Below are 143,576 nucleotides of genomic sequence, written 5' to 3'. Positions count from 1 at the left end.
GTCCAGGTGTTTGTCCTCATGGTGGATGTGTTTCTGTCCATAGGTTTGTCCTCATTGTGGACGTGTTTCTGTCCAGATGTATTTCCTCATGGTGGACTTGTTTCTGTCCAGATGTTTGTCCTCATAGTGGACGTGTTTCTGTCAAGATGTTTTTCCTCATGGTGGACGTGTATGTCCAGATATTTGTGCTCACAGTGGACGTGTTTCTGTTAAGAGGTTTGTCCTGACGCTGGACGTGTTTCTGTCCAGAGGTTTGTCCTCATAGTGGACATGTTTCTGTCCAGAGGTTCGTCCTCATAGTGGACATGTTTCTGTCCAGAAGTTTGTCCTCACAGTGGACGTGTTTCTGTCCAGAGGTTTGTCCTGACGCTGGACGTGTTTCTGTCCAGGTGTTTGTTCTCACGCTGGACGTGTTTCTGTCCAGATGTTTGTCCTGACACAGGACGTGTTTCTGTCCAGATGTCCTCGTGGTGGACGTGTTTCTGTCCAGATGTTTGTCTTCACAGTGGACGTGTTTCTGTCAAGATGTTTGTTCTCACGCTGGACGTGTTTCTGTCAAGATGTTTGTCCTGACACTGGACGTGTTTCTGTCCAGATGTATGTCCTCATTGTGGACGTGTTTCTGTCCAAATGTTTGTCCTGACACTAGGCGTGTTTCTGTCCAGATGTCCTCATTGTGGATGTGTTCCTGTCCAGATGTTTGTCCATGTTGGACGTGTTTCTGTCCAGGTGTTTGTTGTCAAGCTGGACGTGTTTCTGTCCTGATGTTTGTCCTCATTGTGGACGTGTTTCTGTCCAGATGTTTGTTCTCATAGTGGACGTGTTTCTGTCCAGATGTCCTCATGGTGGATGTGTTCCTGTCCAGATGTTTGTCCTCACAGTGGACGTGTTTCTGTCCAGATGTTTGTCCTCACGGTGGACGTGTTTCTGTCCAGATGTTTGTCCTCATTGTGGACGTTTTTTTGTCCAGATGTTTATCTTGACGCTGGACGTGTTTCTTTCCAGATGTTTGTCCTAATTGTGGACGTGTTTCTGTCCAGATGTTTGTCCTGACGCTGGACGTGTTTCTGTCCAGGTGTTTGTCCTGACGCTGGACGTGTTTCTGTCCAGGTGTTTGTCCTGACGCTGGACGTGTTTCTGTCCAGGTGTTTGTTCTCACACTGGACGTGTTTCTGTCCAGATGTCCTCATGGTGGATCTGTTCCTGTCCAGATGTTTGTCCTCACAGTGGACGTGTTTCTGTCCAGATGTTTGTCCTCACAGTGGACGTGTTTCTGTCCGGATGTTTGTCCTCACGGTGGACGTGTTTCTGTCCAGATGTTTATCTTGACGCTGGACGTGTTTCTGTCCAGATGTTTGTTCTCGCGCTGGACGTGTTTCTGTCCAGGTGTTTGTTATGTCGCTGGACGTGTTTCCGTCCAGATGTTTATCCTGACACGGGACGCGTTTCTGTCCAGATGTATGTCCTCATGGTGGACCTGTTTCTGTCCAGATGTTTGTCCTGACACTGGACGTGTTTCTGTCCAGAGGTTTGTCCTCATTGTGGATGTGTTTCTGTCCATAGGTTTGTCCTCATTGTGGACGTGTTTCTGTCCAGAGGTTTGTCCTCACAGTGGACGTGTTTCGGTCAAGATGTTTGTCCTCATGGTGAATGTGTTTCTGTTCATAGGTTTGTCCTCATTGTGGACGTGTTTCTGTCTAGATGTATGTCCTCATGGTGGACGTGTTTCTGTCCAGATGTTTGTCCTCACAGTGGACGTGTTTCTGTCAAGATGTTTTTCCTCATGGTGGACGTGTTTGTCCAGAAATTTGTCCTCACAGTGGACGTGTTTCTGTTAAGAGGTTTGTCCTGACGCTGGACGTGTTTCTGTCCAGATGTCCTCATGGTGGATGTGTTCCTGTCCAGAAGTTTGTCCTCACAGTGGACGTGTTTCTGTCCAGATGTTTGTCCTAATTGTGGACGTGTTTCTGTCCAGATGTTTGTCCTGACGCTGGACGTGTTTCTGTCCAGGTGTTTGTCCTGACGCTGTACGTGTTTCTGTCCAGGTGTTTGTTCTCACACTGGACGTGTTTCTGTCCAGATGTCCTCGTGGTGGACGTGTTTCTTTCCAGATGTTTGTCTTCACAGTGGACGTGTTTCTGTCCAGAAGTTTGTCCTCACGCTGGACGGGTTTCTGTCCAGGTGTTTGTCCTCACGGTGGACGTGTTTCTGTCCAGGTGTTTGTCCTCACGGTGGACGTGTTTCTATCTAGATGTTTGTCCTCACGGTGGACGTGTTCCTGTCCAGATGTTTGTCCTCACAGTGGACGTGTTTCTGTCCAGATGTTTGTCCTGACGCTGGACGTGTTTCTGTCCAGATGTTTGTCCTGACGCTGGACGTGTGTCTGTCCAGGTGTTTGTCCTGACGCTGGACGTGTTTCTGTCCAGGTGTTTGTCCTGACGCTGGACGTGTTTCTGTCCAGGTGTTTGTTCTCACACTGGACGTGTTTCTGTCCAGATGTCCTCATGCTGGACGTGTTTCTGTCCAGATGTTTGTCCTCACGCTGGACGTGTTTCTGTCCAGGTGTTTGTCCTGACGCTGGACGTGTTTCTGTCCAGGTGTTTGTCCTGACGCTGGACGTGTTTCTGTCAAGATTTTTGTCCTCACGGTGGACGTGTTTTTGTCCAGATGTTTATCTTGACGCTGGACGTGTTTCTGTCCAGATGTTTGTCCTAATTGTGGACGTGTTTCTGTCCAGATGTTTGTCCTGACGCTGGACGTGTTTCTGTCCAGGTGTTTGTCCTCACGCTGGATGTGTTTCTGTCCAGATGTTTGTTCTCATAGTGGACGTGTTTCTGTCCAGATGTCCTCATGGTGGATGTGTTCCTGTCCAGATGTTTGTCCTCACAGTGGACGTGTTTCTGTCCAGATGTTTGTCCTCACGGTGGACGTGTTTCTGTCCAGATGTTTGTCCTCACGGTGGACGTGTTTTTGTCCAGATGTTTATCTTGACGCTGGACGTGTTTCTTTCCAGATGTTTGTCCTAATTGTGGACGTGTTTCTGTCCAGATGTTTGTCCTGACACTGGACGTGTTTCTGTCCAGGTGTTTGTCCTGACGCTGGACGTGTTTCTGTCCAGGTGTTTGTCCTGACGCTGGACGTGTTTCTGTCCAGGTGTTTGTTCTCACACTGGTGGACGTGTGTCTGTCCAGATGTCCTCATGGTGGATGTGTTCCTGTCCAGATGTTTGTCCTCACAGTGGACGTGTTTCTGTCCAGATGTTTGTCCTCACAGTGGACGTGTTTCTGTCCGGATGTTTGTCCTCACGGTGGACGTGTTTCTGTCCAGATGTTTATCTTGACGCTGGACGTGTTTCTGTCAGATGTTTGTTCTCGCGCTGGACGTGTTTCTGTCCAGGTGTTTATGACGCTGGACGTTTTTCCGTCCAGATGTTTGTCCTGACACGGGACGCGTTTCTGTCCAGATGTATGTCCTCATGGTGGACCTGTTTCTGTCCAGATGTTTGTCCTGACACTGGACATGTTTCTTTCCAGAGGTTTGTCCTCATTGTGGACGTGTTTCTGTCCAGAGGTTTGTCCTCACAGTGGACGTGTTTCGGTCAAGATGTTTGTCCTCATGGTGAATGTGTTTCTGTCCATAGGTTTGTCCTCATTGTGGACGTGTTTCTGTCTAGATGTATGTCCTCATGGTGGACGTGTTTCTGTCCAGATGTTTGTCCTCACAGTGGACGTGTTTCTGTCCAGAGGTTTGTCCTGACGCTGGACGTGTTTCTGTCCAGGTGTTTGTCCTGACTCTGGACGTGTTTCTGTCCAGGTGTTTGTTCTCACGCTGGACGTGTTTCTGTCCAGATGTTTGTCCTGACACTGGACGTGTTTCTGTCCAGATGTCCTCGTGGTGGACGTGTTTCTGTCCAGATGTTTGTCTTCACAGTGGACGTGTTTCTGTCCAGAAGTTTGTCCTCACGCTGGACGTGTTTCTGTCCAGGTGTTTGTCCTCACGGTGGACGTGTTTCTGTCCAGGTGTTTGTCCTCACGGTGGACGTGTTTCTATCTAGATGTTTGTCCTCGCGGTGGACGTGTTCCTGTCCAGATGTTTGTTCTCACGCTGGACGTGTTTCTGTCCAGATATTTGTTCTCACAATGGACGTGTTTCTGTCCAGATGTTTGTTCTGATGCTGGACGTTTTTCTGTCCAGGTGTTTGTCCTAAAGGTGGACTTCTTTCTATCCAGATGTATGTCCTCATTGTGGACGTTTTTCTGTCCAGATGTTTGTCGTCACAGTGGACGTGTTTCTGTCCAGGTGTTTGTCCTGACGCTGGACGTGTTTCTGTCCAGGTGTTTGTCCTGACGCTGGACGTGTTTCTGTCCAGGTGTTTGTCCTCACAGTGGACGTGTTTCTGTCCAGGAGTTTGTTCTCACGCTGGACGTGTTTCTGTCCAGATGTTTGTCCTGACACTGGACGTGTTTCTGTCCAGGTGTTTGTCCTGACGCTGGACGTGTTTCTGTCCAGATGTTTGTCCTCACGCTGGACGTGTTTCTGTCCAGGTGTTTGTCCTGACGCTGGACGTGTTTCTGTCCAGGTGTTTGTCCTGACGCTGGACGTGTTTCTGTCAAGATTTTTGTCCTCACGGTGGACGTGTTTTTGTCCAGATGTTTATCTTGACGCTGGACGTGTTTCTGTCCAGATGTTTGTCCTAATTGTGGACGTGTTTCTGTCCAGATGTTTGTCCTGACGCTGGACGTGTTTCTGTCCAGGTGTTTGTCCTCACGCTGGATGTGTTTCTGTCCAGATGTTTGTTCTCATAGTGGACGTGTTTCTGTCCAGATGTCCTCATGGTGGATGTGTTCCTGTCCAGATGTTTGTCCTCACAGTGGACGTGTTTCTGTCCAGATGTTTGTCCTCACGGTGGACGTGTTTCTGTCCAGATGGTTGTCCTCACGGTGGACGTGTTTTTGTCCAGATGTTTATCTTGACGCTGGACGTGTTTCTTTCCAGATGTTTGTCCTAATTGTGGACGTGTTTCTGTCCAGATGTTTGTCCTGACACTGGACGTGTTTCTGTCCAGGTGTTTGTCCTGACGCTGGACGTGTTTCTGTCCAGGTGTTTGTCCTGACGCTGGACGTGTTTCTGTCCAGGTGTTTGTTCTCACACTGGTGGACGTGTGTCTGTCCAGATGTCCTCATGGTGGATGTGTTCCTGTCCAGATGTTTGTCCTCACAGTGGACGTGTTTCTGTCCAGATGTTTGTCCTCACAGTGGACGTGTTTCTGTCCGGATGTTTGTCCTCACGGTGGACGTGTTTCTGTCCAGATGTTTATCTTGACGCTGGACGTGTTTCTGTCCAGATGTTTGTTCTCGCGCTGGACGTGTTTCTGTCCAGGTGTTTGTTATGACGCTGGACGTTTTTCCGTCCAGATGTTTGTCCTGACACGGGACGCGTTTCTGTCCAGATGTATGTCCTCATGGTGGACCTGTTTCTGTCCAGATGTTTGTCCTGACACTGGACATGTTTCTGTCCAGAGGTTTGTCCTCATTGTGGATGTGTTTCTGTCCATAGGTTTGTCCTCATTGTGGACGTGTTTCTGTCCAGAGGTTTGTCCTCACAGTGGACGTGTTTCGGTCAAGATGTTTGTCCTCATATTGAATGTGTTTCTGTCCATAGGTTTGTCCTCATTGTGGACGTGTTTCTGTCTAGATGTATGTCCTCATGGTGGACGTGTTTCTGTCCAGATGTTTGTCCTCACAGTGGACGTGTTTCTGTCAAGATGTTTTTCCTCATGGTGGACGTGTTTGTCCAGAAATTTGTCCTCACAGTGGACGTGTTTCTGTTAAGAGGTTTGTCCTGACGCTGGACGTGTTTCTGTCCAGAGGTTTGTCCTCATAGTGGACATGTTTCTGTCCAGAGGTTCGTCCTCATAGTGGACATGTTTCTGTCCAGAGGTTTGTCCTCACAGTGGACGTGTTTCTGTCTAGAGGTTTTTCCTGACGCTGGACGTGTTTCTGTCCAGGTGTTTGTCCTGACGCTGGACGTGTTTCTGTCCAGGTGTTTGTTCTCACGCTGGACGTGTTTCTGTCCAGATGTCCTCGTGGTGGACGTGTTTCTGTCCAGATGTTTGTCTTCACAGTGGACGTTTTTCTGTCCAGAAGTTTGTCCTCACGGTGGACGTGTTTCTGTCCAGGTGTTTTTCCTCACGGTGGACGTGGTTCTGTCCAGAGGTTTGTCCTCACGGTGGACGTGTTTCTATCTAGATGTTTGTCCTCGCGGTGGACGTGTTCCTGTCCAGATGTTTGTTCTGATGCTGGACGTGTTTCTGTCCAGGTGTTTGTCCTAAAGGTGGACTTCTTTCTATCCAGATGTATGTCCTCATTGTGGACGTTTTTCTGTCCAGATGTTTGTCCTCACAGTGGACGTGTTTCTGTCCAGGTGTTTGTCCTGACGCTGGACGTGTTTCTGTCCAGGTGTTTGTCCTGACGCTGGACGTGTTTCTGTCCAGGTGTTTGTCCTGACTCTGGACGTGTTTCTGTCCAGGTGTTTGTTCTCACGCTGGACGTGTTTCTGTCCAGATGTTTGTCCTGACACTGGACGTGTTTCTGTCCAGATGTCCTCGTGGTGGACGTGTTTCTGTCCAGATGTTTGTCTTCACAGTGGACGTGTTTCTGTCCAGAAGTTTGTCCTCACGCTGGACGTGTTTCTGTCCAGGTGTTTGTCCTGACGCTGGACGTGTTTCTGTCCAGGTGTTTGTCCTGACGCTGGACGTGTTTCTGTCAAGATTTTTGTCCTCACGGTGGACGTGTTTTTGTCCAGATGTTTATCTTGACGCTGGACGTGTTTCTGTCCAGATGTTTGTCCTAATTGTGGACGTGTTTCTGTCCAGATGTTTGTCCTGACGCTGGACGTGTTTCTGTCCAGGTGTTTGTCCTCACGCTGGATGTGTTTCTGTCCAGATGTTTGTTCTCATAGTGGACGTGTTTCTGTCCAGATGTCCTCATGGTGGATGTGTTCCTGTCCAGATGTTTGTCCTCACAGTGGACGTGTTTCTGTCCAGATGTTTGTCCTCACGGTGGACGTGTTTCTGTCCAGATGTTTGTCCTCACGGTGGACGTGTTTTTGTCCAGATGTTTATCTTGACGCTGGACGTGTTTCTTTCCAGATGTTTGTCCTAATTGTGGACGTGTTTCTGTCCAGATGTTTGTCCTGACACTGGACGTGTTTCTGTCCAGGTGTTTGTCCTGACGCTGGACGTGTTTCTGTCCAGGTGTTTGTCCTGACGCTGGACGTGTTTCTGTCCAGGTGTTTGTTCTCACACTGGTGGACGTGTGTCTGTCCAGATGTCCTCATGGTGGATGTGTTCCTGTCCAGATGTTTGTCCTCACAGTGGACGTGTTTCTGTCCAGATGTTTGTCCTCACAGTGGACGTGTTTCTGTCCGGATGTTTGTCCTCACGGTGGACGTGTTTCTGTCCAGATGTTTATCTTGACGCTGGACGTGTTTCTGTCAGATGTTTGTTCTCGCGCTGGACGTGTTTCTGTCCAGGTGTTTATGACGCTGGACGTTTTTCCGTCCAGATGTTTGTCCTGACACGGGACGCGTTTCTGTCCAGATGTATGTCCTCATGGTGGACCTGTTTCTGTCCAGATGTTTGTCCTGACACTGGACATGTTTCTTTCCAGAGGTTTGTCCTCATTGTGGACGTGTTTCTGTCCAGAGGTTTGTCCTCACAGTGGACGTGTTTCGGTCAAGATGTTTGTCCTCATGGTGAATGTGTTTCTGTCCATAGGTTTGTCCTCATTGTGGACGTGTTTCTGTCTAGATGTATGTCCTCATGGTGGACGTGTTTCTGTCCAGATGTTTGTCCTCACAGTGGACGTGTTTCTGTCCAGAGGTTTGTCCTGACGCTGGACGTGTTTCTGTCCAGGTGTTTGTCCTGACTCTGGACGTGTTTCTGTCCAGGTGTTTGTTCTCACGCTGGACGTGTTTCTGTCCAGATGTTTGTCCTGACACTGGACGTGTTTCTGTCCAGATGTCCTCGTGGTGGACGTGTTTCTGTCCAGATGTTTGTCTTCACAGTGGACGTGTTTCTGTCCAGAAGTTTGTCCTCACGCTGGACGTGTTTCTGTCCAGGTGTTTGTCCTCACGGTGGACGTGTTTCTGTCCAGGTGTTTGTCCTCACGGTGGACGTGTTTCTATCTAGATGTTTGTCCTCGCGGTGGACGTGTTCCTGTCCAGATGTTTGTTCTCACGCTGGACGTGTTTCTGTCCAGATATTTGTTCTCACAATGGACGTGTTTCTGTCCAGATGTTTGTTCTGATGCTGGACGTTTTTCTGTCCAGGTGTTTGTCCTAAAGGTGGACTTCTTTCTATCCAGATGTATGTCCTCATTGTGGACGTTTTTCTGTCCAGATGTTTGTCGTCACAGTGGACGTGTTTCTGTCCAGGTGTTTGTCCTGACGCTGGACGTGTTTCTGTCCAGGTGTTTGTCCTGACGCTGGACGTGTTTCTGTCCAGGTGTTTGTCCTCACAGTGGACGTGTTTCTGTCCAGGAGTTTGTTCTCACGCTGGACGTGTTTCTGTCCAGATGTTTGTCCTGACACTGGACGTGTTTCTGTCCAGGTGTTTGTCCTGACGCTGGACGTGTTTCTGTCCAGATGTTTGTCCTCACGCTGGACGTGTTTCTGTCCAGGTGTTTGTCCTGACGCTGGACGTGTTTCTGTCCAGGTGTTTGTCCTGACGCTGGACGTGTTTCTGTCAAGATTTTTGTCCTCACGGTGGACGTGTTTTTGTCCAGATGTTTATCTTGACGCTGGACGTGTTTCTGTCCAGATGTTTGTCCTAATTGTGGACGTGTTTCTGTCCAGATGTTTGTCCTGACGCTGGACGTGTTTCTGTCCAGGTGTTTGTCCTCACGCTGGATGTGTTTCTGTCCAGATGTTTGTTCTCATAGTGGACGTGTTTCTGTCCAGATGTCCTCATGGTGGATGTGTTCCTGTCCAGATGTTTGTCCTCACAGTGGACGTGTTTCTGTCCAGATGTTTGTCCTCACGGTGGACGTGTTTCTGTCCAGATGGTTGTCCTCACGGTGGACGTGTTTTTGTCCAGATGTTTATCTTGACGCTGGACGTGTTTCTTTCCAGATGTTTGTCCTAATTGTGGACGTGTTTCTGTCCAGATGTTTGTCCTGACACTGGACGTGTTTCTGTCCAGGTGTTTGTCCTGACGCTGGACGTGTTTCTGTCCAGGTGTTTGTCCTGACGCTGGACGTGTTTCTGTCCAGGTGTTTGTTCTCACACTGGTGGACGTGTGTCTGTCCAGATGTCCTCATGGTGGATGTGTTCCTGTCCAGATGTTTGTCCTCACAGTGGACGTGTTTCTGTCCAGATGTTTGTCCTCACAGTGGACGTGTTTCTGTCCGGATGTTTGTCCTCACGGTGGACGTGTTTCTGTCCAGATGTTTATCTTGACGCTGGACGTGTTTCTGTCCAGATGTTTGTTCTCGCGCTGGACGTGTTTCTGTCCAGGTGTTTGTTATGACGCTGGACGTTTTTCCGTCCAGATGTTTGTCCTGACACGGGACGCGTTTCTGTCCAGATGTATGTCCTCATGGTGGACCTGTTTCTGTCCAGATGTTTGTCCTGACACTGGACATGTTTCTGTCCAGAGGTTTGTCCTCATTGTGGATGTGTTTCTGTCCATAGGTTTGTCCTCATTGTGGACGTGTTTCTGTCCAGAGGTTTGTCCTCACAGTGGACGTGTTTCGGTCAAGATGTTTGTCCTCATATTGAATGTGTTTCTGTCCATAGGTTTGTCCTCATTGTGGACGTGTTTCTGTCTAGATGTATGTCCTCATGGTGGACGTGTTTCTGTCCAGATGTTTGTCCTCACAGTGGACGTGTTTCTGTCAAGATGTTTTTCCTCATGGTGGACGTGTTTGTCCAGAAATTTGTCCTCACAGTGGACGTGTTTCTGTTAAGAGGTTTGTCCTGACGCTGGACGTGTTTCTGTCCAGAGGTTTGTCCTCATAGTGGACATGTTTCTGTCCAGAGGTTCGTCCTCATAGTGGACATGTTTCTGTCCAGAGGTTTGTCCTCACAGTGGACGTGTTTCTGTCTAGAGGTTTTTCCTGACGCTGGACGTGTTTCTGTCCAGGTGTTTGTCCTGACGCTGGACGTGTTTCTGTCCAGGTGTTTGTTCTCACGCTGGACGTGTTTCTGTCCAGATGTCCTCGTGGTGGACGTGTTTCTGTCCAGATGTTTGTCTTCACAGTGGACGTTTTTCTGTCCAGAAGTTTGTCCTCACGGTGGACGTGTTTCTGTCCAGGTGTTTTTCCTCACGGTGGACGTGGTTCTGTCCAGAGGTTTGTCCTCACGGTGGACGTGTTTCTATCTAGATGTTTGTCCTCGCGGTGGACGTGTTCCTGTCCAGATGTTTGTTCTGATGCTGGACGTGTTTCTGTCCAGGTGTTTGTCCTAAAGGTGGACTTCTTTCTATCCAGATGTATGTCCTCATTGTGGACGTTTTTCTGTCCAGATGTTTGTCCTCACAGTGGACGTGTTTCTGTCCAGGTGTTTGTCCTGACGCTGGACGTGTTTCTGTCCAGGTGTTTGTCCTGACGCTGGACGTGTTTCTGTCCAGGTGTTTGTCCTGACTCTGGACGTGTTTCTGTCCAGGTGTTTGTTCTCACGCTGGACGTGTTTCTGTCCAGATGTTTGTCCTGACACTGGACGTGTTTCTGTCCAGATGTCCTCGTGGTGGACGTGTTTCTGTCCAGATGTTTGTCTTCACAGTGGACGTGTTTCTGTCCAGAAGTTTGTCCTCACGGTGGACGTGTTTCTGTCCAGGTGTTTGTCCTCACGCTGGACGTGTTTCTGTCCAGGTGTTTGTCCTCACGGTGGACGTGTTTCTGTCCAGGTGTTTGTCCTCACGGTGGACGTGTTTCTATCTAGATGTTTGTCCTCGCGGTGGACGTGTTCCTGTCCAGATGTTTGTTCTCACGCTGGACGTGTTTCTGTCCAGATATTTGTTCTCACAATGGACGTGTTTCTGTCCAGATGTTTGTTCTGATGCTGGACGTTTTTCTGTCCAGGTGTTTGTCCTAAAGGTGTACTTCTTTCTATCCAGATGTATGTCCTCATTGTGGACGTTTTTCTGTCCAGATGTTTGTCGTCACAGTGGACGTGTTTCTGTCCAGGTGTTTGTCCTGACGCTGGACGTGTTTCTGTCCAGGTGTTTGTCCTGACTCTGGACGTGTTTCTGTCCAGGTGTTTGTCCTCACGGTGGACGTGTTTCTATCTAGATGTTTGTCCTCACGGTGGACGTGTTCCTGTCCAGATGTTTGTTCTCACGCTGGACGTGTTTCTGTCCAGATATTTGCTCTCACAATGGACGTGTTTCTGTCCAGATGTTTGTTCTGATGCTGGACGTGTTTCTGTCCAGGTGTTTGTCCTGACGCTGGACGTGTTTCTGTCCAGGTGTTTGTCCTGACGCTGGACGTGTTTCTGTCCAGGTGTTTGTTCTCACACTGGACGTGTTTCTGTCCAGATGTCCTCATGGTGGATGTGTTCCTGTCCAGATGTTTGTCCTCACAGTGGACGTGTTTCTGTCCAGATGTTTGTCCTCACAGTGGACGTGTTTCTGTCCGGATGTTTGTCCTCACGGTAGACGTGTTTCTGTCCAGATGTTTATCTTGACGCTGGACGTGTTTCTGTCCAGATGTTTGTTCTCGCGCTGGACGTGTTTCTGTCCAGGTGTTTGTTATGACGCTGGACGTGTTTCCGTCCAGATGTTTGTCCTGACACGGGACGCGTTTCTGTCCAGATGTATGTCCTCATGGTGGACCTGTTTCTGTCCAGATGTTTGTCCTGACACTGGACGTGTTTCTGTCCAGAGGTTTGTCCTCATTGTGGATGTGTTTCTGTCCATAGGTTTGTCCTCATTGTGGACGTGTTTCTGTCCAGAGGTTTGTCCTCACAGTGGACGTGTTTCGGTCAAGATGTTTGTCCTCATGGTGAATGTGTTTCTGTCCATAGGTTTGTCCTCATTGTGGACGTGTTTCTGTCTAGATGTATGTCCTCATGGTGGACGTGTTTCTGTCCAGATGTTTGTCCTCACAGTGGACGTGTTTCGGTCAAGATGTTTGTCCTCATGGTGAATGTGTTTCTGTCCATAGGTTTGTCCTCATTGTGGACGTGTTTCTGTCTAGATGTATGTCCTCATGGTGGACGTGTTTCTGTCCAGATATTTGTCCTCACAGTGGACGTGTTTCTGTTAAGAGGTTTGTCCTGACGCTGGACGTGTTTCTGTCCAGAGGTTTGTCCTCATAGTGGACATGTTTCTGTCCAGAGGTTTGTCCTCATTGTGGATGTGTTTCTGTCCATAGGTTTGTCCTCATTGTGGACGTGTTTCTGTCCAGAGGTTTGTCCTCACAGTGGACGTGTTTCGGTCAAGATGTTTGTCCTCATATTGAATGTGTTTCTGTCCATAGGTTTGTCCTCATTGTGGACGTGTTTCTGTCTAGATGTATGTCCTCATGGTGGACGTGTTTCTGTCCAGATGTTTGTCCTCACAGTGGACGTGTTTCTGTCAAGATGTTTTTCCTCATGGTGGACGTGTTTGTCCAGAAATTTGTCCTCACAGTGGACGTGTTTCTGTTAAGAGGTTTGTCCTGACGCTGGACGTGTTTCTGTCCAGAGGTTTGTCCTCATAGTGGACATGTTTCTGTCCAGAGGTTCGTCCTCATAGTGGACATGTTTCTGTCCAGAGGTTTGTCCTCACAGTGGACGTGTTTCTGTCTAGAGGTTTTTCCTGACGCTGGACGCGTTTCTGTCCAGGTGTTTGTCCTGACGCTGGACGTGTTTCTGTCCAGGTGTTTGTTCTCACGCTGGACGTGTTTCTGTCCAGATGTCCTCGTGGTGGACGTGTTTCTGTCCAGATGTTTGTCTTCACAGTGGACGTGTTTCTGTCCAGAAGTTTGTCCTCACGGTGGACGTGTTTCTGTCCAGGTGTTTTTCCTCACGGTGGACGTGGTTCTGTCCAGAGGTTTGTCCTCACGGTGGACGTGTTTCTATCTAGATGTTTGTCCTCGCGGTGGACGTGTTCCTGTCCAGATGTTTGTTCTGATGCTGGACGTGTTTCTGTCCAGGTGTTTGTCCTAAAGGTGGACTTCTTTCTATCCAGATGTATGTCCTCATTGTGGACGTTTTTCTGTCCAGATGTTTGTCCTCACAGTGGACGTGTTTCTGTCCAGGTGTTTGTCCTGACGCTGGACGTGTTTCTGTCCAGGTGTTTGTCCTGACGCTGGACGTGTTTCTGTCCAGGTGTTTGTCCTGACTCTGGACGTGTTTCTGTCCAGGTGTTTGTTCTCACGCTGGACGTGTTTCTGTCCAGATGTTTGTCCTGACACTGGACGTGTTTCTGTCCAGATGTCCTCGTGGTGGACGTGTTTCTGTCCAGATGTTTGTCTTCACAGTGGACGTGTTTCTGTCCAGAAGTTTGTCCTCACGGTGGACGTGTTTCTGTCCAGGTGTTTGTCCTCACGGTGGACGTGTTTCTGTCCAGGTGTTTGTCCTCACGGTGGACGTGTTTCTGTCCAGGTGTTTGTCCTCACGGTGGACGTGTTTCTATCTAGATGTTTGTCCTCGCGGTGGACGTGTTCCTGTCCAGATGTTTGTTCTCACGCTGGACGTGTTTCTGTCCAGATATTTGTTCTCACAATGGACGTGTTTCTGTCCAGATGTTTGTTCTGATGCTGGACGTTTTTCTGTCCAGGTGTTTGTCCTAAAGGTGTACTTCTTTCTATCCAGATGTATGTCCTCATTGTGGACGTTTTTCTGTCCAGATGTTTGTCGTCACAGTGGACGTGTTTCTGTCCAGAGGTTTGTCCTGACGCTGGACGTGTTTCTGTCCAGGTGTTTGTCCTGACTCTGGACGTGTTTCTGTCCAGGTGTTTGTTCTCACGCTGGACGTGTTTCTGTCCAGATGTTTGTCCTGACACTGGACGTGTTTCTGTCCAGATGTCCTCGTGGTGGACGTGTTTCTGTCCAGATGTTTGTCTTCACAGTGGACGTGTTTCTGTCCAGAAGTTTGTCCTCACGGTGGACGTGTTTCTGTCCAGGTGTTTGTCCTCACGGTGGACGTGTTTCTGTCCAGGTGTTTGTCCTCACGGTGGACGTGTTTCTGTCCAGGTGTTTGTCCTCACGGTGGACGTGTTTCTATCTAGATGTTTGTCTTCGCGGTGGACGTGTTCCTGTCCAGATGTTTGTTCTCACGCTGGACGTGTTTCTGTCCAGATATTTGTTCTCACAATGGACGTGTTTCTGTCCAGATGTTTGTTCTGATGCTGGACGTTTTTCTGTCCAGGTGTTTGTCCTAAAGGTGTACTTCTTTCTATCCAGATGTATGTCCTCATTGTGGACGTTTTTCTGTCCAGATGTTTGTCGTCACAGTGGACGTGTTTCTGTCCAGGTGTTTGTCCTGACGCTGGACGTGTTTCTGTCCAGGTGTTTGTCCTGACGCTGGACGTGTTTCTGTCCAGGTGTTTGTCCTCACGCTGGACGTGTTTCTGTCCAGATGTTTGTCCTCACGCTGGACGTGTTTCTGTCCAGGTGTTTGTCCTGACGCTGGACGTGTTTCTGTCCAGGTGTTTGTCCTGACGCTGGACGTGTTTCTGTCCAGGTGTTTGTCCTGACGCTGGACGTGTTTCTGTCCAGGTGTTTGTCCTGACGCTGGACGTGTTTCTGTCAAGATTTTTGTCCTCACGGTGGACGTGTTTTTGTCCAGATGTTTATCTTGACGCTGGACGTGTTTCTGTCCAGATGTTTATCCTAATTGTGGACGTGTTTCTGTCCAGATGTTTGTCCTGACGCTGGACGTGTTTCTGTCCAGGTGTTTGTCCTCACGCTGGATGTGTTTCTGTCCAGATGTTTGTTCTCATAGTGGACGTGTTTCTGTCCAGATGTCCTCATGGTGGATGTGTTCCTGTCCAGATGTTTGTCCTCACAGTGGACGTGTTTCTGTCCAGATGTTTGTCCTCACGGTGGACGTGTTTCTGTCCAGATGTTTGTCCTCACGGTGGACGTGTTTTTGTCCAGATGTTTATCTTGACGCTGGACGTGTTTCTTTCCAGATGTTTGTCCTAATTGTGGACGTGTTTCTGTCCAGATGTTTGTCCTGACGCTGGACGTGTTTCTGTCCAGGTGTTTGTCCTGACGCTGGACGTGTTTCTGTCCAGGTGTTTGTCCTGACGCTGGACGTGTTTCTGTCCAGGTGTTTGTTCTCACACTGGTGGACGTGTGTCTGTCCAGATGTCCTCATGGTGGATGTGTTCCTGTCCAGATGTTTGTCCTCACAGTGGACGTGTTTCTGTCCAGATGTTTGTCCTCACAGTGGACGTGTTTCTGTCCGGATGTTTGTCCTCACGGTGGACGTGTTTCTGTCCAGATGTTTATCTTGACGCTGGACGTGTTTCTGTCCAGGTGTTTGTTATGACGCTGGACGTGTTTCCGTCCAGATGTTTGTCCTGACACGGGACGCGTTTCTGTCCAGATGTATGTCCTCATGGTGGACCTGTTTCTGTCCAGATGTTTGTCCTGACACTGGACGTGTTTCTTTCCAGAGGTTTGTCCTCATTGTGGATGTGTTTCTGTCCATAGGTTTGTCCTCATTGTGGACGTGTTTCTGTCCAGAGGTTTGTCCTCACAGTGGACGTGTTTCGTTCAAGATGTTTGTCCTCATGGTGAATGTGTTTCTGTCCATAGGTTTGTCCTCATTGTGGACGTGTTTCTGTCTAGATGTATGTCCTCATGGTGGACGTGTTTCTGTCCAGATGTTTGTCCTCACAGTGGACGTGTTTCTGTCAAGATGTTTTTCCTCATGGTGGACGTGTTTGTCCAGAAATTTGTCCTCACAGTGGACGTGTTTCTGTTAAGAGGTTTGTCCTGACGCTGGACGTGTTTCTGTCCAGAGGTTTGTCCTCATAGTGGACATGTTTCTGTCCAGAGGTTCGTCCTCATAGTGGACATGTTTCTGTCCAGAGGTTTGTCCTCACAGTGGACGTGTTTCTTTCCAGAGGTTTTTCCTGACGCTGGACGTGTTTCTGTCCAGGTGTTTGTCCTGACGCTGGACGTGTTTCTGTCCAGGTGTTTCTTCTCACGCTGGACATGTTTCTGTCCAGATGTCCTCGTGGTGGACGTGTTTCTGTCCAGATGTTTGTCTTCACAGTGGACGTGTTTCTGTCCAGAAGTTTGTCCTCACGGTGGACGTGTTTCTGTCCAGGTGTTTGTCCTCACGGTGGACGTGGTTCTGTCCAGAGGTTTGTCCTCACGGTGGACGTGTTTCTATCTAGATGTTTGTCCTCGCGGTGGACGTGTTCCTGTCCAGATGTTTGTTCTCACGCTGGACGTGTTTCTGTCCAGATATTTGTTCTCACAATGGACGTGTTTCTGTCCAGATGTTTGTTCTGATGCTGGACGTGTTTCTGTCCAGATGTTTGTCCTCACAGTGGACGTGTTTCTCTCCGGATGTTTGTCCTCATTGTGGACGTGTTTCTGTCCAGAGGTTTGTCCTCACAGTGGACGTGTTTCGGTCAAGATGTTTGTCCTCATGGTGGATGTGTTTCTGTCCATAGGTTTGTCCTCATTGTGGATGTGTTTCTGTCCAGATGTATGTCCTCATGGTGGACGTGTTTCTGTCCAGATGTTTGTCCTCATAGTGGACGTGTTTCTGTCAAGATGTTTTTCCTCATGGTGGACGTGTTTGTCCAGATATTTGTCCCCACAGTGGACGTGTTTCTGTTAAGAGGTTTGTCCTGACGCTGGACGTGTTTCTGTCAAGATGTTTGTCCTGACACTGGACGTGTTTCTGTCCAGATGTATGTCCTCATTGTGGACGTGTTTCTGTCCAAATGTTTGTCCTGACACTAGGCGTGTTTCTGTCCAGATGTCCTCATTGTGGATGTGTTCCTGTCCAGATGTTTGTCCATGTTGGACGTGTTTCTGTCCAGGTGTTTGTTGTCACGCTGGACGTGTTTCTGTCCTGATGTTTGTCCTCATTGTGGACGTGTTTCTGTCCAGAGGTTTGTCCTCACAGTGGACGTGTTTCTGTCCAGAGTTTTGTCCTCACGCTGGATGTGTTTCTGTCCAGATGTTTGTTCTCATAGTGGACGTGTTTCTGTCCAGATGTCCTCATGGTGGATGTGTTCCTGTCCAGGTGTTTGTCCTCACATTGGACGTGTTTCTGTCCAGATGTTTGTCCTCACGGTGGACGTGTTTCTGTCCAGATGTTTGTCCTCACGGTGGACGTGTTTCTGTCCAGATGTTTATCTTGACGCTGGACGTGTTTCTTTCCAGATGTTTGTCCTAATTGTGGACGTGTTTCTGTCCAGATGTTTGTCCTGACGCTGGACGTGTTTCTGTCCAGGTGTTTGTCCTGACGCTGGACGTGTTTCTGTCCAGGTGTTTGTCCTGACGCTGGACGTGTTTCTGTCCAGGTGTTTGTTCTCACACTGGACGTGTTTCTGTCCAGATGTCCTCATGGCTGATGTGTTCCTGTCCAGATGTTTGTCCTCACAGTGGACGTGTTTCTGTCCAGATGTTTGTCCTCACAGTGGACGTGTTTCTGTCCGGATGTTTGTCCTCACGGTGGACGTGTTTCTGTCCAGATGTTTATCTTGACGCTGGACGTGTTTCTGTCCAGATGTTTGTTCTCGCGCTGGACGTGTTTCTGTCCAGGTGTTTGTTATGACTCTGGACGTGTTTACGTCCAGATGTTTGTCCTGACACGGGACGCGTTTCTGTCCAGATGTATGTCCTCATGGTGGACCTGTTTCTGTCCAGATGTTTGTCCTGACACTGGACGTGTTTCTGTCCAGAGGTTTGTCCTCATTGTGGATGTGTTTCTGTCCATAGGTTTGTCCTCATTGTGGACGTGTTTCTGTCCAGAGGTTTGTCCTCACAGTGGACGTGTTTCGGTCAAGATGTTTGTCCTCATGGTGAATGTGTTTCTGTCCATAGGTTTGTCCTCATTGTGGACGTGTTTCTGTCTAGATGTATGTCCTCATGGTGGACGTGTTCTGTCCAGATATTTGTCCTCACAGTGGACGTGTTTCTGTCAAGATGTTTTTCCTCATGGTGGACGTGTTTGTCCAGAAATTTGTCCTCACAGTGGACGTGTTTCTGTTAAGAGGTTTGTCCTGACGCTGGACGTGTTTCTGTCCAGAGGTTTGTCCTCATAGTGGACATGTTTCTGTCCAGAGGTTCGTCCTCATAGTGGACATGTTTCTGTCCAGAGGTTTGTCCTCACAGTGGACGTGTTTCTGTCCAGAGGTTTGTCCTGACGCTGGACGTGTTTCTGTCCAGGTGTTTGTCCTCACGGTGGACGTGTTTCTGTCCAGGTGTTTGTCCTCACGGTGGACGTGTTTCTGTCCAGGTGTTTGTCCTCACGGTGGACGTGTTTCTATCTAGATGTTTCTCCTCGCGGTGGACGTGTTCCTGTCCAGATGTTTGTTCTCACGCTGGACGTGTTTCTGTCCAGATATTTGTTCTCACAATGGACGTGTTTCTGTCCAGATGTTTGTTCTGATGCTGGACGTGTTTCTGTCCAGGTGTTTGTCCTAAAGGTGGACTTCTTTCTATCCAGATGTATGTCCTCATTGTGGACGTTTTTCTGTCCAGATGTTTGTCCTCACAGTGGACGTGTTTCTGTCCAGGTGTTTGTCCTGACGCTGGACGTGTTTCTGTCCAGGTGTTTGTCCTCACAGTGGACGTGTTTCTGTCCAGGTGTTTGTTCTCACGCTGGACGTGTTTCTGTCCAGATGTTTGTCCTCACGCTGGACGTGTTTCTTTCCAGGTGTTTGTCCTGACGCTGGACGTGTTTCTGTCCAGGTGTTTGTCCTGACGCTGGACGTGTTTCTGTCCAGATGTTTATCTTGACGCTGGACGTGTTTCTGTCCAGATGTTTGTCCTAATTGTGGACGTGTTTCTGTCCAGATGTTTGTCCTCACAGTGGACGTGTTTCTGTCAAGATGTTTTTCCTCATGGTGGACGTGTTTGTCCAGAAATTTGTCCTCACAGTGGACGTGTTTCTGTTAAGAGGTTTGTCCTGACTCTGGACGTGTTTCTGTCCAGATGTTTGTCCTAATTGTGGACGTGTTTCTGTCCAGATGTTTGTCCTCACAGTGGACATGTTTCTGTCCAGAGGTTCGTCCTCATAGTGGACATGTTTCTGTCCAGAGGTTTGTCCTCACAGTGGACGTGTTTCTGTCCAGATGTCCTCATGGTGGATGTGTTCCTGTCCAGGTGTTTGTCCTGACGCTGGACGTGTTTCTGTCCAGATGTTTATCTTGACGCTGGACGTGTTTCTGTCCAGGTGTTTGTTCTCACACTGGACGTGTTTCTGTCCAGATGTCCTCATGGTGGATGTGTTCCTGTCCAGATGTTTGTCCTCACAGTGGACGTGTTTCTGTCCAGATGTTTGTCCTAATTGTGGACGTGTTTCTGTCGAGATGTTTGTCCTGACGCTGGACGTGTTTCTATCCAGGTGTTTGTCCTGACGCTGTACGTGTTTCATTCCAGGTTTTTGTTGTCACACTGGACGTGTTTCTGTCCAGATGTCCTCGTGGTGGACGTGTTTCTGTCCAGATGTTTGTCTTCACAGTGGACGTGTTTCTGTCCAGAAGTTTGTCCTCACGCTGGACGGGTTTCTGTCCAGGTGTTTGTCCTCACGGTGGACGTGTTTCTGTCCAGGTGTTTGTCCTCACGGTGGACGTGTTTCTATCTAGATGTTTGTCCTCACGGTGGACGTGTTCCTGTCCAGATATTTGTTCTCACGCTGGACGTGTTTCTGTCCAGATATTTGTTCTCACAATGGACGTGTTTCTGTCCAGATGTTTGTTCTGATGCTGGACGTGTTTCTGTCCAGGTGTTTGTCCTAAAGGTGGACTTCTTTCTATCCAGATGTATGTCCTCATTGTGGACGTTTTTCTGTCCAGATGTTTGTCCTCACAGTGGACGTGTTTCTGTCCAGGTGTTTGTCCTGACGCTGGACGTGTTTCTTTCCAGGTGTTTGTCCTGACGGTGGACGTGTTTCTGTCCAGGTGTTTGTCCTCACAGTGGACGTGTTTCTGTCCAGGTTTTTGTTCTCACGCTGGACGTGTTTCTGTCAAGATGTTTGTCCTGACACTGGACGTGTTTCTGTCCAGATGTATGTCCTCATTGTGGACGTGTTTCTGTCCAAATGTTTGTCCTGACACTAGACCTGTTTCTGTCCAGATGTCCTCATGGTGGATGTGTTTCTGTCCAGATGTTTTTCCATGTTGGACGTGTTTCTGTCCAGGTGTTTGTTGTCACGCTGGACGTGTTTCTGTCCTGATGTTTGTCCTCACGCTGGACGTGTTTCTGTCCAGGTGTTTGTCCTGACGCTGGACGTGTTTCTGTCCAGGTGTTTGTCCTGACGCTGGACGTGTTTCTGTCCAGATGTTTATCTTGACGCTGGACGTGTTTCTGTCCAGATGTTTGTCCTAATTGTGGACGTGTTTCTGTCCAGATGTTTGTCCTGACGCTGGACGTGTTTCTGTCCAGGTGTTTGTCCTCACGCTGGATGTGTTTCTGTCCAGATGTTTGTTCTCATAGTGGACGTGTTTCTGTCCAGATGTCCTCATGGTGGATGTGTTCCTGTCCAGATGTTTGTCCTCACAGTGGACGTGTTTCTGTCCAGATGTTTGTCCTCACAGTGGACGTGTTTCTGTCCAGATGTTTGTCCTCACGTTGGACGTGTTTCTGTCCAGATGTTTGTCCTCACGGTGGACGTGTTTTTGTCCAGATGTTTATCTTGACGCTGGACGTGTTTCTTTCCAGATGTTTGTCCTAATTGTGGACGTGTTTCTGTCCAGATGTTTGTCCTGACGCTGGACGTGTTTCTGTCCAGATGTTTGTCCTGACACTGGACGTGTTTCTGTCCAGATGTCCTCGTGGTGGACGCGTTTCTGTCCAGATGTTTGTCTTCACGGTGGACGTGTTTCTGTCCAGAAGTTTGTCCTCACGGTGGACGTGTTTCTGTCCAGGTGTTTGTCCTCACGGTGGACGTGTTTCTGTCCAGGTGTTTGTCCTCACGGTGGACGTGTTTCTATCTAGATGTTTGTCCTCGCGGTGAACGTGTTCCTGTCCAGATGTTTGTTCTCACGCTGGACGTGTTTCTGTCCAGATATTTGTTCTCACAATGGACGTGTTTCTGTCCAGATGTTTGTTCTGATGCTGGACGTGTTTCTGTCCAGGTGTTTGTCCTAAAGGTGGACTTCTTTCTATCCAGATGTATGTCCTCATTGTGGACGTTTTTCTGTCCAGATGTTTGTCCTCACAGTGGACGTGTTTCTGTCCAGGTGTTTGTCCTGACGCTGGACGTGTTTCTGTCCAGGTTTTTGTCCTCACAGTGGACGTGTTTCTGTCCAGGTGTTTGTTCTCACGCTGGACGTGTTTCTGTCCAGATGTTTGTCCTCACGCTGGACGTGTTTCTTTCCAGGTGTTTGTCCTGACGCTGGACGTGTTTCTGTCCAGGTGTTTGTCCTGACGCTGGACGTGTTTCTGTCCAGATGTTTATCTTGACGCTGGACGTGTTTCTGTCCAGATGTTTGTCCTAATTGTGGACGTGTTTCTGTCCAGATGTTTGTCCTCACAGTGGACGTGTTTCTGTCAAGATGTTTTTCCTCATGGTGGACGTGTTTGTCCAGAAATTTGTCCTCACAGTGGACGTGTTTCTGTTAAGAGGTTTGTCCTGACTCTGGACGTGTTTCTGTCCAGAGGTTTGTCCTCATAGTGGACATGTTTCTGTCCAGAGGTTCGTCCTCATAGTGGACATGTTTCTGTCCAGAGGTTTGTCCTCACAGTGGACGTGTTTCTGTCCAGATGTCCTCATGGTGGATGTGTTCCTGTCCAGAAGTTTGTCCTCACAGTGGACGTGTTTCTGTCCAGATGTTTATCTTGACGCTGGACGTGTTTCTGTCCAGGTGTTTGTCCTGACGCTGGACGTGTTTCTGTCCAGGTGTTTGTCCTGACCCTGGACGTGTTTCTGTCCAGGTGTTTGTCCTGACGCTGGACGTGTTTCTGTCCAGGTGTTTGTTCTCACACTGGACGTGTTTCTGTCCAGATGTCCTCATGGTGGATGTGTTCCTGTCCAAATGTTTGTCCTCACAGTGGACGTGTTTCTGTCCAGATGTTTGTCCTAATTGTGGACGTGTTTCTGTCAAGATGTTTGTCCTGACGCTGGACGTGTTTCTATCCAGGTGTTTGTCCTGACGCTGTACGTGTTTCTGTCCAGGTTTTTGTTCTCACACTGGACGTGTTTCTGTCCAGATGTCCTCGTGGTGGACGTGTTTCTGTCCAGATGTTTGTCTTCACAGTGGACGTGTTTCTTTCCAGAAGTTTGTCCTCACGCTGGACGGGTTTCTGTCCAGGTGTTTGTCCTCACGGTGGACGTGTTTCTGTCCAGGTGTTTGTCCTCACGGTGGACGTGTTTCTATCTAGATGTTTGTCCTCACGGTGGATGTGTTCCTGTCCAGATGTTTGTTCTCACGCTGGACGTGTTTCTGTCCAGATATTTGTTCTCACAATGGACGTGTTTCTGTCCAGATGTTTGTTCTGATGCTGGACGTGTTTCTGTCCAGGTGTTTGTCCTAAAGGTGGACTTCTTTCTATCCAGATGTATGTCCTCATTGTGGACGTTTTTCTGTCCAGATGTTTGTCCTCACAGTGGACGTGTTTCTGTCCAGGTGTTTGTCCTGACGCTGGACGTGTTTCTGTCCAGGTGTTTGTCCTGACGCTGGACGTGTTTCTGTCCAGGTGTTTGTCCTCACAGTGGACGTGTTTCTGTCCAGGTTTTTGTTCTCACGCTGGACGTGTTTCTGTCAAGATGTTTGTCCTGACACTGGACGTGTTTCTGTCCAGATGTATGTCCTCATTGTGGACGTGTTTCTGTCCAAATGTTTGTCCTGACACTAGACCTGTTTCTGTCCAGATGTCCTCATGGTGGATGTGTTTCTGTCCAGATGTTTTTCCATGTTGGACGTGTTTCTGTCCTGATGTTTGTCCTCACGCTGGACGTGTTTTTGTCCAGGTGTTTGTCCTGACGCTGGACGTGTTTCTGTCCAGGTGTTTGTCCTGACGCTGGACGTGTTTCTGTCCAGATGTTTATCTTGACGCTGGACGTGTTTCTGTCCAGATGTTTGTCCTAATTGTGGACGTGTTTCTGTCCAGATGTTTGTCCTGACGCTGGATGTGTTTCTGTCCAGATGTTTGTTCTCATAGTGGACGTGTTTCTGTCCAGATGTCCTCATGGTGGATGTGTTCCTGTCCAGATGTTTGTCCTCACAGTGGACGTGTTTCTGTCCAGATGTTTGTCCTCACGGTGGACGTGTTTTTGTCCAGATGTTTATCTTGACGCTGGACGTGTTTCTTTCCAGATGTTTGTCCTAATTGTGGACGTGTTTCTGTCCAGATGTTTGTCCTGACGCTGGACGTGTTTCTGTCCAGGTGTTTGTCCTGACGCTGGACGTGTTTCTGTCCAGGTGTTTGTCCTGACGCTGGACGTGTTTCTGTCCAGGTGTTTGTTCTCACACTGGTGGACGTGTGTCTGTCCAGATGTCCTCATGGTGGATGTGTTCCTGTCCAGATGTTTGTCCTCACAGTGGACGTGTTTCTGTCCAGATGTTTGTCCTCACAGTGGACGTGTTTCTGTCCGGATGTTTGTCCTCACGGTGGACGTGTTTCTGTCCAGATGTTTATCTTGACGCTGGACGTGTTTCTGTCCAGATGTTTGTTCTCGCGCTGGACGTGTTTCCTTCCAGGTGTTTGTTATGACGCTGGACGTGTTTCCGTCCAGATGTTTGTCCTGACACGGGACGCGTTTCTGTCCAGATGTATGTCCTCATGGTGGACCTGTTTCTGTCCAGATGTTTGTCCTGACACTGGACGTGTTTCTGTCCAGAGGTTTGTCCTCATTGTGGATGTGTTTCTGTCCATAGGTTTGTCCTCATTGTGGACGTGTTTCTGTCCATAGGTTTGTCCTCATTGTGGACGTGTTTCTGTCTAGATGTATGTCCTCATGGTGGACGTGTTTCTGTCCAGATGTTTGTCCTCACAGTGGACGTGTTTCTGTCAAGATGTTTTTCCTCATGGTGGACGTGTTTGTCCAGAAATTTGTCCTCACAGTGGACGTGTTTCTGTTAAGAGGTTTGTCCTGACTCTGGACGTGTTTCTGTCCAGAGGTTTGTCCTCATAGTGGACATGTTTCTGTCCAGAGGTTCGTCCTCATAGTGGACATGTTTCTGTCCAGAGGTTTGTCCTCACAGTGGACATGTTTCTGTCTAGAGGTTTTTCCTGACGCTGGACGTGTTTCTGTCCAGGTGTTTGTCCTGACGCTGGACGTGTTTCTGTCCAGGTGTTTGTTCTCACGCTGGACGTGTTTCTGTCCAGATGTTTGTCCTGACACTGGACGTGTTTCTGTCCAGGTGTTTGTCCTGACGCTGGACGTGTTTCTGTCCAGGTGTTTGTCCTGACGCTGGACGTGTTTCTGTCCAGGTGTTTGTCCTGACGCTGGACGTGTTTCTGTCCAGGTGTTTGTCCTCACAGTGGACGTGTTTCTGTCCAGGTGTTTGTTCTCACGCTGGACGTGTTTCTGTCCAGGTGTTTGTCCTCACGCTGGACGTGTTTCTGTCCAGGTGTTTGTCCTGACGCTGGACGTGTTTCTGTCCAGGTGTTTGTCCTGACGCTGGACGTGTTTCTGTCCAGGTGTTTGTCCTGACGCTGGACGTGTTTCTGTCCAGGTGTTTGTCCTGACGCTGGACGTGTTTCTGTCCAGGTGTTTGTCCTGACCCTGGACGTGTTTCTGTCCAGGTGTTTGTCCTGACGCTGGACGTGTTTCTTTCCAGGTGTTTGTTCTCACACTGGACGTGTTTCTGTCCAGATGTCCTCATGGTGGATGTGTTCCTGTCCAGAAGTTTGTCCTCACAGTGGACGTGTTTCTGTCCAGATGTTTGTCCTAATTGTGGACGTGTTTCTGTCCAGATGTTTGTCCTGACGCTGTACGTGTTTCTGTCCAGGTGTTTGTTCTCACACTGGACGTGTTTCTGTCCAGATGTCCTCGTGGTGGACGTGTTTCTGTCCAGATGTTTGTCTTCACAGTGGACGTGTTTCTGTCCAGAAGTTTGTCCTCACGCTGGACGGGTTTCTGTCCAGGTGTTTGTCCTCACGGTGGACGTGTTTCTGTCCAGGTGTTTGTCCTCACGGTGGACGTGTTTCTATCTAGATGTTTGTCCTCACGGTGGACGTGTTCCTGTCCAGATGTTTGTTCTCACGCTGGACGTGTTTCTGTCCAGATATTTGTTCTCACAATGGACGTGTTTCTGTCCAGATGTTTGTTCTGATGCTGGACGTGTTTCTGTCCAGGTGTTTGTCCTAAAGGTGGACTTCTTTCTATCCAGATGTATGTCATTGTGGACGTTTTTCTGTCCAGATGTTTGTCCTCACAGTGGACGTGTTTCTGTCCAGGTGTTTGTCCTGACGCTGGACGTGTTTCTGTCCAGGTGTTTGTCCTGACGCTGGACGTGTTTCTGTCCAGGTGTTTGTCCTCACAGTGGACGTGTTTCTGTCCAGGTTTTTGTTCTCACGCTGGACGTGTTTCTGTCAAGATGTTTGTCCTGACACTGGACGTGTTTCTGTCCAGATGTATGTCCTCATTGTGGACGTGTTTCTGTCCAAATGTTTGTCCTGACACTAGACCTGTTTCTGTCCAGATGTCCTCATGGTGGATGTGTTTCTGTCCAGATGTTTTTCCATGTTGGACGTGTTTCTGTCCAGGTGTTTGTTGTCACGCTGGACGTGTTTCTGTCCTGATGTTTGTCCTGACACGGGACGCGTTTCTGTCCAGATGTATGTCCTCATGGTGGACCTGTTTCTGTCCAGATGTTTGTCCTGACACTGGACGTGTTTCTGTCCAGAGGTTTGTCCTCATTGTGGATGTGTTTCTGTCCATAGGTTTGTCCTCATTGTGGACGTGTTTCTGTCCAGAGGTTTGTCCTCACAGTGGACGTGTTTCGGTCAAGATGTTTGTCCTCATGGTGAATGTGTTTCTGTCCATAGGTTTGTCCTCATTGTGGACGTGTTTCTGTCTAGATGTATGTCCTCATGGTGGACGTGTTTCTGTCCAGATGTTTGTCCTCACAGTGGACGTGTTTCTGTCAAGATGTTTTTCCTCATGGTGGACGTGTTTGTCCAGAAATTTGTCCTCACAGTGGACGTGTTTCTGTTAAGAGGTTTGTCCTGACTCTGGACGTGTTTCTGTCCAGAGGTTTGTCCTCATAGTGGACATGTTTCTGTCCAGAGGTTCGTCCTCATAGTGGACATGTTTCTGTCCAGAGGTTTGTCCTCACAGTGGACATGTTTCTGTCTAGAGGTTTTTCCTGACTCTGGACGTGTTTCTGTCCAGGTGTTTGTCCTGACGCTGGACGTGTTTCTGTCCAGGTGTTTGTTCTCACGCTGGACGTGTTTCTGTCCAGATGTTTGTCCTGACGCTGGACGTGTTTCTGTCCAGGTGTTTGTCCTGACGCTGGACGTGTTTCTGTCCAGGTGTTTGTCCTGACGCTGGACGTGTTTCTGTCCAGGTGTTTGTCCTGACGCTGGACGTGTTTCTGTCCAGGTGTTTGTCCTCACAGTGGACGTGTTTCTGTCCAGGTGTTTGTTCTCACGCTGGACGTGTTTCTGTCCAGATGTTTGTCCTCACGCTGGACGTGTTTCTGTCCAGGTGTTTGTCCTGACGCTGGACGTGTTTCTGTCCAGGTGTTTGTCCTGACGCTGGACGTGTTTCTGTCCAGGTGTTTGTCCTGACGCTGGACGTGTTTCTGTCCAGGTGTTTGTCCTGACGCTGGACGTGTTTCTGTCCAGGTGTTTGTCCTGACCCTGGACGTGTTTCTGTCCAGGTGTTTGTCCTGACGCTGGACGTGTTTCTGTCCAGGTGTTTGTTCTCACACTGGACGTGTTTCTGTCCAGATGTCCTCATGGTGGATGTGTTCCTGTCCAGAAGTTTGTCCTCACAGTGGACGTGTTTCTGTCCAGGTGTTTGTCCTCACAGTGGACGTGTTTCTGTCCAGGTTTTTGTTCTCACGCTGGACGTGTTTCTGTCAAGATGTTTGTCCTGACACTGGACGTGTTTCTGTCCAGATGTATGTCCTCATTGTGGACGTGTTTCTGTCCAAATGTTTGTCCTGACACTAGACCTGTTTCTGTCCAGATGTCCTCATGGTGGATGTGTTTCTGTCCAGATGTTTTTCCATGTTGGACGTGTTTCTGTCCAGGTGTTTGTTGTCACGCTGGACGTGTTTCTGTCCTGATGTTTGTCCTGACACGGGACGCGTTTCTGTCCAGATGTATGTCCTCATGGTGGACCTGTTTCTGTCCAGATGTTTGTCCTGACACTGGACGTGTTTCTGTCCAGAGGTTTGTCCTCATTGTGGATGTGTTTCTGTCCATAGGTTTGTCCTCATTGTGGACGTGTTTCTGTCCAGAGGTTTGTCCTCACAGTGGACGTGTTTCGGTCAAGATGTTTGTCCTCATGGTGAATGTGTTTCTGTCCATAGGTTTGTCCTCATTGTGGACGTGTTTCTGTCTAGATGTATGTCCTCATGGTGGACGTGTTTCTGTCCAGATGTTTGTCCTCACTGTGGACGTGTTTCTGTCAAGATGTTTTTCCTCATGGTGGACGTGTTTGTCCAGAAATTTGTCCTCACAGTGGACGTGTTTCTGTTAAGAGGTTTGTCCTGACTCTGGACGTGTTTCTGTCCAGAGGTTTGTCCTCATAGTGGACATGTTTCTGTCCAGAGGTTCGTCCTCATAGTGGACATGTTTCTGTCCAGAGGTTTGTCCTCACAGTGGACATGTTTCTGTCTAGAGGTTTTTCCTGACTCTGGACGTGTTTCTGTCCAGGTGTTTGTCCTGACGCTGGACGTGTTTCTGTCCAGGTGTTTGTTCTCACGCTGGACGTGTTTCTGTCCAGATGTTTGTCCTGACACTGGACGTGTTTCTGTCCAGGTGTTTGTCCTGACGCTGGACGTGTTTCTGTCCAGGTGTTTGTCCTGACGCTGGACGTGTTTCTGTCCAGGTGTTTGTCCTGACGCTGGACGTGTTTCTGTCCAGGTGTTTGTCCTCACAGTGGACGTGTTTCTGTCCAGGTGTTTGTTCTCACGCTGGACGTGTTTCTGTCCAGATGTTTGTCCTCACGCTGGACGTGTTTCTGTCCAGGTGTTTGTCCTGACGCTGGACGTGTTTCTGTCCAGGTGTTTGTCCTGACGCTGGACGTGTTTCTGTCCAGGTGTTTGTCCTGACGCTGGACGTGTTTCTGTCCAGGTGTTTGTCCTGACGCTGGACGTGTTTCTGTCCAGGTGTTTGTCCTGACCCTGGACGTGTTTCTGTCCAGGTGTTTGTCCTGACGCTGGACGTGTTTCTGTCCAGGTGTTTGTTCTCACACTGGACGTGTTTCTGTCCAGATGTCCTCATGGTGGATGTGTTCCTGTCCAGAAGTTTGTCCTCACAGTGGACGTGTTTCTGTCCAGATGTTTGTCCTAATTGTGGACGTGTTTCTGTCCAGATGTTTGTCCTGACGCTGGACGTGTTTCTGTCCAGGTGTTTGTCCTGACGCTGTACGTGTTTCTGTCCAGATGTCCTCGTGGTGGACGTGTTTCTGTCCAGATGTTTGTCTTCACAGTGGACGTGTTTCTGTCCAGAAGTTTGTCCTCACGCTGGACGGGTTTCTGTCCAGGCATTTGTCCTCACGGTGGACGTGTTTCTGTCCAGGTGTTTGTTCTCACAATGGACGTGTTTCTGTCCAGATGTTTGTTCTGATGCTGGACGTGTTTCTGTCCAGGTGTTTGTCCTAAAGGTGGACTTCTTTCTATCCAGATGTATGTCCTCATTGTGGACGTTTTTCTGTCCAGATGTTTGTCCTCACAGTGGACGTGTTTCTGTCCAGGTGTTTGTCCTGACGCTGGACGTGTTTCTGTCCAGGTGTTTGTCCTGACGCTGGACGTGTTTCTGTCCAGGTGTTTGTCCTCACAGTGGACGTGTTTCTGTCCAGGTTTTTGTTCTCACGCTGGACGTGTTTCTGTCAAGATGTTTGTCCTGACACTGGACGTGTTTCTGTCCAGATGTATGTCCTCATTGTGGACGTGTTTCTGTCCAAATGTTTGTCCTGACACTAGAACTGTTTCTGTCCAGATGTCCTCATGGTGGATGTGTTTCTGTCCAGATGTTTTTCCATGTTGGACGTGTTTCTGTCCAGGTGTTTGTTATCACGCTGGACGTGTTTCTGTCCTGATGTTTGTCCTCATTGTGGACGTGTTTCTGTCCAGAGGTTTGTCCTCACAGTGGACGTGTTTCTGTCCAGAGGTTTGTCCTCACGCTGGATGTGTTTCTGTCCAGATGTTTGTTCTCATAGTGGACGTGTTTCTGTCCAGATGTCCTCATGGTGGATGTGTTCCTGTCCAGATGTTTGTCCTCACAGTGGACGTGTTTCTGTCCAGATGTTTGTCCTCACGGTGGACGTGTTTCTGTCCAGATGTTTGTCCTCACGGTGGACGTGTTTTTGTCCAGATGTTTATCTTGACGCTGGACGTGTTTCTTTCCAGATGTTTGTCCTCATGGTGGACGTGTTTCTGTCCAGATGTTTGTCCTGACGCTGGACGTGTTTCGTTCCAGGTGTTTGTCCTGACGCTGGACGTGTTTCTGTCCAGGTGTTTGTCCTGACGCTGGACATGTTTCTGTCCAGGTGTTTGTTCTCACACTGGACGTGTTTCTGTCCAGATGTCCTCATGGTGGATGTGTTCCTGTCCAGATGTTTGTCCTCACGCTGGATGTGTTTCTGTCCAGATGTTTGTTCTCATAGTGGACGTGTTTCTGTCCAGATGTCCTCATGGTGGATGTGTTCCTGTCCAGATGTTTGTCCTCACAGTGGACGTGTTTCTTTCCAGATGTTTGTCCTCACGGTGGACGTGTTTCTGTCCAGATGTTTGTCCTCACGGTGGACGTGTTTTTGTCCAGATGTTTATCTTGACGCTGGACGTGTTTCTTTCCAGATGTTTGTCCTAATTGTGGACGTGTTTCTGTCCAGATGTTTGTCCTGACGCTGGACGTGTTTCGTTCCAGGTGTTTGTCCTGACGCTGGACGTGTTTCTGTCCAGGTGTTTGTCCTGACGCTGGACATGTTTCTGTCCAGGTGTTTGTTCTCACACTGGACGTGTTTCTGTCCAGATGTCCTCATGGTGGATGTGTTCCTGTCCAGATGTTTGTCCTCACAGTGGACGTGTTTCTGTCCAGATGTTTGTCCTCACAGTGGACGTGTTTCTGTCCGGATGTTTGTCCTCACGGTGGACGTGTTTCTGTCCAGGTGTTTGTCCTGACGCTGGACGTGTTTCTGTCCAGGTGTTTGTTGTCACACTGGACGTGTTTCTGTCCAGATGTCCTCGTGGTGGACGTGTTTCTGTCCAGATGTTTGTCTTCACAGTGGACGTGTTTCTGTCCAGAAGTTTGTCCTCACGCTGGACGGGTTTCTGTCCAGGTGTTTGTCCTCACGGTGGACGTGTTTCTGTCCAGGTGTTTGTCCTCACGGTGGACGTGTTTCTATCTAGATGTTTGTCCTCATGGTGGACGTGTTCCTTTCCAGATGTTTGTTCTCACGCTGGACGTGTTTCTGTCCAGATATTTGTTCTCACAATGGACGTGTTTCTGTCCAGATGTTTGTTCTGATGCTGGATGTGTTTCTGTCCAGGTGTTTGTCCTAAAGGTGGACTTCTTTCTATCCAGATGTATGTCCTCATTGTGGACGTTTTTCTGTCCAGATGTTTGTCCTCACAGTGGACGTGTTTCTGTCCAGGTGTTTGTCCTGACGCTGGACGTGTTTCTGTCCAGGTGTTTGTCCTGACGCTGGACGTGTTTCTGTCCAGGTGTTTGTCCTCACAGTGGACATGTTTCTGTCCAGGTTTTTGTTCTCACGCTGGACGTGTTTCTGTCAAGATGTTTGTCCTGACACTGGACGTGTTTCTGTCCAGATGTATGTCCTCATTGTGGACGTGTTTCTGTCCAAATGTTTGTCCTGACACTAGACCTGTTTCTGTCCAGATGTCCTCATGGTGGATGTGTTTCTGTCCAGATGTTTTTCCATGTTTGACGTGTTTCTGTCCAGGTGTTTGTTGTCACGCTGGACGTGTTTCTGTCCTGATGTTTGTCCTCATTGTGGACGTGTTTCTGTCCAGAGGTTTGTCCTCACAGTGGACGTGTTTCTGTCCAGAGGTTTGTCCTCACGCTGGATGTGTTTCTGTCCAGATGTTTGTTCTCATAGTGGACGTGTTTCTGTCCAGATGTCCTCATGGTGGATGTGTTCCTGTCCAGATGTTTGTCCTCACAGTGGACGTGTTTCTTTCCAGATGTTTGTCCTCACGGTGGACGTGTTTCTGTCCAGATGTTTGTCCTCACGGTGGACGTGTTTTTGTCCAGATGTTTACCTTGACGCTGGACGTGTTTCTTTCCAGATGTTTGTCCTAATTGTGGACGTGTTTCTGTCCAGATGTTTGTCCTGACGCTGGACGTGTTTCTGTCCAGGTGTTTGTCCTGACGCTGGACGTGTTTCTGTCCAGGTGTTTGTCCTGACGCTGGACGTGTTTCTGTCCAGGTGTTTGTTCTCACACTGGACGTGTTTCTGTCCAGATGTCCTCATGGTGGATGTGTTCCTGTCCAGATGTTTGTCCTCACAGTGGACGTGTTTCTTTCCAGATGTTTGTCCTCACAGTGGACGTGTTTCTGTCCGGATGTTTGTCCTCACAGTGGACGTGTTTCTGTCCAGGTGTTTGTTATGACGCTGGACGTGTTTCCGTCCAGATGTTTGTCCTGACACGGGACGCGTTTCTGTCCAGATGTATGTCCTCATGGTGGACCTGTGTCTGTCCAGATGTTTGTCCTGACACTGGACGTGTTTCTGTCCAGAGGTTTGTCCTCATTGTGGATGTGTTTCTGTCCATAGGTTTGTCCTCATTGTGGACGTGTTTCTGTCCAGAGGTTTGTCCTCACAGTGGACGTGTTTCGGTCAAGATGTTTGTCCTCATGGTGAATGTGTTTCTGTCCATAGGTTTGTCCTCATTGTGGACGTGTTTCTGTCTAGATGTATGTCCTCATGGTGGACGTGTTTCTGTCCAGATGTTTGTCCTCACAGTGGACGTGTTTCTGTCCAGATGTTTGTCCTCATGGTGGACGTGTTTGTCCAGATATTTGTCCTCACAGTGGACGTGTTTCTGTTAAGAGGTTTGTCCTGACGCTGGACGTGTTTCTGTCCAGAGGTTTGTCCTCATAGTGGACATGTTTCTGTCCAGAGGTTCGTCCTCATAGTGGACATGTTTCTGTCCAGAGGTTTGTCCTCACAGTGGACGTGTTTCTGTCCAGAGGTTTGTCCTGACGCTGGACGTGTTTCTGTCCAGGTGTTTGTCCTGACGCTGGACGTGTTTCTGTTCAGGTGTTTGTTCTCACGCTGGACGTGTTTCTGTCCAGATGTTTGTCCTGACACTGGACGTGTTTCTGTCCAGATGTCCTCGTGGTGGACGTGTTTCTGTCCAGATGTTTGTCTTCACAGTGGACGTGTTTCTGTCCAGAAGTTTGTCCTCACGGTGGACGTGTTTCTGTCCAGGTGTTTTTCCTCACGGTGGACGTGTTTCTGTCCAGGTGTTTGTCCTCACGGTGGACGTGTTCCATTCCAGATGTTTGTTCTCACGCTGGACGTGTTTCTGTCCAGATATTTGTTCTCACAATGGACGTGTTTCTGTCCAGATGTTTGTTCTGATGCTGGACGTGTTTCTGTCCAGGTGTTTGTCCTCACAGTGGACGTGTTTCTGTCCAGGTGTTTGTCCTGACGCTGGACGTGTTTCTGTCCAGGTGTTTGTCCTCACAGTTGACGTGTTTCTGTCCAGATGTTTGTTCTCACGCTGGACGTGTTTCTGTCCAGATGTTTGTCCTCATTGTGGACGTTTTTCTGTCCAGATGTTTGTCCTCACAGTGGACGTGTTTCTGTCCAGGTGTTTGTCCTGACGCTGGACGTGTTTCTGTCCAGGTGTTTGTCCTCACAGTTGACGTGTTTCTGTCCAGGTGTTTGTTCTCACGCTGGACGTGTTTCTGTCCAGATGTTTGTCCTGACGCTGGACGTGTTTCTGTCCAGGTTTTTGTCCTGACGCTGGACGTGTTTCTGTCCAGGTGTTTGTCCTGACGCTGGACGTGTTTCTGTCCAGGTGTTTGTCCTGACGCTGGACGTGTTTCTGTCCAGGTGTTTGTCCTGACGCTGGACGTGTTTCTGTCCAGGTGTTTGTCCTGACGCTGGACGTGGTTCTGTCCAGATGTCCTCATGGTGGATGTGTTCCTGTCCAGAAGTTTGTCCTCACAGTGGACGTGTTTCTGTCCAGATGTTTGTCCTCACGGTGGACGTGTTTCTGTCCAGATGTTTGTCCTGACGCTGGACGTGTTTCTGTCCAGGTGTTTGTCCTGACGCTGTACGTGTTTCTGTCCAGGTGTTTGTTCTCACACTGGACGTGTTTCTGTCCAGATGTCCTCATGGTGGATGTGTTCCTGTCCAGATGTTTGTCCTCACAGTGGACGTGTTTCTGTCCAGATGTTTGTCCTGACACTGGACGTGTTTCTGTCCAGATGTCCTCGTGGTGGACGTGTTTCTGTCCAGATGTTTGTCTTCACAGTGGACGTGTTTCTGTCCAGAAGTTTGTCCTCACGCTGGACGTGTTTCTGTCCAGGTGTTTGTCCTCACGGTGGACGTGTTTCTGTCCAGGTGATTGTCCTCACGGTGGACGTGTTTCTATCTAGATGTTTGTCCTCACGGTGGACGTGTTCCTGTCCAGATGTTTGTTCTCACGCTGGACGTGTTTCTGTCCAGATATTTGTTCTCACAACGGACGTGTTTCTGTCCAGATGTTTGTTCTGATGCTGGACGTGTTTCTGTCCAGGTGTTTGTCCTGACGCTGGACGTGTTTCTGTCCAGGTGTTTGTCATGACGCTGGACGTGTTTCTGTCCAGGTGTTTGTTCTCACACTGGACGTGTTTCTGTCCAGATATCCTCATGGTGGATGTGTTCCTGTCCAGATGTTTGTCCTCACAGTGGACGTGTTTCTGTCCAGATGTTTGTCCTCACAGTGGACGTGTTTCTGTCCGGATGTTTGTCCTCACGGTGGACGTGTTTCTGTCCAGATGTATGTCCTCATTGTGGACGTTTTTCTGTCCAGATGTTTGTCCTCACAGTGGACGTGTTTCTGTCCAGGTGTTTGTCCTGACGCTGGACGTGTTTCTGTCCAGGTGTTTGTCCTGACGCTGGACGTGTTTCTGTCCAGGTGTTTGTCCTCACAGTTGACGTGTTTCTGTCCAGGTGTTTGTTCTCACGCTGGACGTGTTTCTGTCCAGATGTTTGTCCTGACGCTGGACGTGTTTCTGTCCAGGTTTTTGTCCTGACGCTGGACGTGTTTCTGTCCAGGTGTTTGTCCTGACGCTGGACGTGTTTCTGTCCAGGTGTTTGTCCTGACGCTGGACGTGTTTCTGTCCAGGTGTTTGTCCTGACGCTGGACGTGTTTCTGTCCAGGTGTTTGTCCTGACGCTGGACGTGTTTCTGTCAAGATTTTTGTCCTCACGGTGGACGTGTTTTTGTCCAGATGTTTATCTTGACGCTGGACGTGTTTCTGTCCAGATGTTTGTCCTAATTGTGGACGTGTTTCATTCCAGATGTTTGTCCTGACGCTGGACGTGGTTCTGTCCAGGTGTTTGTCCTGACGCTGGACGTGTTTCTGTCCAGGTGTTTGTCCTGACGCTGGACGTGGTTCTGTCCAGATGTCCTCATGGTGGATGTGTTCCTGTCCAGAAGTTTGTCCTCACAGTGGACGTGTTTCTGTCCAGATGTTTGTCCTCACGGTGGACGTGTTTCTGTCCAGATGTTTGTCCTGACGCTGGACGTGTTTCTGTCCAGGTGTTTGTCCTGACGCTGTACGTGTTTCTGTCCAGGTGTTTGTTCTCACACTGGACGTGTTTCTGTCCAGATGTCCTCATGGTGGATGTGTTCCTGTCCAGATGTTTGTCCTCACAGTGGACGTGTTTCTGTCCAGATGTTTGTCCTGACACTGGACGTGTTTCTGTCCAGATGTCCTCGTGGTGGACGTGTTTCTGTCCAGATGTTTGTCTTCACAGTGGACGTGTTTCTGTCCAGAAGTTTGTCCTCACGCTGGACGTGTTTCTGTCCAGGTGTTTGTCCTCACGGTGGACGTGTTTCTGTCCAGGTGTTTGTCCTCACGGTGGACGTGTTTCTATCTAGATGTTTGTCCTCACGGTGGACGTGTTCCTTTCCAGATGTTTGTTCTCACGCTGGACGTGTTTCTGTCCAGATATTTGTTCTCACAACGGACGTGTTTCTGTCCAGATGTTTGTTCTGATGCTGGACGTGTTTCTGTCCAGGTGTTTGTCCTGACGCTGGACGTGTTTCTGTCCAGGTGTTTGTCATGACGCTGGACGTGTTTCTGTCCAGGTGTTTGTTCTCACACTGGACGTGTTTCTGTCCAGATATCCTCATGGTGGATGTGTTCCTGTCCAGATGTTTCTCCTCACAGTGGACGTGTTTCTGTCCAGATGTTTGTCCTCACAGTGGACGTGTTTCTGTCCGGATGTTTGTCCTCACGGTGGACGTGTTTCTGTCCAGATGTTTATCTTGACGCTGGACGTGTTTCTGTCCAGATGTTTGTTCTCGCGCTGGACGTGTTTCTGTCCAGGTGTTTGTTATGACGCTGGACGTGTTTCCGTCCAGATGTTTGTCCTGACACGGGACGCGTTTCTGTCCAGATGTATGTCCTCATGGTGGACCTGTTTCTGTCCAGATGTTTGTCCTGACACTGGACGTGTTTCTGTCCAGAGGTTTGTCCTCATTGTGGATGTGTTTCTTTCCATAGGTTTGTCCTCATTGTGGACGTGTTTCTGTCCAGGTGTTTGTCCTGACGCTGGACGTGTTTCTGTCCAGGTGTTTGTCCTGACGCTGGACGTGTTTCTGTCAAGATGTTTGTCCTCACGGTGGACGTGTTTTTGTCCAGATGTTTATCTTGACGCTGGACGTGTTTCTGTCCAGATGTTTGTCCTAATTGTGGACGTGTTTCATTCCAGATGTTTGTCCTGACGCTGGACGTGGTTCTGTCCAGGTTTTTGTCCTGACGCTGGACGTGTTTCTGTCCAGGTGTTTGTCCTGACGCTGGACGTGTTTCTGTCCAGGTGTTTGTTCTCACACTAGACGTGTTTCTGTCCAGATGTCCTCATGGTGGATGTGTTCCTGTCCAGAAGTTTGTCCTCACAGTGGACGTGTTTCTGTCCAGATGTTTGTCCTCACGGTGGACGTGTTTCTGTCCAGATGTTTGTCCTGACGCTGGACGTGTTTCTGTCCAGGTGTTTGTCCTGACGCTGTACGTGTTTCTGTCCAGGTGTTTGTTCTCACACTGGACGTGTTTCTGTCCAGATGTCCTCATGGTGGATGTGTTCCTGTCCAGATGTTTGTCCTCACAGTGGACGTGTTTCTGTCCAGATGTTTGTCCTGACACTGGACGTGTTTCTGTCCAGATGTCCTCGTGGTGGACGTGTTTCTGTCCAGGTGTTTGTCCTGACGCTGGACGTGTTTCTGTCCAGGTGTTTGTCCTGACGCTGGACGTGTTTCTGTCCAGGTGTTTGTCCTGACGCTGGACGTGTTTCTGTCCAGGTGTTTGTCCTGACGCTGGACGTGTTTCTGTCCAGGTGTTTGTCCTGACGCTGGACGTGTTTCTGTCAAGATGTTTGTCCTCACGGTGGACGTGTTTTTGTCCAGAGGTTTATCTTGACGCTGGACGTGTTTCTGTCCAGATGTTTGTCCTAATTGTGGACGTGTTTCATTCCAGATGTTTGTCCTGACGCTGGACGTGGTTCTGTCCAGGTGTTTGTCCTGACGCTGGACGTGTTTCTGTCCAGGTGTTTGTCCTGACGCTGGACGTGTTTCTGTCCAGGTGTTTGTTCTCACACTAGTCGTGTTTCTGTCCAGATGTCCTCACGGTGGATGTGTTCCTGTCCAGAAGTTTGTCCTCACAGTGGACGTGTTTCTGTCCAGATGTTTGTCCTCACGGTGGACGTGTTTCTGTCCAGATGTTTGTCCTGACACTGGACGTGTTTCTGTCCAGGTGTTTGTCCTGACGCTGTACGTGTTTCTGTCCAGGGGTTTGTTCTCACACTGGACGTGTTTCTGTCCAGATGTCCTCATGGTGGATGTGTTCCTGTCCAGATGTTTGTCCTCACAGTGGACGTGTTTCTGTCCAGATGTTTGTCCTGACACTGGACGTGTTTCTGTCCAGATGTCCTCGTGGTGGACGTGTTTCTGTCCAGATGTTTGTCTTCACAGTGGACGTGTTTCTGTCCAGAAGTTTGTCCTCACGCTGGACGTGTTTCTGTCCAGGTGTTTGTCCTCACGGTGGACGTGTTTCTGTCCAGGTGTTTGTCCTCACGGTGGACGTGTTTCTATCTAGATGTTTGTCCTCACGGTGGATGTGTTCCTGTCCAGATGTTTGTTCTCACGCTGGACGTGTTTCTGTCCAGATATTTGCTCTCACAATGGACGTGTTTCTGTCCAGATGTTTGTTCTGATGCTGGACGTGTTTCTGTCCAGGTGTTTGTCCTGACGCTGGACGTGTTTCTGTCCAGGTGTTTGTCCTGACGCTGGACGTGTTTCTGTCCAGGTGTTTGTTCTCACAGTGGACGTGTTTCTGTCCAGATGTTTGTCCTGACACTGGACGTGTTTCTGTCCAGATGTCCTCGTGGTGGACGTGTTTCTGTCCAGATGTTTGTCTTCACAGTGGACGTGTTTCTGTCCAGAAGTTTGTCCTCACGCTGGACGTGTTTCTGTCCAGGTGTTTGTCCTCACGGTGGACGTGTTTCTGTCCAGGTGTTTGTCCTCACGGTGGACGTGTTTCTATCTAGATGTTTGTCCTCACGGTGGATGTGTTCCTGTCCAGATGTTTGTTCTCACGCTGGACGTGTTTCTGTCCAGATATTTGCTCTCACAATGGACGTGTTTCTGTCCAGATGTTTGTTCTGATGCTGGACGTGTTTCTGTCCAGGTGTTTGTCCTGACGCTGGACGTGTTTCTGTCCAGGTGTTTGTCCTGACGCTGGACGTGTTTCTGTCCAGGTGTTTGTTCTCACAGTGGACGTGTTTCTGTCCAGATGTCCTCATGGTGGATGTGTTCCTGTCCAGATGTTTGTCCTCACAGTGGACGTGTTTCTGTCCAGATGTTTGTCCTCACAGTGGACGTGTTTCTGTCCGGATGTTTGTCCTCACGGTGGACGTGTTTCTGTCCAGATGTTTATCTTGACGCTGGACGTGTTTCTGTCCAGATGTTTGTTCTCGCGCTGGACGTGTTTCTGTCCAGGTGTTTGTTATGACGCTGGACGTGTTTCCGTCCAGATGTTTGTCCTGACACGGGACGCGTTTCTGTCCAGATGTATGTCCTCATGGTGGACCTGTTTCTGTCCAGATGTTTGTCCTGACACTGGACGTGTTTCTGTCCAGAGGTTTGTCCTCATTGTGGATGTGTTTCTGTCCATAGGTTTGTCCTCATTGTGGACGTGTTTCTGTCCAGAGGTTTGTCCTCACAGTGGACGTGTTTCGGTCAAGATGTTTGTCCTCATGGTGAATGTGTTTCTGTCCATAGGTTTGTCCTCATTGTGGACGTGTTTCTGTCTAGATGTATGTCCTCATGGTGGACGTGTTTCTGTCCAGATGTTTGTCCTCACAGTGGACGTGTTTCTGTCAAGAGGTTTTTCCTCATGGTGGACGTGTTTGTCCAGATATTTGTCCTCACAGTGGACGTGTTTCTGTTAAGAGGTTTGTCCTGACGCTGGACGTGTTTCTGTCCAGAGGTTTGTCCTCATAGTGGACATGTTTCTGTCCAGAGGTTCGTCCTCATAGTGGACATGTTACTGTCCAGAGGGTTGTCCTCACAGTGGACGTGTTTCTGTCCAGAGGTTTGTCCTGACGCTGGACGTGTTTGTGTCCAGGTGTTTGTCCTGACGCTGGACGTGTTTCTGTTCAGGTGTTTGTTCTCACGCTGGACGTGTTTCTGTCCAGATGTTTGTCCTGACACTGGACGTGTTTCTGTCCAGATGTCCTCGTGGTGGACGTGTTTCTGTCCAGGTGTTTGTCCTGACGCTGGACGTGTTTCTGTCCAGGTGTTTGTCCTGACGCTGGACGTGTTTCTGTCCAGGTGTTTGTCCTGACGCTGGACGTGTTTCTGTCCAGGTGTTTGTCCTGACGCTGGACGTGTTTCTGTCCAGGTGTTTGTCCTGACGCTGGACGTGTTTCTGTCAAGATGTTTGTCCTCACGGTGGATGCGTTTTTGTCCAGATGTTTATCTTGACGCTGGACGTGTTTCTGTCCAGATGTTTGTCCTAATTGTGGACGTGTTTCATTCCAGATGTTTGTCCTGACGCTGGACGTGGTTCTGTCCAGGTGTTTGTCCTGACGCTGGACGTGTTTCTGTCCAGGTGTTTGTCCTGACGCTGGACGTGTTTCTGTCCAGGTGTTTGTTCTCACACTGGACGTGTTTCTGTCCAGATGTCCTCATGGTGGATGTGTTCCTGTCCAGAAGTTTGTCCTCACAGTGGACGTGTTTCTGTCCAGATGTCCTCGTGGTGGACGTGTTTCTGTCCAGATGTTTGTCTTCACAGTGGACGTGTTTCTGTCCAGAAGTTTGTCCTCACGCTGGACGTGTTTCTGTCCAGGTGTTTGTCCTCACGGTGGACGTGTTTCTGTCCAGGTGTTTGTCCTCACGGTGGACGTGTTTCTATCTAGATGTTTGTCCTCACGGTGGACGTGTTCCTGTCCAGATGTTTGTTCTCACGCTGGACGTGTTTCTGTCCAGATATTTGCTCTCACAATGGACGTGTTTCTGTCCAGATGTTTGTTCTGATGCTGGACGTGTTTCTGTCCAGGTGTTTGTCCTGATTCTGGACGTGTTTCTGTCCAGGTGTTTGTCCTGACGCTGGACGTGTTTCTGTCCAGGTGTTTGTTCTCACACTGGACGTGTTTCTGTCCAGATATCCTCATGGTGGATGTGTTCCTGTCCAGATGTTTGTCCTCACAGTGGACGTGTTTCTGTCCAGATGTTTGTCCTCACAGTGGACGTGTTTCTGTCCAGATGTTTGTCCTCACGGTGGACGTGTTTCTGTCCAGATGTTTATCTTGACGCTGGACGTGTTTCTGTCCAGATGTTTGTTCTCGCGCTGGACGTGTTTCTGTCCAGGGGTTTGTTCTCACACTGGACGTGTTTCTGTCCAGATGTCCTCATGGTGGATGTGTTCCTGTCCAGATGTTTGTCCTCACAGTGGACGTGTTTCTGTCCAGATGTTTGTCCTGACACTGGACGTGTTTCTGTCCAGATGTCCTCGTGGTGGACGTGTTTCTGTCCAGATGTTTGTCTTCACAGTGGACGTGTTTCTGTCCAGAAGTTTGTCCTCACGCTGGACGTGTTTCTGTCCAGGTGTTTGTCCTCACGGTGGACGTGTTTCTGTCCAGGTGTTTGTCCTCACGGTGGACGTGTTTCTATCTAGATGTTTGTCCTCACGGTGGACGTGTTCCTGTCCAGATGTTTGTTCTCACGCTGGACGTGTTTCTGTCCAGATATTTGCTCTCACAATGGACGTGTTTCTGTCCAGATGTTTGTTCTGATGCTGGACGTGTTTCTGTCCAGGTGTTTGTCCTGACGCTGGACGTGTTTCTGTCCAGGTGTTTGTCCTGACGCTGGACGTGTTTCTGTCCAGGTGTTTGTTCTCACACTGGACGTTTTTCTGTCCAGATGTCCTCATGATGGATGTGTTCCTGTCCAGATGTTTGTCCTCACAGTGGACGTGTTTCTGTCCAGATGTTTGTCCTCACAGTGGACGTGTTTCTGTCCGGATGTTTGTCCTCACGGTGGACGTGTTTCTGTCCAGATGTTTATCTTGACGCTGGACGTGTTTCTGTCCAGATGTTTGTTCTCGCGCTGGACGTGTTTCTGTCCAGGTGTTTGTTATGACGCTGGACGTGTTTCCGTCCAGATGTTTGTCCTGACACGGGACGCGTTTCTGTCCAGATGTATGTCCTCATGGTGGACCTGTTTCTGTCCAGATGTTTGTCCTGACACTGGACGTGTTTCTGTCCAGAGGTTTGTCCTCATTGTGGATGTGTTTCTGTCCATAGGTTTGTCCTCATTGTGGACGTGTTTCTGTCCAGAGGTTTGTCCTCAGAGTGGACGTGTTTCGGTCAAGATGTTTGTCCTCATGGTGAATGTGTTTCTGTCCATAGGTTTGTCCTCATTGTGGACGTGTTTCTGTCTAGATGTATGTCCTCATGGTGGACGTGTTTCTGTCCAGATGTTTGTCCTCACAGTGGACGTGTTTCTGTCAAGATGTTTTTCCTCATGGTGGACGTGTTTGTCCAGATATTTGTCCTCACAGTGGACGTGTTTCTGTTAAGAGGTTTGTCCTGACGCTGGACGTGTTTCTGTCCAGAGGTTTGTCCTCATAGTGGACATGTTTCTGTCCAGAGGTTCGTCCTCATAGTGGACATGTTACTGTCCAGAGGGTTGTCCTCACAGTGGACGTGTTTCTGTCCAGAGGTTTGTCCTGACGCTGGACGTGTTTGTGTCCAGGTGTTTGTCCTGACGCTGGACGTGTTTCTGTTCAGGTGTTTGTTCTCACGCTGGACGTGTTTCTGTCCAGATGTTTGTCCTGACACTGGACGTGTTTCTGTCCAGATGTCCTCGTGGTGGACGTGTTTCTGTCCAGGTGTTTGTCCTGACGCTGGACGTGTTTCTGTCCAGGTGTTTGTCCTGACGCTGGACGTGTTTCTGTCCAGGTGTTTGTCCTGACGCTGGACGTGTTTCTGTCCAGGTGTTTGTCCTGACGCTGGACGTGTTTCTGTCCAGGTGTTTGTCCTGACGCTGGACGTGTTTCTGTCAAGATGTTTGTCCTCACGGTGGATGCGTTTTTGTCCAGATGTTTATCTTGACGCTGGACGTGTTTCTGTCCAGATGTTTGTCCTAATTGTGGACGTGTTTCATTCCAGATGTTTGTCCTGACGCTGGACGTGGTTCTGTCCAGGTGTTTGTCCTGACGCTGGACGTGTTTCTGTCCAGGTGTTTGTCCTGACGCTGGACGTGTTTCTGTCCAGGTGTTTGTTCTCACACTGGACGTGTTTCTGTCCAGATGTCCTCATGGTGGATGTGTTCCTGTCCAGAAGTTTGTCCTCACAGTGGACGCTTTTCTGTCCAGATGTTTGTCCTCACGGTGGACGTGTTTCTGTCCAGATGTTTGTCCTGACACTGGACGTGTTTCTGTCCAGGTGTTTGTCCTGACGCTGTACGTGTTTCTTTCCAGGTGTTTGTTCTCACACTGGACGTGTTTCTGTCCAGATGTCCTCATGGTGGATGTGTTCCTGTCCAGATGTTTGTCCTCACAGTGGACGTGTTTCTGTCCAGATGTTTGTCCTGACACTGGACGTGTTTCTGTCCAGATGTCCTCGTGGTGGACGTGTTTCTGTCCAGATGTTTGTCTTCACAGTGGACGTGTTTCTGTCCAGAAGTTTGTCCTCACGCTGGACGTGTTTCTGTCCAGGTGTTTGTCCTCACGGTGGACGTGTTTCTGTCCAGGTGTTTGTCCTCACGCTGGACGTGTTTCTATCTAGATGTTTGTCCTCACGGTGGACGTGTTCCTGTCCAGATGTTTGTTCTCACGCTGGACGTGTTTCTGTCCAGATATTTGCTCTCACAATGGACGTGTTTCTGTCCAGATGTTTGTTCTGATGCTGGACGTGTTTCTGTCCAGGTGTTTGTCCTGATTCTGGACGTGTTTCTGTCCAGGTGTTTGTCCTGACGCTGGACGTGTTTCTGTCCAGGTGTTTGTTCTCACACTGGACGTGTTTCTGTCCAGATATCCTCATGGTGGATGTGTTCCTGTCCAGATGTTTGTCCTCACAGTGGACGTGTTTCTGTCCAGATGTTTGTCCTCACAGTGGACGTGTTTCTGTCCGGATGTTTGTCCTCACGGTGGACGTGTTTCTGTCCAGATGTTTATCTTGACGCTGGTCGTGTTTCTGTCCAGATGTTTGTTCTCGCGCTGGACGTGTTTCTGTCCAGGTGTTTGTTATGACGCTGGACGTGTTTCCGTCCAGATGTTTGTCCTGACACGGGACGCGTTTCTGTCCAGATGTATGTCCTCATGGTGGACCTGTTTCTGTCCAGATGTTTGTCCTGACACTGGACGTGTTTCTTTCCAGAGGTTTGTCCTCATTGTGGATGTGTTTCTGTCCATAGGTTTGTCCTCATTGTGGACGTGTTTCTGTCCAGAGGTTTGTCCTCACAGTGGACGTGTTTCGGTCAAGATGTTTGTCCTCATGGTGAATGTGTTTCTGTCCATAGGTTTGTCCTCATTGTGGACGTGTTTCTTTCTAGATGTATGTCCTCATGGTGGACGTGTTTCTGTCCAGATGTTTGTCCTCACAGTGGACGTGTTTCTGTCAAGATGTTTTTCCTCATGGTGGACGTGTTTGTCCAGATATTTGTCCTCACAGTGGACGTGTTTCTGTTAAGAGGTTTGTCCTGACGCTGGACGTGTTTCTGTCCAGAGGTTTGTCCTCATAGTGGACATGTTTCTGTCCAGAGGTTCGTCCTCATAGTGGACATGTTACTGTCCAGAGGGTTGTCCTCACAGTGGACTTGTTTCTGTCCAGAGGTTTGTCCTGACGCTGGACGTGTTTCTGTCCAGGTGTTTGTTCTCACGCTGGACGTGTTTCTGTCCAGATGTCCTCGTGGTGGACGTGTTTCTGTCCAGATGCTTGTCTTCACAGTGGACGTGTTTCTGTCCAGAAGTTTGTCCTCACGGTGGACGTGTTTCTGTCCAGGTGTTTGTCCTCACGGTGGACGTGGTTCTGTCCAGGTGTTTGTCCTCACGGTGGACGTGTTTCTATCTAGATGTTTGTCCTCACGGTGGACGTGTTCCTGTCCAGATGTTTGTTCTCACGCTGGACGTGTTTCTGTCCAGATATTTGTTCTCACAATGGACGTGTTTCTGTCCAGATGTTTGTTCTGATGCTGGACGTGTTTCTGTCCAGGTGTTTGTCCTAAAGGTGGACTTCTTTCTATCCAGATGTATGTCCTCATTGTGGACGTTTTTCTGTCCAGATGTTTGTCCTCACAGTGGAAGTGTTTCTGTCCAGGTGTTTGTCCTGACGCTGGACGTGTTTCTGTCCAGGTGTTTGTCCTGACGCTGGACGTGTTTCTGTCCAGGTGTTTGTCCTCACAGTGGACGTGTTTCTGTCCAGGTGTTTGTTCTCACGCTGGACGTGTTTCTGTCCAGATGTTTGTCCTCACGCTGGACGTGTTTCTGTCCAGGTGTTTGTCCTGACGCTGGACGTGTTTCTGTCCAGGTGTTTGTCCTGACGCTGGACGTGTTTCTGTCCAGGTGTTTGTCCTGACGCTGGACGTGTTTCTGTCCAGGTGTTTGTCCTGACGCTGGACGTGTTTCTGTCCAGGTGTTTGTCCTGACGCTGGACGTGTTTCTGTCAAGATGTTTGTCCTCACGGTGGACGTGTTTTTGTCCAGATGTTTATCTTGACGCTGGACGTGTTTCTGTCCAGATGTTTGTCCTAATTGTGGACGTGTTTCATTCCAGATGTTTGTCCTGACGCTGGACGTGGTTCTGTCCAGGTGTTTGTCCTGACGCTGGACGTGTTTCTGTCCAGGTGTTTGTCCTGACGCTGGACGTGTTTCTGTCCAGGTGTTTGTTCTCACACTAGACGTGTTTCTGTCCAGATGTCCTCATGGTGGATGTGTTCCTGTCCAGAAGTTTGTCCTCACAGTGGACGTGTTTCTGTCCAGATGTTTGTCCTCACGGTGGACGTGTTTCTGTCCAGATGTTTGTCCTGACGCTGGACGTGTTTCTGTCCAGGTGTTTGTCCTGACGCTGTACGTGTTTCTGTCCAGGTGTTTGTTCTCACACTGGACGTGTTTCTGTCCAGATGTCCTCATGGTGGATGTGTTCCTGTCCAGATGTTTGTCCTCACAGTGGACGTGTTTCTGTCCAGATGTTTGTCCTGACACTGGACGTGTTTCTGTCCAGATGTCCTCGTGGTGGACGTGTTTCTGTCCAGATGTTTGTCTTCACAGTGGACGTGTTTCTGTCCAGAAGTTTGTCCTCATGCTGGACGTGTTTCTGTCCAGGTGTTTGTCCTCACGGTGGACGTGTTTCTGTCCAGGTGTTTGTCCTCACGGTGGACGTGTTTCTATCTAGATGTTTGTCCTCACGGTGGACGTGTTCCTGTCCAGATGTTTGTTCTCACGCTGGACGTGTTTCTGTCCAGATATTTGTTCTCACAATGGACGTGTTTCTGTCCAGATGTTTGTTCTGATGCTGGACGTGTTTCTGTCCAGGTGTTTGTCCTATAGGTGGACTTCTTTCTATCCAGATGTATGTCCTCATTGTGGACATTTTACTGTCCAGATGTTTGTCCTCACAGTGGACGTGTTTCTGTCCAGGTGTTTGTCCTGACGCTGGACGTGTTTCTGTCCAGGTGTTTGTCCTGACGCTGGACGTGTTTCTGTCCAGGTGTTTGTCCTCACAGTGGACGTGTTTCTGTCCAGGTGTTTGTTCTCACGCTGGACGTGTTTCTGTCAAGATGTTGTTTTCCTGACACTGGACGTGTTTCTGTCCAGATGTATGTCCTCATTGTGGACGTGTTTCTGTCCAAATGTTTGTCCTGACACTAGACATGTTTCTGTCCAGATGTCCTCATGGTGGATGTGTTCCTGTCCAGATGTTTGTCCATGTTGGACGTGTTTCTGTCCAGGTGTTTGTTGTCACGCTGGACGTGTTTCTGTCCTGATGTTTGTCCTCATTGTGGACGTGTTTCTGTCCAGAGGTTTGTCCTCACAGTGGACGTGTTTCTGTCCAGAGGTTTGTCCTCACGCTGGATGTGTTTCTGTCCAGATGTTTGTTCTCATAGTGGACGTGTTTCTGTCCAGATGTCCTCATGGTGGACGTGTTTCTGTCCAGATGTTTGTCTTCACAGTGGACGTGTTTCTGTCCAGATGTTTGTTCTGATGCTGGACGTGTTTCTGTCCAGGTGTTTGTCCTAAAGGTGGACTTCTTTCTATCCAGATGTATGTCCTCATTGTGGACGTTTTTCTGTCCAGATGTTTGTCCTCACAGTGGACGTGTTTCTGTCCAGGTGTTTGTCCTGACGCTGGACGTGTTTCTGTCCAGGTGTTTGTCCTGACGCTGGACGTGTTTCTGTCCAGGTGTTTGTCCTGACGCTGGACGTGTTTCTGTCCAGGTGTTTGTTCTCACACTGGACGTGTTTCTGTCCAGATGTCCTCATGGTGGATGTGTTCCTGTCCAGATGTTTGTCCTCACAGTGGACGTGTTTCTGTCCAGATGATTGTCCTCACAGTGGACGTGTTTCTGTCCGGATGTTTGTCCTCACGGTGGACGTGTTTCTGTCCAGATGTTTATCTTGACGCTGGACGTGTTTCTGTCCAGATGTTTGTTCTCGCGCTGGACGTGTTTCTGTCCAGGTGTTTGTTATGACGCTGGACGTGTTTCCGTCCAGATGTTTGTCCTGACACGGGACGCGTTTCTGTCCAGATGTATGTCCTCATGGTGGACCTGTTTCTGTCCAGATGTTTGTCCTGACACTGGACGTGTTTCTGTCCAGAGGTTTGTCCTCATTGTGGATGTGTTTCTGTCCATAGGTTTGTCCTCATTGTGGACGTGTTTCTGTCCAGAGGTTTGTCCTCACAGTGGACGTGTTTCGGTCAAGATGTTTGTCCTCATGGTGAATGTGTTTCTGTCCATAGGTTTGTCCTCATTGTGGACGTGTTTCTGTCTAGATGTATGTCCTCATGGTGGACGTGTTTCTGTCCAGATGTTTGTCCTCACAGTGGACGTGTTTCTGTCAAGATGTTTTTCCTCATGGTGGACGTGTTTGTCCAGATATTTGTCCTCACAGTGGACGTGTTTCTGTTAAGAGGTTTGTCCTGACGCTGGACGTGTTTCTGTCCAGAGGTTTGTCCTCATAGTGGACATGTTTCTGTCCAGAGGTTCGTCCTCATAGTGGACATGTTACTGTCCAGAGGGTTGTCCTCACAGTGGACGTGTTTCTGTCCAGAGGTTTGTCCTGACGCTGGACGTGTTTGTGTCCAGGTGTTTGTCCTGACGCTGGACGTGTTTCTGTTCAGGTGTTTGTTCTCACGCTGGACGTGTTTCTGTCCAGATGTTTGTCCTGACACTGGACGTGTTTCTGTCCAGATGTCCTCGTGGTGGACGTGTTTCTGTCCAGGTGTTTGTCCTGACGCTGGACGTGTTTCTGTCCAGGTGTTTGTCCTGACGCTGGACGTGTTTCTGTCCAGGGTTTTGTCCTGACGCTGGACGTGTTTCTGTCCAGGTGTTTGTCCTGACGCTGGACGTGTTTCTGTCCAGGTGTTTGTCCTGACGCTGGACGTGTTTCTGTCAAGATGTTTGTCCTCACGGTGGATGCGTTTTTGTCCAGATGTTTATCTTGACGCTGGACGTGTTTCTGTCCAGATGTTTGTCCTAATTGTGGACGTGTTTCATTCCAGATGTTTGTCCTGACGCTGGACGTGGTTCTGTCCAGGTGTTTGTCCTGACGCTGGACGTGTTTCTGTCCAGGTGTTTGTCCTGACGCTGGACGTGTTTCTGTCCAGGTGTTTGTTCTCACACTGGACGTGTTTCTGTCCAGATGTCCTCATGGTGGATGTGTTCCTGTCCAGAAGTTTATCCTCACAGTGGACGTGTTTCTGTCCAGATGTTTGTCCTCACGGTGGACGTGTTTCTGTCCAGATGTTTGTCCTGACACTGGACGTGTTTCTGTCCAGGTGTTTGTCCTGACGCTGTACGTGTTTCTGTCCAGATGTCCTCATGGTGGATGTGTTCCTGTCCAGATGTTTGTCCTCACAGTGGACGTGTTTCTGTCCAGATGTTTGTCCTGACACTGGACGTGTTTCTGTCCAGATGTCCTCGTGGTGGACGTGTTTCTGTCCAGATGTTTGTCTTCACAGTGGACGTGTTTCTGTCCAGAAGTTTGTCCTCACGCTGGACGTGTTTCTGTCCAGGTGTTTGTCCTCACGGTGGACGTGTTTCTGTCCTGGTGTTTGTCCTCACGGTGGACGTGTTTCTATCTAGATGTTTGTCCTCACGGTGGACGTGTTCCTGTCCAGATGTTTGTTCTCACGCTGGACGTGTTTCTGTCCAGATATTTGCTCTCACAATGGACGTGTTTCTGTCCAGATGTTTGTTCTGATGCTGGACGTGTTTCTGTCCAGGTGTTTGTCCTGATTCTGGACGTGTTTCTGTCCAGGTGTTTGTCCTGACGCTGGACGTGTTTCTGTCCAGGTGTTTGTTCTCACACTGGACGTGTTTCTGTCCAGATATCCTCATGGTGGATGTGTTCCTGTCCAGATGTTTGTCCTCACAGTGGACGTGTTTCTGTCCAGATGTTTGTCCTCACAGTGGACGTGTTTCTGTCCGGATGTTTGTCCTCACGGTGGACGTGTTTCTGTCCAGATGTTTATCTTGACGCTGGACGTGTTTCTGTCCAGATGTTTGTTCTCGCGCTGGACGTGTTTCTGTCCAGGTGTTTGTTATGACGCTGGACGTGTTTCCGTCCAGATGTTTGTCCTGACACGGGACGCGTTTCTGTCCAGATGTATGTCCTCATGGTGGACCTGTTTCTGTCCAGATGTTTGTCCTGACACTGGACGTGTTTCTTTCCAGAGGTTTGTCCTCATTGTGGATGTGTTTCTGTCCATAGGTTTGTCCTCATTGTGGACGTGTTTCTGTCCAGAGGTTTGTCCTCACAGTGGACGTGTTTCGGTCAAGATGTTTGTCCTCATGGTGAATGTGTTTCTGTCCATAGGTTTGTCCTCATTGTGGACGTGTTTCTTTCTAGATGTATGTCCTCATGGTGGACGTGTTTCTGTCCAGATGTTTGTCCTCACAGTGGACGTGTTTCTGTCAAGATGTTTTTCCTCATGGTGGACGTGTTTGTCCAGATATTTGTCCTCACAGTGGACGTGTTTCTGTTAAGAGGTTTGTCCTGACGCTGGACGTGTTTCTGTCCAGAGGTTTGTCCTCATAGTGGACATGTTTCTGTCCAGAGGTTCGTCCTCATAGTGGACATGTTACTGTCCAGAGGGTTGTCCTCACAGTGGACTTGTTTCTGTCCAGAGGTTTGTCCTGACGCTGGACGTGTTTCTGTCCAGGTGTTTGTCCTGACGCTGGACGTGTTTCTGTTCAGGTGTTTGTTCTCACGCTGGACGTGTTTCTGTCCAGATGTCCTCGTGGTGGACGTGTTTCTGTCCAGATGTTTTTCCTCATGGTGGACGTGTTTGTCCAGATATTTGTCCTCACAGTGGACGTGTTTCTGTTAAGAGGTTTGTCCTGACGCTGGACGTGTTTCTGTCCAGAGGTTTGTCCTCATAGTGGACATGTTTCTGTCCAGAGGTTCGTCCTCATAGTGGACATGTTACTGTCCAGAGGGTTGTCCTCACAGTGGACGTGTTTCTGTCCAGAGGTTTGTCCTGACGCTGGACGTGTTTGTGTCCAGGTGTTTGTCCTGACGCTGGACGTGTTTCTGTTCAGGTGTTTGTTCTCACGCTGGACGTGTTTCTGTCCAGATGTTTGTCCTGACACTGGACGTGTTTCTGTCCAGATGTCCTCGTGGTGGACGTGTTTCTGTCCAGGTGTTTGTCCTGACGCTGGACGTGTTTCTGTCCAGGTGTTTGTCCTGACGCTGGACGTGTTTCTGTCCAGGTGTTTGTCCTGACGCTGGACGTGTTTCTGTCCAGGTGTTTGTCCTGACGCTGGACGTGTTTCTGTCAAGATGTTTGTCCTCACGGTGGATGCGTTTTTGTCCAGATGTTTATCTTGACGCTGGACGTGTTTCTGTCCAGATGTTTGTCCTAATTGTGGACGTGTTTCATTCCAGATGTTTGTCCTGACGCTGGACGTGGTTCTGTCCAGGTGTTTGTCCTGACGCTGGACGTGTTTCTGTCCAGGTGTTTGTCCTGACGCTGGACGTGTTTCTGTCCAGGTGTTTGTTCTCACACTGGACGTGTTTCTGTCCAGATGTCCTCATGGTGGATGTGTTCCTGTCCAGAAGTTTGTCCTCACAGTGGACGTGTTTCTGTCCAGATGTTTGTCCTCACGGTGGACGTGTTTCTGTCCAGATGTTTGTCCTGACACTGGACGTGTTTCTGTCCAGGTGTTTGTCCTGACGCTGTACGTGTTTCTGTCCAGGTGTTTGTTCTCACACTGGACGTGTTTCTGTCCAGATGTCCTCATGGTGGATGTGTTCCTGTCCAGATGTTTGTCCTCACAGTGGACGTGTTTCTGTCCAGATGTTTGTCCTGACACTGGACGTGTTTCTGTCCAGATGTCCTCGTGGTGGACGTGTTTCTTTCCAGATGTTTGTCTTCACAGTGGACGTGTTTCTGTCCAGAAGTTTGTCCTCACGCTGGACGTGTTTCTGTCCAGGTGTTTGTCCTCACGGTGGACGTGTTTCTGTCCAGGTGTTTGTCCTCACGGTGGACGTGTTTCTATCTAGATGTTTGTCCTCACGGTGGACGTGTTCCTGTCCAGATGTTTGTTCTCACGCTGGACGTGTTTCTGTCCAGATATTTGCTCTCACAATGGACGTGTTTCTGTCCAGATGTTTGTTCTGATGCTGGACGTGTTTCTGTCCAGGTGTTTGTCCTGATTCTGGACGTGTTTCTGTCCAGGTGTTTGTCCTGACGCTGGACGTGTTTCTGTCCAGGTGTTTGTTCTCACACTGGACGTGTTTCTGTCCAGATATCCTCATGGTGGATGTGTTCCTGTCCAGATGTTTGTCCTCACAGTGGACGTGTTTCTGTCCAGATGTTTGTCCTCACAGTGGACGTGTTTCTGTCCGGATGTTTGTCCTCACGGTGGACGTGTTTCTGTCCAGATGTTTATCTTGACGCTGGACGTGTTTCTGTCCAGATGTTTGTTCTCGCGCTGGACGTGTTTCTGTCCAGGTGTTTGTTATGACGCTGGACGTGTTTCCGTCCAGATGTTTGTCCTGACACGGGACGCGTTTCTGTCCAGATGTATGTCCTCATGGTGGACCTGTTTCTGTCCAGATGTTTGTCCTGACACTGGACGTGTTTCTTTCCAGAGGTTTGTCCTCATTGTGGATGTGTTTCTGTCCATAGGTTTGTCCTCATTGTGGACGTGTTTCTGTCCAGAGGTTTGTCCTCACAGTGGACGTGTTTCGGTCAAGATGTTTGTCCTCATGGTGAATGTGTTTCTGTCCATAGGTTTGTCCTCATTGTGGACGTGTTTCTTTCTAGATGTATGTCCTCATGGTGGACGTGTTTCTGTCCAGATGTTTGTCCTCACAGTGGACGTGTTTCTGTCAAGATGTTTTTCCTCATGGTGGACGTGTTTGTCCAGATATTTGTCCTCACAGTGGACGTGTTTCTGTTAAGAGGTTTGTCCTGACGCTGGACGTGTTTCTGTCCAGAGGTTTGTCCTCATAGTGGACATGTTTCTGTCCAGAGGTTCGTCCTCATAGTGGACATGTTACTGTCCAGAGGGTTGTCCTCACAGTGGACTTGTTTCTGTCCAGAGGTTTGTCCTGACGCTGGACGTGTTTCTGTCCAGGTGTTTGTCCTGACGCTGGACGTGTTTCTGTTCAGGTGTTTGTTCTCACGCTGGACGTGTTTCTGTCCAGATGTCCTCGTGGTGGACGTGTTTCTGTCCAGATGTTTGTCTTCACAGTGGACGTGTTTCTGTCCAGAAGTTTGTCCTCACGGTGGACGTGTTTCTGTCCAGGTGTTTGTCCTCACGGTGGACGTGGTTCTGTCCAGGTGTTTGTCCTCACGGTGGACGTGTTTCTATCTAGATGTTTGTCCTCACGGTGGACGTGTTCCTGTCCAGATGTTTGTTCTCACGCTGGACGTGTTTCTGTCCAGATATTTGTTCTCACAATGGACGTGTTTCTGTCCAGATGTTTGTTCTGATGCTGGACGTGTTTCTGTCCAGGTGTTTGTCCTAAAGGTGGACTTCTTTCTATCCAGATGTATGTCCTCATTGTGGACGTTTTTCTGTCCAGATGTTTGTCCTCACAGTGGAAGTGTTTCTGTCCAGGTGTTTGTCCTGACGCTGGACGTGTTTCTGTCCAGGTGTTTGTCCTGACGCTGGACGTGTTTCTGTCCAGGTGTTTGTCCTCACAGTGGACGTGTTTCTGTCCAGGTGTTTGTTCTCACGCTGGACGTGTTTCTGTCCAGATGTTTGTCCTCACGCTGGACGTGTTTCTTTCCAGGTGTTTGTCCTGACGCTGGACGTGTTTCTGTCCAGGTGTTTGTCCTGACGCTGGACGTGTTTCTGTCCAGGTGTTTGTCCTGACGCTGGACGTGTTTCTGTCCAGGTGTTTGTCCTGACGCTGGACGTGTTTCTGTCAAGATGTTTGTCCTCACGGTGGACGTGTTTTTGTCCAGATGTTTATCTTGACGCTGGACGTGTTTCTGTCCAGATGTTTGTCCTAATTGTGGACGTGTTTCATTCCAGATGTTTGTCCTGACGCTGGACGTGGTTCTGTCCAGGTGTTTGTCCTGACGCTGGACGTGTTTCTGTCCAGGTGTTTGTCCTGACGCTGGACGTGTTTCTGTCCAGGTGTTTGTTCTCACACTAGACGTGTTTCTGTCCAGATGTCCTCATGGTGGATGTGTTCCTGTCCAGAAGCTTGTCCTCACAGTGGACGTGTTTCTGTCCAGATGTTTGTCCTCACGGTGGACGTGTTTCTGTCCAGATGTTTGTCCTGACGCTGGACGTGTTTCTGTCCAGGTGTTTGTCCTGACGCTGTACGTGTTTCTGTCCAGGTGTTTGTTCTCACACTGGACGTGTTTCTGTCCAGATGTCCTCATGGTGGATGTGTTCCTGTCCAGATGTTTGTCCTCACAGTGGACGTGTTTCTGTCCAGATGTTTGTCCTGACACTGGACGTGTTTCTGTCCAGATGTCCTCGTGGTGGACGTGTTTCTGTCCAGATGTTTGTCTTCACAGTGGACGTGTTTCTGTCCAGAAGTTTGTCCTCATGCTGGACGTGTTTCTGTCCAGGTGTTTGTCCTCACGGTGGACGTGTTTCTGTCCAGGTGTTTGTCCTCACGGTGGACGTGTTTCTATCTAGATGTTTGTCCTCACGGTGGACGTGTTCCTGTCCAGATGTTTGTTCTCACGCTGGACGTGTTTCTGTCCAGATATTTGTTCTCACAATGGACGTGTTTCTGTCCAGATGTTTGTTCAGATGCTGGACGTGTTTCTGTCCAGGTGTTTGTCCTATAGGTGGACTTCTTTCTATCCAGATGTATGTCCTCATTGTGGACATTTTACTGTCCAGATGTTTGTCCTCACAGTGGACGTGTTTCTGTCCAGGTGTTTGTCCTGACGCTGGACGTGTTTCTTTCCAGGTGTTTGTCCTGACGCTGGACGTGTTTCTGTCCAGGTGTTTGTCCTCACAGTGGACGTGTTTCTGTCCAGGTGTTTGTTCTCACGCTGGACGTGTTTCTGTCAAGATGTTGTTTTCCTGACACTGGACGTGTTTCTGTCCAGATGTATGTCCTCATTGTGGACGTGTTTCTGTCCAAATGTTTGTCCTGACACTAGACATGTTTCTGTCCAGATGTCCTCATGGTGGATGTGTTCCTGTCCAGATGTTTGTCCATGTTGGACGTGTTTCTGTCCAGGTGTTTGTTGTCACGCTGGACGTGTTTCTGTCCTGATGTTTGTCCTCATTGTGGACGTGTTTCTGTCCAGAGGTTTGTCCTCACAGTGGACGTGTTTCTGTCCAGAGGTTTGTCCTCACGCTGGATGTGTTTCTGTCCAGATGTTTGTTCTCATAGTGGACGTGTTTCTGTCCAGATGTCCTCATGGTGGATGTGTTCCTGTCCAGATGTTTGTCCTCACAGTGGACGTGTTTCTGTCCAGATGTTTGCCCTCACAGTGGACGTGTTTCTGTCCAGATGTTTGTCCTCACGGTGGACGTGTTTTTGTCCAGATGTTTATCTTGACACTGGACGTGTTTCTTTCCAGATGTTTGTCCTAATTGTTGACGTGTTTCTGTCCAGATGTTTGTCCTGACGCTGGACGTGTTTCTGTCCAGGTGTTTGTCCTGACGCTGGAAGTGTTTCTGTCCAGGTGTTTGTTCTCACACTGGACGTGTTTCTGTCCAGATGTCCTCATGGTGGATGTGTTCCTGTCCAGATGTTTGTCCTCACAGTGGACGTGTTTCTGTCCAGATGTTTGTCCTCACAGTGGACGTGTTTCTGTCCGGATGTTTGTCCTCACGGTGGGCGTGTTTCTGTCCAGATGTTTATCTTGACGCTGGACGTGTTGCTGTCCAGATGTTTGTTCTCGCGCTGGACGCGTTTCTGTCCAGGTGTTTGATATGACGCTGGACTTGTTTCCGTCCAGATGTTTGTCCTGACACGGGACGCTTTTCTGTCCAGATGGATGTCCTCATGGTGGACCTGTTTCTGTCCAGATGTTTGTCCTGACACTGGACGTGTTTCTGTCCAGAGGTTTTTCCTCATTGTGGATGTGTTTCTGTCCATAGGTTTGTCCTCATTGTGGACGTGTTTCTGTCCAGAGGTTTGTCCTCACAGTGGACGTGTTTCGGTCAAGATGTTTGTCCTCATGGTGGATGTGTTTCTGTCCATAGGTTTGTCCTCATTGTGGACGTGTTTCTGTCCAGATGTATGTCCTCATGGTGGACGTGTTTCTGTCCAGATGTTTGTCCTCACAGTGGACGTGTTTCAGTCAAGATGTTTTTCCTCATGGTGGACGTGTTTGTCCAGATATTTGTCCTCACAGTGGACATGTTTCTTTTAAGAGGTTTGTCCTGACGCTGGACGTGTTTCTGTCCACAGGTTTGTCCTCATAGTGGACATGTTTCTTTCCAGAGGTTCGTCCTCATAGTGGACATTTTTCTGTCCAGAGGTTTGTCCTCACAGTGGACATGTTTCTGTCCAGAGGTTTGTCCTGACGCTGGACGTGTTTCTGTCCAGGTGTTTGTCCTGACGCTGGACGTGTTTCTGTCCAGGTGTTTGTTCTCACGCTGGACGTGTTTCTGTCCAGATGTTTGTCCTGACACTGGACGTGTTTCTGTCCAGATGTCCTCGTGGTGGACGTGTTTCTGTCCAGATGTCCTCATGGTGGATGTGTTCCTGTCCAGATGTTTGTCCTCACGGTGGACGTGTTTCTGTCCAGGTGTTTGTCCTCACGGTGGACGTGTTTCTGTCCAGGTGTTTTTCCTCACGGTGGACGTGTTTCTATCTAGATGTTTGTCCTCACGGTGGACGTGTTCCTGTCCAGATGTTTGTTCTCACGCTGGACGTGTTTCTGTCCAGATATTTGTTCTCACAATGGACGTGTTTCTGTCCAGATGTTTGTTCTGATGCTGGACGTGTTTCTGTCCAGGTGTTTGTCCTAAAGGTGGACTTCTTTCTATCCAGATGTATGTCCTCATTGTGGACGTTTTTCTGTCCAGATGTTTGTCCTCACAGTGGATGTGTTTCTGTCCAGGTGTTTGTCCTGACGCTGGACGTGTTTCTGTCCAGGTGTTTGTCCTGACGCTGGACGTGTTTCTGTCCAGGTGTTTGTCCTCACAGTGGACGTGTTTCTGTCCAGATGTTTGTCCTCACGCTGGACGTGGTTCTGTCCAGGTGTTTGTCCTGACGCTGGACGTGTTTCTGTCCAGGTGTTTGTCCTGACGCTGGACGTGTTTCTGTCCAGATGTTTGTCCTGACGCTGGACGTGTTTCTGTCCAGGTGTTTGTCCTGACGCTGGACGTGTTTCTGTCCAGGTGTTTGTTCTCACACTGGACGTGTTTCTGTCCAGATGTCCTCATGGTGGATGTGTTCCTTTCCAGATGTTTGTCCTCACAGTGGACGTGTTTCTGTCCAGATGTTTGTCCTCACAGTGGACGTGTTTCTGTCCGGATGTTTGTCTTCACAGTGAACGTGTTTCTGTCCAGAAGTTTGTCCTCACGGTGGACGATTTTCTGTCCAGGTGTTTGTCCTCGTGATGGATGTTTTTCTGTCCAGATGTTTGTCCTCACAGTGGACGTGTTTCTGTCCAGATGTTTGTCCTCACGGTGGACGTGTTTCTATCCAGATGTTTGTCCTCACGCTGGACGTGTTTCTGTCCAGGTGTTTGTCCTAAAGGTGGACTTCTTTCTATCCAGATGTATGTCCTCATTGTGGACGTTTTTCTGTCCAGATGTTTGTCCTCACAGTGGACGTGTTTCTGTCCAGGTGTTTTTCCTGACGCTGGACGTGTTTCTGTCCAGGTGTTTGTCCTGACGCTGGACGTGTTTCTGTCCAGGTGTTTATCCTGACGCTGGACGTGTTTCTGTCCAGGTGTTTGTCCTGACGCTGGACGTGTTTCTGTCCAGGTGTTTGTCCTCACAGTGGACGTGTTTCTGTCCAGGTGTTTGTTCTCACGCTGGACGTGTTTCTGTCCAGATGTTTGTCCTCACGCTGGACGTGTTTCTGTCCAGGTGTTTGTCCTGACGCTGGACGTGTTTCTGTCCAGGTGTTTGTCCTGACGCTGGACGTGTTTCTGTCCAGGTGTTTGTCCTGACGCTGGACGTGTTTCTGTCCAGGTGTTTGTCCTGACGCTGGACGTGTTTCTGTCCAGGTGTTTGTCCTGACGCTGGACGTGTTTCTGTCAAGATGTTTGTCCTCACGGTGGACGTGTTTTTGTCCAGATGTTTATCTTGACGCTGGACGTGTTTCTGTCCAGATGTTTGTCCTCACAGTGGACGTGTTCCTGTCCAGAAGTTTGTCCTCACAGTGGACGTGTTTCCTTCCAGATGTTTGTCCTAATTGTGGACGTGTTTCTGTCCAGATGTTTGTCCTGACGCTGGACGTGTTTCTGTCCAGGTGTTTGTCCTGACGCTGTACGTGTTTCTGTCCAGGTGTTTGTCCTGACGCTGGACGTGTTTCTGTCCAGGTGTTTGTTCTCACACTGGACGTGTTTCTGTCCAGATGTCCTCATGGTGGATGTGTTCCTGTCCAGATGTTTGTCCTCACAGTGGACGTGTTTCTGTCCAGATGTTTGTCCTCACGGTGGACGTATTTCTGTCCAGATGTCCTCATGGTGGATGTGTTCCTGTCCAGATGTTTGTCCTCACAGTGGACGTGTTTCTGTCCAGATGTTTGTCCTCACGGTGGACGTGTTTCTTTCCAGATGTTTGTCCTGACGCTGGACGTGTTTCTGTCCAGATGTTTGTCCTCACGGTGGACGTGTTTCTGTCCAGATGTTTATCTTGACGCTGGACATGTTTCTGTCCAGATGGTCTTTCCCACGCTAGACGTGTTTCTTTCCAGGTGTTTATCCTGACGCTGGACGTGTTTCTGTCCAGGTGTTTGTTCTCACGCTGGACGTGTTTCTGTCCAGATGTTTGTCCTGACGCTGGACGTGTTTCTTTCCAGATGTCCTCGTGATAGATGTGTTTCTGTCCAGATGTTTGTCCTCACAGTGGACGTGTTTCTGTCCAGATGTTTGTCCTCACGGTGGACGTGTTTCTATCCAGATGTTTGTCCTCACGGTGGACGTGTTTCTGTCCAGATGTTTGTTCTCACAATGGACGTGTTTCTGTCCAGATGTTTGTTCTCACAGTGGACGTGTTTCTGTCCAGGTGTTTGTCCTCACGGTGGACGTGTTTCTATCCAGATGTTTGTCCTCATGGTGGACGTGTTTCTGTCCAGATGTTTGTTCTCACGCTGGACGTGTTTCTGTCCAGATGTTTGTTCTCACGCTGGACGTGTTTCTGTCCAGATGTTTGTTCCCACGATGGACGTGTTTTCTGTCCAGGTGTTTGTCCTGACGCTGGACGTGTTTCTGTCCAGATGTTTGTCCTGACGCTGGACGTGTTTGTGTCCAGATGTTTGTCCTGACGCCTGACGTGTTTCTGTCCAGATGGTTGTCCTCATGGTTTACGTGTTTCTGTCCAGATGTTTGTCCTGACGTTTGATGTGTTTCTGTCAAGATTTTTGTCCTGACGTTGGACGTGTTTCTGTCCAGATGTTTGTCCATGTTGGACGTGTTTCTGTCCAGGTGTTTGTTGTCACGCTGGACGTGTTTCTGTCCTGATTTTTGTCCTCATTGTGGACTTGTTTCTTTCCAGAGGTTTGTCCTCATTGCTGATGTGTTTCTGTCCAGATGTTTGTCCTCACAGTGGACGTTTTTCTGTCCAGATGTTTGTCCTCATTGTGAACGTGTTTCTGTCCAGAGGTTTGTCCTCACAGTGGACGTGATTCTGTCCAGATGTTTGTCCTGACACTGGACGTGTTTCTGTCCAGATGTCCTCGTGGTGGACGTGTTTCTGTCCAGAAGTTTGTCCTGACGCTGGACGTGTTTCTGTCCAGGTGTTTGTCCTGACGCTGTACGTGTTTCTTTCCAGGTGTTTGTCCTGACGCTGGACGTGTTTCTTTCCAGGTGTTTGTTCTCACACTGGACGTGTTTCTGTCCAGATGTCCTCATGGTGGATGTGTTCCTGTCCAGAAGTTTGTCCTCACAGTGGACGTGTTTCGGTCCAGATGTTTGTCCTAATTGTGGACGTGTTTCTGTCCAGATGTTTGTCCTGACGCTGGACGTGTTTCTGTCCAGGTGTCTGTCCTGACGCTGGACGTGTTTCTGTCCAGGTGATTGTCCTGACGCTGGACGTGTTTCTGTCCAGGTGTTTGTTCTCACACTGGACGTGTTTCTGTCCACATGTTTATCCTCACAGAGGACGTGTTTCTGTCCAGATGTTTGTCCTGACGCTGGACGTGTTTCTGTCCAGATGTCCTCGTGATGGATGTGTTTCTGTCCAGATGTTTGTCCTCACAGTGGACGTGTTTCTGTCCAGATGTTTGTCCTCACGGTGGACGTGTTTCTGTCCAGATGTTTATCTTGACGCTGGACGTGTTTCTGTCCAGGTGTTTGTCCTCACAGTGGACGTTTTTCTGTCCAGATGTTTGTCCTCACGGTGGACGTGTTTCTATCCAGATGTTTGTCCTCACGGTGGACGTGTTTCTGTCCAGATGTTTTTTCTCACAATGGACGTGTTTCTGTCCAGATGTTTGTTCTCACAGTGGACGTGTTTCTGTCCAGGTGTTTGTCCTCACAGTGGACGTGTTTCTATCCAGATGTTTGTCCTCACAGTGGACGTGTTTCTGTCCAGATGTTTGTCCTAATTGAGGACGTGTTTCTGTCCAGATGTTTGTCCTGACGCTGGACGTGTTTCTGTCCAGGTGTTTGTCCTGACGCTGGACGTGTTTCTGTCCACATGTTTGTCCTCACAGTGGACGTGTTTCTGTCCAGATGTTTGTCCTCACGGTGGACGTGTTTCTGTCCAGATGATTGTCCTGACGCTGGACGTGTTTCTTTCCAGATGTTTGTCCTCACGGTGGACGTGTTTCTGTCCAGATGTTTGTTCTCACGCTGGACGTGTTTCTGTCCAGGTGTTTTACCTGACGCTGGACGTGTTTCTGTCCAGGTGTTTGTTCTCACGCTGGACGTGTTTCTGTCCAGATGTTTGTCCTGACGCTGGACGTGTTTCTGTCCAGATGTCCTCGTGATGGATGTGTTTCTGTCCAGATGTTTGTCCTCACGGTGGACGTGTTTCTGTCCAGATGTTTGTTCTCACGCTGGACGTGTTTCTGTCCAGGTGTTTTACCTGACGCTGGACGTGTTTCTGTCCAGATGTTTGTCCTCACGGTGGACGTGTTTCTATCCAGATGTTTGTCCTCACGGTGGACGTGTTTCTGTCCAGATGTTTTTTCTCACAATGGACGTGTTTCTGTCCAGATGTTTGTTCTCACAGTGGACGTGTTTCTGTCCAGGTGTTTGTCCTCACAGTGGACGTGTTTCTGTCCAGTTGTTTGTCCTAATTGTGGACGTGTTTCTGTCCAGATGTTTGTCCTGACACTGGACGTGTTTCTGTCCAGGTGTTTGTCCTGACGCTGGACGTGTTTCTGTCCAGGTGTTTGTCCTGACGCTGGACGTGTTTCTGTCCAGGTGTTTGTTCTCACACTGGACGTGTTTCTGTCCAGATGTCCTCATGGTGGATGTGTTCCTGTACAGAAGTTTGTCCTCACATTGGACGTGTTTCTGTCCAGATGTTTGTCCTCACGGTGGACGTGTTTCTGTCCAGGTGTTTGTCCTGACGCTGGACGTGTTTCTCTCCAGATGTTTGTCCTCACGGTGGACGTGTTTCTGTCCAGATGTTTATCTTGACGCTGGACATGTTTCTGTCCAGATGTTTTTTCTCACGCTGGACGTGTTTCTGTCCAGGTGTTTTACCTGACGCTGGACGTGTTTCTGTCCAGGTGTTTGTTCTCACGCTGGACGTGTTTCTGTCCAGATGTCCTCGTGATGGATGTGTTTCTGTCCAGATGTTTGTCCTCACAGTGGACGTCTTTCTGTCCAGATGTTTGTCCTCACGGTGGACGTGTTTCTTTCCAGATGTTTATCTTGACGCTGGACGTGTTTCTGTCCAGGTGTTTGTCCTCACAGTGGACGTGTTTCTGTCCAGATGTTTGTCCTCACGGTGGACGTGTTTCTATCCAGATGTTTGTCCTCACGGTGGACGTGTTTCTGTCCAGATGTTTGTTCTCACAATGGACGTGTTTCTGTCCAGATGTTTGTTCTCACAGTGGACGTGTTTCTGTCCAGGTGTTTGTCCTCACGGTGGACGTGTTTCTATCCAGATGTTTGTCCTCACGGTGGACGTGTTTCTGTCCAGATGTTTGTTCTCACGCTGGACGTGTTTCTGTCCAGATGTTTGTCCTGACGCTGGACGTTTTTGTGTCCAGATGTTTGTCCTGACGCCTGACGTGTTTCTGTCCAGATGGTTGTTCTCATGGTTGTCGTGTTTCTGTCCAGATATTTGTCCTGACGTTTGATGTGTTTCTGTCAAGATGTTTGTCCTGACGTTGGACGTGTTTCTGTCCAGATGTTTGTCCTCACAGTGGACGTGTTTCTGTCCAGATGTTTGTCCAATTTGGACGTGTTTCTGTCCAGGTGTTTGTTGTCACGCTGGACGTGTTTCTGTCCTGATGTTTGTCCTCATTGTGGACTTGTTTCTTTCCAGAGGTTTGTCCTCATTGCTGATGTGTTTCTATCCAGATGTTTGTCCTCACAGTGGACATGTTTCTGTCCAGATGTTTGTCCTCATTGTGGACGTGTTTCTGTCCAGAGGTTTGTCCTCAAAGTGGACGTGTTTCTGTCCAGATGTTTGACCTGACACTGGACGTGTTTCTGTCCAGATGTCCTCGTGGTGGACGTGTTTCTGTCCAGATGTTTGTCTTCACAGTGGACGTGTTTCTGTCCAGAAGTTTGTCCTCACGCTGGACGTGTTTCTGTCCAGGTGTTTGTCCTCACGGTGGACGTGTTTCTGTCCAGGTGTTTGTCCTCACGGTGGACGTGTCTTTATCTAGATGTTTGTCCTCACGGTGGACGTGTTCCTGTCCAGATGTTTGTTCTCACGCTGGACGTGTTTCTGTCCAGATGTTTGTTCAGATGCTGGACGTGTTTCTGTCCAGGTGTTTGTCCTAAAGGTGGACTTCTTTCTATCCAGATGTATGTCCTCACAGTGGACGTGTTTCTGTCCAGGTGTTTGTCCTGAAGCTGGACGTGTTTCTGTCCAGGTGTTTGTCCTGACGCTGGACGTGTTTCTGTCCAGGTGTCTGTCCTCACAGTGGACGTGTTTCTGTCCAGGTGTTTGTTCTCACGCTGGACGTGTTTCTGTCAAGATGTTTGTCCTGACACTGGACGTGTTTCTGTCCAGATGTATGTCCTCATTGTGGATGTGTTTCTGTCCAAATGTTTATCCTGACACTAGACGTGTTTCTGTCCAGATGTCCTCATGGTGGATGTGTTCCTGTCCAGATGTTTGTCCTCACAGTGGACGTGTTTCTGTCCAGATGTTTGTCCTCACGGTGGACGTGTTTCTGTCCAGATGTTTGTCCTCACGGTGGACGTGTTTCTGTCCAGGTGTTTGTCCTGACGCTGGACGTGTTTCTGTCCAGGTGTTTGTCCTGACGCTGGACGTGTTTCTGTCCAGGTGTTTGTTCTCACACTGGACGTGTTTCTGTCCAGATGACCTCATGGTGGATGTGTTCCTGTCCAGATGTTTGTCCTCACAGTGGACGTGTTTCTGTCCAGATGTTTGTCCTCGCGGTGGACGTGTTTCTGTCCAGATGTTTGTCCTCACGGTGGACGTGTTTCTGTCCAGATGTTTATTTTGACGCTGGACGTGTTTCTGTCCAGATGTTTGTCCTGACGTTTGATGTGTTTCTGTCCAGATGTTTGTCCTGACGCTGGACGTGTTTCTGTCCAGGTGTTTGTCCTGACGCTGGACGTGTTTCTTTCCAGGTGTTTGTCCTGACGCTGGACGTGTTTCTGTCCAGGTGTTTGTCCTGACGCTGGACGTGTTTCTGTCCAGATGTTTGTTCTGATGCTGGACGTGTTTCTGTCCAGGTGTTTGTCCTAAAGGTGGACTTCTTTCTATCCAGATGTATGTCCTCATTGTGGACGTTTTTCTGTCCAGATGTTTGTCCTCACAGTGGACGTGTTTCTGTCCAGGTGTTTGTCCTGAAGCTGGACGTGTTTCTGTCCAGGTGTTTGTCCTGACGCTGGACGTGTTTCTGTCCAGGTGTTTGTCCTGACGCTGGACGTGTTTCTGTCCAGGTGTCTGTCCTCACAGTGGACGTGTTTCTGTCCAGGTGTTTGTTCTCACGCTGGACGTGTTTCTGTCAAGATGTTTGTCCTGACACTGGACGTGTTTCTGTCCAGATGTATGTCCTCATTGTGGACGTGATTCTGTCCAAATGTTTGTCCTGACACTAGACGTGTTTCTGTCCAGATGTCCTCATGGTGGATGTGTTCCTGTCCAGATGTTTGTCCTCACAGTGGACGTGTTTCTGTCCAGATGTTTGTCCTCACGGTGGACGTGTTTCTGTCCAGATGTTTGTCCTCACGGTGGACGTGTTTCTGTCCAGGTGTTTGTCCTGACGCTGGACGTGTTTCTGTCCAGGTGTTTGTCCTGACGCTGGACGTGTTTCTGTCCAGGTGTTTGTTCTCACACTGGACCTGTTTCTGTCCAGATGTTTGTCCTTACGGTGGACGTGTTTCTGTCCAGATGTTTGTCCTTACGGTGGACGTGTTTCTGTCCAGATGTTTGTCCTCACGGTGGACGTGTTTTTGTCCAGATGTTTATTTTGACACTTGACGTGTTTCTGTCCAGATGTTTGTCCTAATTGTGGACGTGTTTCTGTCCAGATGTTTGTCCTCACAGTGGACGTGTTTCTGTCCAGGTGTTTGTCCTGACGCTGGACGTGTTTCTGTCCAGGTGTTTGTCCTGACGCTGGACGTGTTTCTGTCCAGGTGTTTGTTCTCACACTGGACGTGTTTCTGTCCAGATGTCCTCATGGTGGATGTGTTCCTGTCCAGATGTTTGTCCTCACAGTGGACGTGTTTCTGTCCAGATGTTTGTCCTCACGGTGGACGTATTTCTGTCCAGATGTTTGTTCTCACGCTGGACGTGTTTCTGTCCAGGTGTTTTTCCTGACCCTGGACGTGTTTCTGTCCAGGTGTTTTTCCTGACCCTGGACGTGTTTCTGTCCAGGTGTTTGTTCTCACGCTGGACGTGTTTCTGTCCATATGTTTGTCCTCACAGTGGACGTGTTTCTGTCCAGATGTTTGTCCTCACAGTGGACGTGTTTATGTCCAGATGTTTGTCCTCACGGTGGACGTGTTTCTGTCCAGATGTTTGTCCTCACGGTGGACGTGTTTATGTCCAGATGTTTGTCCTCACGGTGGACGTGTTTCTGTCCAGATTTTTGTCCTCAAGCTGGACGTTTTTCCTTCCAGATGTTTGTCCTCACAATGGACGTGTTTCCATCCAGAGGTTTGTCCTCACGCTGGACTTCTTTCTATCCAGATATCTGTCTTCATTCTGGACATGTGTCTGTCCAGATGTTTGTCCTCATTGTGGACGTGTTTCTGTCCAGATGTTTTGTCCTCACAGTGGACGTGTTTCTGTCCAGATGTTTGTCCTCACGATGGACGTGTTTCTGTCCAGATGTTTGTCCTCACAGTGGACGTGTTTCTGTCCAGAGGTTTGTCCTCACAGTGGACGTGTTTCTGTCCAGGTGTTTGTCCTAAAGTTGGACTTCTTTCTGTCCAGAGGTTTGTCCTCACAGTGGACGTGTTTCTGTCCAGGTGTTTGTCCTAAAGTTGGACTTCTTTCTATCCAGATGTATGTCCTCACAGTGGACGTGTTTCTGTCCAGAGGTTTATCCTCACATTGGACGTGTTTCTGTCCAGATGTTTGTCCTGACGCTGGACGTGTTTCTGTCCAGGTGTTTGTCCTGACGCTGGACGTGTTTCTGTCCAGGTGTTTGTCCTGACGCTGGACGTGTTTCTGTCCAGGTGTTTTTCCTGACGCTGGACGTGTTTCTGTCCAGGTGTTTTTCCTGACGCTGGACGTGTTTCTGTCCAGGTGTTTGTCCTGACGCTGGACGTGTTTCTGTCCAGGTGTTTGTCCTCACGGTGGACGTGTTTCTGTCCAGATGTTTGGTCTCACAATGGACGTGTTTCTGTCCAGATGTTTGTTCTCACGCTGGACGTGTTTCTGTCCAGATGTTTGTTCTCACAATGGACGTGTTTCTGTCCAGGTGTTTGTTCTGATGCTGGACGTGTTTCTGTCCAGATGTCCTCATGGTGGATGTGTTTCTGTCCAGATGTTTGTCCTCACAGTGGACGTGTTTATGTCCAGATGTTTGTCCTCACGGTGGACATGTTTCTGTCCAGATTTTCTTCCTCATGGTGGACGTGTTTCTGTCCAGATGTTTGTCCATGGTGGACGAGTTTGTCCAGATTTTTGTCCTCACGGTGGACGTGTTTCTGTCCAGATGTTTGTCCTCACGGTGGACGTGTTTCTGTCCAGATGTTTGTTCTCACGCTGGACGTGTTTCTGTCCAGATGTTTGTCCTCACAGTGGACGTGTTTATGTCCAGATGTTTGTCCTCACGGTGGACATGTTTCTGTCCAGATTTTCTTCCTCATGGTGGACGTGTTTCTGTCCAGATGTTTGTCCATGGTGGACGAGTTTCTGTCTAGATTTTTGTCCTCACGGTGGACGTGTTTCTTTCCAGATGTTTGTCCTCACGGTGGACGTGTTTCTGTCCAGATGTTTGTCCTCACAGTGGACGTGTTTCTGTCCAGAGGTTTGTCCTCACAGTGGACGTGTTTCTGTCCAGGTGTTTGTCCTAAAGTTGGACTTCTTTCTGTCCAGAGGATTGTCCTCACAGTGGACGTGTTTCTGTCCAGGTGTTTGTCCTAAAGTTGGACTTCTTTCTATCCAGATGTATGTCCTCACAGTGGACGTGTTTCTGTCCAGAGGTTTATCCTCACATTGGACGTGTTTCTGTCCAGATGTTTGTCCTGACGCTGGACGTGTTTCTGTCCAGGTGTTTTTCCTGACGCTGGACGTGTTTCTGTCTAGGTGTTTTTCCTGACGCTGGACGTGTTTCTGTCCAGGTGTTTGTCCTGACGCTGGACGTGTTTCTGTCCAGGTGTTTGTCCTCACGGTGGACGTGTTTCTGTCCAGATGTTTGGTCTCACGCTGGACGTGTTTCTGTCCAGATGTTTGTTCTCACGCTGGACGTGTTTCTGTCCAGATGTTTGTTCTGATGCTGGACGTGTTTCTGTCCAGATTTTCTTCCTCATGGTGGATGTGTTTCTGTCCAGATGTTTGTCCATGGTGGACGAGTTTCTGTCCAGATTTTTGTCCTCACGGTGGACGTGTTTCTGTCCAGATGTCCTCATGGTGGATGTGTTTCTGTCCAGATGTTTGTCCTCACAGTGGACGTGTTTATGTCCAGATGTTTGTCCTCACGGTGGACATGTTTCTGTCCAGATTTTCTTCCTCATGGTGGACGTGTTTCTGTCCAGATGTTTGTCCATGGTGGACGAGTTTCTGTCCAGATTTTTGTCCTCACGGTGGACGTGTTTCTGTCCAGATGTTTGTCCTCACGATGGACGTGTTTCTGTCCAGATGTTTGTTCTCACGCTGGACGTGTTTCTGTCCAGATGTTTGTCCTCACAGTGGACGTGTTTATGTCCAGATGTTTGTCCTCACGGTGGACATGTTTCTGTCCAGATTTTCTTCCTCATGGTGGACGTGTTTCTGTCCAGATGTTTGTCCAAGGTGGACGAGTTTCTGTCCAGATTTTTGTCCTCACGGTGGACGTGTTTCTTTCCAGATGTTTGTCCTCACGGTGGACGTGTTTCTGTCCAGATGTTTGTTCTCACGCTGGACGTGTTTCTGTCCAGATGTTTGTCCTGACACTGGACGTGTTTCTGTCCAGATGTTTGTCCTCACGGTGGACGTGTTTCTGTCCAGATGTTTGGTCTCACGCTGGACGTGTTTCTGTCCAGATGTTTGTTCTCACGCTGGACGTGTTTCTGTCCAGATGTTTGTTCTCACAATGGACGTGTTTCTGTCCAGGTGTTTGTTCTGATGCTGGACGTGTTTCTGTCCAGGTGTTTGTCCTAAAGGTGAACGTGTTTCTGTCCAGGTGTTTGTCCTAAAGGTGAACGTTTTTCTGTCCAGATGTTTGTCCTCACAGTGGACGTGTTTATGTCCAGATGTTTGTCCTCACGGTGGACATGTTTCTGTCCAGATTTTCTTCCTCACGGTGGACGAGTTTCTGTCCAGATTTTTGTCCTCACGGTGGACGTGTTTCTGTCCAGATGTTTGTCCTCACAGTGGACATCTATCTGTCCAGATGTTTGTTCTCAAGCTGGACGTGTTTCTGTCCAGATGTTTGTTCTCACGCTGGACGTGTTTCTGTCCAGATGTTTGTTCTCACAACGGACGTGTTTCTGTCCAGGTGTTTGTTCTGATGCTGGACGTGTTTCTGTCCAGATGTCCTCATGGTGGATGTGTTTCTGTCCAGATGTTTGTCCTCACAGTGGACGTGTTTATGTCCAGATGTTTGTCCTCACGGTGGACGTGTTTCTGTCCAGATTTTTGTCCTCACGGTGGACGTGTTTATGTCCAGATTTTTGTCCTCACGGTGGACGTGTTTATGTCCAGATGTTTGTCCTCACGGTGGACGTGTTTCTGTCCAGATTTTTGTCCTCAAGCTGGACGTTTTTCTGTCCAGATGTTTGTCCTCACAATGGACGTGTTTCCATCCAGAGGTTTGTCCTCACGCTGGACTTCTTTCTATCCAGATGTCTGTCTTCATTCTGGACATGTGTCTGTCCAGATGTTTGTCCTCACAGTGGACGTGTTTCTGTCCAGATGTTTGTCCTCACAGTGGACGTGTTTCTGTCCAGATGTTTGTCCTCACGATGGACGTGTTTCTGTCCAGATGTTTGTCCTCAATGTGGACGTGTTTCTGTCCAGATGTTTGTCCTCACAGTGGAGGTCTTTCTTTCCAGAGGTTTGTCCTCACGGTGGACGTGTTTCTGTCCAGATTTTCTTCCTCATGGTGGACATGTTTCTGTCCAGATGTTTGTCCATGGTGGACGTGTTTCTGTCCAGATGTTTGTCCTCACAGTGGACGTCTTTCTGTCCAGATGTTTGTTCTCAAGCTGGACGTGTTTCTGTCCAGATGTTTGTCCTCACAGTGGACGTCTTTCTGTCCAGATGTTTGTTCTCAAGCTGGACGTGTTTCTGTCCAGATGTTTGTCCTCACAGTGGACGTGTTTCTGTCCAGATGTTTGTCCTGGCGCTGGACGTGTTTCTGTCCAGATGTTTGTCCTCAATGTGGACGTGTTTCTGTCCAGATGTTTGTCCTCAATGTGGACGTGTTTCTGTCCAGATGTTTGGTCTCACGCTGGACGTGTTTCTGTCCAGATGTTTGTTCTCACGCTGGACGTGTTTCTGTCCAGGTGTTTGTCCTGACGCTGGACGTGTTTCTGTCCAGGTGTTTGTCCTGACGCTGGACGTGTTTCTGTCCAGGTGTTTTTCCTGACGCTGGACGTGTTTCTGTCTAGGTGTTTTTCCTGACGCTGGACGTGTTTCTGTCCAGGTGTTTGTCCTGACGCTGGACGTGTTTCTGTCCAGGTGTTTGTCCTCACGGTGGACGTGTTTCTGTCCAGATGTTTGGTCTCACGCTGGACGTGTTTCTGTCCAGATGTTTGTTCTCACGCTAGACGTGTTTCTGTCCAGATGTTTGTTCTGATGCTGGACGTGTTTCTGTCCAGATTTTCTTCCTCATGGTGGACGTGTTTCTGTCCAGATGTTTGTCCATGGTGGACGAGTTTCTGTCCAGATTTTTGTCCTCACGGTGGACGTGTTTCTGTCCAGATGTCCTCATGGTGGATGTGTTTCTGTCCAGATGTTTGTCCTCACAGTGGACGTGTTTATGTCCAGATGTTTGTCCTCACGGTGGACATGTTTCTGTCCAGATTTTCTTCCTCATGGTGGACGTGTTTCTGTCCAGATGTTTGTCCATGGTGGACGAGTTTCTGTCCAGATTTTTGTCCTCACGGTGGACGTGTTTCTGTCCAGATGTTTGTCCTCACGGTGGACGTGTTTCTGTCCAGATGTTTGTTCTCACGCTGGACGTGTTTCTGTCCAGATGTTTGTCCTCACAGTGGACGTGTTTATGTCCAGATGTTTGTCCTCACGGTGGACATGTTTCTGTCCAGATTTTCTTCCTCATGGTGGACGTGTTTCTGTCCAGATGTTTGTCCAAGGTGGACGAGTTTCTGTCCAGATTTTTGTCCTCACGGTGGACGTGTTTCTTTCCAGATGTTTGTCCTCACGGTGGACGTGTTTCTGTCCAGATGTTTGTTCTCACGCTGGACGTGTTTCTGTCCAGATGTTTGTCCTGACACTGGACGTGTTTCTGTCCAGATGTTTGTCCTCACGGTGGACGTGTTTCTGTCCAGATGTTTGGTCTCACGCTGGACGTGTTTCTGTCCAGATGTTTGTTCTCACGCTGGACGTGTTTCTGTCCAGATGTTTGTTCTCACAATGGACGTGTTTCTGTCCAGGTGTTTGTTCTGATGCTGGACGTGTTTCTGTCCAGGTGTTTGTCCTAAAGGTGAACGTGTTTCTGTCCAGGTGTTTGTCCTAAAGGTGAACGTGTTTCTGTCCAGATGTTTGTCCTCACAGTGGACGTGTTTATGTCCAGATGTTTGTCCTCACGGTGGACATGTTTCTGTCCAGATTTTCTTCCTCACGGTGGACGAGTTTCTGTCCAGATTTTTGTCCTCACGGTGGACGTGTTTCTGTCCAGATGTTTGTCCTCACGGTGGACATCTTTCTGTCCAGATGTTTGTTCTCAAGCTGGACGTGTTTCTGTCCAGATGTTTGTTCTCACGCTGGACGTGTTTCTGTCCAGATGTTTGTTCTCACAACGGACGTGTTTCTGTCCAGGTGTTTGTTCTGATGCTGGACGTGTTTCTGTCCAGATGTCCTCATGGTGGATGTGTTTCTGTCCAGATGTTTGTCCTCACAGTGGACGTGTTTATGTCCAGATGTTTGTCCTCACGGTGGACGTGTTTCTGTCCAGATTTTTGTCCTCACGGTGGACGTGTTTATGTCCAGATTTTTGTCCTCACGGTGGACGTGTTTATGTCCAGATGTTTGTCCTCACGGTGGACGTGTTTCTGTCCAGATTTTTGTCCTCAAGCTGGACGTTTTTCTGTCCAGATGTTTGTCCTCACAATGGACGTGTTTCCATCCAGAGGTTTGTCCTCACGCTGGACTTCTTTCTATCCAGATGTCTGTCTTCATTCTGGACATGTGTCTGTCCAGATGTTTGTCCTCACAGTGGACGTGTTTCTGTCCAGATGTTTGTCCTCACAGTGGACGTGTTTCTGTCCAGATGTTTGTCCTCAATGTGGACGTGTTTCTGTCCAGATGTTTGTCCTCACAGTGGACGTCTTTCCGTCCAGAGGTTTGTCCTCACGGTGGACGTGTTTCTGTCCAGATTTTTGTCCTCACGGTGGACGTGTTTCTGTCCAGATGTTTGTTCTCAAGCTGGACGTGTTTCCATCCAGAGGTTTGTCCTCACGCTGGACGTGTTTCTGTCCAGATGTTTGTCCTCACGGTGGACGTGTTTCTGTCCAGATGTTTGTCCTCAATGTGGACGTGTTTCTGTCCAGATGTTTGTCCTCACAGTGGACGTCTTTCTTTCCAGAGGTTTGTCCTCACGGTGGACGTGTTTCTGTCCAGATTTTCTTCCTCATGGTGGACGTGTTTCTGTCCAGATGTTTGTCCTCACGGTGGACGTGTTTCTGTCCAGATGTTTGGTCTCACGCTGGACGTGTTTCTGTCCAGATGTTTGTTCTCACGCTGGACGTGTTTCTGTCCAGATGTTTGTTCTCACGGTGGACGTGTTTCTGTCCAGATGTTTGTCCTCACGGTGGACGTGTTTCTGTCCAGATGTTTGGTCTCACGCTGGACGTGTTTCTGTCCAGATGTTTGTCCTCACAGTGGACGTGTTTCTGTCCAGATTTTCTTCCTCACGGTGGACGAGTTTCTGTCCAGATTTTTGTCCTCACGGTGGACGTGTTTCTTTCCAGATGTTTGTCCTCACAGTGGACATCTTTCTGTCCAGATGTTTGTTCTCAAGCTGGACGTGTTTCTGTCCAGATGTTTGTTCTCACAACGGACGTGTTTCTGTGCAGGTGTTTGTTCTGATGCTGGACGTGTTTCTGTCCAGGTGTTTGTCCTAAAGGTGGACGTGTTTCTGTCCAGATGTCCTCATGGTGGATGTGTTTCTGTCCAGATGTTTGTCCTCACAGTGGACGTGTTTATGTCCAGATGTTTGTCCTCACGGTGGACGTGTTTATGTCCAGATTTTTGTCCTCACGGTGGACGTGTTTATGTCCAGATGTTTGTCCTCACGGTGGACGTGTTTCTGTCCAGATTTTTGTCCTCAAGCTGGACGTTTTTCTGTCCAGATGTTTGTCCTCACAATGGACGTGTTTCCATCCAGAGGTTTGTCCTCACGCTGGACTTCTTTCTATCCAGATGTCTGTCTTCATTCTGGACATGTGTCTGTCCAGATGTTTGTCCTCACAGTGGACGTGTTTCTGTCCAGATGTTTGTCCTCACAGTGGACGTGTTTCTGTCCAGATGTTTGTCCTCACGATGGACGTGTTTCTGTCCAGATGTTTGTCCTCAATGTGGACGTGTTTCTGTCCAGATGTTTGTCCTCACAGTGGAGGTCTTTCTTTCCAGAGGTTTGTCCTCACGGTGGACGTGTTTCTGTCCAGATTTTCTTCCTCATGGTGGACGTGTTTCTGTCCAGATGTTTGTCCATGGTGGACGTGTTTCTGTCCAGATGTTTGTCCTCACAGTGGACGTCTTTCTGTCCAGATGTTTGTTTTCAAGCTGGACGTGTTTCTGTCCAGATGTTTGTCCTCACAGTGGACGTCTTTCTGTCCAGATGTTTGTTCTCAAGCTGGACGTGTTTCTGTCCAGATGTTTGTCCTCACAGTGGACGTGTTTCTGTCCAGATGTTTTTCCTGGCGCAGGACGTGTTTCTGTCCAGATGTTTGTCCTCAATGTGGACGTGTTTCTGTCCAGATGTTTGTCCTCACAGTGGACGTCTTTCCGTCCAGAGGTTTGTCCTCACGGTGGACGTGTTTCTGTCCAGATTTTTGTCCTCACGGTGGACGTGTTTCTGTCCAGATGTTTGTTCTCAAGCTGGACGTGTTTCTGTCCAGATGTTTGTCCTCACAGTGGACGTCTTTCCGTCCAGAGGTTTGTCCTGGCGCTGGACGTGTTTCTGTCCAGAGGTTTGTCCTGGCGCTGGACGTGTTTCTGTCCAGATGTTTGTCCTCACAGTGGACGTCTTTCCGTCCAGATGTTTGTCCTCACCCTGGACTTCTTTCTATCCAGATGTCTGTCTTCATTGTGGACATGTGTCTGTCCAGATGTTTGTCCTCACAGTGGACGTGTTTCTGTCCAGATGTTTGTCCTCACAGTGGACGTGTTTCTGTCCAGATGTTTGTCCTCACGATGGACGTGTTTCTGTCCAGATGTTTGTCCTCAATGTGGACGTGTTTCCATCCAGATGTTTGTCCTCACCCTGGATTTCTTTCTATCCAGATGTCTGTCTTCATTGTGGACATGTGTCTGTCCAGATGTTTGTCCTCACAGTGGACGTGTTTCTGTCCAGATGTTTGTCCTCACAGTGGACGTGTTTCTGTCCAGATGTTTGTCCTCACGGTGGACGTGTTTCTGTCCAGATTTTCTTCCTCATGGTGGACGTGTTTCTGTCCAGATGTTTGTCCTCACAGTGGACGTCTTTCTGTCCAGATGTTTGTTCTCAAGCTGGACGTGTTTCTGTCCAGATGTTTGTCCTCACAGTGGACGTCTTTCTTTCCAGATGTTTGTTCTCAAGCTGGACGTGTTTCTGTCCAGATGTTTGTCCTGGCGCTGGACGTGTTTCTGTCCAGATGTTTGTCCTCAATGTGGACGTGTTTCTGTCCAGATGTTTGTCCTCACAGTGGACGTCTTTCCGTCCAGAGGTTTGTCCTCACGGTGGACGTGTTTCTGTCCAGATTTTTGTCCTCACGGTGGACGTGTTTCTGTCCAGATGTTTGTTCTCAAGCTGGACGTGTTTCCATCCAGAGGTTTGTCCTCACGCTGGACTTCTTTCTATCCAGATGTCTGTCCTCATTGTGGACGTGTTTCTGTCTATATGTTTGTCCTCACGGTGGACGTGTTTCTGTCCAGATGTTTGTCCTGACGCTGGACGTGTTTACTGGTTCCGTTGTCTACCCCGTTCCTTCATAATTAGGAGAGAAAGCTGTTCCACATGAAGAGGTTGGTCGGGGAGAGGCGATGCTTCTGAACCCGCCTCTGGGAGAGGAAAGCTAACTGCAAGTTTTTTTGTTTCATAGGAGCTTCATGGACAGAGAGTGTTCCAGGTGGAGTCTCCTGCACTTCTTCAGTCTTCCACAGCTCCAGGCCTTCTGGGGTTACAGACATTCCTTTCTGTAATGATGTTTCTTTCTCTAGATAAAGTGAAATAAAGTCTGATCCAGTTTTTTATGAACAGACAATGACAGACGGACCTGAGATCCCCTCGGCTTTAGAGAGAAGAACCCTCCCACTGCATGCTCCTCTCATCAGCCATATGGTCATCCTTTTGCCTATTTATTGGGTTAAAGTTTCAACTGCAGCGCTGCTTTTCATTCTGATTGATCACCATGCAGATCTCTCTCTGTAATCGAATTATTATGGATTTCTTTAAGTCCATTCTCGCTGGAACCGTTGAGAACTCATCATTTAATGGTTTTACCTACTTCACATTTCATTCATTCATTCATTTTCTAAACCACTTAATCCAATTCAGGGTGACAGGGAAGCTGGAGCTTATCCAAGCTGTTTTTGGGCGGAAGGCAGGGTACATCGTGGACAGCTCGCCGGTCCATCGCAGTACTTCACATTTGTCTTTTAAAGATATGATGGTGTCACTGTTTAGCATCGGCCTCCTGGTATCAACCCTGAGATAGTCCATATGTGGCTTTGGGATTATTTTACTAACGTGGTGTCGGGGTTGGAGGCAGTGATGCCAGGCAGTAAAACTGCAGGTTTGCATTTCCTTTAATCTGATTTTTAATCACACATTAAGATTTTCTTCTCTCTTTTTAACATTTGTCTGTAAACCTTTAGTTTTACTAATATATGACTTTATAATTCCTTTTATAAAGATGAAAGAAATATTTGGTTCCATTTTCTACCTCCTCTAATCATCTCTTCCAGGATCTAAGAGAAGCACTATGTCAGGGTGGCCAGAGGTGCAGAGTCGATTCATGCTTGATGAAAAAAATAACTGAACTTCTGGGATTTATCAAAACACGACTTGGCGGTAAAACGTCCCGACCTCCACGCCAACTCTGACCCCGGCGTACGACAACATCTGGAGAAACGGGAAACGGAGACACCAAATGAAATGTAAACTTTCCCCCAGAATGTTGGACATTAACAGCATCTGCAGAAGAAGAGAAAAAGTTCCTCCAGCACGTAAAACGTCCAGCAGGAAAATGTTCTGAAACCAAGCAGTTCTACATGTTAGAAAAGCCACATCACACAGTTAATAAGTCGTACAGAAGCTGCCGTACTAATAAAGCTCTACATGAAGACCTGCAGGTAAAAGGAGGTGGTCGCCATGACAACAGCCCATCATCATGCTGCTCAGGTGTTTCCTCCACCTGCAGATACAGAACATGAAGTGATGGTTGGATATAAAATGCTCCCCAATGTGGCTTATCTGTCCCTGCTGGTGGACATGGAACATGGAGACTCTGGACTCCAGTCCGGCACCTTCCAAAGGGAAGGGACTGACCCCCCTCTTTACTGTTGATCCTGATTGATGAAGGAAACAGGCGTGGGACGTGCTGCTGTAGAAACCTGGAAGGTTTTTTACGCAGCATTTCCTGGTTTCCATACGTACGCCGCCTGGAGTCATCGTTGCTACGTACAGTTATGTACAGTGATAAATGAGGCCCCAGGGAACAGAAACCATGGGGTTTCAACACTGAGAAACAGAACAAGACCAGGGGCCTCTTGGTCCCACACAGTAAACATTTTATAAAAAATGTTTATTTCTGTTTTTACAAAACAGAATATGCTAAAGTAGGCTCAGGAACTATTTTATGTTGGCCTCGATGCCGTGACACCCATAACAGAATGATAAAATAGCACAACAAGGAATGTATTAATGTATTCATTTCTAATAAAGCATTTCAATCTTTACGTTTGATTAACTGATTACTTAATCTTTCCTTTAAGACACCAGTACAACACATACCACGGATATTTTAATCCCACCACCCTGGTTCGTCTTGGTCCCGGTCTCCATTGTCTTTTCTTGCAAAATCTTTGAAACGATACTCCTCCAAGAGGGCCCGATTTTGCAAAACTCTACACACAATTAGCACAACCACACACCCAGTTAGCAGAACACCTCAGATCCTTTGCAAAATGAAACACTCTTGTAACAATTATACACTACTTTATCAAAATGATGTTTTGTCGCCACATGAAAACACACCTGTGTCATATGACTAAATTCTGTATGAACCAGTTGCACACTTACTGTGCTAACCCTAGAACACTTTTAACAACCCTACTTCTCAATGATTTGAGTATTGAGAGTGAAGCACACAAAGAAAGCGCAAAAATAATTATTTGCCAAATTCACCAGAAGACCAATGCAGTATAATTGACAGAAATTGTAATTTATATGAATCAGTCAAAATTCCAACAAAAGTTGTTCATGCTACAACAATACAATACAACAATATCGTTTGTTTTAATTTATTTATATTGTAAACGTCAGTTTCTTACTTCCACTTAGGAAGTTACGTTTTTGCCGGTGTGGGTTTGTTTGACTGCAACATAACTCAAAATGTTAACGGCAGATTTCCTTGAAATTTCCAAGAGGTCCTGCCTGTAGACCTCCGCTGTCAGGACGCCTCCGCTGTCAGGTCGCCTCCGCTGTCAGGTCGCCTCCGCTGTCAGGACGCCTCCGCTGTCAGGTCGCCTCCGCTGTCAGGACGCCTCCGCTGTCAGGACGCCTCCGCTGTCAGGACGCCTCCGCTGTCAGGTCGCCTCCGCTGTCAGGTCGCCTCCGCTGTCAGGACGCCTCCGCTGTCAGGACGCCTCCGCTGTCAGGTCGCCTCCGCTGTCAGGACGCCTCCGCTGTCAGGACGCCTCCGCTGTCAGGACGCCTCCGCTGTCAGGTCGCCTCCGCTGTCAGGTCGCCTCCGCTGTCAGGTCGCCTCCGCTGTCAGGTCGCCTCCGCTGTCAGGTCGCCTCCACTGTCAGGACGCCTCCGCTGTCAGGACGCCTCCGCTGTCAGGTCGCCTCCGCTGTCAGGACGCCTCCGCTGTCAGGACGCCTCCGCTGTCAGGTCGCCTCCACTGTCAGGACGCCTCCGCTGTCAAAAATGTTTGTTGAGCTCTGGAATACGTCCATGTGGACTGACTAGAGGAGGACACTGAAGGGATCTTTTCTTTTTTTTATTTTTTGGACCTTGTGTTTTGAATATTACAACGGATCTTTTTTTGTCAGCAGGCTGAGGTGTCACGCAGACTAGACAACATGGACACACCAGTGGAAGGGGGAGGCTTTTTCACAGTTTTTCACACAATCAATTTTTTTTCTTAGATAACAATAGTGGAGCAGATATGGACCAGATGTCTTTTCCACAGGACTCGGTGGTCGATCGCATTCTCCGGGATTGTATAAATGCAGCTGAGTGGGTTGAGAACAACAAACAACTTTTCTCTGCTGAAGTGGAGCTGCCTGATGTTCTGGTCATGGGGGAGGAGCACCAGGCTGGTCTGCAGGACGGAAGAATGTCTCTAGAGGACGAAGTGGATGATCATGAAAAGGAATCAATCCTGGAGCCGTTCAAGTTTAAATTTTACAGCACTGAGGACATGTGGAAGTTCTGTGAGGAAACTATGGACAAAAGAAATTGTTTGGCCTGTTGTGAATGTCTCACACGGGAGTGAGTTTGTGTTCAAGAATAAAGGACGACAGAACATTTGAGCATGTTGTAACTTGACGTTATGTTTTTCTCGTTGATGGATTAATTATTAACTTAGATTGTATTGTAGATATAAAAAAAAATAGGGTTGTATGTAGTGGTACATAGGTGTTACAGCAGCACAAGAACATAATTAGCTTCTACATGGAACCAAAGAAAAAATGTTACAGTGGTAAAGAAGAAAAATATAACTGAAAAACTCATTTTAAAAAAATGTAGCAAAGACCAGTGCAATAAAGAAAAAAATATTATGAAAAGGCAGTAAATGACTAAATACTGTAAAAGTATACAATTAAATATTAGATTATACAAATGGCAATTTAAAAAGAAAAAAAACTTGCTGCCACCAGCGCTACAGGACAACATCTGTGTCCAACCAGACTTGCAGCAGTCTGTCACTTATCTGTGCGCTTTGATTTCCTGCTTGTGTTCTTACTCTGATGTACGTCACTTTGGAGAAAACCATCTGCTAAATAACAGTAGAATAGAAAAGAATAGATGATCGGCAGGCAGAGAAAAGAGCAGAAAACAAACTGATGCTTAACATCTGAAAGCATGAGACCTTTCTGAGGCCGGCCCTTAGAAAGTTCCCAATCCGTGAAATCAGTGTTGGCTGGACTTGCAAGTCTAATTGGCAATGAATCAAGGTGCATGTGGACCATGTTAAAAGCAGAGGTGTATGAATAAAATCCTGGTGTGTGGATGTGCAGAATCCAGATGTTTGGTGAGTCCAAAAGTGTGAGGCAAACTCTTATGTATTGTTTTATCTGACAGGATGTTAGAAAGCTGATATTTCAAAGCTTTCAAAGAATATAATATGTTGGCATATGAATATGAGTAAAAAAATTAGTATACCATGATTACAAATATTTAAATATATAAATAGATACTTCTTATATAAATAAATATATAAAGTATAAAAGACAATTTCTCCACAAGCTAATGTCTTTCTTTGCTCTAAATTGTTTTCATTGATTATTGACCTCTTTTCAAGATCCTCAGCTTTATAGTAGGTTATAAAGATAACTGAGCTCAGATTCATGTCAACCACAGTTTGTTTTTCAAGTTCTAAAGCTAACCAGTGCAATAGATATTACTAAATGGCAATCATTAACAAAAAACATTTAAAAAGTAGGACGAATGTTTCAGTTGCAGAAATCTAAAGCTTTATTTTATTTTTTAGAATTAATACAAACTGGTTGTGTGCAGCATAGAAGGAAAACAGGGGGGGGGGGAAATGAGCGCAGACCTCGGTCGAGCCCATAGAGGCTAGACTGTAGGTCAAGTCAACACAACCCCCCCCCCCAAAAAAAAATGATTCGGATCACCACCAGATTTAATCAACTGTTCCTGGTCCCAGAAAGGAGATATCCTGAAATTTCATGGAAATCTGCCGTTAACATTTTGAGTTATGTTGCAGTCAAACAAACCCACACCGGCAAAAACATAACTTCCTAAGTGGAAGTAAGAAACTGACGTCTACAATATAAATAAATTAAAACAAACGATATTTACAATAGACAAGGAATTTCAGCTCTCATGTACTTAATCATTTGAGAGGCAAGTGATTAGACGAAAGCGCATTTGCGATTATATTTTGAAATGTATCAACCGGAAGTACCATAAACAGATTTGCGCTTTTATTTTGAATTGTTTCCTGTTCTGACCGTCCTGACAGTGGAGCCTGCACCGGAAGCGACCTCACAGTGGAGGTCTGCAGGCAGGACCTCTTGTGATAAGGTCCCATCTTGGCATGGCGGTGGAGGACCCCATTCTGAGAAATTGCTCAGGAACGAGTATGTGCAGTGCAGCTATGGTATATATGCAATTCTGCAAGCCGTTGATGGATTTGTTCTTACCTATTTTCTTGTCGAAATGTACGGATTACAGATACCGCTGTATATCTGTATATCTATATATTTCATTTGAGAGATTTGGTCCTCTCCTTCTTACGGCATGTCTTCCTGCTTCAGGTCTTCCTCTGCCTCGACCTCTTTGTCTTTGCATTCCACCCCTTATTCGCACTCTTCCTGTTCTTGCACGGTCCATTTTGACTGATGATAGGTGAGGTTACATGCAGCCTTTTATGGTGCTTAAAAACCTGATTGGTGTGTCTATACTTAAGCACTAATGTGCTTGCACACCTGAGTGTTGTGTTCAACCAATTGGCTAATGGGTGTGGTCATTTGAAGGGTAGTATTTGGAGATTTGGAAGAAAGTGACTTGATGATTTGCATCTGTGTCTAATGCATACACGTGTGTTTAGTGTTTTGCAATTTACTGTGTGCACTGTTTTGCAAAAAGTGTGAAGCTGACATTGTGCTTATTGTTGTGCTAATCTGGTCAAGTGTTTTGCTCCTTGAGTGTAACGTTTTGATAATTGTGTAATTCTTTTGGTTTTAGTGTTGATGCAATCAGAAAATACTATAAAATGCATCAAATGAAACAACATTGCTCACATTGAACAATAAAGTCTTTAACTGATTACACAAGCAGTTCTAAATGGTTTTCTGACATGATTAATGTAGTTTAACAAATGACTTCAGAATTTTAGTTGTATTTACAAACTATTTAAAATAATCTTTGGCTTTGGCAACAATGCTCCCTGCAACATTTCAACACTTTGATAAATCTTAAACAACTAAAAAAAAGAAGTTTTTCACATTGAACAATAAAGTCTTTCACATCTTCACTGGAGTTTAGTTAAACCACGTACATGTTTTTGCAATCCCGCTAATTACACCCTGCTGGAAGTGGAAGAAAAAAAGTCATTCCCATGCTAATTGGAAAAATTTCAATGAGTTTTTCGTCAAGGCAACTAAGAGTGCTAGTGGTGTTGAGTTAAGTCAGTGTGCTTTGATGCAGGAGTTCTTGGGTTCAAATCCAAATGTGGGCCAATCAGTAAAAATATCAGTTGTGCTTTACTTTTCAATTTCTTACACTTATGCAGTTTCATTCTAATCATTCATCATAGTTCAATAAATGGGCATTCACGTTTGCTATTATTTCAATAATAGCTGGTTCTAGTTTGCAAATGTATCAGTTAAATATGAAGGATTTGTTTCAACAATGCTCCTTGCAACATTTCAAGGCTTTGATAAATCTTAAACACATTTAAAAAGGTTTTTCACATTGAACAAAGTCTGTCACATCTTTACTGGAGTTTAGTTCAACCTCACACATGTTTTTGCAATCCCGCTAATTACATCGCGCTGGACGTAAAAAAGAAAGGCAATTGGAAAAAATTTCAGTATTTTTTTCCAGGGTGCAGCTAAGAGTGCTAGTGAGTAAAGTCAATGTGCTTCAATGCAGGAGTTCATGGGTTCTAGTTATTACATATTATTCTGCCAATTTTTACAATGCTACTAGTCCTCTAACATTCAAGTCACTTCAATCATTCAGATCTTAAACTGTGCAGCTCCTTCACAACATGTGTGCTACGATTTATTTTTAATTTAAATCTGTGTAGTTTTTGAGATATTCAGCATTTTTTAAAAATAAATTCAGCCTTGTGATTGGATGAAAGTCCTTCAAACCCAATCCAGATTGGATGTTGAAAAAATTCAGCTCCACGATTGGTCAGTTTTTGTATAATGAGCTGAAAACAGCTTCAACGGGGGTTCGGAGCTCTGCACCAGTTTGCAGTGTCTGGTTCGTCTTGGTCCTGGTCTCCAGTGTCTTTTCTTGCAAAATCTTTAAAATGCTACTCCTCCTACACCGTTTGTCTCACTTCAACCATTCAAGTATCAAACTCTTCAGCCCATTCAGGAGATATGTTCTACCACTTTTGGTCTTTGTAACATTTAAACTTTTTAAGTTATTCAAGTTTTTGTCAATGTATTGAAATCCATTCCTGTGATTGGACGAAACGGAAGTCAGCTCAGTGATTGGTCCATTTTGTGCACCGGTACACAGGTACACATACAAGGCACGGGTTCAAATGCAGCATTTAACATACAGCTCTGTTGTCAGCTGATGCTTGTGTGATGGCGTGCAGTTCTGCAGACTGCTCAGTGTGAACTATTGGTCTCAGCTGTGCACTTCAAGGAGCAAAGGAATTTATTTGCAAATGTCTCAGTTAAATATGAAGGATTTGTTCCAACAATGCTCCCTGCAACATTTCAACACTTTGGTAAATCTTAAACAACTTTAAAAAAAAGTTTTTTACATTGAACAACAAAGTCTGTCACATCTTCAGTGGAGTTTAGTTCAACCTCACACATGTTTTTGCAATCCCGCTAATTACACCCTGCTGGAAGTGAAAAAAAAGACATTCCCATGCTAATTGGAAACATTTCAATGCTTTTTTTTTCTTTCAATGCTAGTAGCATAGTGAGAAAAGTCAGTGTGCTTCAAAACAGGAGTTCATGGGTTCAAATTTGCCATGGGGCCAATTAGAAAAAGTGTCAGTTGAGCATTTAATTTTTCATTTTCTTATACTTATGCAATTTCAAGATCCTAGAGATCAGGTGGAGGTCCGTCTTTCAGGATCCTAGAGACCAGGTGGAGGTCCGTCTTTCAGGATCCTAGAGACCAGGTGGAGGTCCGTCTTTCAGGATCCTGGAGACCAGGTGGAGGTCCGTCTTTCAGGATCCTGGAGACCAGGTGGAGGTCCGTCTTTCAGGATCCTAGAGACCAGGTGGAGGTCCGTCTTTCAGGATCCTGGAGACCAGGTGGAGGTCCGTCTTTCAGGATCCTGGAGACCAGGTGGAGGTCCGTCTTTCAGGATCCTAGAGACCAGGTGGAGGTCCGTCTTTCAGGATCCTAGAGACCAGGTGGAGGTCCGTCTTTCAGGATCCTAGAGACCAGGTGGAGGTCCGTCTTCCTAAAGGCTCTGGAAGGAGGTGAAGTACATCCACCGTCCTCCACAACATCTGCATGAGCACCGGTGACCTTCTGGAGCCAGATGATGATGATGAAGATGTCAGGAGGGCAGCTGGGAAACAACCAGCAGGAGAACCAGCAGCATCTCCAAGAACCGTCTGTGAGGCTGATGAGAGGCAGAAGATGGCAATGATGTGTTACTCCCCAGATCATGACTGCATTTCAATCTAAATGTAAGAAAGCCCTACAGGTCAAAGTCCAACAGCTCCCTCTGCTGGTGGAGAATTAATGTTGTTGCAACTTGTTCATGTCCAGCCACACTGACAAGCAGCAGGCCAGCTAGCAAGCAGACTCTGTGAAGCTACGAGGACTTTCTGTGTGTTTTCGTGGTTTTGTGTGCGTTCTTGAGGAAATGTAGGTGCTTTCCAGTTCTTAGTTCTTGATAATCTTATCGCTACCTGAGTTTGTGATGTTTTATGGAAAGATTTATGTGAGTTTGAGTTAACTAAATGGCCTGTTACAGTAGTAGTTAGCTCTTTATTTTATACTACTGCAGCCAATTTGGATGCTAGTAGAAATGTTTAATTGTGCAAATTAAGCTTGAAACGCATATATTGCAACTCAGTTTGTTGTAATTGTGACCATGCTTGACTAATAATAGTTAATTTAAGTAATGTGGTTTTGCTGTTAGTTATGCTTGTTTCTGGTAATATTTCTGTTATTACTTTATTTATATAGCGTCAAATCACGGCAATGCCATCTCAAGACACTTTACAGACAGAGAAGAAAACATAATGAAAGCCAATTCATAATAGCCTATATAAGGAAACCAACAGATTGAGTTGAGTCCAACTCAATCTCCCATCCTGAGCAAGCACACTGGCGACAGTGGGAAGGAAAAAACTCCCTTTTAACAGGAAGGAAACCTCCGGCAGAACCCGGCTCAGGACAGGCAGCCATCTGCCTCTGCTGTGTGGGGGGAAGAGGACAGAAAGACAACAGACAACAGGAACTGCTACTCCCGGCCAGGGAGACCTGCTGAGACAGGAGACATACATGTTAATGATGCTACACTGTTATGGGGGGGGGTAAAAGAGAGAGTTAAAGAGAAAGAAGCTCAGTGTATCAGGAAATGTCCCTCAGCAGTCTAAACCTATAGCAGCATAACTAAGGGATGCTAACCATCCCTAGTTATAGGACTTATCAAAAAGATAAGTCTTCAGCCTAGTCTTAAAGGTGGGGAGGGTGTCTGCTTCCCTAACACTAACTGGGAGCTTATTCCATAAGAGAGGGGCCTGATAACCAAAGGCTCTGCCTCCTGCTCGGCTCTTTGAGACTCTAGGAACCACAAGTAAGCCTGCAGTCTGCGAACGAAGTACTCTGCTTGGTATATAAGGAACTATGAGGTCTTTGATATATAGTGGTGCCTGGTTGTGGAGGGCACCCTCCAAGATTTGGCCTTCTGGCTCCAAACAAAGTCTCAAGCAAAGCTTTATCTCCAGTAGAGCAGCTGCACTGTATCAGACTGATACCTCATGACTAACTAGGAAGGATCAGCGAACCACACAACCCAAAGAGAAGCCAGCAACTGTGTGCTTCAGTGTAGCTGAGAAGGCAAACAAGGAAGGGACTACTGGGGCAGAGTTAACACGGGCAAAGGCCAAACCCAAACCTTTCTGTCCATATTGTGACAATCACGACTACTATCTTAATTCCTGTGAAGGATTCAAGGAACTGAACACCGACCAAGTCTTAAAATGGCTAACGGATGGTAAACGGTGTTGGAGGTGTGGGCGCAATCACACTGAGGACCAGTGCACTCTTAAGCGCCCTTGTAAAATATGTAAGGAAACTCACCTAACTGTCTTGCATGAGTCAGTCCAGGAGACCAAGCGGAAGGTGTACACGGTCAGTCTACTTCCCACACCCACAAAGGTGTATCTGGACCGGCCCAACCAATCTCAAAGAGTAATGCTCAAGGTGGTCAAGGTCATCCTTCATAACGGTAACCAAAGGATGGAAACGTATGCCATGCTCGATGATGGGTCAGAGAGGAGCATCATTCTTCCTTAAGTGGTACAACGGCTCAACCTTGTCGGCCATTGGGAGACTCTACCCCTTCAGACAGTGCACCAAAGGGTTCAACAACTCAACGGCGCCACAGTCTCCCTGGAGGTATCGTCACCACTACGACTATCTGAGAAACACCTTATATCCCATGCCTTCACCGCAGAGGGATTAGCTCTTGCAGAACACACTTATCCAGTTTCTGTGCTGCAGCAGAAATATAAACATAAGCGTATCTACGCACAGTTGATGATCAAGGTCAAGTCTAACTCTCCTTCATACTTCATACATGCCATGTCTGGAACTTAGTGCAGCACTCACTGGTGCCCAGCTCGCCAAGCTCATCCAGACAGAGCTTACCCCACCCATTCAGCAGACATTCCTCTGGTCAGACTCCACTACAGTGCTCCACTGGCTGAGATCAGAGTCATGCCATTATAAGGTCTTTGTTGGCACACGCATAGCGGAGATTCAAACTCTTACAGAAGTAACCAGCTGGAGATATGTGGACTCTGTAAGAAATCCAGCAGATGGCATAACGTGAGGTCCGAAGCGCTCAGATTTAGTGCATCCACACAGATGGATCCGTGGTCCAGATTTTCTCCATCAGCCTCCTGACCAGTGGCCGACAATGCCTACAGCAGTAGAAGCTGAGCCCGACACTTTGGAACTCAGGAAGTCTACACTTGTTGGTGTTACGTCAGAGGTTCAGAATCCAAACTTACCTGATCGACTCAATTCCATACCTGGAAGGATCTAGTCTATGCTACGGTCACTTCCCTTCATGGGGCGGCTTCCTCCAGTGAGGGTCAGACTTCAGATGCGGCTGCTTACATCTTGGCAGAAAAGTTACTCTTGGCTCAGCAAGATTCTTTCCCTGGTGAGTTGAGGGCTCTCAAGGCAAGTCAACCCATCCCCACAGACAGTCGTCTGGTGACGCTCTCACCAGAATATGATGAAGCCACAGGACTACTTCGCATTGGAGGGAGACTGCGGCATGCAGAGGCTCTTGAGGCAGATGCTATCCACCCGATCATCCTGAACCCGGTGCACCATATCACTAAATTGTTAATCCAGGATTTCGATCGCAAGCTTTTCCATCCGGGACCTGAACGGGTGTTAGCTGAGATGCGACACCAGTACTGGGTCCTGCGTGGCCGGGAAGCAATAAGGAAACATCAGCACAGCTGTCGGGAATGTCAACTCTGGCGTGCCAGACCAGATATCCCAAAGATGGCCGATCTCCCACCTGCCAGGCTGCGCATCTACAAACCGCCATTTTACTCCACAGGAATGGATTGTTTCGGCCCATTCATTGTGAAGATTGGCCGCAGGACTGAGAAACGATGGGGAATCATTTATAAATGTCTAACTACCAGGTGTGTCCACCTTGACCTGTTGGAGAGCCTTGATACAGATGTCTTCCTGCTGTCCCTGTGCCGATTCATTGCCAGGCGTGGCACGCCATTTGATCTCCTATGTGATAATGGGAGTAACTTTGTTGGAGACAAATGGGAATTACGGGAGGCCTTTGATGCCATGGCACCGGAGCTGCAAGATCAGTTGGCAAGACAGAAGACTGCTTTCCGGTTCAATCCTTCAAGTGCTCCACATTTTGGTGGGGCCTGGGAGCAGGAGGTTCTGTTAAGGCCGCACTTAGAGTCATCCTTCGAGAGCAGTCGGTGCCAGAGCCAGTTTTATACACAGTTCTGATTGAAGTTGAAGGGATTTTGAATGCTGAACCACTTGGATATGTCTCCGCCAATGCTGCCGATCCTGACCCCATCACACCACAAGTTCTACTTATGGGACGTCGTGATTCCTCACTGCCACAGGCTCTGTATGACTCCAGCTGTATTTTAGGGACACAACGATGGAGGCATAGTCAGGTGCTAGCAGAAAACTTCTGGTCCACCTTCAACCGAAAGTACCTGCCAAACCTACAGGGAAGAGCTAAATGGCAGGCCGATGGGGGCAAGCTTGCCGTGGACCAGGTGGTTGTAATAGTTGATCCACAGCTCCCACGAGCCCTCTGGCCAGTAGGTAAAGTGAGATCCACCCTGGAGCAGACGGGAACATCAGAACAGCCACTATCAAGGTTAAGGAAAAGATGTACGTCCGGCCTGTCACCCGGCTCATTCAACTGCCCAAGATCAGTGACCCATAGGATCTTATCGCTACCTGAGTTTGTGATGTTTTATGGAAAGATTTATGTGAGTTTGAGTTAACTAAATGGCCTGCTCTTTATTTGCTATTACTGTAGCCAATTTGGATGCTAGTAGAAATGTTAAATTATGCAAATTAAGCTTGGCGATTAAGCAATATGGCAACTCAGTTTGTTGTAACTGTGACCATGCTTGACTAATAATAGTTCATTTAAGTAATGTGGTTTTGCTATTAGTTATGCTTGTTTCTGGTAATATTTCTGTTAGGCTTGTATTGTTTCTCTGCTAATATTACACTGGTGCTCTCATATTCTGTTTGAGAAACAGTTTTTAATTAAGATGTGACATTCGAAGATCTTTAAAATCCTATGCTAATTCAGTTTTTCATTTGTACATATTTAACTGAGAAATCTTGAGCATTTTGTAATACATCTTTATTGTCCTATTTTCAGACCACACACACACACACACATATGTAAAGATGTTGAATGCTGGAAAGGCCAATGCCAATCTTCAATAAAGAAGATAACCTGATCTCTCGTTCCAAGTGCCTTGATTCTCTAACCGGGATCATAGTCCATAATCTGCCGCCTCAACCAGCAATCCTGTTATTTCGAGGCTCACCCTCGAACACAACAATAAATAATTTGGCCAATCTGTAGCAGGTTGTGTTGTCTATATAATAAAGATACACAACGAAATTTTCTTTACATTTTTCAAATATGATTAATTATTTTGTAATGACTAATTTACAACCATAAACAAAACAAAACACACTAAACATTCAGCAAATATCACATGACACCAACTAAAACTTAAACTATTACACACGCATACACATACACACACACACACACACACACACACACACACATATATATATATATATATATATATATATATATATATATATATATATATATATATATATATACACACACACACACACACACACACACACACATACACATACTACACAATTGATTTTCAATCAGGGACAGACGAGGTGGAGCCATGTAGAAGAAAATTATACATCTATATTTTCTCGTTCAGTCTTAGCAATTCATATCTGACCCATAAAATGTCATAATGTAAAAATATGTCTAATATATTCATATCAAGTGAATACATTGTCGTCTCGTGATTTTTCCATATTTTTTTAAACATAAATACGATGCAGATTTATGGCATCAGTGGTAACCATAGTAATGGACGGTTCACTAAAAACTGGCGCTATATCGGCATTAACAGTTTACGTCATAGACACTACAATGCTTAATCTGGCAGTTCAACAATGATCAATGAACAGAACCTACAACATTCATCATTTGTAACATGTATAACCTATCTTTGTCCAATACGCCGGATAAGAACAGCTAACATTTACGTGTGCTAATCTATGGCCCTAACTCTACAGAGTCGGCAACCGCTGCCCCAAACAAATGATCGGATCCATAACTGTCGTCAGTGATACATTAGCAGGCTGCAGTATACCTTAGTATACAGTACTACAGTAGCCAATAGTATACATCTCTTCCATTCTAGATTGCGCCATCTGTTGGCAGCAAACTTTAGTAGTTCTGACTTGCCCTTGATTTTTTTTTTTTAAACGTACACAGTTTTTTCACATAAATATGACCTCAAATTAGGCATTTTTTCTGAGGATTTCATGCCAGTTTGGAGGGTGTGTTGTAAGGAAGATTTTTCTGCATATTTTTGTCTCTTTCAAGACTTGTTATGATGAGTCTCCATGGCAACAAAAGACTTGTTTACAATCGGGATCAACCGATTAACCTATCCCAAATCAGGATTATCAGCGAAACAACACATCAAATCCCGATGGAGTTGAAGAGAAAGAGAAGAGGATGCAGAGCGGGAGTCAGAGAGCGAAGAAAGTGATGGAGATTTAAACCATTTCTCCCGACCGTCTTAATGGGTAATGTGAGATCGCTAACTAACAAAATGGACGAGCTTGAGATGCTAACAAGATCTCAGAAAGAATACAGAGAATGCAGTGTTATGTGCTTCACCGAGACATGGCTGCATGAACACATCCCTGACTGTAATGTGTCTGTACCGGGCTTTAAAACGGTCCGTGCAGACCGCAGTAGACAACACAGCGGAAAGCTAAAGGGTGGTGGAATTGCAGTGCTGGTTAACCAGCGTTGGTGTCATCCTGGACATGTTAACTGTCAAGGAGAAGATATGCACAAGGGACATGGAACTGTTAGCTGTGAGCTTCCGTCCATTTTATTTACCCAGAGAGTTTACCTGTGTTATTCTGGTAGCGGTTTATATAATACCTGGTACCGCACCAGACACAGCCTGTGACGTCATCAGTTCCGTCGTTGCTCGGCTACAAACACAGCATCCAAACTCATTCATGGCGATCTCCGGAGACTTCAACAACGTCTCCCTCTCTGCAACTCTACCAACATTCCAGCAGTTTGTCAGCTGCTCCACCAGAGAAAATAAGATGTTGGACTTATTTAATGCAAATATGAATAATGGATCCAGTTGTTCTGCCCTGCCTCCTTTAGGAAGATCTGACCATAATCTGGTTCTTCTCACCTCCACCTACAAGCCCGTCGTTCAGCAGCAACCAGTCATCACAAAGACTATCAAAATCTGGTCTGCTGAAGCTGAAGATACTCTTAGAGGAGGCTTTGAGGCTACAGACTGGAACGTCCTCTGTGAACCTCATGGAGACGACATCAACGCCATGACTTAGTGTGTGACAGATTACATAAACTTCTGTGTGGACAGCATCGTCCCAACAAGAACAGTGAGGTGCTTCCCCAATAACAAACCCTGGATCACCAGTGACCTGAAAAAGCTGCTGAACATCAAAAAGAAAGCCTTCAGGGATGGAGACAGGGAGTTATTGAGGGCAACACAAAAACAACTTAAAACACAAACTAAGAAGTGCAAGGAGGACTACAGGAAGAAGTTAGAAAGTCAGCTCCAGCAGAATAACCTGAGGGATGTGTGGTCTGGAATGAAGAAGATCACCGGCTTCAAGTTAAAGGGGGACCAGCCTGATGGAGGTCTGGACAGAGCTAATGAGCTGAACATATTCTTCACCAGGTTCAGTTCACCCCCTACCTCCAGCCCAACAGACCACACACCCTCCATAAGCCCACTGCTTTCCTGTCACGCCTCCAATCTGTCACCCTGCAGCTCAGTCATGGACCAGAACACAGCTTCATCTCCCTCCACATCAGGACATCCTGAGACCTCCACCTTGTTTGTCTCCTGCAATCAGGTTAAGAAGCAACTTGAGAAACTGAACCAGAACAAGGCTGCAGGTCCAGATGGTGTCAGTCCCAGAGTTCTCAAGACCTGCTCAGAACAACTATGTCCGATTCTCCAGCACCTTTTCAACACCAGTCTGAGACAAAATAGAGTCCCAGTGCTGTGGAAAACCTCCTGCCTTGTTCCAGTGCCTAAAAAAACACAACCAGCTGAACCAAGTGGCTACAGACCAGTTGCCCTGACATCTCACATCATGAAAGTCCTGGAGAGACTCTTACTGGCTCACCTCAACAAGCAAGTAAACACCTTTCAGGACCCATTCCAGTTTGCATATCGTAATGGACTTGGGGTTGAAGATGCCATCATATACCTGCTCCAGAGAGCACACTCTCATCTGGACCATTCAGGCAGCACTCTGAGGGTCATGTTCTTTCATTTCTCAGTGCTTTTAATACCATTCAGCCTGCTTTGTTATGTGAGAAGCTCCATAAATTCCAGGTGGATACCTCCACAACCACCTGGATCTATGACTACCTCACAAACAGACCCCAGTTTGTGAGACTGAAAGGTTGTGTGTCTGAGATGGAGGTCAGCAGCACTGGTGCACCACAAGGAACTGTACTCTGGCCATTCCTCTTCACTCTGTACACCTCAGACTTCCAGTACAACTCTGAGTCCTGTCATCTGCAGAAATACTCTGATGACTCTGCAGTTGTGGGGTGTATCAGGGATGGACAAGAAGCAGAGTACAGAGAACTGGTCAGTCAGTTTGTTAAATGGTGCGGTGACAATCATCTCATATTAAATAGCAGCAAAACAAAAGAGATGATTGTTGACTTCAGGAGGAAGAAGAATAAACAAAGCACTGTTTCCATCCTGGGAGAGGAGGTGGAGGTGGTGGAGGAATACAAGTATCTTGGAGTTCAGCTGGACAACAAACTGGACTGGAAATGCAACACTGACTACATCTACAAGAAAGGTCAGAGCAGACTGTACTTCTTAAGGAAGCTGAGATGGTTTAACGTCTGCACCAAGATGTTGCATATCTTCTATAAGTCTGTTGTAGAGAGTGCAGTCAGCTTTGCAGCATCTGCTGGAGTAGTAGCATCAGAACCAGACTTGAAGAGAATCAACAAACTGATCCAGAAAACTGCTTCTGTGCTTGGAGTAACTCTGGAGCCGCTGGAGCTGATTGTCCAAAGAAGAATGCTGCACAAGCTGATGAAGATGATGGAGGATTCTTCACACCCTCTCCACAACACAGTGATGAAACAACAAAGTGTGTTCAGTGAGAGGCTTCTTCAGGTCCGATGTAAGACTGAAAGATACAGAAGATCATTCCTGCCAGCAGCCATCAGCCTCCAGAACAAGACCTCCTCTAGTTATTATTATATACTACAATATTTCCCTTTGGGGATGAATAAAGTATTTCTCATTTCATCAGAATAATAACGGAATAATTTAATACTTTTATACAAATGAATCCCGGCCTGGACTGGCGTTAAACTCCGCCATTATTTACATGGTAAACTGATGGAAAGGCCATCCTCTTCTGCTACGTCAGCAAATTGGCGTCGATTTAGTGCGCGAAGTGTCCATCGCTCCACATTTCATTTATGGGCGGGTTTAGGGCAGCATCCGGGTACTTTCAGTGCACTGAGTTTTTTGCGTAAAAGTCAGTGTAAACGCACTGAAACATAGTGGTGTTAGTGCGCTGATTGAGACACACCCAGTCTACAAAAGATGGGCGGAGCCTCGATGACGTCACACGTAGGTTTCTGAAGAACTGAATTGAAGCTCAGTGGGCGGTTCCTACCATCGCCATCTTGGCAGGGGCATGTGTGTCGTCCCGGAAAATACAAATATGGGCAAAGAGGTGAAGCTGAGAGGGGGGGCTGTGAGCGTCATGGTGGATGATTGACATCGAGCGGACTCCGAGCTTTCTTTGGCGAAGAACTAACCGAGCTAACCCGGAGATAACAGGAGCTAACCAGCTAACGGAGGTAAGCGGGCTAAAGCTAAGTCACGTTGTTAACCGGCTAAAAACCGCGGTTGTTCTACATTCTCCTGACTTGAAGCGGGAGATCAGGTACCTGTCAATCAAAAGGACACGCCCCTAAATATGCCGAACTTCGAGATTAAATTACTTTTAAACGGACAAGTTAGAAAAAAATTCACTCCCCCAACAGTTGTCATGCAGGTAAACCTGATCTATTGGGGATTTGATCTGTTTTGCAGCCCCTAGTGGATGAAGGGAGAAATGCAGTTTTATGCAGTTCTGCCTGTGCTTCACTTTTAACCGCCGGAGGTTGCCGCTTGCTGCAGATCTACGTCTGACTGCAGATCTACGCCTGACTGCAGATCTACATCTGACTGCAGGTCTATATCTGGCTCGTAGCCCCGCCCACCTGTTGCCTTTTACAAACAGGAAACGGGCTGATGAAACGTTTCCTGGTCCGTCCCTCATTTCTTCCACAGAACTTTGTTCCGCGTGTTTCTGCACGGAGTTGTTTCTGTGACGTTCATCATGGCTGTGAGGAAAGCGCACGTGGCAGAAGTCGCAGGTGAGTTTTTACGTGTTTGTTGTTTGTTGTTGTTTGTCATGTTGTGGTGACGTTGGCTTCGGGATTAACCAATCACACCGATCGATCTGAAACGGAAGGAAGTCAGACTAATTTAATGGAGGAAGAACTGGACCGCCACAGTCCTGCTAGACCTAGAGACCCAGTTCCCGGTTCCTAACCCCAAACCAGTCCCGCTAGACCTGGAGACTCAGTTCCCGGTTCCTAACCCCAAACCAGTCCCGCTAGACCTGGAGACTCAGTTCCCGGTTCCTAACCCCAAACCAGTTCCGCTAGACCTGGAGACCCAGTTCCCGGTTCCTAACCCCAAACCAGTCCTGCAGAGTTCCAGACTTCTAACCAAGACCTGTGTAGACCTGGTCCTGGAAGAGGTCGAGACGAGTCCTTCATCCGGATTGTGGATGAAATCCTGAAACTTTACATCAACAGCTGATCAGATCAGAGAGTCCTGGACCTCATTCATCATCATCATCACCATCACCATCATGATCATCACCATCATCACCATCATGATCATCACCATCATCATCGTGGTGTGGAACTCCGTGACCCTGGAAACGTCACGTTTCCATGGAGACGTGAAGTTTCCAGATTCTGAGGCTAAAATGATGTAAAATGAATGTATGAACAGATAAAGCAGAATAAAGAGCAACCAGAAGTTTGTAGAAATAACACACACAGATCAGCAGTGACCAAGACTTTTCTCATCTACATCATTCTCTCACGTCTGAAACACCCGCACACACACACACACACACACACACACACACACACACACACACACACACACACACACACACACACAGTCTCCATGTTTCCACATGTCTTCCTGCTACTATCTACCTGCTGTCCTCACTGCAGCACCTCCACCTCAGCTGCATCCCAAACGTCTTCTTGGCTTTATTCCAGCCATAGAGGATCATTATTTTCCTGCTTTTCTCATCACTTGTTGATCTTTGGCTGCTCCTGATTGGACGTTACCGTCAGTTTAAGCTCTCTGATTGGTGGAAAGTCTGACAGGAAGTGTCTTCATCATCATGTCCAGGTGAAAATAGAGGTCTCTTAGCAACATGGTAGTGATGGTGATGAAGATGTGATAAATAACGGTGGATTTACCATCTAGAGTCTCTGAATAAACACTGCATCTGGATTGTAAACCTCCTGGACGGATAGAAACGCTGGAAAACCTCTGTAGACCAGCTGGAGGGTCACATGACCATCCCAGTTCCACACCACTGTGATGATGATGATGCTGTAAAAGGAGAAAGACCTCTGATTTATATCGTATCACACTTTTAAGATGCAGGAAGTGGGATCCTCTGCGGAGCTCTGAGGAACCAGTCCAGGGTTCAGGTGGGCGAGCAGGGAGGTTGCTGGTTCAGATCCTGCCTCAGCCCCATCTGCCGTTGTGCCCCCGGGCCAGACACTCCCCCCTCCTTGCCTCCGGTGTCGGCATGACCGCTTTGCTCCACATGTATGTTACCAGCAGCACGTATGAGGTCAGCCTGAGTGCCTCGGGAGGAGCGGCGCCACAGGGCTGCAGGTGGCGCCACGACACGGCTCCTCGGAGGATTCGTACGGCTGGCTCGCAGCAGAACGAACCGCGTTGTTTGCCATTTTAACCGTCATTCCCCTGACAGATCCTACGAAACGTTCACATCCTCAATGTTTTTCATGAAACATGGTGGATGCTGCAGAAGTCCAGCCAAAACGCCAACAAACCTGAACCCAGTCTGTCATTCCCGGGAAAACTGCGGCATTATGGAGTGGGCTTAACGCCACCTCCACATCCGGATTTTCACTCAGCAGGGACGCCACATTCTCTACCTGTAATAACACGTGTAATTAACATCTTCCATCTGCTACAGAAGCTTCAGGACAGTGTGGCATGACCCTGGGACTGCTTTCCACACACACTGCTTCTGGCATTTTGTCCGTCGTCCAGCTGCAGTGCCCACAGGTCAGACAGAACCGCTCTGGTCTGTTTACCACATGACTCTGCTTGTGATCCAGGAGACATCATGGAGAACCACCCTCAGTCTGATGGACGGTGTGCTGGAGAGGATGGTGACGGAACATCAGATGGCGAAGGAGGAAGTAGCAGAGATGCTGCTGGATGGAGTGAAGAGGAGGGTGAAGGTGATGAAGGTGTGGGTGGATGGGCGGATGCCATGGCAACAATCCTGGGGAAGAAAAGTTCGAAGGCCGGGATCCTGGTGAAGAGCAAAGAGCTGGAGAAAATGAAGGCAGCAGAGAGACGGGAGCAGCAGAAGAGACAGAAACAGGTAGAAACACGTGCACTCGTTGCTTCAGGTTATTACAGGTCAGGTTCTTACAGGTTATTACAGGTCAGGTTTTTACAGGTCAGGTTATCACAGGTTATTACAGGTTATTACAGGTCAGGTTATTACAGGTCATTACAGGTCAGGTTATTACAGGTTATTACCAGTTATTACAGGTCATGTTACTACAGGTTATTAATGGTCAGGTTATTACAGGTCAGCTTATTACAGGTTATTACAGGTCAGGTTATTGCGGGTCAGGTTATTACAGGTTATTACCGGTTATTAAAGGTCATGTTACTTCAGGTTATTACAGGTCAGGTTATTACAGGTCAGGTTATTACAGGTTATTACAGGTCAGGTGATGCAGGTTATTACAGGTCAGGTTATTACAGGTCAGGTTATGACAGGTTATTACAGGTCAGGTTATTACAGGTTATTACAGGTCAGGTTATCACAGGTTATTACAGGTTATTACAGGTCAGGTTATTACAGGTTATTACAGGTCAGGTTATTACAGGTTATTACCAGTTATTACAGGTCATGTTACTACAGGTTATTAATGGTCAGGTTATTACAGGTCAGCTTATTACAGGTTATTACAGGTCAGGTTATTGCGGGTCAGGTTATTACAGGTTATTACCGGTTATTAAAGGTCATGTTACTTCAGGTTATTACAGGTCAGGTTATTACCGGTCAGGTTATTACAGGTTATTACAGGTCAGGTGATACAGGTTATTACAGGTCAGGTTATTACAGGTTAAGTTATTACAGGTTATTACAGATCAGGTTATGACAGGTTATTACAGGTCAGTTTATTACAGGTCAGGTTATGACAGGTTATTACAGGTCAGGTTATTACAAGTCAGGTTATTACAGGTCAGGTTATTACAGCTTATTACAGGTTATTACAGTTCAGGTTATTACAGATCAGGTTATGACAGGTTATTATAGGTCAGGTTATTACAGGTTATTACAGGTCAGGTTATTACAGGTTATCGGTTATTACAGGTCATGTTACTACAGGTTATTACAGTTCAGGTTATTACAGGTTATTACAGGTCAGGTTATTACAGGTTATTACAGGTTAAGTTATTATATGTTATTACAGGTCAGGTTATTACAGGTTATTACAGGTCAGGTTATTACAGATCAGGTTTTTACAGGTCAGGTTATTACAGGTTATTACAGGTCAGGTGATACAGGTTATTACAGGTCAGGTTGTTACAGGTTATTATCGGTTATTACAGGTCATGTTTCTACAGGTTATTACAGGTCAGGTTATTACAGGTTATTACAGGTCAGGTTATGACAGGTTATCATCGGTCAAGTTATTACAGGTCATTACAGGCTATTACTGGTCAGGTTATTACATTTATTACAGGTTATTACAGTTCAGGTTTTTAGGGGTCAGGTTATTACAGGTCAGGTTATTACAGGTTATTACAGGTCAGGTTATTACAAGTCAGGTTTTTACAGGTCAGGTTATTACAGGTTATTACAGGTCAGGTTATAACCGGTTATTACAGGTCATGTTACTACAGGTTATTACAGTTCAGGTTATTACAGTTCAGGTTATTACAGTTCAGGTTATTACAGGTTATTACAGATCAGGTTATGACAGGTTATTATAGGTCAGGTTATTACAGGTTATTACAGGTCAGGTTATTACGTGTTATTACAGGTCAGGTTATTACAGGTTATTACCGGTTATTACAGGTCATGTTACTACTGGTTATTACAGGTCACGTTATTACAGGTCAGGTTATTACAGGTTAAAACAGGTCAGGTTATGACAGGTTATTATAGGTATTGTTTCTACAGGTTATTACAGGTCATGTTATTACAGGTCAGGTTATTACAGGGCAAGTTATTACGGGTTATTACAGGTCAGGTTATTACAGGTCCGGTTATTACAGTTCAGTTTATTACGGGTTACTACAGGTTATTACAGGTCAGTTTACTACAGGTCATGTTATTACAGGTCAGGTTTTTACATGTCAGGTTTTTACAGGTCAGGTTTTTACAGGTCAGGTTTTTACAGGTCAGGTTATTACAGGTTAAGTTATTAGAGGTTATTACAGGTCAGGTTATGTCAGGTTATATAGGTCAGGTTATTACAGGTTATTACAGGCTATTACAGGTCAGGTTGTTACAGGTTATTACAGGGCAAGTTATTACGGGTTATTACAGGTTATTACAGGTCAGGTTATTACTGGTCCGGTTATTACAGTTCAGTTTATTACGGGTTATTACAGGTTATTACAGGTCAGTTTACTACAGGTCATGTTATTACAGGTCATGTTACTACAGGTCAGGTTATTACAGTTCAGGTTATTACAGGTCAGGTTATTACAGGTTAAGTTATTACAGGTCAGGTTTTTACAGGTCAGGTTATTACAGGTTATTACAGGTCAGGTGATACAGGTTATTACAGGTCAGGTTGTTACAGGTTATTATCGGTTATTACAGGTCATGTTTCTACAGGTTATTACAGGTCAGGCTATTACAGGTTATTACAGGTAGGGTTATGACAGGTTATCATCGGTCAAGTTATTACAGGTCATTACAGGCTATTACTGGTCAGGTTATTACATTTATTACAGGTTATTACAGTTCAGGTTTTTAGGGGTCAGGTTATTACAGGTCAGGTTATTACAGGTTATTACAGGTCAGGTTATTACAAGTCAGGTTTTTACAGGTCAGGTTATTACAGGTTATTACAGGTCAGGTTATAACCGGTTATTACAGGTCATGTTACTACAGGTTATTACAGTTCAGGTTATTACAGTTCAGGTTATTACAGGTCACGTTATTACAGGTCAGGTTATTACAGGTTAAAACAGGTCAGGTTATGACAGGTTATTATAGGTATTGTTTCTACAGGTTATTACAGGTCATGTTATTACAGGTCAGGTTATTACAGGTTATTACAGGTCAGGTTATTACAGGGCAAGTTATTACGGGTTATTACAGGTCAGGTTATTACAGGTCCGGTTATTACAGTTCAGTTTATTACGGGTTACTACAGGTTATTACAGGTCAGTTTACTACAGGTCATGTTATTACAGGTAAGGTTTTTACAGGTCAGGTTATTACAGGTCAGGTTATTACAGGTCAGGTTATTACAGGTTAAGTTATTACAGGTTATTACAGGTCAGGTTATGTCAGGTTATATAGGTCAGGTTATTACAGGTTATTACAGGCTATTACAGGTCAGGTTGTTACAGGTTATTACAGGGCAAGTTATTACGGGTTATTACAGGTTATTAGAGGTCAGTTTATTACTGGTCCGGTTATTACAGTTCAGTTTATTACGGGTTATTACAGGTTATTACAGGTCAGTTTACTACAGGTCATGTTATTACAGGTCATGTTACTACAGGTCAGGTTATTGCAGTTCAGGTTATTACAGGTCAGGTTATGTCAGGTTATTATAGGTCAGGTTATTACAGGCTATTACAGGTCAGGTTTTTACGGGTCAGGTTATTACAGGTCAGGTTTTTACAGGTCAGGTTATTACAGGTTATTACACGTCAGGTGATACAGGTTATTACAGGTCAGGTTTTTACAGGTCAGGTTATTACAGTTCAGGTTATTACAGGTCAGGTTATTACAGGTTAAGTTATTACAGGTTATTACAGGTCAGGTTATGACAGGTTATTACAGGTCAGTTTATTACAGGTCAGGTTATGACAGGTTATAACAGGTCAGGTTATAACAGGTCAGGTTATGTCAGGTTATTATAGGTCAGGTTATTACAGGTTATTACAGACTATTACAGGTCAGGTTATTATGTTTATTACAGGTTATTACAGGTCAGGTTTTTACGGGTCAGGTTATTACAGGTTATTACAGGTCAGGTTATTACAAGTCAGGTTATTACAGGTTATTACACGTCAGGTGATACAGGTTATTACAGGTCAGGTTTTTACAGGTCAGGTTATTACAGGTTATTACAGGTGAGGTTATTACAGGTCAGGTTATGACAGGTTATCATAGGTCAAGTTATTACAGGTCATTACAGGCTATTACAGGTCAGGTTATTACATTTATTACAGGTTATCACAGTTCAGGTTTTTAGGGGTCAGGTTATTACAGGTCAGGTTATGACAGGTTATTACACGTCAGTTGATACAGGTTATTACAGGTCAGGTTTTTACAGGTCAGGTTATTACAGTTCAGGTTATTACAGGTCAGGTTATTACAGGTTAAGTTATTACAGGTTATTACAGGTCAGGTTTTTACGGGTCAGGTTATTACAGTTCAGGTTATTACAGGTCAGGTGATACAGGTTATTACAGGTCAGGTTATTACAGGTCAGGTTTTCACAGGTCAGGTTATTACAGGTTATTACAGGTCAGGTTATTACAGGTCAGGTTATGACATGTTATTACAGGTCAGGTTTATACCGGACAGGTTATTACAAGTTAATACAGGTCAGGTTATGACATGTTATTACAGGTCAGGTTATCACGGGTCAGGTTATTACAGATTATTACAGGTCAGGTTATGACAGGTTATTACAGGTCAGTTTATTACAGGTCAGGTTATGACAGGTTATAACAGGTCAGGTTATGTCAGGTTATTATAGGTCAGGTTATTACAGGTTATTACAGACTATTACAGGTCAGTTTATTACAGGTCAGGTTATGACAGGTTATTACAGGTCAGTTTATTACAGGTCAGGTTATGACAGGTTATAACAGGTCAGGTTATAACAGGTCAGGTTATGTCAGGTTATTATAGGTCAGGTTATTACAGGTTATTACAGACTATTACAGGTCAGGTTATTATGTTTATTACAGGTTATTACAGGTCAGATTTTTACGGGTCAGGTTATTACAGGTTATTACAGGTCAGGTTATTACAAGTCAGGTTATTACAGGTCAGGTTTTTACAGGTCAGATTATTACAGGTTATTACAGGTCAGGTTATTACAGGTTATTAACTGTTATTACAGGTCATGTTACTACAGGTTATTACAGTTCAGGTTATTACAGGTTATTACAGGTCAGGTCATCACAGGTTATTACAGGTCAGGTTATTACCAGTTATTACAGGTCATGTTACTACAGGTTATTACAGGTCAGGTTATTACAGGTTATTACAGGTCAGGTTATTACAAGTCAGGTTATTGCAGGTCAGGTTACTACAGGTTATTACTGGTCAGGTTATCATAGGTTATTACAGGTCGGGTTATTACAGGGCAGGTTATTACAGGTGATTATAGGTCAGGTTATTATAGGTTATTACAGGTCAGGTTATTACAGGTTATTACAGGTCAGGTTATGACAGGTTATTATAGGTCAGGTTATTACAGGTTATTACAGGCTGTTACAGGTCAAGTTATTACATTTATTACAGGTTATTACAGTTCAGGTTATTACAGGTCAGGTTATTACAGGTCAGGTTATGACATGTTATTACAGGTCAGGTTTATACCGGACAGGTTATTACAGGTTATTACAGGTCAGGTTATGACATGTTATTACAGGTCAGGTTATCACGGGTCAGGTTATTACAGGTTATTACAGGTCATGTTACTACAGGTTATTAAAGTTCAGGTTATTACAGGTTATTAAAGGTCAGGTTATTACAGGTCAGGTTATTACATTTATTACAGGTTATCACAGTTCAGGTTTTTAGGGGTCAGGTTATTACAGGTCAGGTTATGACAGGTTATTACACGTCAGTTGATACAGGTTATTACAGGTCAGGTTTTTACAGGTCAGGTTATTACAGTTCAGGTTATTACAGGTCAGGTTATTACAGGTTATTACCGGTTATTACAGGTCATGTTACTACTGGTTATTACAGGTCAGGTTATTACAGGTCACGTTATTACAGGTCAGGTTATTACAGGTTAAAACAGGTCAGGTTATGACAGGTTATTATAAGTATTGTTTCTACAGGTTATTACAGGTCATGTTATTACAGGTCAGGTTATTACAGGTTATTACAGGTCAGGTTATTACAGGGCAAGTTATTACGGGTTATTACAGGTCAGGTTATTACAGGTCCGGTTATTACAGTTCCGTTTATTACGGGTTACTACAGGTTATTACAGGTCAGTTTACTACAGGTCATGTTATTACAGGTCAGGTTTTTACAGGTCAGGTTTTTACAGGTCAGGTTATTACAGGTCAGGTTATTACAGGTTAAGTTATTACAGGTTATTACAGGTCAGGTTATATAGGTCAGGTTATTACAGGTTATTACAGGCTATTACAGGTCAGGTTGTTACAGGTTATTACAGTTCAGTTTATTACGGGTTATTACAGGTTATTAGAGGTCAGTTTATTACTGGTCCGGTTATTACAGTTCAGTTTATTACGGGTTATTACAGGTTATTACAGGTCAGTTTACTACAGGTCATGTTATTACAGGTCATGTTACTACAGGTCAGGTTATTACAAGTCTGGTTATTACAGGTCAGGTTTTTACAGGTCAGGTTATTACAGGTCAGGTGATACAGGTTATTATCGCTTATTACAGGTCATGTTACTACAGGTTATTAAAGTTCAGGTTATTACAGGTTATTACAGGTCAGGTTATTACAGGTTATTACAGGTGAGGTTATTACAGGTCAGGTTATGACAGGTTATCATAGGTCAAGTTATTACAGGTCATTACAGGCTATTACAGGTCAGGTTATTACATTTATTACAGGTTATCACAGTTCAGGTTTTTAGGGGTCAGGTTATTACAGGTCAGGTTATGACAGGTTATTACACGTCAGTTGATACAGGTTATTACAGGTCAGGTTTTTACAGGTCAGGTTATTACAGTTCAGGTTATTACAGGTCAGGTTATTACAGGTTAAGTTATTACAGGTTATTACAGGTCAGGTTTTTACGGGTCAGGTTATTACAGTTCAGGTTATTACAGGTCAGGTGATACAGGTTATTACAGGTCAGGTTATGACAGGTTATTACAGGTCAGGTTATTACAGGTTTTTACAGGTCAGGTTATTACAGGTCAGGTTATGACATGTTATTACAGGTCAGGTTTATACCGGACAGGTTATTACAGGTTAATACAGGTCAGGTTATGACCTGTTATTACAGGTCAGGTTATCACGGGTCAGGTTATTACAGGTTATTACAGGTCAGGTTATGACAGGTTATTACAGGTCAGTTTATTACAGGTCAGGTTATGACAGGTTATAACAGGTCAGGTTATGTCAGGTTATTATAGGTCAGGTTATTACAGGTTATTACAGACTATTACAGGTCAGGTTATTATGTTTATTACAGGTTATTACAGGTCAGGTTTTTACGGGTCAGGTTATTACAGGTTATTACAGGTCAGGTTATTACAAGTCAGGTTATTACAGGTCAGGTTTTTACAGGTCAGATTATTACAGGTTATTACAGGTCAGGTTATTACAGGTTATTAACGGTTATTACAGGTCATGTTACTACAGGTTATTACAGTTCCGGTTATTACAGGTTATTACAGGTCAGGTCATCACAGGTTATTACAGGTCAGGTTATTACCAGTTATTACAGGTCATGTTACTACAGGTTTTTACAGGTCAGGTTATTACAGGTTATTACAGGTCAGGTTATTACAAGTCAGGTTATTGCAGGTCAGGTTACTACAGGTTATTACTGGTCAGGTTATCATAGGTTATTACAGGTCGGGTTATTACAGGGCAGGTTATTACAGGTGATTATAGGTCAGGTTATTATAGGTTATTACAGGTCAGGTTATCACGGGTCAGGTTTTTACAGGTTATTACAGGTCATGTTACTACAGGTTATTAAAGTTCAGGTTATTACAGGTTATTACAGGTCAGGTTATTACAGGTGAGGTTATTACAGGTCAGGTTATTACATTTATTACAGGTTATCACAGTTCAGGTTTTTAGGGGTCAGGTTATTACAGGCCAGGTTATGACAGGTTATTACACGTCAGTTGATACATGTTATTACAGGTCAGGTTTTTACAGGTCAGGTTATTACAGTTCAGGTTATTACAGGTCAAGTTATTACAGGTTATTACCGGTTATTACAGGTCATGTTACTACTGGTTATTACAGGTCAGGTTATTACAGGTCACGTTATTACAGGTCAGGTTATTACAGGTTAAAACAGGTCAGGTTATGACAGGTTATTATAGGTATTGTTTCTACAGGTTATTACAGGTCATGTTATTACAGGTCAGGTTATTACAGGTTATTACAGGTCAGGTTATTACAGGGCAAGTTATCACGGGTTATTACAGGTCAGGTTATTACAGGTCCGGTTATTACAGTTCTGTTTATTACGGGTTACTACAGGTTATTACAGGTCAGTTTACTACAGGTCATGTTATTACAGGTCAGGTTATTACAGGTCAGGTTATTACAGGTCAGGTTATTACAGGTTAAGTTATTACAGGTTATTACAGGTCAGGTTGTTACAGGTTATTACAGGGCAAGTTATTACGGGTTATTACAGGTTATTAGAGGTCAGTTTATTACTGGTCCGGTTATTACAGTTCAGTTTATTACGGGTTATTACAGGTTATTACAGGTCAGTTTACTACAGGTCATGTTACTACAGGTCAGGTTATTACAGTTCAGGTTATTACAGGTCAGGTTATTACAGGTTAAGTTATTACAGGTTATTACATGTCAGGTTATAACAGGTCAGGTTATGTCAGGTTATTATAGGTCAGGTTATTACAGGCTATTACAGGTCAGGTTATTACGTTTATTACAGGTTATTACAGGTCAGGTTTTTACGGGTCAGGTTATTACAGGTCAGGTTTTTACAGGTCAGGTTATTACAGGTTATTACACGTCAGGTGATACAGGTTATTACAGGTCAGGTTATTACAAGTCTGGTTATTACAGGTCAGGTTTTTACAGGTCAGGTTATTACAGGTCAGGTGATACAGGTTATCGCTTATTACAGGTCATGTTACTACAGGTTATTAAAGTACAGGTTATTACAGGTTATTACAGGTCAGGTTATTACAAGTCAGGTTATTACAGGTTATTACACGTCAGGTGATACAGGTTATTACAGGTCAGGTTTTTACAGGTCAGGTTATTACAGGTTATTACAGGTGAGGTTATTACAGGTCAGGTTATGACAGGTTATCATAGGTCAAGTTATTACAGGTCATTACAGGCTATTACAGGTCAGGTTATTACATTTATTACAGGTTATCACAGTTCAGGTTTTTAGGGGTCAGGTTATTACAGGTCAGGTTATGACAGGTTATTACACGTCAGTTGATACAGGTTATTACAGGTCAGGTTTTTACAGGTCAGGTTATTACAGTTCAGGTTATTACAGGTCAGGTTATTACAGGTTAAGTTATTACAGGTTATTACAGGTCAGGTTTTTACGGGTCAGGTTATTACAGTTCAGGTTATTACAGGTCAGGTTATTACAGGTTAAGTTATTACAGGTTATTACAGGTCAGGTTTTTACGGGTCAGGTTATTACAGTTCAGGTTATTACAGGTCAGGTGATACAGGTTATTACAGGTCAGGTTATTACAGGTCAGGTTTTCACAGGTCAGGTTATTACAGGTTATTACAGGTCAGGTTATTACAGGTCAGGTTATGACATGTTATTACAGGTCAGGTTTATACCGGACAGGTTATTACAGGTTAATACAGGTCAGGTTATGACAGGTTATTACAGGTCAGTTTATTACAGGTCAGGTTATGACAGGTTATTACAGGTCAGTTTATTACAGGTCAGGTTATGACAGGTTATAACAGGTCAGGTTATAACAGGTCAGGTTATGTCAGGTTATTATAGGTCAGGTTATTACAGGTTATTACAGACTATTACAGGTCAGGTTATTATGTTTATTACAGGTTATTACAGGTCAGATTTTTACGGGTCAGGTTATTACAGGTTATTACAGGTCAGGTTATTACAAGTCAGGTTATTACAGGTCAGGTTTTTACAGGTCAGATTATTACAGGTTATTACAGGTCAGGTTATTACAGGTTATTAACTGTTATTACAGGTCATGTTACTACAGGTTATTACAGTTCAGGTTATTACAGGTTATTACAGGTCAGGTCATCACAGGTTATTACAGGTCAGGTTATTACCAGTTATTACAGGTCATGTTACTACAGGTTATTACAGGTCAGGTTATCACAGGTTATTACAGGTCAGGTTATTACAAGTCAGGTTATTGCAGGTCAGGTTACTACAGGTTATTACTGGTCAGGTTATCATAGGTTATTACAGGTCGGGTTATTACAGGGCAGGTTATTACAGGTGATTATAGGTCAGGTTATTATAGGTTATTACAGGTCAGGTTATTACAGGTTATTACAGGTCAGGTTATGACAGGTTATTATAGGTCAGGTTATTACAGGTTATTACAGGCTGTTACAGGTCAAGTTATTACATTTATTACAGGTTATTACAGTTCAGGTTTTTAGGGGTCAGGTTATTACAGGTCAGGTTATTACAAGTCTGGTTATTACAGGTCAGGTTTTTACAGGTCAGGTTATTACAGGTCAGGTGATACAGGTTATTATCGCTTATTACAGGTCATGTTACTACAGGTTATTAAAGTTCAGGTTATTACAGGTTATTACAGGTCAGGTTATTACAGGTTATTACAGGTCAGGTTATTACATTTATTACAGGTTATCACAGTTCAGGTTTTTAGGGGTCAGGTTATTACAGGTCAGGTTATGACAGGTTATTACACGTCAGTTATTACAGGTTATTACAGGTCAGGTTATTACAGGTCAGGTTATGACAGGTTATTACACGTCAGTTATTACAGGTTATTACAGGTCAGGTTATTACAGGTCAGGTTATGACATGTTATTACAGGTCAGGTTTATACCGGACAGGTTATTACAGGTTATTACAGGTCAGGTTATGACATGTTATTACAGGTCAGGTTATCACGGGTCAGGTTATTACAGGTTATTACAGGTCATGTTACTACAGGTTATTAAAGTTCAGGTTATTACAGGTTATTACAGGTCAGGTTATTACAGGTGAGGTTATTACAGGTCAGGTTATTACATTTATTACAGGTTATCACAGTTCAGGTTTTTAGGGGTCAGGTTATTACAGGTCAGGTTATGACAGGTTATTACACGTCAGTTGATACAGGTTATTACAGGTCAGGTTTTTACAGGTCAGGTTATTACAGTTCAGGTTATTACAGGTCAGGTTATTACAGGTCAGGTTATTACCGGTTATTACAGGTCATGTTACTACTGGTTATTACAGGTCAGGTTATTACAGGTCAGGTTATTACATGTCACGTTATTACAGGTCAGGTTATTACAGGTTAAAACAGGTCAGGTTATGACAGGTTATTATAAGTATTGTTTCTACAGGTTATTACAGGTCATGTTATTACAGGTCAGTTTATTACAGGTTATTACAGGTCAGGTTATTACAGGGCAAGTTATTACGGGTTATTACAGGTCAGGTTATTACAGGTCCGGTTATTACAGGTCCGGTTATTACGGGTTACTACAGGTTATTACAGGTCAGTTTACTACAGGTCATGTTATTACAGGTCAGGTTTTTACAGGTCAGGTTTTTACAGGTCAGGTTATTACAGGTCAGGTTATTACAGGTTAAGTTATTACAGGTTATTACAGGTCAGGTTATATAGGTCAGGTTATTACAGGTTATTACAGGCTATTACAGGTCAGGTTGTTACAGGTTATTACAGGGCAAGTTATTACGGGTTATTACAGGTTATTAGAGATCAGTTTATTACTGGTCCGGTTGTTACAGTTCAGTTTATTACGGGTTATTACAGGTTATTACAGGTCAGTTTACTACAGGTCATGTTATTACAGGTCATGTTACTACAGGTCAGGTTATTGCAGTTCAGGTTATTACAGGTCAGGTTATGTCAGGTTATTATAGGTCAGGTTATTACAGGCTATTACAGGTCAGGTTATTACGTTTATTACAGGTTATTACAGGTCAGGTTTTTACGGGTCAGGTTATTACAGGTCAGGTTTTTACAGGTCAGGTTATTACAGGTTATTACACGTCAGGTGATACAGGTTATTACAGGTCAGGTTTTTACAGGTCAGGTTATTACAGTTCAGGTTATTACAGGTCAGGTTTTTACAGGTTAAGTTATTACAGGTTATTACAGGTCAGGTTATGACAGGTTATTACAGGTCAGTTTATTACAGACAGGTTATAACAGGTCAGGTTATAACAGGTCAGGTTATTATAGGTCAGGTTATTACAGACTATTACAGGTCAGGTTATTATGTTTATTACAGGTTATTACAGGTCAGATTTTTACGGGTCAGGTTTTTACAGGTTATTACAGGTCAGGTTATTACAAGTCAGGTTATTACAGGTCAGGTTTTTACAGGTCAGATTATTACAGGTTATTACAGGTCAGGTTATTACAGGTTATTAACGGTTATTACAGGTCATGTTACTACAGGTTATTACAGTTCAGGTTATTACAGGTTATTACAGGTCAGGTCATCACAGGTTATTACAGGTCAGGTTATTACCAGTTATTACAGGTCATGTTACTACAGGTTATTACAGGTCAGGTTATTACAGGTTATTACAGGTCAGGTTATTACAAGTCAGGTTATTGCAGGTCAGGTTACTACAGGTTATTACTGGTCAGGTTATCATAGGTTATTACAGGTCAGGTTATTACAGGTTATTACAGGTCAGGTTATGACAGGTTATTATAGGTCAGGTTATTACAGGTTATTACAGGTCAGGTTATGACAGGTTATTATAGGTCAGGTTATTACAGGTTATTACAGGCTTTTACAGCTCAACTTATTACATTTATTACAGGTTATTACAGTTCAGGTTTTTAGGGGTCAGGTTATTACAGGTCAGGTTATTACAAGTCTGGTTATTACAGGTCAGGTTTTTACAGGTCAGGTTATTACAGGTCAGGTGATACAGGTTATTATCGCTTATTACAGGTCATGTTACTACAGGTTATTAAAGTTCAGGTTATTACAGGTTATTACAGGTCAGGTTATTACAGGTTATTACAGGTGAGGTTATTACAGGTCAGGTTATGACAGGTTATCATAGGTCAAGTTATTACAGGTCATTACAGGCTATTACAGGTCAGGTTATTACATTTATTACACGTTATCACAGTTCAGGTTTTTAGGGGTCAGGTTATTACAGGTCAGGTTATGACAGGTTATTACACGTCAGTTGATACAGGTTATTACAGGTCAGGTTATTACAGTTCAGGTTATTACAGGTCAGGTTTTTACAGGTCAGATTATTACAGGTTATTAACGGTTATTACAGGTCATGTTACTACAGGTTATTACAGTTCCGGTTATTACAGGTTATTACAGGTCAGGTCATCACAGGTTATTACAGGTCAGGTTATTACCAGTTATTACAGGTCATGTTACTACAGGTTTTTACAGGTCAGGTTATTACAGGTTATTACAGGTCAGGTTATTACAAGTCAGGTTATTGCAGGTCAGGTTACTACAGGTTATTACTGGTCAGGTTATCATAGGTTATTACAGGTCGGGTTATTACAGGGCAGGTTATTACAGGTGATTATAGGTCAGGTTATTATAGGTTATTACAGGTCAGGTTATCACGGGTCAGGTTTTACAGGTTATTACAGGTCATGTTACTACAGGTTATTAAAGTTCAGGTTATTACAGGTTATTACAGGTCAGGTTATTACAGGTGAGGTTATTACAGGTCAGGTTATTACATTTATTACAGGTTATCACAGTTCAGGTTTTTAGGGGTCAGGTTTTTACAGGTCAGGTTTTTACAGGTCAGGTTATTACAGTTCAGGTTATTACAGGTCAAGTTATTACAGGTTATTACCGGTTATTACAGGTCATGTTACTACTGGTTATTACAGGTCAGGTTATTACAGGTCACGTTATTACAGGTTAAGTTATTACAGGTTATTACAGGTGAGGTTATTACAGGTCAGGTTATGACAGGTTATCATAGGTCAAGTTATTACAGGTCATTACAGGCTATTACAGGTCAGGTTATTACATTTATTACAGGTTATCACAGTTCAGGTTTTTAGGGGTCAGGTTATTACAGGTCAGGTTATGACAGGTTATTACACGTCAGTTGATACAGGTTATTACAGGTCAGGTTTTTACAGGTCAGGTTATTACAGTTCAGGTTATTACAGGTTAAAACAGGTCAGGTTATGACAGGTTATTATAGGTATTGTTTCTACAGGTTATTACAGGTCATGTTATTACAGGTCAGGTTATTACAGGTTATTACAGGTCAGGTTATTACAGGGCAAGTTATCACGGGTTATTACAGGTCAGGTTATTACAGGTCCGGTTATTACAGTTCTGTTTATTACGGGTTACTACAGGTTATTACAGGTCAGTTTACTACAGGTCATGTTATTACAGGTCAGGTTATTACAGGTCAGGTTATTACAGGTCAGGTTATTACAGGTTAAGTTATTACAGGTTATTACAGGTCAGGTTGTTACAGGTTATTACAGGGCAAGTTATTACGGGTTATTACAGGTTATTAGAGGTCAGTTTATTACTGGTCCGGTTATTACAGTTCAGTTTATTATGGGTTATTACAGGTTATTACAGGTCAGTTTACTACAGGTCATGTTACTACAGGTCAGGTTATTACAGTTCAGGTTATTACAGGTCAGGTTATTACAGGTTAAGTTATTACAGGTTATTACATGTCAGGTTATAACAGGTCAGGTTATGTCAGGTTATTATAGGTCAGGTTATTACAGGCTATTACAGGTCAGGTTATTACGTTTATTACAGGTTATTACAGGTCAGGTTTTTACGGGTCAGGTTATTACAGGTCAGGTTTTTACAGGTCAGGTTATTACAGGTTATTACACGTCAGGTGATACAGGTTATTACAGGTCAGGTTATTACAAGTCTGGTTATTACAGGTCAGGTTTTTACAGGTCAGGTTATTACAGGTCAGGTGATACAGGTTATCGCTTATTACAGGTCATGTTACTACAGGTTATTAAAGTTCAGGTTATTACAGGTTATTACAGGTCAGGTTATTACAAGTCAGGTTATTACAGGTTATTACACGTCAGGTGATACAGGTTATTACAGGTCAGGTTTTTACAGGTCAGGTTATTACAGGTTATTACAGGTGAGGTTATTACAGGTCAGGTTATGACAGGTTATCATAGGTCAAGTTATTACAGGTCATTACAGGCTATTACAGGTCAGGTTATTACATTTATTACAGGTTATCACAGTTCAGGTTTTTAGGGGTCAGGTTATTACAGGTCAGGTTATGACAGGTTATTACACGTCAGTTGATACAGGTTATTACAGGTCAGGTTTTTACAGGTCAGGTTATTACAGTTCAGGTTATTACAGGTCAGGTTATTACAGGTTAAGTTATTACAGGTTATTACAGGTCAGGTTTTTACGGGTCAGGTTATTACAGTTCAGGTTATTACAGGTCAGGTTATTACAGGTTAAGTTATTACAGGTTATTACAGGTCAGGTTTTTACGGGTCAGGTTATTACAGTTCAGGTTATTACAGGTCAGGTGATACAGGTTATTACAGGTCAGGTTATTACAGGTCAGGTTTTCACAGGTCAGGTTATTACAGGTTATTACAGGTCAGGTTATTACAGGTCAGGTTATGACATGTTATTACAGGTCAGGTTTATACCGGACAGGTTATTACAGGTTAATACAGGTCAGGTTATGACAGGTTATTACAGGTCAGTTTATTACAGGTCAGGTTATGACAGGTTATTACAGGTCAGTTTATTACAGGTCAGGTTATGACAGGTTATAACAGGTCAGGTTATAACAGGTCAGGTTATGTCAGGTTATTATAGGTCAGGTTATTACAGGTTATTACAGACTATTACAGGTCAGGTTATTATGTTTATTACAGGTTATTACAGGTCAGATTTTTACGGGTCAGGTTATTACAGGTTATTACAGGTCAGGTTATTACAAGTCAGGTTATTACAGGTCAGGTTTTTACAGGTCAGATTATTACAGGTTATTACAGGTCAGGTTATTACAGGTTATTAACTGTTATTACAGGTCATGTTACTACAGGTTATTACAGTTCAGGTTATTACAGGTTATTACAGGTCAGGTCATCACAGGTTATTACAGGTCAGGTTATTACCAGTTATTACAGGTCATGTTACTACAGGTTATTACAGGTCAGGTTATCACAGGTTATTACAGGTCAGGTTATTACAAGTCAGGTTATTGCAGGTCAGGTTACTACAGGTTATTACTGGTCAGGTTATCATAGGTTATTACAGGTCGGGTTATTACAGGGCAGGTTATTACAGGTGATTATAGGTCAGGTTATTATAGGTTATTACAGGTCAGGTTATTACAGGTTATTACAGGTCAGGTTATGACAGGTTATTATAGGTCAGGTTATTACAGGTTATTACAGGCTGTTACAGGTCAAGTTATTACATTTATTACAGGTTATTACAGTTCAGGTTTTTAGGGGTCAGGTTATTACAGGTCAGGTTATTACAAGTCTGGTTATTACAGGTCAGGTTTTTACAGGTCAGGTTATTACAGGTCAGGTGATACAGGTTATTATCGCTTATTACAGGTCATGTTACTACAGGTTATTAAAGTTCAGGTTATTACAGGTTATTACAGGTCAGGTTATTACAGGTTATTACAGGTCAGGTTATTACATTTATTACAGGTTATCACAGTTCAGGTTTTTAGGGGTCAGGTTATTACAGGTCAGGTTATGACAGGTTATTACACGTCAGTTATTACAGGTTATTACAGGTCAGGTTATTACAGGTCAGGTTATGACAGGTTATTACACGTCAGTTATTACAGGTTATTACAGGTCAGGTTATTACAGGTCAGGTTATGACATGTTATTACAGGTCAGGTTTATACCGGACAGGTTATTACAGGTTATTACAGGTCAGGTTATGACATGTTATTACAGGTCAGGTTATCACGGGTCAGGTTATTACAGGTTATTACAGGTCATGTTACTACAGGTTATTAAAGTTCAGGTTATTACAGGTTATTACAGGTCAGGTTATTACAGGTGAGGTTATTACAGGTCAGGTTATTACATTTATTACAGGTTATCACAGTTCAGGTTTTTAGGGGTCAGGTTATTACAGGTCAGGTTATGACAGGTTATTACACGTCAGTTGATACAGGTTATTACAGGTCAGGTTTTTACAGGTCAGGTTATTACAGTTCAGGTTATTACAGGTCAGGTTATTACAGGTCAGGTTATTACCGGTTATTACAGGTCATGTTACTACTGGTTATTACAGGTCAGGTTATTACAGGTCAGGTTATTACATGTCACGTTATTACAGGTCAGGTTATTACAGGTTAAAACAGGTCAGGTTATGACAGGTTATTATAAGTATTGTTTCTACAGGTTATTACAGGTCATGTTATTACAGGTCAGTTTATTACAGGTTATTACAGGTCAGGTTATTACAGGGCAAGTTATTACGGGTTATTACAGGTCAGGTTATTACAGGTCCGGTTATTACAGGTCCGGTTATTACGGGTTACTACAGGTTATTACAGGTCAGTTTACTACAGGTCATGTTATTACAGGTCAGGTTTTTACAGGTCAGGTTTTTACAGGTCAGGTTATTACAGGTCAGGTTATTACAGGTTAAGTTATTACAGGTTATTACAGGTCAGGTTATATAGGTCAGGTTATTACAGGTTATTACAGGCTATTACAGGTCAGGTTGTTACAGGTTATTACAGGGCAAGTTATTACGGGTTATTACAGGTTATTAGAGATCAGTTTATTACTGGTCCGGTTGTTACAGTTCAGTTTATTACGGGTTATTACAGGTTATTACAGGTCAGTTTACTACAGGTCATGTTATTACAGGTCATGTTACTACAGGTCAGGTTATTGCAGTTCAGGTTATTACAGGTCAGGTTATGTCAGGTTATTATAGGTCAGGTTATTACAGGCTATTACAGGTCAGGTTATTACGTTTATTACAGGTTATTACAGGTCAGGTTTTTACGGGTCAGGTTATTACAGGTCAGGTTTTTACAGGTCAGGTTATTACAGGTTATTACACGTCAGGTGATACAGGTTATTACAGGTCAGGTTTTTACAGGTCAGGTTATTACAGTTCAGGTTATTACAGGTCAGGTTTTTACAGGTTAAGTTATTACAGGTTATTACAGGTCAGGTTATGACAGGTTATTACAGGTCAGTTTATTACAGACAGGTTATAACAGGTCAGGTTATAACAGGTCAGGTTATTATAGGTCAGGTTATTACAGACTATTACAGGTCAGGTTATTATGTTTATTACAGGTTATTACAGGTCAGATTTTTACGGGTCAGGTTTTTACAGGTTATTACAGGTCAGGTTATTACAAGTCAGGTTATTACAGGTCAGGTTTTTACAGGTCAGATTATTACAGGTTATTACAGGTCAGGTTATTACAGGTTATTAACGGTTATTACAGGTCATGTTACTACAGGTTATTACAGTTCAGGTTATTACAGGTTATTACAGGTCAGGTCATCACAGGTTATTACAGGTCAGGTTATTACCAGTTATTACAGGTCATGTTACTACAGGTTATTACAGGTCAGGTTATTACAGGTTATTACAGGTCAGGTTATTACAAGTCAGGTTATTGCAGGTCAGGTTACTACAGGTTATTACTGGTCAGGTTATCATAGGTTATTACAGGTCAGGTTATTACAGGTTATTACAGGTCAGGTTATGACAGGTTATTATAGGTCAGGTTATTACAGGTTATTACAGGTCAGGTTATGACAGGTTATTATAGGTCAGGTTATTACAGGTTATTACAGGCTTTTACAGCTCAACTTATTACATTTATTACAGGTTATTACAGTTCAGGTTTTTAGGGGTCAGGTTATTACAGGTCAGGTTATTACAAGTCTGGTTATTACAGGTCAGGTTTTTACAGGTCAGGTTATTACAGGTCAGGTGATACAGGTTATTATCGCTTATTACAGGTCATGTTACTACAGGTTATTAAAGTTCAGGTTATTACAGGTTATTACAGGTCAGGTTATTACAGGTTATTACAGGTGAGGTTATTACAGGTCAGGTTATGACAGGTTATCATAGGTCAAGTTATTACAGGTCATTACAGGCTATTACAGGTCAGGTTATTACATTTATTACACGTTATCACAGTTCAGGTTTTTAGGGGTCAGGTTATTACAGGTCAGGTTATGACAGGTTATTACACGTCAGTTGATACAGGTTATTACAGGTCAGGTTATTACAGTTCAGGTTATTACAGGTCAGGTTTTTACAGGTCAGATTATTACAGGTTATTAACGGTTATTACAGGTCATGTTACTACAGGTTATTACAGTTCCGGTTATTACAGGTTATTACAGGTCAGGTCATCACAGGTTATTACAGGTCAGGTTATTACCAGTTATTACAGGTCATGTTACTACAGGTTTTTACAGGTCAGGTTATTACAGGTTATTACAGGTCAGGTTATTACAAGTCAGGTTATTGCAGGTCAGGTTACTACAGGTTATTACTGGTCAGGTTATCATAGGTTATTACAGGTCGGGTTATTACAGGGCAGGTTATTACAGGTGATTATAGGTCAGGTTATTATAGGTTATTACAGGTCAGGTTATCACGGGTCAGGTTTTACAGGTTATTACAGGTCATGTTACTACAGGTTATTAAAGTTCAGGTTATTACAGGTTATTACAGGTCAGGTTATTACAGGTGAGGTTATTACAGGTCAGGTTATTACATTTATTACAGGTTATCACAGTTCAGGTTTTTAGGGGTCAGGTTATTACAGGTCAGGTTTTTACAGGTCAGGTTATTACAGTTCAGGTTATTACAGGTCAAGTTATTACAGGTTATTACCGGTTATTACAGGTCATGTTACTACTGGTTATTACAGGTCAGGTTATTACAGGTCACGTTATTACAGGTTAAGTTATTACAGGTTATTACAGGTCAGGTTTTTACGGGTCAGGTTATTACAGTTCAGGTTATTACAGGTCAGGTGATACAGGTTATTACAGGTCAGGTTATGACAGGTTATTACAGGTCAGGTTATTACAGGTCAGGTTATTACAGGTTATTACAGGTCAGGTTATTACAGGTCAGGTTATGACATGTTATTACAGGTCAGGTTTATACCGGACAGGTTATTACAGGTTAATACAGGTCAGGTTATGACCTGTTATTACAGGTCAGGTTATCACGGGTCAGGTTATTACAGGTTATTACAGGTCAGGTTATGACAGGTTATTACAGGTCAGTTTATTACAGGTCAGGTTATGACAGGTTATAACAGGTCAGGTTATGTCAGGTTATTATAGGTCAGGTTATTACAGGTTATTACAGACTATTACAGGTCAGGTTATTATGTTTATTACAGGTTATTACAGGTCAGGTTTTTATGGGTCAGGTTATTACAGGTTATTACAGGTCAGGTTATTACAGGTCAGGTTTTTACAGGTCAGATTATTACAGGTTATTACAGGTCAGGTTATTACAGGTTATTAACGGTTATTACAGGTCATGTTACTACAGGTTATTACAGTTCTGGTTATTACAGGTTATTACAGGTCAGGTCATCACAGGTTATTACAGGTCAGGTTATTACCAGTTATTACATGTCATGTTACTACAGGTTATTACAGGTCAGGTTATTACAGGTTATTACTGGTCAGGTTATTACAAGTCAGGTTATTGCAGGTCAGGTTACTACAGGTTATTACTGGTCAGGTTATCATAGGTTATTACAGGTCAGGTTATTACAGGTTATTACAGATCAGGTTATGACAGGTTATTATAGGTCAGGTTATTACAGGTCAGGTTATGACAGGTTATTATAGGTCAGGTTATTACAGGTTATTACAGGCTGTTACAGGTCAAGTTATTACATTTATTACAGGTTATTACAGTTCAGGTTTTTAGGGGTCAGGTTATTACAGGTCAGGTTATTACAAGTCTGGTTATTACAGGTCAGGTTTTTACAGGTCAGGTTATTACAGGTCAGGTGATACAGGTTATTATCGCTTATTACAGGTCATGTTACTACAGGTTATTAAAGTTCAGGTTATTACAGGTTATTACAGGTCAGGTTATTACAGGTTATTACAGGTGAGGTTATTACAGGTCAGGTTATGACAGGTTATCATAGGTCAAGTTATTACAGGTCATTACAGGCTATTACAGGTCAGGTTATTACATTTATTACAGGTTATCACAGTTCATGTTTTTAGGGGTCAGGTTATTACAGGTCAGGTTTTTACAGGTCAGGTTTTTACAGGTCAGGTTATTACAGTTCAGGTTTTTACAGGTCAGGTTATTACAGGTTAAGTTATTACAGGTTATTACAGGTCAGGTTTTTACGGGTCAGGTTATTACAGTTCAGGTTATTACAGGTCAGGTGATACAGGTTATTACAGGTCAGGTTATGACAGGTTATTACAGGTCAGGTTTTCACAGGTCAGGTTATTACAGGTTATTACAGGTCAGGTTATTACAGGTCAGGTTATGACATGTTATTACAGGTCAGGTTTATACCGGACAGGTTATTACAGGTTATTACAGGTCAGGTTATGACATGTTATTACAGGTCAGGTTATCACGGGTCAGGTTATTACAGGTTATTACAGGTCAGGTTATGACAGGTTATTACAGGTCAGTTTATTACAGGTCAGGTTATGACAGGTTATAACAGGTCAGGTTATGTCAGGTTATTATAGGTCAGGTTATTACAGGTTATTACAGACTATTACAGGTCAGGTTATGTTTATTACAGGTTATTACAGGTCAGGTTTTTACGGGTCAGGTTATTACAGGTTATTACAGGTCAGGTTATTACAAGTCAGGTTATTACAGGTCAGGTTTTTACAGGTCAGATTATTACAGGTTATTACAGGTCAGGTTATTACAGGTTATTAACGGTTATTACAGGTCATGTTACTACAGGTTATTACAGTTCCGGTTATTACAGGTTATTACAGGTCAGGTCATCACAGGTTATTACAGGTCAGGTTATTACCAGTTATTACAGGTCATGTTACTACAGGTTATTACAGGTCAGGTTATTACAGGTTCTTACACGTCAGTTGATACAGGTTTTTACAGGTCAGGTTTTTACAGGTCAGGTTATTACAGTCCAGGTTATTACAGGTCAGGTTACTACAGGTTATTACTGGTCAGGTTATCATAGGTTATTACAGGTCGGGTTATTACAGAGCAGGTTATTACAGGTGATTATAGGTCAGGTTATTATAGGTTATTACAGGTCAGGTTATTACAGGTTATTACAGGTCAGGTTATGACAGGATATTATAGGTCAGGTTATTACCGGTTATTACAGGCTGTTACAGGTCAAGTTATTACATTTATTACAGGTTATTACAGTTCAGGTTTTTAGGGGTCAGGTTATTACAGGTCAGGTTATTACAAGTCTGGTTATTACAGGTCAGGTTTTTACAGGTCAGGTTATTACAGGTCAGGTGATACAGGTTAATATCGCTTATTACAGGTCATGTTACTACAGGTTATTAAAGTTCAGGTTATTACAGGTTATTACAGGTCAGGTTATTACAGGTTATTACAGGTCAGGTTATTACATTTATTACAGGTTATCACAGTTCAGGTTTTTAGGGGTCAGGTTATTACAGGTCAGGTTATGACAGGTTATTACACGTCAGTTGATACAGGTTATTACAGGTCAGGTTTTTACAGGTCAGGTTATTACAGTTCAGGTTATTACAGGTCAGGTTATTACATGTCAGGTTATGACATGTTATTACAGGTCAGGTTTATACCGGACAGGTTATTACAGGTTATTACAGGTCAGGTTATGACATGTTATTACAGGTCAGGTTATCACGGGTCAGGTTATTACAGGTTATTACAGGTCATGTTACTACAGGTTATTGAAGTTCAGGGTATTACAGGTTATTACAGGTCAGGTTATTACAGGTGAGGTTATTACAGGTCAGGTTATTACATTTATTACAGGTTATCACAGTTCAGGTTTTTAGGGGTCAGGTTATTACAGTTCAGGTTATTACAGGTTATTACAGGTCAGGTGATACAGGTTATTACAGGTCAGGTTTTTACAGGTCAGGTTATTACAGTTCAGGTTATTACAGGTTATTACAGGTCAGGTGATACAGGTTATTACAGGTCAGGTTATGACAGGTTATTACAGGTCAGGTTATTACAGGTCAGGTTTTCACAGGTCAGGTTATGACAGGTTATGACAGGTCAGGTTATCACAGGTCAGGTTTTCACAGGTCAGTTTATGACATGTTATTACAGGTCAGGTTTATACCGGACAGGTTATTACAGGTTATTACAGGTCAGGTTATGACATGTTATTACAGGTCAGGTTATCACGGGTCAGGTTATTACAGGTTATTACTCGTCAGGTTATTACAGGTTATTACAGGTCAGGTTATTACAGTTCAGTTTATTACGGGTTATTACAGGTTATTACAGGTCAGTTTATTACAGGTCAGGTTATTACCGGTTATTACAGGTCATGTTACTACAGGTTATTACAGGTCAGGTTATTACAGGTTATTACAGGTCAGGTTATTACAAGTCAGGTTATTACAGGTCATGTTACTACAGGTTATTAAAGTTCAGGTTATTACAGGTTATTACAGGTCAGGTTATTACAGGTTATTACAGGTCAGGTTATTACATTTATTACAGGTTATCACAGTTCAGGTTTTTAGGTGTCAGGTTATTACAGGTCAGGTTATGACAGGTTATTACACGTCAGTTATTACAGGTTATTACAGGTCAGGTTATTACAGGTCAGGTTATGACATGTTATTACAGGTCAGGTTTATACCGGACAGGTTATTACAGGTTATTACAGGTCAGGTTATGACATGTTATTACAGGTCAGGTTATCACGGGTCAGGTTATTACAGGTTATTACAGGTCATGTTACTACAGGTTATTAAAGTTCAGGTTATTACAGGTCAGGTTATTACAGGTGATTATAGGTCAGGTTATTATAGGTTATTACAGGTCAGGTTATTACAGGGCAAGTTATTACAGGTGATTATAGGTCAGGTTATTATAGGTTATTACAGGTCAGGTTATTACAGGTTATTACAGGTCAGGTTATGACAGGTTATTATAGGTCAGGTTATTACAGGTTATTACAGGCTGTTACAGGTCAAGTTATTACATTTATTACAGGTTATTACAGTTCAGGTTTTTAGGGGTCAGGTTATTACAAGTCTGGTTATTACAGGTCAGGTTTTTACAGGTCAGGTTATTACAGGTCAGGTGATACAGGTTATTATCGCTTATTACAGGTCATGTTACTACAGGTTATTAAAGTTCAGGTTATTACAGGTTATTACAGGTCAGGTTATTACAGGTTATTACAGGTCAGGTTATTACATTTATTACAGGTTATCACAGTTCAGGTTTTTAGGGGTCAGGTTATTACAGGTCAGGTTATGACAGGTTATTACACGTCAGTTATTACAGGTTATTACAGGTCAGGTTATTACAGGTCAGGTTATGACATGTTATTACAGGTCAGGTTTATACCGGACAGGTTATTACAGGTTATTACAGGTCAGGTTATGACATGTTATTACAGGTCAGGTTATCACGGGTCAGGTTATTACAGGTTATTACAGGTCATGTTACTACAGGTTATTAAAGTTCAGGTTATTACAGGTTATTACAGGTCAGGTTATTACAGGTGAGGTTATTACAGGTCAGGTTATTACATTTATTGCAGGTTATCACAGTTCAGGTTTTTACGGGTCAGGTTATTACAGTTCAGGTTATTACAGGTCAGGTGATACAGGTTATTACAGGTCAGGTTATGACAGGTTATTACAGGTCAGGTTATTACAGGTCAGGTTATTACAGGTTATTACAGGTCAGGTTATTACAGGTCAGGTTATGACATGTTATTACAGGTCAGGTTTATACCGGACAGGTTATTACAGGTTAATACAGGTCAGGTTATGACCTGTTATTACTGGTCAGGTTATCACGGGTCAGGTTATTACAGGTTATTACAGGTCAGGTTATGACAGGTTATTACAGGTCAGTTTATTACAGGTCAGGTTATGACAGGTTATAACAGGTCAGGTTATGTCAGGTTATTATAGGTCAGGTTATTACAGGTTATTACAGACTATTACAGGTCAGGTTATTATGTTTATTACAGGTTATTACAGGTCAGGTTTTTATGGGTCAGGTTATTACAGGTTATTACAGGTCAGGTTATTACAGGTCAGGTTTTTACAGGTCAGATTATTACAGGTTATTACAGGTCAGGTTATTACAGGTTATTAACGGTTATTACAGGTCATGTTACTACAGGTTATTACAGTTCTGGTTATTACAGGTTATTACAGGTCAGGTCATCACAGGTTATTACAGGTCAGGTTATTACCAGTTATTACATGTCATGTTACTACAGGTTATTACAGGTCAGGTTATTACAGGTTATTACAGGTCAGGTTATTACAAGTCAGGTTATTGCAGGTCAGGTTACTACAGGTTATTACTGGTCAGGTTATCATAGGTTATTACAGGTCAGGTTATTACAGGTTATTACAGATCAGGTTATGACAGGTTATTATAGGTCAGGTTATTACAGGTCAGGTTATGACAGGTTATTATAGGTCAGGTTATTACAGGTTATTACAGGCTGTTACAGGTCAAGTTATTACATTTATTACAGGTTATTACAGTTCAGGTTTTTAGGGGTCAGGTTATTACAGGTCAGGTTATTACAAGTCTGGTTATTACAGGTCAGGTTTTTACAGGTCAGGTTATTACAGGTCAGGTGATACAGGTTATTATCGCTTATTACAGGTCATGTTACTACAGGTTATTAAAGTTCAGGTTATTACAGGTTATTACAGGTCAGGTTATTACAGGTTATTACAGGTGAGGTTATTACAGGTCAGGTTATGACAGGTTATCATAGGTCAAGTTATTACAGGTCATTACAGGCTATTACAGGTCAGGTTATTACATTTATTACAGGTTATCACAGTTCATGTTTTTAGGGGTCAGGTTATTACAGGTCAGGTTTTTACAGGTCAGGTTTTTACAGGTCAGGTTATTACAGTTCAGGTTTTTACAGGTCAGGTTATTACAGGTTAAGTTATTACAGGTTATTACAGGTCAGGTTTTTACGGGTCAGGTTATTACAGTTCAGGTTATTACAGGTCAGGTGATACAGGTTATTACAGGTCAGGTTATGACAGGTTATTACAGGTCAGGTTTTCACAGGTCAGGTTATTACAGGTTATTACAGGTCAGGTTATTACAGGTCAGGTTATGACATGTTATTACAGGTCAGGTTTATACCGGACAGGTTATTACAGGTTATTACAGGTCAGGTTATGACATGTTATTACAGGTCAGGTTATCACGGGTCAGGTTATTACAGGTTATTACAGGTCAGGTTATGACAGGTTATTACAGGTCAGTTTATTACAGGTCAGGTTATGACAGGTTATAACAGGTCAGGTTATGTCAGGTTATTATAGGTCAGGTTATTACAGGTTATTACAGACTATTACAGGTCAGGTTATGTTTATTACAGGTTATTACAGGTCAGGTTTTTACGGGTCAGGTTATTACAGGTTATTACAGGTCAGGTTATTACAAGTCAGGTTATTACAGGTCAGGTTTTTACAGGTCAGATTATTACAGGTTATTACAGGTCAGGTTATTACAGGTTATTAACGGTTATTACAGGTCATGTTACTACAGGTTATTACAGTTCCGGTTATTACAGGTTATTACAGGTCAGGTCATCACAGGTTATTACAGGTCAGGTTATTACCAGTTATTACAGGTCATGTTACTACAGGTTATTACAGGTCAGGTTATTACAGGTTCTTACACGTCAGTTGATACAGGTTTTTACAGGTCAGGTTTTTACAGGTCAGGTTATTACAGTCCAGGTTATTACAGGTCAGGTTACTACAGGTTATTACTGGTCAGGTTATCATAGGTTATTACAGGTCGGGTTATTACAGAGCAGGTTATTACAGGTGATTATAGGTCAGGTTATTATAGGTTATTACAGGTCAGGTTATTACAGGTTATTACAGGTCAGGTTATGACAGGATATTATAGGTCAGGTTATTACCGGTTATTACAGGCTGTTACAGGTCAAGTTATTACATTTATTACAGGTTATTACAGTTCAGGTTTTTAGGGGTCAGGTTATTACAGGTCAGGTTATTACAAGTCTGGTTATTACAGGTCAGGTTTTTACAGGTCAGGTTATTACAGGTCAGGTGATACAGGTTAATATCGCTTATTACAGGTCATGTTACTACAGGTTATTAAAGTTCAGGTTATTACAGGTTATTACAGGTCAGGTTATTACAGGTTATTACAGGTCAGGTTATTACATTTATTACAGGTTATCACAGTTCAGGTTTTTAGGGGTCAGGTTATTACAGGTCAGGTTATGACAGGTTATTACACGTCAGTTGATACAGGTTATTACAGGTCAGGTTTTTACAGGTCAGGTTATTACAGTTCAGGTTATTACAGGTCAGGTTATTACATGTCAGGTTATGACATGTTATTACAGGTCAGGTTTATACCGGACAGGTTATTACAGGTTATTACAGGTCAGGTTATGACATGTTATTACAGGTCAGGTTATCACGGGTCAGGTTATTACAGGTTATTACAGGTCATGTTACTACAGGTTATTGAAGTTCAGGGTATTACAGGTTATTACAGGTCAGGTTATTACAGGTGAGGTTATTACAGGTCAGGTTATTACATTTATTACAGGTTATCACAGTTCAGGTTTTTAGGGGTCAGGTTATTACAGTTCAGGTTATTACAGGTTATTACAGGTCAGGTGATACAGGTTATTACAGGTCAGGTTTTTACAGGTCAGGTTATTACAGTTCAGGTTATTACAGGTTATTACAGGTCAGGTGATACAGGTTATTACAGGTCAGGTTATGACAGGTTATTACAGGTCAGGTTATTACAGGTCAGGTTTTCACAGGTCAGGTTATGACAGGTTATGACAGGTCAGGTTATCACAGGTCAGGTTTTCACAGGTCAGTTTATGACATGTTATTACAGGTCAGGTTTATACCGGACAGGTTATTACAGGTTATTACAGGTCAGGTTATGACATGTTATTACAGGTCAGGTTATCACGGGTCAGGTTATTACAGGTTATTACTCGTCAGGTTATTACAGGTTATTACAGGTCAGGTTATTACAGTTCAGTTTATTACGGGTTATTACAGGTTATTACAGGTCAGTTTATTACAGGTCAGGTTATTACCGGTTATTACAGGTCATGTTACTACAGGTTATTACAGGTCAGGTTATTACAGGTTATTACAGGTCAGGTTATTACAAGTCAGGTTATTACAGGTCATGTTACTACAGGTTATTAAAGTTCAGGTTATTACAGGTTATTACAGGTCAGGTTATTACAGGTTATTACAGGTCAGGTTATTACATTTATTACAGGTTATCACAGTTCAGGTTTTTAGGTGTCAGGTTATTACAGGTCAGGTTATGACAGGTTATTACACGTCAGTTATTACAGGTTATTACAGGTCAGGTTATTACAGGTCAGGTTATGACATGTTATTACAGGTCAGGTTTATACCGGACAGGTTATTACAGGTTATTACAGGTCAGGTTATGACATGTTATTACAGGTCAGGTTATCACGGGTCAGGTTATTACAGGTTATTACAGGTCATGTTACTACAGGTTATTAAAGTTCAGGTTATTACAGGTTATTACAGGTCAGGTTATTACAGGTGATTATAGGTCAGGTTATTATAGGTTATTACAGGTCAGGTTATTACAGGGCAAGTTATTACAGGTGATTATAGGTCAGGTTATTATAGGTTATTACAGGTCAGGTTATTACAGGTTATTACAGGTCAGGTTATGACAGGTTATTATAGGTCAGGTTATTACAGGTTATTACAGGCTGTTACAGGTCAAGTTATTACATTTATTACAGGTTATTACAGTTCAGGTTTTTAGGGGTCAGGTTATTACAAGTCTGGTTATTACAGGTCAGGTTTTTACAGGTCAGGTTATTACAGGTCAGGTGATACAGGTTATTATCGCTTATTACAGGTCATGTTACTACAGGTTATTAAAGTTCAGGTTATTACAGGTTATTACAGGTCAGGTTATTACAGGTTATTACAGGTCAGGTTATTACATTTATTACAGGTTATCACAGTTCAGGTTTTTAGGGGTCAGGTTATTACAGGTCAGGTTATGACAGGTTATTACACGTCAGTTATTACAGGTTATTACAGGTCAGGTTATTACAGGTCAGGTTATGACATGTTATTACAGGTCAGGTTTATACCGGACAGGTTATTACAGGTTATTACAGGTCAGGTTATGACATGTTATTACAGGTCAGGTTATCACGGGTCAGGTTATTACAGGTTATTACAGGTCATGTTACTACAGGTTATTAAAGTTCAGGTTATTACAGGTTATTACAGGTCAGGTTATTACAGGTGAGGTTATTACAGGTCAGGTTATTACATTTATTGCAGGTTATCACAGTTCAGGTTTTTACGGGTCAGGTTATTACAGTTCAGGTTATTACAGGTCAGGTGATACAGGTTATTACAGGTCAGGTTATGACAGGTTATTACAGGTCAGGTTATTACAGGTCAGGTTATTACAGGTTATTACAGGTCAGGTTATTACAGGTCAGGTTATGACATGTTATTACAGGTCAGGTTTATACCGGACAGGTTATTACAGGTTAATACAGGTCAGGTTATGACCTGTTATTACTGGTCAGGTTATCACGGGTCAGGTTATTACAGGTTATTACAGGTCAGGTTATGACAGGTTATTACAGGTCAGTTTATTACAGGTCAGGTTATGACAGGTTATAACAGGTCAGGTTATGTCAGGTTATTATAGGTCAGGTTATTACAGGTTATTACAGACTATTACAGGTCAGGTTATTATGTTTATTACAGGTTATTACAGGTCAGATTTTTACGGGTCAGGTTATTACAGGTTATTACAGGTCAGGTTATTACAAGTCAGGTTATTACAGGTCAGGTTTTTACAGGTCAGATTATTACAGGTTATTACAGGTCAGGTTATTACAGGTTATTAACGGTTATTACAGGTCATGTTACTACAGGTTATTACAGGTCATGTTACTACAGGTTTTTACAGGTCAGGTTATTACAGGTTATTACAGGTCAGGTTATTACAAGTCAGGTTATGACAGGTTATAACAGGTCAGGTTATGTCAGGTTATTATAGGTCAGGTTATTACAGGTTATTACAGACTATTACAGGTCAGGTTATTATGTTTATTACAGGTTATTACAGGTCAGGTTTTTACGGGTCAGGTTATTACAGGTTATTACAGGTCAGGTTATTACAAGTCAGGTTATTACAGGTCAGGTTTTTACAGGTCAGATTATTACAGGTTATTACAGGTCAGGTTATTACAGGTTATTAACGGTTATTACAGGTCATGTTACTACAGGTTATTACAGTTCCGGTTATTACAGGTTATTACAGGTCAGGTCATCACAGGTTATTACAGGTCAGGTTATTACCAGTTATTACAGGTCATGTTACTACAGGTTTTTACAGGTCAGGTTATTACAGGTTATTACAGGTCAGGTTATTACAAGTCAGGTTATTGCAGGTCAGGTTACTACAGGTTATTACTGGTCAGGTTATCATAGGTTATTACAGGTCGGGTTATTACAGGGCAGGTTATTACAGGTGATTATAGGTCAGGTTATTACAGGTCAGGTTATCACGGGTCAGGTTTTTACAGGTTATTACAGGTCATGTTACTACAGGTTATTAAAGTTCAGGTTATTACAGGTTATTACAGGTCAGGTTATTACAGGTGAGGTTATTACAGGTCAGGTTATTACATTTATTACAGGTTATCACAGTTCAGGTTTTTAGGGGTCAGGTTATTACAGGTCAGGTTATGACAGGTTATTACACGTCAGTTGATACAGGTTATTACAGGTCAGGTTTTTACAGGTCAGGTTATTACAGGTCAGGTTATTACAGGTTATTACCGGTTATTACAGGTCATGTTACTACTGGTTATTACAGGTCAGGTTATTACAGGTCACGTTATTACAGGTCAGGTTATTACAGGTTAAAACAGGTCAGGTTATGACAGGTTATTATAGGTATTGTTTCTACAGGTTATTACAGGTCATGTTATTACAGGTCAGGTTATTACAGGTTATTACAGGTCAGGTTATTACAGGGCAAGTTATTACGGGTTATTACAGGTCAGGTTATTACAGGTCCGGTTATTACAGTTCTGTTTATTACGGGTTACTACAGGTTATTACAGGTCAGTTTACTACAGGTCAGGTTATTACAGGTCAGGTTATTACAGGTCAGGTTATTACAGGTCAGGTTTTTACAGGTCAGGTTATGACAGGTTATCATAGGTCAAGTTATTACAGGTCATTACAGGCTATTACAGGTCAGGTTATTACATTTATTACAGGTTATCACAGTTCAGGTTTTTAGGGGTCAGGTTATTACAGGTCAGGTTTTTACAGGTCAGGTTATTACAGTTCAGGTTATTACAGGTCAGGTTATTACAGGTTAAGTTATTACAGGTTATTACAGGTCAGGTTTTTACGGGTCAGGTTATTACAGTTCAGGTTATTACAGGTCAGGTGATACAGGTTATTACAGGTCAGGTTATGACAGGTTATTACAGGTCAGGTTTTCACAGGTCAGGTTATTACAGGTCAGGTTATTACAGGTCAGGTTATGACATGTTATTACAGGTCAGGTTTATACCGGACAGGTTATTACAGGTTATCACAGGTCAGGTTATGACATGTTATTACAGGTCAGGTTATCACGGGTCAGGTTATTACAGGTCAGGTTATGACAGGTTATTACAGGTCAGTTTATTACAGGTCAGGTTATGACAGGTTATAACAGGTCAGGTTATAACAGGTCAGGTTATGTCAGGTTATTATAGGTCAGGTTATTACAGGTTATTACAGACTATTACAGGTCAGGTTATGTTTATTACAGGTTATTACAGGTCAGTTTTTTACGGGTCAGGTTATTACAGGTTATTACAGGTCAGGTTATTACAAGTCAGGTTATTACAGGCCAGGTTTTTACAGGTCAGATTATTACAGGTTATTAACGGTTATTACAGGTCATGTTACTACAGGTTATTACAGTTCAGGTTATTACAGGTTATTACAGGTCAGGTCATCACAGGTTATTACAGGTCAGGTTATTACCAGTTATTACAGGTCATGTTACTACAGGTTATTACAGGTCAGGTTATTACAGGTTATTACACGTCAGTTGATACAGGTTATTACAGGTCAGGTTATCACGGGTCAGGTTATTACAGGTCAGGTTATGACAGGTTATTACAGGTCAGTTTATTACAGGTCAGGTTATGACAGGTTATAACAGGTCAGGTTATAACAGGTCAGGTTATGTCAGGTTATTATAGGTCAGGTTATTACAGGTTATTACAGACTATTACAGGTCAGGTTATGTTTATTACAGGTTATTACAGGTCAGTTTTTTACGGGTCAGGTTATTACAGGTTATTACAGGTCAGGTTATTACAAGTCAGGTTATTACAGGCCAGGTTTTTACAGGTCAGATTATTACAGGTTATTAACGGTTATTACAGGTCATGTTACTACAGGTTATTACAGTTCAGGTTATTACAGGTTATTACAGGTCAGGTCATCACAGGTTATTACAGGTCAGGTTATTACCAGTTATTACAGGTCATGTTACTACAGGTTATTACAGGTCAGGTTATTACAGGTTATTACACGTCAGTTGATACAGGTTATTACAGGTCAGGTTTTTACAGGTCAGGTTATTACAATCCAGGTTATTACAGGTCAGGTTACTACAGGTTATTACTGGTCAGGTTATCATAGGTTATTACAGGTCGGGTTATTACAGAGCAGGTTATTACAGGTGATTATAGGTCCGGTTATTATAGGTTATTACAGGTCAGGTTATTACAGGTTATTACAGGTCAGGTTATGAAAGGATATTATAGGTCAGGTTATTACAGGTTATTACAGGCTGTTACAGGTCAAGTTATTACATTTATTACAGGTTATTACAGTTCAGGTTTTTAGGGGTCAGGTTATTACAGGTCAGGTTATTACAAGTCTGGTTATTACAGGTCAGGTTTTTACAGGTCAGGTTATTACAGGTCAGGTGATACAGGTTAATATCGCTTATTACAGGTCATGTTACTACAGGTTATTAAAGTTCAGGTTATTACAGGTTATTACAGGTCAGGTTATTACAGGTTATTACAGGTCAGGTTATTACATTTATTACAGGTTATCACAGTTCAGGTTTTTAGGGGTCAGGTTATTACAGGTCAGGGTATGACAGGTTATTACACGTCAGTTGATACAGGTTATTACAGGTCAGGTTTTTACAGGTCAGGTTATTACAGTTCAGGTTATTACAGGTCAGGTTATTACATGTCAGGTTATGACATGTTATTACAGGTCAGGTTTATACCGGACAGGTTATTACAGGTTATTACAGGTCAGGTTATGACATGTTATTACAGGTCAGGTTATCACGGGTCAGGTTATTACAGGTTATTACAGGTCATGTTACTACAGGTTATTAAAGTTCAGGGTATTACAGGTTATTACAGGTCAGGTTATTACAGGTGAGGTTATTACAGGTCAGGTTATTACATTTATTACAGGTTATCACAGTTCAGGTTTTTAGGGGTCAGGTTATTACAGTTCAGGTTATTACAGGTTATTACAGGTCAGGTGATACAGGTTATTACAGGTCAGGTTATGACAGGTTATTACAGGTCAGGTTATTACAGGTCAGGTTTTCACAGGTCAGGTTATGACAGGTTATTACAGGTCAGGTTATTACAGGTCAGGTTTTCACAGGTCAGTTTATGACATGTTATTACAGGTCAGGTTTATACCGGACAGGTTATTACAGGTTATTACAGGTCAGGTTATGACATGTTATTACAGGTCAGGTTATCACGGGTCAGGTTATTACAGGTTATTACTGGTCAGGTTATTACAGGTTATTACAGGTCAGGTTATTACAGTTCAGTTTATTACGGGTTATTACAGGTTATTACAGGTCAGTTTATTACAGGTCAGGTTATTACCGGTTATTACAGGTCATGTTACTACAGGTTATTACAGGTCAGGTTATTTCAGGTTATTACAGGTCAGGTTATGACAGGTTATTACAGGTCAGGTTATTACAGGTCAGGTTTTCACAGGTCAGGTTATGACAGGTTATTACAGGTCAGGTTATTACAGGTCAGGTTTTCACAGGTCAGTTTATGACATGTTATTACAGGTCAGGTTTATACCGGACAGGTTATTACAGGTTATTACAGGTCAGGTTATGACATGTTATTACAGGTCAGGTTATCACGGGTCAGGTTATTACAGGTTATTACTGGTCAGGTTATTACAGGTTATTACAGGTCAGGTTATTACAGTTCAGTTTATTACGGGTTATTACAGGTTATTACAGGTCAGGTTATTACCGGTTATTACAGGTCATGTTACTACAGGTTATTACAGGTCAGGTTATTTCAGGTTATTACAGGTCAGGTTATTACAGGTCAGGTTATTTTATATAACATTATCACATTTTTACACTTAATTTCTTAAGATGTATGAACTTTTCAAGAACCATTTTTCCAATGGACAAATGATAAGAGTTTATTTCTAAAGAGAACATGCAGACTTACCTACACTGACTTCTGCTTCTGATGAGTTGGAAAGAAATTTATGGAGAGTTAATCCACTCCTGTGCTGTGTTCCCTCGCTTACACCTTTCAGAACAACAAAGTAGACATGTTCCAGAGTCATCCCGGGAAAGACGGGAGTACTTGTCGGAATACATGAAGTCCAAGTTTTCCTTGTCATGAGTCACAAAGTTCTCAGAATATTGCTACGCTACATGTTCCTCCTGCACAGGGGGATCGGTGGGACCTCTGTCCTCTGTGTGACGGTGTGTTTGTGTCCAACAGGTGGACGAAAAGCGAAGGTGGGAGATGATGTTCAGAGAAAAACCCGACGTCAGCAAAGATCGGGACACTGAAAAGGCTCTTCAGAGGATCGCTACCAGGTAGGTTTCCTTCATTTCCGCTGTGGTGCGTTCAGGAGCCTGGTTCTGACGCGGTGTGGTGCGTTCAGGAGCCTGGTTCTGATGCAGTGTGGTGTGGTGCGTTCAGGGGCCTGGTTCTGATGCGGTGTGGTGCGTTCAGGGGCCTGGTTCTGATGCGGTGTGGTGCGGTGCGTTCAGGGGCCTGGTTCTGATGCGGTGTGGTGCGGTGCGTTCAGGGGCCTGGTTCTGATGCGGTGTGATGCGTTCAGGGGCCTGGTTCTGATGCGGTGTGATGCGTTCAGGGGCCTGGTTCTGATGCGGTGTGGTGCGTTCAGGGGCCTGGTTCTGATGTTCAGGGGCCTGGTTCTGATGCGGTGTGGTGCGTTCAGGGGCGTGGTTCTGATGCGGTGTGGTGCGTTCAGGGGCGTGGTTCTGATGCGGTGTGGTGCGTTCAGGGGCGTGGTTCTGATGCGGTGTGGTGCGGTGCGTTCAGGGGCGTGGTTCTGATGCGGTGCGGTGCGTTCAGGGGCGTGGTTCTGATGCGGTGCGGTGCGTTCAGGGGCCTGGTTCTGATGCGGTGCGGTGCGTTCAGGGGCCTGGTTCTGATGCGGTGCGGTGCGTTCAGGGGCCTGGTTCTGATGCGGTGCGGTGCGTTCAGGGGCCTGGTTCTGATGCGGTGCGGTGCGTTCAGGGGCCTGGTTCTGATGCGGTGCGGTGCGTTCAGGGGCCTGGTTCTGATGCGGTGCGGTGCGTTCAGGGGCCTGGTTCTGATGCGGTGTGGTGCGTTCAGGGGCCTGGTTCTGATGCGGTGTGGTGCGTTCAGGGGCCTGGTTCTGATGCGGTGTGGTGCGTTCAGGGGCCTGGTTCTGATGCGGTGCGGTGCGTTCAGGGGCCTGGTTCTGATGCGGTGCGGTGCGTTCAGGGGCCTGGTTCTGATGCGGTGCGGTGCGTTCAGGGGCCTGGTTCTGATGCGGTGCGGTGCGTTCAGGGGCCTGGTTCTGATGCGGTGCGGTGCGTTCAGGGGCCTGGTTCTGATGCGGTGCGGTGCGTTCAGGGGCCTGGTTCTGATGCGGTGCGGTGCGTTCAGGGGCCTGGTTCTGATGCGGTGCGGTGCGTTCAGGGGCCTGGTTCTGATGCGGTGCGGTGCGTTCAGGGGCCTGGTTCTGATGCGGTGCGGTGCGTTCAGGGGCCTGGTTCTGATGCGGTGCGGTGCGTTCAGGGGCCTGGTTCTGATGCGGTGCGGTGCGTTCAGGGGCCTGGTTCTGATGCGGTGTGGTGCGGTGCGTTCAGGGGCCTGGTTCTGATGCGGTGCGGTGCGTTCAGGGGCCTGGTTCTGATGCGGTGTGGTGCGTTCAGGGGCCTGGTTCTGATGCGGTGTGGTGCGTTCAGGGGCCTGGTTCTGATGCGGTGTGGTGCGTTCAGGGGCCTGGTTCTGATGCGGTGTGGTGCGTTCAGGGGCGTGGTTCTGATGCGGTGTGGTGCGTTCAGGGGCGTGGTTCTGATGCGGTGTGGTGCGTTCAGGGGCGTGGTTCTGATGCGGTGTGGTGCGTTCAGGGGCCTGGTTCTGATGCGGTGTGATGCGTTCAGGGGCCTGGTTCTGATGCGGTGTGATGCGTTCAGGGGCCTGGTTCTGATGCGGTGTGGTGCGTTCAGGGGCCTGGTTCTGATGCGGTGTGGTGCGTTCAGGGGCCTGGTTCTGATGCGGTGTGGTGCGTTCAGGGGCCTGGTTCTGATGCGATGCGGTGTGGTGCGGTGCGTTCAGGGGCCTGGTTCTGATGCGATGCGGTGTGGTGCGGTGCGTTCAGGGGCCTGGTTCTGATGCGGTGTGGTGCGTTCAGGGGCCTGGTTCTGATGCGATGCGGTGTGGTGCGGTGCGTTCAGGGGCCTGGTTCTGATGCGATGCGGTGTGGTGCGGTGCGTTCAGGGGCCTGGTTCTGATGCGGTGTGGTGCGTTCAGGGGCCTGGTTCTGATGCGGTGTGGTGCGTTCAGGGGCCTGGTTCTGATGCGGTGTGGTGCGTTCAGGGGCGTGGTCCAGCTCTTCAACGCGGTGAGGAAACACCAGCAGAGCGTGGACGCGGCGGTGAAGGACGCCGGCAGCTCTGAGAGGAAGAAGGCGAAGATCCTGTCGTCGTTTTCTAAAAAGGACTTCGTCTCGGTCCTGCGGAAGGAGGACCGGGCTGCCGGCAGGACGCGGGACCACGCTGTGAGTCTCCTCTCCGTTCACTTCTTCAGACATCAGAGTTCTGGAAAAGGACCGTCCCGTGTGTGTGTGTGTGTGTGTGCGTGCAGGTTGCTGCAGCCGAGGACCAGCCGTCCTGGAGCGTCCTCAGAGACGACTTCATGATGGGAGCCAGCATGAAGGACTGGGACAGAGACAGTGACGGAGAGGAGGCCGGTCCAGACCCTGGAGGAAGACCGGACCGGCCCGGTTCTGACTGACGGAAACACATTCTGGATCCTTCACCTGAAACACACTCTGTCCTTTATCCATGCTTGTTGTTATGGGATCAAACCAGTGAGAAACCGGTTGTTTCTGGTGGCACAGCGGGAGGTTGGGTGGAAATCTTTACCTGGACTTCTTCCAGGTTTCTGGACATCATGAAAACCTGCCAGACTTTGTCCTGAAAACCTGCCGGACTTTGTCCTGAAAACCTGCCGGACTTTGTCCTGAAAACCTGCCGGACTTTGTCCTGAAAACCTGGACTTGTTTCCTGTTAGAGGCAGAAACCACAGAAGAAGATCTTCAAACACAAAGATTAAATAAATTTCAGGTTTTGTTTGTACAATTTAAATAAAGTTTGTTTCATGTTTCAGATTTGTCATCATGATGTCATCATCAGGTGGAGTCATGGTGTGTGTGTGTGTGTGTGTGTGTGTGTGTGTGTGTGTGTGTGTGTGTTGATGGAGCAGAAAGATCCATTCTGAGATGCAGAAACTTTATTTAGGACAAACATCAGTTAAATCTTTTCCTGCCGAGAAAACAAAGTAATCCATGCAGGATCCAGGGTCCGACTGCAGGATCCAGGATCCAGGGTCCGGCTGCAGGATCCAGGGTCCGACTGCAGGATCCAGGATCCAGGGTCCGGCTGCAGGATCCAGGGTCCGACTGCAGGATCCAGGATCCAGGGTCCGGCTGCAGGATCCAGGATCCAGGGTCCGGCTGCAGGATCCAGGGTCCGACTGCAGGATCCAGGATCCAGGGTCCGGCTGCAGGATCCAGGGTCCGACTGCAGGATCCAGGGTCCGGCTGCAGGATCCAGGGTCCGGCTGCAGGATCCAGGATCCAGGGTCCGGCTGCAGGATCCAGGGTCCAGGGTCCGGCTGCAGGATCCAGGGTCCGGCTGCAGGATCCAGGATCCAGGGTCCAGGGTCCGGCTGCAGGATCCAGGGTCCAGGGTCCGGCTGCAGGATCCAGGGTCCGGCTGCAGGATCCAGGGTCCGGCTGCAGGATCCAGGGTCCGGCTGCAGGATCCAGGATCAGGCTGCAGGATCCAGGGTCCAGCTGCAGGATCCAGGATCAGGCTGCAGGATCCAGGGTCCGGCTGCAGGATCCAGGATCCGGCTGCAGGATCCAGGATCCAGGGTCCGGCTGCAGGATCCAGGGTCCAGCTGCAGGATCCTGGGTCCGGCTGCAGGATCCAGGGTCCGGCTGCAGGATCCAGGGTCCGGCTGCAGGATCCAGGATCCGGCTGCAGGATCCAGGGTCCGGCTGCAGGATCCAGGGTCCGGCTTCAGGATCCAGGGTCCAGGGTCCGGCTTCAGGATCCAGGGTCCAGGGTCCAGCTGCAGGATCCAGGGTCCAGGGTCCGGCTGCAGGATCCAGGAAAGCATGAGGGACCCAGCAGAGGAATTCTAACTCTTTTACTTTGTCCAGAACAGTGCAGTTGGACGGGTAGGTGGACTCTCAGTAGACGATTAGTGGGAGCCCAGAAGGAGACCTGCTCCCTCTGACCTTAAGCCATTTCCAGTCCAGACTCCACATCCAGGACCAGCATCTTCTCTGGACTGAAGTCTCTGTCGGACCGCTCCACGTAGCGCTGCAGGATGCTGTAACACTGCTCGCTCCTGGAGAACGTGTAGTACTCCGAGACCTCTTCCCACGCCCGGTGGCCGGGCAGAGGGAACGGATCAGGTTCTCGGTTCTCAAAGAAGCTCTTCAGGTTCCTCTCGGCCAGCTTGGTGGCGTAATCCACCGCCAAGGCGTCGAAGCGCTCCCTCTCCTTCTCCGTGTAGCGTTGCCAGAAGGTGAGCTGCAGGTAGCTGACGCTGGAGCGGCAGCGTCTGCAGCAGCTGCTGAGGAGGGCGGCGAGGGCGGTCACCATGACGATGCTCCATCCCAGGATCTGCAGGTCCAATCAGAGCAGCTGGTCAGGTGGTCTCCCATCCCCCCCCCCCCCCCCCCCCCCATTCCATACACACAGCCACTCAGAAAGCACTTTACTCACATCGATTACATGTGTGTCTACTGGTTAAAAGTCCCTGCACACACACACGCACACACACACGCACGCACGCACACACACACACGCACACACACGCACGCACAACCTGAACAATCATCGGCTCTGCACTGCTGGACCGTCTGAACTACACCTGTGTGTGTTTCTGTTCGTATGTTTATGGTGTGTGTGTGTGTGTGTGTGTGTGTGTCCTTGCCTGGGACTGAGCTCTGAACATCAGCAGCAGCTCCATCCTCTCGTCTCTGGACAGTTTGGACCGCTCACAGGGAACCCGGGCCAGCTCCTCCCGACACGCAGCGGTTCTGTTTTTACAGAAGGAACCCGCCACCATGCCGTCGTCCACGCCGCTGATGGCGCACTCGTAGAAGGTCCCGTTGAGCAGGGCCACGGAGAGCCACATCACAGGGGCCACGCAGGCCCCGCAGACGATGGCGAGTAGCGCCCTGAAGCAGCCGCAGCAGTTCCCTCGAGGACAAAGCTTGATGGGGTTTAAACAGCAGCCGGTGTACAGCCTCCACAGACCCGCGCTCAGGAACAGGCTAGCGACCAGGAGGACGGCAGCCGGTCCCAGCAGGAACGTCAGTCCGTAAGCAAAGTTCTGCTCGTGGTTGCATGGACACTGAAAGGAGAACATGGTGAAGATCCTCTCCCCTCCGATGGTCAGCAGAGCCATTGCGCTGTAACCAATGGTGGATTTCTGGTTCACCAAGAACCTCACAATCGTCTGGTAGCTGTCCATGTTGTCTGATTCTGCTGCGAGTCCCAACAAACTCCTGGGAGCCCCTCCCTGGGAAGGCTCTCAGCCCCTCCCTGCTGCTTTTCCCCAGGCTCCTCTTTCAGCCAATGAGACGCGCCGGCATGCCGTCAAATAAAAACTTCCAGCTGAAAGGCTCAGATCCTCCGTCCAGAAGCACTTCTCATGTTCTGCTTCTTTGTCTCCACACAAACGTGGCAGGACACGTTGGACATGGCGGTCTGTCGGGGGACGTGCTCATCCATTCCAGTCCCACAGGAAACACCAGTTCGTGATCTAGTTTTACAACCAGCGCAGACCATTAACAGCTTCATCGTCTTGCTCTGAGGAAATAACCTCATGTCAATAAATTATATTTCCAGCTCTTACAAGAGGAAGTGGGAAACCCCAAACCCCACAGAGAGACAAGAAGCTGAAACTCACACAGGCTTAATGTTGGCTCTGTTTACACCGTGCTGCGTTCAGGTTCCACCAGCGTCCCCGTGCTGCGTTCAGGGTGGAGAACTGGACCAGTCTTTACTGGACCCAGTGAGCTACAGATTGCACTGAACTGGACATAAATGGACTTTTATATAAAAAAAAAAGTTATATTGAACAGAAGTGGGTCCGCTCCATTTGTCACCCAGACCCAGTTGATGGAAAAGGAGCTGACCCAGAGACTCTGCAGACCACGGACCGCATGTAAAAAATGGGCGGAGTGTCCATGACGTCACCCGTAGGTTTCTGAAGAGCTGAATTGAAGCTCGGTGGGCGGTTCCTACCATCACCATCTTGGCAGGGGCATGTGCGTCGTCTCACCCGGAAAATACAAATATGGGCAAAGAGGTGGAGCTGAGAGGGGGGCTGTGAGCGTCATGGTGGATGATTGACATCGAGCGAACTCCCAGCTTTCTGTAGCTAAGAGCTAACCGAGCTAACCTGGAGATAACAGGAGCTAACCAGCTACCAGAGGTAAGCGGGCTAAAGCTAAGTCACGTTGTTAACCGGCTAAAAACTGTGGTTGTTCTACATTCTTCTGACTTAAAGTGGGATAGCGGATACCTGTCAATCAAAAGGACACGCCCCTAAATATGCCGAACTCGAGATTAAATTACTTTTAAAGAAAAAATTCACTCTCCCGCAAGAGTTGTCATGAAGGTAAACCTGACCTATTAAACCTAAAATGGATTTTTGAACAAGGCTGTAAACATATTTATGCCTGCTGTAAATTTCTGGTTTCAACATGTTTATTTATGCTGTAATCATGTTTATTTCTGCTGTATACATGTTTACTCTATATGTAAACATGTTTATTTCTACTGTAAACATGTTTATTCCTGTTGTAAACATATTTATTCCTGCTGTAAACATGTTTATTTCTGCTGTAAATGTGTTTTTTCCTGCTGTAAACATGTTTATTTCAGCTGTAAACGTGTTTATTCCTGCTGTAAACATGTTTATTACTGCTGTAAATGTGTTTATTACTGCTGTAAATGTGTTATTCCTGCTGTAAACATGTTTATTTCAGCTGTAAACGTGTTTATTCCTGCTGTAAACATGTTTATTACTGCTGTAAATGTGTTTATTACTGCTGTAAATGTGTTTATTACTGCTGTAAACATGTTTACTCCTGCTGTGAAGTTGGTCTTTTTAGCATGGGAGTTTGTGGATTTGCTCTGTTTTGCAGGCCCTAGTGGACGAAGAGGGACCTTCAGGTTTATGCACTTCCACATAGGCTCCACCCATCTCTCACAGACCGTCTATGCTGCAGACCCGACTTCTGGCAGATTTCCCATGATGCATTAAGTCCCGCCCACCTGCTATCTACCTGCATTACTACATGATGTTTGTAAACACACTTTGTCTGCAGGTGTGTTTACTGTCTCAGGTCTGACTCCACCTGGGCGGAGGTGCCCGGTGGAGGAGGGAAATCAGTAAGAAACTGAAAACATGTGGTTCAGTAACTTTAATGAAAAAATCACATGTAGTTTTACACGTGTTATTCACATGTTCAGACCACCTGCTGCAGATCATCTGACATGTCAGCCACAACCCTCCATGACTCCAGACCGTCACTGTCCCTGCGGTGACATCAAGCCGCCGTCCACAAAGTTCAAAACAGCCGGGGCTTCAGCAGACCCAGTAGACCCAGCAGACCGGACCAAATTCAGCGGGACCCCCCCGCCGGCCTCCTGGTCCCGTTCCACATGCTGGTGCAGGGTGCTGTAGTACTGGTCTTTGGTTCTGAACCTGTAGAGTGCAGAGATCTTCTCCCAGTCCTTGCTGGACGGGATGACGACGTCTTCAGGCGGCGTCTGTTTAAAGAAGCTCTCCAGGTTCCTCTCAGCCAGCTGCTTGGCGTGTTTGCTGGTGTACGAGTCCATCAGGTCGTTCTCCTCCTCGGTGTAGACCCTCCAGAACCTCAGCTGCTGGTAGCTGATGGGCGACGCGCAGCGAGCCACGCAGATCAGCAGCAGGTTGGACAGCATGATGGCGGCGATGAGGAACCAGCCCAGAATCTGTGGTCATCACAAACACAACAACTTTTTCATCAGTTCTCAGCTAGCAGGCCTGCCTCCATCTTCCACCGTCAGCGCTGTGGAGGGTCGGACACACAGGTCATCCAACCCCCACAATAACCAGTCACACCAGTTTACACAGCATGATGTTCTGGACTTTCCACCTGAGATTTAATTCTCACCTCCAAAAGAAAATCCAAAAGTCATCTTTTCTTCCCAGCAAAAGATAAACAGTAACATGACAGGGTTAACTGGTTTAACTGGGAGCAGGCCGGTAACATACTGGGTGTAAAAGGAGCATTTGAGAGTCTGTCAGATGGAAGGAGGGAGCTTCACCAGTCTGAGACAAACTGGATCTAAAAGTCCAGAAAAATGTTCCTCAGACTGTGAAGGTCCTCCGCTACAGAGAATCAGAAGGAATCTCTGTATGCACGCGACAAGGCTGGATGCTGGTGCATTAAAACAATGATTGTCTACTGGAAACCAGTGCATGGACTCAGGAAGCTTCCAGGAACCAGTGTGAACCCAGTTCATGCAGGTTAAAGCTCCATCATATGTGAAGAGGATCCAGAAAGACGCCGTCTTCTCTGGACCAAAGCTGGTTCCGACATCTGCAGCTTCCAGCAGGACCACGCTGAAGCACATCCTGCATCATCACAGCAGCATGCCTTCATCTGATGTGATGGTTATCTTCTACTGGGAGCCAAACATGGCCTGCTGCTTACAGACTGTGGAGCTGTGGTAACCAGTAAACATCCTGCTGTTCATATTAAACCCTGAAATCTTTCTACAGGAGCTGGATCTCCATCAGAGTTCTGGTTCTGGTCTGGTGACTCGCAGACCGGGCAGCTGGAGGTGGTCTTCACTCCTGCAAAGCTTCTTTCCGTGTTAACATGCCTGCAGCACCATGGAGACCAGCTCTCTGCTTGTTTCAAACAGGAAGTGATTTTTGATTCTCGAGCTTCAGGTTCAGGAAAGCAACATCCGGGAACTCAGTGGAAACTTCTCCCCCGCAGAGAGATGACGTAGTAAAACCAAGTTTCTGTGTCAGAAACTGTGTTCAGGGTGGAGGAATGAAATGAGCTGAAGTTGAAGGGAAAGAGGCGCCATGGCGCACAGCAGAGCGCTTCCTACCTGAGAATGCGCCCTGATTGTGCGCAGGACCTCTTCTTTCCCGCTCTGCTCTGCGCCTCTCTCGCAGGGTAAGCGGAACATCTCCTGCTCACACTGCTCCCTGGACATCTTCCCCTGGCACACGTGCAGGCTGTACGCGCTGACGTTGGCGCCGGTCATTGCGCACTCATAGTAGTTCCCGCCAAGTAGCGCCACAGCGATCCAGCTGGTGGGCGCAACCAGCGCGGTGGCGCAGATGTAGAACAGCGCATTGCAGGCGGACACCAGGGTCTTCTTGCTCCTGCGGCGACACAGACCCGTGACCAGCTTCCACGTCCTCTTACTCAGGATGATCCCCAGCAGCAGCAGTGCCAGCGCCGGCACGAGCAGGAACACCAGGCCGTAGAGGAAGTTCAGCTGGTTGCAGGGACACCTGAAGGCCACCGAGGAGAAGATCTGCTCCCCCCCAGCGGTCAGCAGGGCCACCACCCCGAACCCAAAGCTGCCCTGCTTGTTAGCCACGTTCAGAACCGTCTTAAACTTCTCCATGACTGCTGACTGACATAGTTTCACTTCCACCTCGCACCCAACTTCCCCCACTCTCTCTCTCTGCGCACTTCACTTCACGCCTGCACGCGCCTGCACGCGCCCACATGACACACTCTACTGGGAAGGAACCAGTATAAGAAACCATCAATGTACCAGTAACGTCCGCTGACACAGTCACAGGTTTAAATCCCACACCTGAATACCATGCTGAGATAGATGGATCCATCCTCCCTCCATCCTCCCTCCATCCTCCCTCCATCCCTCCCTCCATCCATCCCTCCATCCATCCCTCCCTCCATCCTCCCTCCCTCCATCCCTCCATCCATCCCTCCCTCCATCCCTCCCTCCCTCCTCCCTCCATCCCTCCCTCCATCCTCCCTCCATCCCTCCCTCCATCCTCCCTCCATCCTCCCTCCATCCATCCCTCCATCCTCCCTCCATCCTCCCTCCATCCCCCCATCCATCCTCCCTCCATCCCTCCATCCATCCTCCCTCCATCCCTCCATCCATCCCTCCCTCCATCCCTCCCTCCATCCCTCCCTCCCTCCTCCCTCCATCCCTCCCTCCATCCTCCCTCCATCCTCCCTCCATCCATCCCTCCATCCTCCATCCATCATCCCTCCATCCCTCCATCCATCCCTCCATCCATCATCCCTCCATCCTCCCTCCATCCCTCCCTCCATCCCTCCCTCCATCCCTCCCTCCCTCCTCCCTCCATCCCTCCCTCCATCCTCCCTCCATCCTCCCTCCATCCATCCCTCCATCCTCCCTCCATCCTCCCTCCATCCCCCCCATCCATCCTCCCTCCATCCTCCCTCCATCCTCCCTCCATCCCTCCATCCATCCTCCCTCCATCCTCCCTCCATCCTCCCTCCATCCCTCCATCCTCCCTCCATCCTCCCTCCATCCTCCCTCCATCCATCCCTCCATCCTCCCTCCATCCTCCCTCCATCCCCCCATCCATCCTCCCTCCATCCTCCCTCCATCCTCCCTCCATCCATCCTCCCTCCATCCTCCCTCCATCCTCCCTCCCTCCATCATCCCTCCATCCTCCCTCCATCCTCCCTCCATCCATCCCTCCATCCATCATCCCTCCATCCCTCCATCCATCCCCTCCATCCATCATCCCTCCATCCTCCCTCCATCCATCCCTCCATCCCTCCATCCATCCCTCCATCCATCATCCCTCCATCCTCCCTCCATCCTCCTCCATCCCTCCATCCTCCCTCCTCCCTCCATCCTCCCTCCCTCCCTCCTCCCTCCATCCTCCCTCCCTCCCCCTCCCTCCTCCCTCCCTCCATCCCCTCCATCCATCATCCCTCCCTCCCTCCATCCTCCCTCCCTCCCTCCCTCCCTCCCTCCTCCCTCCATCATCCCTCCCTCCTCCCTCCCTCCTCCCTCCCTCCCTCCATCCTCCCTCCATCATCCCTCCCTCCTCCATCCCTCCCTCCCTCCCTCCATCCATCCCCCTCCTCCCTCCATCATCCCTCCCTCCATCCTCCATCCCTCCCTCCCTCCATCATCCCTCCCTCCATCCTCCCTCCCTCCTCCCTCCATCCATCCCTCCATCCATCATCCCTCCATCCCTCCATCCTCCCTCCATCCCTCCATCCTCCCTCCATCCCTCCATCCATCATCCCTCCCTCCATCCTCCCTCCCTCCATCCTCCCTCCCTCCTCCCTCCATCCTCCCTCCCTCCCTCCCTCCATCTCCTCCCTCCATCCCTCCATCCATCATCCCTCCCTCCATCCTCCCTCCCTCCATCCTCCCTCCCTCCTCCCTCCATCCTCCCTCCCTCCCTCCCTCCATCCCTCCCTCCATCCTCCCTCCCTCCTCCCTCCCTCCATCCCTCCATCCATCATCCCTCCCTCCCTCCCTCCATCATCCCTCCATCCTCCCTCCATCCTCCCTCCATCATCCCTCATCCCCTCCACCATCCCTCCATCCATCCACCCTCCATCCTCCCTCCATCATCCCTCCATCCCTCCATCCATCCTCCCTCCTCCCTCCATCCTCCCTCCCTCCCTCCCTCCCTCCATCCTCCCTCCCTCCTCCCTCCCTCCATCCTCCATCCATCATCCCTCCATCCTCCCTCCATCCTCCCCTCCCTCCATCCATCCCTCCATCCATCATCCCTCCATCCTCCCTCCATCCTCCATCCATCCCTCCATCCCTCCATCCTCCCTCCATCATCCCTCCATCCCTCCATCCATCCCTCCATCATCCTCCCTCCATCCCTCCCTCCATCCTCCCTCCATCCCTCCATCCTCCCTCCATCATCCCTCCATCCCTCCATCCATCCCTCCATCATCCTCCCTCCATCCCTCCCTCCATCCTCCCTCCATCCCTCCATCCTCCCTCCATCCCTCCGTCCTCCTCCATCCATCCCTCCATCCTCCCTCCATCCCTCCCTCCCTCCCTCCATCCTCCCTCCATCATCCCTCCATCCCTCCTCCCTCCATCCCTCCCTCCATCCTCCCTCCATCCCTCCCTCCATCCTCCCTCCATCCTCCCTCCATCCATCCCTCCATCCTCCCTCCATCCTCCCTCCATCCCCCCATCCATCCTCCCTCCATCCCTCCATCCATCCCTCCCTCCATCCATCCCTCCATCCTCCCTCCATCCCTCCATCCATCCCTCCATCCCTCCATCCATCCCTCCATCCTCCCTCCATCATCCCTCCATCCCTCCATCCATCCCTCCATCCCTCCATCCATCCCTCCATCCTCCCTCCATCATCCCTCCATCATCCCTCCATCCCTCCATCCATCATCCATCCATCCCTCCATCCATCATCCCTCCATCCCTCCATCCATCCCTCCATCCCTCCCTCCATCATCCCTCCATCCCTCCATCCATCATCCCTCCATCCCTCCATCCATCCCTCCATCCTCCCTCCCTCCCTCCCTCCTCCCTCCATCATCCCTCCCTCCTCCCTCCCTCCTCCCTCCCTCCATCCCTCCATCCATCATCCCTCCCTCCTCCCTCCATCCCTCCCTCCCTCCCTCCATCCCCCCTCCTCCCTCCATCATCCCTCCCTCCTCCCTCCATCCCTCCATCCCCCCTCCTCCCTCCATCCTCCCTCCCTCCTCCCTCCCTCCATCCTCCCTCCCTCCCTCCCTCCCTCCATCCATCCCTCCCTCCATCCTCCCTCCATCCCTCCCTCCATCCTCCCTCCATCCTCCCTCCCTCCATCCTCCCTCCCTCCATCCTCCATCCATCATCCCTCCCTCCATCTTCCCTCCCTCCCTCCCTCCATCCTCCCTCCATCCTCCCTCCCTCCCTCCATCCCTCCCTCCATCCTCCCTCCCTCCATCCTCCCTCCCTCCATCCTCCCTCCATCCATCCCTCCCTCCATCCTCCCTCCCTCCATCCTCCCTCCATCCCTCCCTCCATCCTCCCTCCATCCTCCCTTCCTCCATCCATCCCTCCATCCATCATCCCTCCATCCCTCCATCCCTCCATCATCCCTCCATCCCTCCATCCATCATCCCTCCATCCTCCCTCCCTCCATCCCTCCATCCATCATCCCTCCCTCCCTCCATCATCCCTCCCTCCTCCCTCCCTCCCTCCATCATCCCTCCCTCCTCCCTCCATCCTCCCTCCCTCCTCCCTCCCTCCATCCTCCATCCATCATCCCTCCCTCCCTCCATCATCCCTCCCTCCTCCTCCCTCCATCCCTCCATCCATCATCCCTCCCTCCCTCCATCATCCCTCCCTCCTCCCTCCCTCCATCCATCATCCCTCCCTCCTCCATCATCCCCTCCCTCCTCCCTCCCTCCATCCCTCCATCCATCATCCCTCCCTCCCTCCATCATCCCTCCCTCCTCCCTCCATCCCTCCCTCCCTCCCTCCATCCCCCCTCCTCCCTCCATCCTTCCCTCCTCCCTCCATCCATCATCCCTCCCTCCCATCATCCCTCCTCCCTCCATCCCTCCCTCCCACCCTCCATCCTCCCTCCCTCCAACCATCCCTCCCTCCATCCCTCCCTCCCTCCCTCCCTCCATCCCTCCCTCCCTCCATCCTCCCTCCATCCCTCCATCCATCCCTCCATCCATCATCCCTCCATCCTCCCTCCATCCCTCCCTCCATCCTCCCTCCATCATCCCTCCATTCCTCCATCCATCCCTCCATCCCTCCATCCTCCCTCCATCCCTCCATCCATCATCCCTCCCTCCATCCTCCCTCCCTCCATCCTCCCTCCATCCTCCCTCCCTCCCTCCCTCCATCCTCCCTCCATCATCCCTCCATCCCTCCATCCATCCCTCCATCCATCATCCCTCCCTCCATCCTCCTCCCTCCATCCTCCCTCCCTCCTCCCTCCATCCTCCCTCCCTCCCTCCCTCCATCCCTCCCTCCATCCTCCCTCCCTCCATCCTCCCTCCATCATCCCTCCATCCCTCCATCCCTCCATCCATCCCTCCATCCCTCCCCTCCATCCTCCCTCCATCCCTCCATCCTCCCTTCATCATCCCTCCATCCCTCCATCCATCATCCCTCCATCCATCCCTCCTCCCTCCATCCTCCATCCATCATCCCTCCCTCCCTCCCTCCATCCTCCCTCCTCCCTCCATCATCCCTCCCTCCTCCCTCCATCCCTCCCTCCCACCCTCCATCCTCCCTCCATCATCCCTCCATCCTCCCTCCATCCCTCCATCCATCATCCCTCCATCCATCCCTCCATCCCTCCATCCTCCCTCCCTCCTCCCTCCATCATCCCTCCCTCCTCCCTCCCTCCTCCCTCCCTCCATCCCTCCATCCATCATCCCTCCCTCCATCCCTCCATCCATCCCTCCATCCATCATCCCTCCCTCCCTCCTCCCTCCCTCCTCCCTCCCTCCTCCCTCCGTCCATCCCTCCCTCCATCCCTCCATCCATCCCTCCATCCATCCCTCCCTCCATCCTCCCTCCATCCATCCCTCCCTCCATCCCTCCATCCATCCTCCCTCCATCCCTCCCTCCCTCCTCCTCCCTCCCTCCATCCCATCCTCCCTCCATCCTCCCTCCATCCTCCCTCCATCCCCCCATCCATCCTCCCTCCATCCTCCCTCCATCCTCCCTCCATCCCTCCATCCATCCTCCCTCCATCCCTCCCTCCATCCTCCCTCCATCCCTCCATCCTCCCTCCATCCTCCCTCCATCCTCCCCATCCATCCCTCCATCCTCCCTCCATCCTCCCTCCATCCCC

General features: G+C 46.3%; 3 protein-coding genes across 4 annotated transcripts; 1 reads left to right on the top strand and 2 right to left on the bottom strand.

Annotated features, from left to right (window-relative positions):
* Window positions 1–91,505: 91,505 nt before the first annotated feature.
* On the top strand, window positions 91,506–131,824 carry rrp15 (ribosomal RNA processing 15 homolog). 2 transcript variants are annotated; one of them, XM_079239961.1, is made up of 5 exons: window positions 91,506–91,585; window positions 93,617–93,888; window positions 128,937–129,034; window positions 131,037–131,217; window positions 131,304–131,824. In XM_079239961.1, the coding sequence occupies exons 1-5, from the start codon at window positions 91,549–91,551 to the stop codon at window positions 131,451–131,453; spliced, it is 738 nt and encodes a 245-aa protein (XP_079096087.1). In that variant the 5' UTR covers window positions 91,506–91,548; the 3' UTR covers window positions 131,454–131,824. The 2 variants fall into 2 exon arrangements, with proteins under 2 accessions (XP_079096087.1, XP_079096086.1); XM_079239960.1 differs by having other exon boundaries at window positions 131,004–131,217.
* A 1,143-nt stretch (window positions 131,825–132,967) lies between these two features.
* calhm5.1 (calcium homeostasis modulator family member 5, tandem duplicate 1) lies at window positions 132,968–134,213 on the bottom strand (the record flags this gene model as incomplete). Its single annotated transcript, XM_079240154.1, has 2 exons — window positions 132,968–133,357; window positions 133,671–134,213. 2 exons carry the CDS (start codon window positions 134,211–134,213, stop codon window positions 132,968–132,970), a joined length of 933 nt encoding a protein of 310 aa, XP_079096280.1.
* Window positions 134,214–136,279: 2,066 nt separating this feature from the next.
* On the bottom strand, window positions 136,280–138,388 carry calhm6 (calcium homeostasis modulator family member 6; the record flags this gene model as incomplete). Its single annotated transcript, XM_079241184.1, has 2 exons — window positions 136,280–136,726; window positions 137,861–138,388. 2 exons carry the CDS (start codon window positions 138,386–138,388, stop codon window positions 136,280–136,282), a joined length of 975 nt encoding a protein of 324 aa, XP_079097310.1.
* Between the last annotated feature and the right edge of the window lie 5,188 nt (window positions 138,389–143,576).

Source organism: Telmatherina bonti (genome assembly GCF_933228915.1).
Source record: "Telmatherina bonti genome assembly, chromosome: 5".
In the NCBI taxonomy this organism is placed as follows: Eukaryota; Metazoa; Chordata; class Actinopteri; order Atheriniformes; family Telmatherinidae; genus Telmatherina; species Telmatherina bonti.
The sequence above is the reverse complement of the archived record's forward strand: the minus strand, read 5'-3'. Positions and strand labels throughout refer to the sequence as shown.

Coding starts and splice junctions, on each gene's coding strand:
- rrp15 (XM_079239960.1), top strand. CDS start 91,549: ATGGCTGTGAGGAAAGCGCACGTGGCAGAAGTCGCAG. Junction 91,586..93,616: donor GCACGTGGCAGAAGTCGCAG/GTGAGTTTTTAC, acceptor CTTGTGATCCAG/GAGACATCATGGAGAACCAC. Junction 131,218..131,303: donor GCAGGACGCGGGACCACGCT/GTGAGTCTCCTC, acceptor GTGTGCGTGCAG/GTTGCTGCAGCCGAGGACCA.